At 39.4% G+C, this 144,179-nt stretch overlaps 1 protein-coding gene across 3 annotated transcripts; it reads right to left on the reverse strand.

The window, feature by feature from the left end:
- Positions 1-6,673: 6,673 nt before the first annotated feature.
- On the reverse strand, positions 6,674-87,804 carry Mme (membrane metalloendopeptidase). 3 transcript variants are annotated; one of them, XM_057756982.1, is made up of 23 exons: positions 87,678-87,804; positions 83,062-83,231; positions 82,351-82,386; positions 57,095-57,256; positions 56,410-56,490; positions 56,216-56,311; positions 55,996-56,114; positions 54,572-54,637; positions 45,929-46,063; positions 44,119-44,220; positions 42,247-42,383; positions 42,026-42,119; positions 40,621-40,749; positions 39,740-39,838; positions 38,708-38,788; positions 36,701-36,804; positions 27,382-27,440; positions 22,523-22,642; positions 20,881-21,014; positions 20,713-20,778; positions 17,111-17,206; positions 16,707-16,783; positions 6,674-10,253 (listed from the first exon to the last, which is right to left on the reverse strand). In XM_057756982.1, the coding sequence occupies exons 2-23, from the start codon at positions 83,219-83,221 to the stop codon at positions 10,154-10,156; spliced, it is 2,253 nt and encodes a 750-aa protein (XP_057612965.1). In that variant the 5' UTR covers positions 83,222-83,231; positions 87,678-87,804; the 3' UTR covers positions 6,674-10,153. The 3 variants fall into 3 exon arrangements, with proteins under 3 accessions (XP_057612965.1, XP_057612966.1, XP_057612964.1); XM_057756983.1 differs by lacking the exon at positions 87,678-87,804 and adding an exon at positions 87,417-87,519; XM_057756981.1 differs by lacking the exon at positions 87,678-87,804 and adding an exon at positions 87,008-87,221.
- Positions 87,805-144,179: the final 56,375 nt, after the last annotated feature.

Consider the following 144,179-nt stretch of genomic DNA (forward strand, 5'->3'; position numbering starts at 1 on the left):
GAAAATTTTACTTTAAAATTTCAAGTGAGCTTCCAAAATTATGGCTTCTTAAGTATGGAATCCTCAGCCCTTGTTTTTGGCTTCTAACACCCTTGAGAAGTGGTTTTCCTTCAGGTTATTTTGGTATAAAACCACCGGACCTTTCAAGAATGGTTCTGGCTCTCAACGTCGAGTCAGGTTGTATTCTTTCTTGGGATTCCTGTTCTACCATTTCTCTGTGAAACAGTGTGTGCAGTTTTCAAACCTTCCCTAATGGAGTATCTCCTTAAGCCTTTGCAAGTGTTCACAAGGCAATCTCTGCCTCACTGAACTCAGCTGATTTTTGTTGTTAAACACAATTGCCGTGTTCTAGTTACTTTCAGTGTACAATAGTACAGGCTGCTTGCTGCTCTTGTCATCTAGAGCACATATAAACCAAAAGCTTTTCTCATTCTGGAAGCTGGGCCATCGCAATTTCAGCAGCAGAAGGTTCCAGGTCTTGTGAGATCCCATCACCTGGTTGATAGTTGGCCATTCTCCCAATATATCCTTAGAAGGCAACATTGACAAGGATTCTTTCCTGGTCTCTTTCCTCCCCAGTCATGGAGGTTCTGTACTTGAGACCTAATCCTATAGGCTCTGACTCCTATTATTATCAAGCTTCAGGGCACAAATGGAGGAAGGGACTCAAACTTTGGATCTGTAACTCTTACTGAATTTTATGTCTTCAAGCCTTTTAATGCTGCATTGTGTGAGGTAAAAAAAGAATATATTTTACCTTTATCTTTTAGAGAATTCTTCTGCTGATTCTGTTAGTATAGGGAAATTTTAGCTACCTGTAGAAAAATTACAAACATGTAAAACCAAAGTCTTCCAAATTGTATGTTTTTTTAAATAGTGTGTAAGACATTTTTCTTGCTGGGTGACCAAATATCTGACAAGGAGCAATTTAAAGGGAGGGCTATTTTCCCTCAGGTTGGAAGGTACAGCCAGCTTAGAGGAAAAACATAGTAATGGGAATATGAGGAAGTTGATCACGTGACATTTCACAATCAGGAAGTAGACAAGGTGGGCATTCAGTTCACTTTGGCCTGTTCCTTTTTCATTTAGTCTGGGACTCCAACTCATGGCATGGTGCCTTGCACATTCAAGGATCTTCTTTCCTTAGTTAAAGTCTTTCCCAAATGCACCCAAGGTTGTGTCTTCTAGGTGATTCCAAATCCAATTAGTTCGACAACGAAGATGAACTTGCATAGATATTGACCCTGGTTTCAATTTTCGGACTGTGAACAGCCTTTGGTCAGGGTCAGCGTGGACTAGCAAATGCGGAATGGCTAATTATCTGAGAGAAGCAGACAAGCCAGGGCTGAGTTGTAGTGCTGGCGGATTTCAAGCTGCCAGTATGGTATCGAGCAGCTAATTTCTGAAAATTTAACAATCAGGTCTAATGAACTGTTGAAGACTGGCTCCAGCCTGTCATGGTCTGAGGTTTATTTACTTTGCTATCTACAGAACTTAGCAAGTGTTCAAGGGGCTCTCAGTAATGTAAATACATAGTTTATAGGTGTTACATATTAAAAAAAAATCAGCACACTTTGTGCAGCTGCCAAGAACGGACCATATTTCCCAGTATAGCGGTTCCTTCCTTGTTTTCGATGTTTGAGCATTTGGGTAATATATCTTTTAAATGACATTCTTCTTAAAGCTGAGGTACAGAAGTTCCTGAGAACATAGAAATTCATTATTAGCTTGCCTATGATAAAAATAACCATAAATAACATTGCAGGAGAGTGAAATGTGCCAACTTAAAAAAAAAAAGCAAAAAAACAAAACAAAACAAAAAAACAAAAAACAAAAAAACAAACCCGTCCTCAAGGCTGTCATGTAATTAGTTTTCCCATGGCCCTTGGTTTCTATTTTCTTCAAGCACTGACTAAACAATTTATGTTTTGGCTGTTTAGTGGATGATGCTGTAAATATTTTCCCAACAAACTAGTGTTTGTACAAGGAAGGCCCTCTGAATGGTTAATTAGTTTACATGCTGGGAAGAGAAGCTGTGTGCTAGGCAAAGCCCATTAATTGCCTAATATCTGACCTCTAAATGATAAAATATGTTTATTTTATAAAGGCCAGTGGCTTTAGTCTTTGCATAAGTGGGTCACTTATATTTGCTTATTTTAATTTAGAATAGTATAAACGCCTATTTGTTATCGCAAAGTGATGTGTACTTATCTATTTAATAACAGATAAGTAGAGAATAAATAATCCTGACTACGTTTCATAGCTTTATATATTTTATCATTAGAAGAAAATACCTAAACAGAATAATTTTGAAAATGTTTAAATAATTAGGAATTTTACACATTGAACATGTGCTTGAGTATTTGGTATAGTTCTGCAGAAAATGTCATACACTTAGTGGCATGCATAATGGAAACTCATCTTGTTCTTTAGGTCAGAAAACCTTTGCAATTGTGCTACTGGTGAGGACTGTGTTACTTTTAGGGGTTCTAGGAGATCATTTATGTTTTTACCTCTTCCATCCAGCTTCTCAAGGCTGATGGCACTTTTCTCCCACTTTCAAAATAAGAACAGTCAAGCCCTCACATCACATGACTCTGACCTTCTCTTCTGTCCCTAGTCTATTTTTAACGTCTCTTGTGATTAGGTCTGCCTGGCCAGCCCAGGGTCATCTGCTTTCATAATGTCTGCAGATGAGCCAGTGCAGTACAATCTCTAGCCTTTACTGTCCCTTTGCCATCCGACCTCCGTATTTATAGATTTGGGAAATTATCCCAAGGACATTGCTGGATAAAGGTGGCAAGGTGTCCTCTTCCACACACCAAATATCCAGCTGCCAAAACGTTTTTACATCTGTAAACTTTACTACTAAGGAAATTAAGCTTCAGGGCACCAGACCGTTTCCCCTGGTTTTCTGGTGCCAAACGGTATTTTCTCAGCAAAGCAAAAGAGATTCTAGTATAACCAACTGTAATCCATATGCCCCAAATTTCATCTTTCTCTAAGCTTCAATTTTTTTTGAGTGTGCTCTTGTTTTTGCTCTTTTTCTTTTTGAAGAAATCCCTACTTAAAGGATTGCACTTCTTGTCTTTTCTGTTTCCAAAGCGTCTGGTGAGAAAACTGATTCAAAGAGATCAAGCAAGTGACTTCTTTTAGCAACATGAAAGATAATATAATAAAAATAACCTTTTAGACAAAACCCTTGCAGTTTTCAAGATTCTTAGAATGTAAGCAGTGCCTGGGAAATGCTAGAGGTAAGGCCACAGTATTAAGCTTCAATATAGTTGAAATTCTTAGCAACTGGTTTGGTGTCCTCCCCCACAGAGGACTATGATCCTGACCATTTTGTAGGCGAGGAAATGGAGGTTGAAAGGAGCTGTTGCTTACTGTGTTGTCCTTTGGCCCATCTTAATTTCAACCCTAAATTTGAACCCTAAGTCAGATTTTCTCTCTCCAGGCTGAGATTTCTCCTTGACTTCACACCCCAGTGCTCTGCTGCCTTTGCCCATTCTAAGGAGTTTGCTTTGTATAGTGTCATCTGCTACTTTCTGGTTTCCAGGAAGCCTTAATCCTGGTTTGCTTTCGGAGATAGTGACAATGCAAGTGAATTAGTTATTTGTTCAGTGTAATAAGTTAGCAACAGGATCTAAAATTGGGCAGAGTACCACATCCTTAAAATAAGACAGATTTTATCTTTACCATCCTACTTCTAGCAAATGCAGGGAATGTATGGGGTCTTTCAAAGTAGAAAGAAAATGCTTCGATTTCAGCAACAACGTAAGACATTCAGTCAGTAAATAATAAAGACTTTTGTCGTCAGTACAATACACATAAAAAAATTCAAGAGTGAATAAAGAGTAGCTGGGTAAAGAGTGTACACCCCTCTACTGCATTCCTCCTTGGTAAGCTCTGCTATCTTGTTTAGCAAATTCTTACTTTTTTGTGCTTAATTTTGCCTGCAAAGTACCATTAATTGGGAATATTTTCTTATCTACTTTGTAAAAATTCCATCCATATCACCAAATACAAATCAAGTTTCTCTAAAATATTTTTTATATATTAGAAAGAATATTCCCAAATTGAGAGTTCTGTGTATGTCTTTATAGGTTTATGTATATTTTTAGTGTGTAGTATATGAAAAGGTAAACTGTTTTCTCTTTTATAGACCTAGAAAAACATTTCATAGATTTGTAGGTACTTTAATGAATAATGTTTGATCAATAAATTGTCAAGCTAATGTTGGGCAAGTGTAGTGTTAGTCAAATGTTCTACTTTTTTTTACTAGTGATTTTATTTTTAAAAATAGGAGATAATTGAACAATTTCTTGATTACTTTAATGTTCATTACAAATAATATAGAATTATATAATGTAATAAAATTGGAAAGTATACTGTTTTTCATTAATATTTCTTAAGTGATGTATAGCTTCAGAACTCTTGTCTTTAAATAATAAGTGTTTTGAGTGACTACATTCATTTCATAGTTGGGTAGAGAACTTTGATGGTAAGTTTATGTGGATTCTAGGCTTCAGAGTAACTTGGGCATGTCAGTATCAGTGATTTTGACAAACCAGTTAACTCTTCCATTTAAAGATATCACTTGTATAATGAAGTTACAAATATTACCTCCCAATGTAATATACTAAGTTGAACATGTGTGTCTGGATCATGCTCAACATTGTTCTGACTGCCCATCATCTTTCATTAATTATAATTTCCTTCAATATCTAATCTGCTAGGCAAAATGCCTCCATTTTCCTAAGACAAATTAAGATGGTATTTATTTGAAGTTTAACGTGCAAAGTAAAACCAGCAAGGATATTTAAGAAGTTATTTTGTATGGGCAGTATGTGACATCTTTCTTGTTAGAAATATGTTTTTGGGAAATGTCTCTTGAAGAGACAAAGGTCCTAATTTCTGTAAGGCATTTTGGAAGATCCCAATTTCCATAATTCCTTCTCCTACACCCTCCACGCCCTGTGATAACAGAGATGTGTTCTAGAACAGTACAGCAGGCTTTTCATAAGGTGTGTTGGGTGTGTGGAGCAGTTAGAGGTCTGTCCTTCCCCTGACTTGCAGGGTCCTGCTGACTGCCTCCAGCTTTATTTGGAAGGAGATGCCTTAGAAAAGGGCTGAGTTAGCCATGCCTGCCGCACATCAGGTGATGTGTACTGACAACATCTCCAATTTTTGTTAACATAGCATGAGTTTGATTTTCACAATTGCAACCAAAGTCCTAAAGCATCAACACATCAAGGCAACTCGTCAGCTGGGTTAGTTGTGCCCTGCTCTTTCTTCCCTTTTCCACATCTGACTTTAGCCTTTTGCCCATCGGGTAAATGACATATCTACCAGGTAGAGCCTTTGGATTGGACAGTAGACAGTCTAACTTCTGTGTCGAGTTTGAACTCTGTGTCTTGACCTTTGTTCTGGGTTTGGCACTCAACGGTCTGACTTTGGGGAAACGCTAAAGAGGAAGTATATGAATCATTCAACTCTAGTATTTCCTCGGGTGAGCCCTCTACAGCACATGCCTCTTTCTCATAGAACCACTGGAAACAGTGAAGAGGAAGATCCAAGCTCTCAACTTTTTGCTTAAGCAGCAACTTAAGAAACTGTGTGAATGTTTGTTCCAAGAGAAGCGATCTTGACCAAAGCCGTAGCCTGCCTGCAACACCCAGCTGAAGGTTTTGCTGCATACTGTGATTTATTATGGGGAATTATATTTTGATTTGTGATTGTTCTTCCCATTCCATCTACATTCCCCTTTATCTTCCAAACAATTGCTGGTTTTTGTTTGTTTGTTTTGCTGTTCTTGAGGCAGTATCTCATTTTGTAGCCCAGGCAGACCTAAAACACTATGGATTCCAGCTTGGCTTCAAACTCTCAGTAATCCTATTGCCTCTGCCTCCCAAGTCCTGGAATTTCAGTTATGAGTCACCCCACCTCTCTCCAAATAATATTTTAAAATTGCCCTTTAAATGGCCATATTTTCTAAATTCAGAAACCCCAGTTTATAAAAATGGATATCATACATTGCTACCATCAGGGTCAGTTCTGATTAATTTGAGGCACACATTCCAATGCTTTTTCTGTGCAGCAACACTTTTACATTAAAGTTGAAATGATAACGAATATTCAACATTACGTACCCATGCTTTCATTGGACAAACCTACACATTCTCTCTTCAGATTTTTCCTTTCTTCTCTGGTACTATATCGCTCCATGAACGTACATCTTTGATGGTGTACTTCAGGGGACCCAGAACATTTATATTATATACTAAGCTTTTCCCTAAGGAAAGTCATAATCCAGGCCATGGATGCATTTGCTTTCCCAGATAAAGAAAAACAGCCTTAGAATTATTATGTTAGTATTATAATGTCAGATGATCAGATTGGAGATGTAACCAAGTGCATTTATATGAGTGTAATAAAACTTTAACATGACTGGTAACTGTAAAATTTGATCACTTCTGGGTAAAAAGAAAACCCTGGATCATAAACATCAGGCATGAACAACTGGGCTTTCCAGACCTTTTGTTTTCTGTGCTGAGAGATCCCATCATTATTCATGGCAAGGGTCAATGTTTATTTTTCTAACAAACTCCCCCCCTCTCCCGCACAACCAAGATCCCCTTTTCCAAACAAAATAAAAGCACATTTTGTCTAATAAGAGGTTGAAAATGGCAGGGATGTTTTTCATTGTTTCAGAGGAAATGCAAAGCACAAAGGAGTTGACACTAAGAAAATATAATTTGACAGAAAGTTAAGATGCAATAAACATGCCATTTGGACAACAGTCGCATGTGGCTCTCTGTTCACTAAATAACCTGAACGGCTCAGCTCTCCAGTTTAGGGACAGTGCATACTGGGCTTCAGCGTAAGTCACCCAACTATGGTTGTAACTCTTGTTAACATTTGGTAGCCAGATGAAATATCCAATCAGCAAACTGTTTATCTTTGAAAGAACATGTTAGTTAAAAAGTTTATATTATTCTTAAAAAGAAGATTTAATTTGAAACTATGAAGAAAGTATAAGACTGCATAGAAACCAATGCTCCATTTAATCTTAATTTTTTTCAAGGCATAAATGGTGCGTGTGGGTTTACATGCGAATTGGTAGGATTGCGACAGAGTCAATTAGGTGTAGAAACAACATTAAGAAAACATTTGTTGTTATTTTCTATCCCAGAGACTAGGAACTAATAAAAAAATTCTGACACGATAGAATATCTTATTTTCTTTCAAAAGAACAGATGCTTTCTACTATAAGAGCTCCACCTATTGCTACAGGAATTATAAATACTTGGAGGAAATTAGCAAGTTTTTGCCCTGTCAACATGCCTAGTAGTAACAGTATCACAGCCTCAAGCTTGCTAGAATTTTGGTCCTTGTTTTCTGGGTAACAGATTAAAGGGAAGGCAGCATTGGTACGAACTGCTGGGATCTAATTGCTTTCTATTTGGGTAAGAGAGGCAGAGGCCCCAAAGAATATACATGTGCCCAAGGTCACTTTGGCAGCGGAGGCAGAGGAAATGTAGAACAAGCCCTCACCTTTCTGGGGAGCATCCTTTTGTATTGCACACAGACGCTGTGGTATGGAAGCAAACTTCTTACCAACATATATTGCTAGGAGCTTTGTCCTCTTACCGCTGCTGGGTTACAGCAGTTCTCAAGTCTTGGTGTTTCCGCTTCTAAACTCTCCCTGATCAGAATCAGAACTTAAACATGATGGGTATGGACTTATGAGTGAGATTATATATAAAGTTTTATATATAAAGATTATATATAAAGTTTTAGGTAGGAATTAAGAGACCAAGGTTCTGAGTACCAGCTATAGCTAGTGATGTCTGGAAGTGAGAGGAATAGGGAATAAGCTGCTATTCTAAATCTTGTATGCCCCTTAGCCCGAGGGTTTGTTACATGTACAGTAGGGATGTAGCCACTGGAGTTGCTCTTCTATAGGAATGGGACTTGATGCGTTAATGAGCTAACAGGGGAGATGCTAGCAGCCATTTATAGTTGGTTCTAGTTACTCTTCTCGCTTGCTTCTTTAGTGGTTATCACAGACAGAGATAATAAAATAACCCAGAGATAGCTGTTTAACTGAAACCTACTACTACCACCACAAATAATACTCACATGTGTTTAAGTTGATTTAAAAGAAATAGTGATCCAAGTATACTGTAATTATCCGTGATAATGGTGTTTGTGGTAAAAGGAAAAAGAATAAGGATCTTTGTGGTTAGTCAGAAACTGTTTCCAGTGTTTATGATACTTTTAAAAGACTTGGGAAAGTGATTCCACGGATGATTCAAGTAAAGATGAATATGTAAGCACAGTTCATAATGCATAGTTGTATCATTTGTGACAATCCAAAGTCAGAAACTTCTTAAGAGTCCATCAACAACAGGATGGAAGATTTGTAGTCTCGTCACACAATGGAATCCTATTTGACACTGACAGATCCGCACATAAACCAACTGTCCAGCTCAGTCTTACAGATGTAAGGCAGAGAGAAGTCAGATAAGAAAGAATGCATGGATGGCTATAAGACAAAATGGGGCAAAGCTAGTACACGATGCTGGAGATTTGGATAATGCATGTGGAGGACCAACGTGATGATGGCGGGGAGCTAGGACAGTGTCCCGTTTCTTATATGTTGTAGCTGCAAGGCTGTGTTCAGAGGGAGACCATTCACTAGCTGTATAGTTCTGTTCTATACACTTTTCTATATTATGTTGTAGGAACATTTTTTTTTACAGACAAATGGGCTTTTTACAAGAGGCATGAAAACCAATATACTGAATAGAAATATTCTCATTTTCACCCTTTGATAGAAAAATAAGGATTGTAGAAGTGCACCTCTTTTGTAAAATCTTAACTGGACAGCGAAATGCATGAAAGTCAGCGGCAGGACAAGAAAGGAAGCGAATGTGTTTCGGGAGGAATCCGATCAGGGTCATTAGAACATGGAAATCCAGTAGCCAGTCTGCTGGAGACCTCCCATCTCTACTCAGACATGGGCTTCCTAGAACTAGATGGCTTGCACACAGGCCTAGTAAGGGGCTCACAACTTGAATTTATTACCAAAATATTTCCATTAGGTGAGAAACCCGAAGAGATAAGGACTCATGGAGCAACACAGATACAGTTAGGCCCTTTGATAGCCACTCTTGGGGACAGACTTAATCTTGAAAATTCTGTTTGTAAACCACAACTATGATGTATCTCTAGAAAGTTGTTCAGTGGTAACCTTTGCTCTCACAGTTGGTACTTAAAGCTTTTCACCAATGATTTACAGGTTTAAAAAGTCCCAAATTTTCACGTGCACATCACATTACAGATCTTTATAACTATCAACTTTGGCCATTTAACTTCAATATTCACTGATTAACTACAGTAATGGTTATTCAGTCATACATGTAGTTAAGAATTAAATATAGGATTATTCTTTATACATCACTGCAATTCCTTTAAATAAACCAAGTTTAAGAGGCAGAGTGAGCAAGAGATTGCTCAAAAATTTTTCAGGGGCAGAAGAATCTTAACGTCATTAAAGTGGATAAGATGGGGAAGAGTTTCCGATACTCACTTTTACAAGAGTGCTTAAACAAGAATGATGTTGAGCAAATGAATAACTTATGTATGGTAAAATGAGTTCAAAACTCCATAAGCCTTAAGGCCACAGTATGCATGGGAGTTCTTTGGGAGTGCTTTGAAGGAACACGAATGCAAACAAAAGTGACTGGCGAGGCAAACCATGGCTGTGCTCTGGTGCCCAGCTGCATTCAACATCTTCCTCCCTCGGGTCGGAAGTTGTACTCTGCCTCAAGAGTTAACACTGTTCTCTACAGACAGCGTTAGACTTGCTGTCTGTAAGAGAAACAGAATGAACAGTAATACTGCCACTGAAAATAAGCACTATTTACACAGTGAAGTGATTGATTTGACAGACCTTAGGCTACCACCCCCTTCCATTCACAGTGGATTTAATAATCTAATTTCACGTATGCTAGCTTGTGCTCATCTTTATGAACTGCCCCCAAGTAGCTGCAGAAACTTCCCGGGCCCGATTTCTCTGAAGGGAGAGTTCCTGTGTCTGTGGTTTTAACAAGTCTCGCCATGGAGGTTCTGCTTCTTGTGAAGATCACCAAACCCGACATTTCCTTTCTGGATTCATGTATGAATTCTTGCGGCAGTGAAAGGCATCTGCAAACTCCACAGAGTTCTGCAAAGTCCCAATAATCCTTTGAAACAAACAAACAAACAAGTTATCATCAGTACTGGATACTGATTGTCCATATCTCAATGGAGGCCATAGGAGTCCCCCTACACCTCTTGTCCTTGAGGTTGTGAGCCCAGCCTTTAACTTCTGAGCCATCTCCCCAGCCCCCGCCTCTGCAGAAGATCTCTATGAAGTGCAAATGAGCGGATTCAGAAACACAAACCTGGTAGGATGAATTAGATCCTTCTCATTAACAGCGTCCTTAAATGGATGGAAGGCCACAGTGCAGGAGTGAAGAGCACAGACTTTGCAACATGTTTCAAGACTATTTCAATGTTTTTACTAAGTAGTTTTTTTAAGTTTTAATTGAATAACTGTTGTTTGACAATTTCACGCACACACATCACACACACATATATGTAAGTATACATAGATATTATTTATATCCTGACTACTCTCTACTCTCTCTGCCACTTTCTCTTAGCAGATTTTTCTTCATTTGATTTAGTCAGGAAGATTGAGAAGTTTCTTCTCTCTCTCTCTCTCTCTCTCTCTCTCTCTCTCTCTCTCTCTCTCTCTCTCTCTCTCTCTCTCTGTCTTTTTCTTTCTTTTTTGTCTCCAAAGCTCTTCTTCCATATCAGAAACTGGATTCAGTCCCCTTAACTGGGAAGAGCTGAGAAATGCCCATTTCTTATCATTTTTGGCACCAATGGGCAAAACAAAGCCATCCAACGCAGTATCTGAACAAAGCAGCATCTGAAGGGAGGAAGAGGCCGATACAAGGTAGAGGCGACACTACAACACCAGTCCTCAATCAGCTCCTTTTTTCCTCCTGTTGGACCAGTGCACCCTCTCCTAAGTTTGGAGGTGAAGCTTGGCTGCAAGTGCTTCGTAGCATTGGAAGAGAAGGAACAAGTGCTTATTGAACCCTCTGTGTGAGGTGTTTTAGCTCACATAAACATCAGTGCTTATGGAACTCTCTGTGTGCAGTGGATAAGAGCACATAAACATCACAGCTCTTGTCTCCCGTCCAGACATCCTACATGTATAGTCTGAGTAATATTAACAAAATTAAACCATAATCTATAATTCTCAAACCTAGTTCCAGCAATACCTGAAGGAAATCCAGACTTCATCCACATGGCAAATTTTCCTTCAAATTCTACTTTGAGCTCTAACTAAGCCAGCCTAATGTATTTTCACTCACCATAGCAACCACAACCTGGTGCTGTGATGTCCACTACCTGGGGAAATCACTTCTCAGCCAGGGCACAGCTAACACCTTCCAGCCTTCATCATCACCTCCTTGACAGCTGTGCTAGAGTTTTATGCCATCTTGACACAAACTAAATTTATCTGAGAGGAGGAAACCTCAATTAAGAAAACGCCTCCATGGATCTGGCTGTAGGCAAGCCTGTAAGGCATTTTCTTAATTAATGATTGATGGAGCCCATTGTGGGTGGTGCCACCCCTAGGTGGATTGCCCTCCTGGGTTCCATAAGAAAGCAGACTGAGCAAGCCATGAAGAGCAAGTCAGGAAACAGCACACCTCCATGACCTCTGCATCAGCTCCTGTCTTCAAGTTCCTGTCTGACTTCCTTCAGTGATGAGCAGTGTTTTGGAAGCATAAACCAAATAAATCCTTTTCTCCCTAAGTTGCTTTGGTCACGATGCTTCATCCCAGCAATGATAACTCTAACTAGGATAGCCACATTGTCTGACTACTATCTAATTTACCTCTTTCCTCTTGTTTATTTTGATCAAAGCTGTTACGGTATCACTAGACGGTCATCTCTAAGGGAAAAGTGCTGCGGGTAGCCTGCTCTCTGCTGAATCTTCCAAGCCAACTAAGTGATTTATATGTGCAGTCTGACTCAGGACTGGCTGAATGAATGAACTCTGGGCTACACAGCTACCTCATTTCAGAGAAAAGAAAAACCATCTTAGAAATTAATTGTTTTGATGGTCTTGACTCTTTTAGGGTCCAGGCTTAATTAACCTTTCAGTGTGGTGGGGAATGTCATTCATTTAGATACAGGGGGGCAGTGATGGGGAATAGAGGCATCCTCACTCTGAGGAAGAAGCTCCCTGACTGATGGTGTGTGTATGCAAAAAACAAAACAAAACAAAACAAAAAAACCCTGAAGAACCTCAATGTTTTGTTACTTAAGTTTTTTTTTTTTTTCTCAGCCTCATACAGAGGATCCAGAGGAACCATCATATCAGTGAAAATGTCCAAATCTATGCTTCAATTTTACATTTCTTTCTCACTCTTTTTTTTTTGCTTTCTTTCCTCCATCCTGTCCTTCTTCTTTCTTTTTTATTTTCTTGAGACAGGGTCTGACTATGTAGATCAGATCAGGCTGGCCTCAAACTCATATAGATCCATCTGCCTCTGTTGAGATTAAAGTCACGTAACACCCCAAAGAAAGACTAATTTTGGGAAGGCACAACTGGGAGTTGACAACCCAGGTAGAGTCAACACACGAACCCTCAGCTCTCCATCTCTGTTGTATTTCCTCTTTTCCCAGGCAACACGTCTAGATAATTTGATTCTGAATAATCAGCTCAACATCAGACCAGGGCTTTTCTTTCCCAGGCTTGTAATTAATGTTTGATGATATTTATATCATCAAATATTTGGATAGGTGACATGAATAATCATTTTGAAGACTGGGTACATTTTGAATACAATGAATCTCTTCTCTAAGAGTGAGGTCATATTCTGTTAGGATTGCATACAATATTTACATGGATTCACGCTACATTAAAACTCTGGCACTTGTGTGTTTACATTTTTATTAACAGAAGATAAAATCTTTCATTGTTTCCTTAACAGAATGCATTCAAAAATTTTACCCTATTATGTAAAATAGTCAATTGTGCTGGTGCTATTTATGCCCTGTGAAATAATCATTTGTATTAAAAACTTCAAAAATCTAGGGAGGCAAACATCTATGTGACTGAGGATGGACTTTAGACTTTTAATATATTACTCCTAATGAAAAACAAATGAATTATTTACTTACTTACTTATTTGAGCCAAAATCTCACTATGTAGCTCTAGCTGTCCTGGATCTCTCTATGTAGACCAGGCTGGCCTTAAACTCACAGAGATCGTCCTGCCTCTGCTTCTCAAAGGCACATACCACTATGGCTGTATAGTAAAGGAACGTTTTAAATTATTGAATAATTTGTTCTCAATTAATAGGTCTTCTGACAATCTGTTATTAGTTTCTTAAAATTAATGACTTAGAATCAAATTTGACTGGTTGCATTTATGAAGAGACTAACCAGTCTTATAATTTCCTAACTATTATGATCCTTTCATGACAAAGCCATGTTGAGTAGCATATATTTTACCACATAGAATAATATGTAGGTTCATATATACTAACTGGACTGTTAGACAATTCATTAAAACCAATCCTGATAGTCAAAAAATATCAGAAGTTGATGCTAATATTTAAGGTGAATGGAAGAAGCATGAGGATTTCAAAGAGGAGTTAAGTCAAGCATGCTACCTTATATAGGGAAACCAAGTATCTACACTGGTTGAAAATATCGCATAAAATGCTGAAAGTACTATATGTATATATACTGGGATTTCATCCCTGAAACAGCTCCTCTTCTGTTTTTGATGGTACAGCTGCATCAGCATGAATTTATCAATCTTCTTCTATCTTGAAAATATTTTCAGATGAACCACCAAGCATCATTTTTGAATAATAACTCAAGGACTGTTAGTTTTGTAAAATATATTTCACTTTGAATTGTCAGGAAGCAACCTGTTTCCAAAGCTAAAACATAATCTCAGCATTTGCCAAGAAAATCCCTTTACCTCTAGAGCAAATAGCATTTTTTTTGACAAAGGGCTGGCCTTCCATTTACTCTTAAAACATGAACATACTTCTCTTATTATGAATGAAAATAGAGATATCTTTGACGTTAGAATAAAAAATTAAAGTATAAATCACTTCAAATGTTTATATGAAAATATTGGGGTGGAGGGATGCAGTCACACTTACCTTGATGAGTTACTTAGCCAAAACTCATTACATCTGTTACTATGCAGAATAGAGGAAATGAACAACCATCAGTGTGCAAGTACTAGCGTACTTGAAAATGGTGTTAAGTCTGTTACAGATTTCCTTTTTTAAAATAATTTCTTTGTTTTTATTTCATGTGTATGAGTGTTTTGTCTGCATACATGTATGTGTGCCATATGCATGCCTGGAGTCAACAGAAGCCGGAATAGGGCATTAGGTCTCTCAGAGATGGAGTCAAATGTGGTTCTGAGATTCCTGACATGTGTGCTGGCAACCAAACCCATGTTCTTTGCAAGAGCGGTGCATATTCTTAACCTCTGAGCAATTTCTCTAGCCCTCAAGGTCCATAACTTTCTACACAAAACTTTAATCTATCCAGGTCTTTTATTTTTAAAAAAGTAATTATTTTTAAAGACATATAAATAATAGGCATTTATATCCACTAACGTGAATCTTCCAACAACTCTCTCTATAATTTAGTCCTTATATATCAAGAAACCAAAGCCAGAGTATTAAAAAAATAGGCTCAGTCAAACATGCAGAAAAACCCTAACAAATAGCTCAGATAAGAGTTAAATGATGTGATCACTAGCCCAGAGATAAACAGGCCTGGGCATGCTAGCTGCGACGCTGTGATGACTTCACAAGGTTAAGAGACCAAAGCAGAACTAACGTTAGTAACAGTAGACTGCATTATCAAAACAAAAGAACATTAATGCGAAGCACCTTATTCTCCCAGGAAGGCAGAGCATTCAGTAGCCCCATACTACCTGAAGGAAACGAGCTCTTTATAGACATCTGCTTATGTTCATAGGAGCATACAGAGCAAGGGTCTGACCAACTGTTTTATGTGCATTTATAAAAGTTCCCTGCTAGCCTCAGAATTAGATGCTTATATTTTTAACTCTTGAAAACTAGTAAGAACAAAAAAAACATTTTTAACTTGTCTGTATTAATAATAAAGAGATAAGCAAAACAAAATAAAAAATACATTTAAAAAATTAAGCTAAAAGTCTCTTGGATTAAACCATAGTGGGAATAGAACCACAATGACTTCCCGTGGAAAGCAATTAACCAAAAGCAGCTGGTATGGATAAGTTAATTAACAGAACTAACCTTAACTCACATTACAGGGAGAGCAAATTGCAATGAGTTGTTGCTGCATGAAGGAATTCTTTTTTTTTTTTTTTTTTTTTTTTTTTTTTCTTTTATTTATTTTTTTTATTCTTTTTTAATTAAAATTTCCACCTGCTCCCCGTTTCCCATTTCCCTCCCCTCCTCCCAAATATTGCCCCCTCCCCCCACTCCCCTCCCCCTATCCCCACTCCTCTTCTCCTCCCCCCACACCATTCCCCCTCCCTCTCGATACTGAAGAGCAGTCCAAATTCTTAAGGAATTCCTAAGGCAGAGGTGATCTGGGGCTGGTGACAGCGACAGTCACGGCACTGGGACAGACCAGGCGTATCTGATGACGTATAAGATGCTGAAGTGTGCTGCTTATGACTCTACAACTCAGAGTCTTTCTGTCGGTAGTTAATTTTCTAGGTAGTGTATTCACGTTCATTTCAGGTAGAGTTTTAAAAGTTTTGGGGTAATAACTTCTCTTTTGTTCTCAAACTCTGCTTTTCAAAGTACAAACTTTTTAGTTAAATTTTTTTCCAGTCTCCTTCTTGGAAGGTGTTATTGCTAGCAAGGGGAGATTAAATGCTACCTCGCGAGAGAAAGGAACTGCATTAGGATGCCAGTCTGAGGGACTTGAGAATCTAGAAGTCAGCATTCAAAGGCTGTTTCGAGTGGTTCTCTTCTAATACCTGATCTCTGACGTGTTCACGTTCTTCCACCTCCAAGAGCATTCCCCTACTAGCCTTGTTGGGCTGCTCTCTGACCTCTGAGGCAATGTACTCCCTCACACCTGGAGGGTTGGGGATAAGTCTTCAATGCTGGAGAACCTTCATCTAGCAAAAGCTTTCCTTCATGTGATGAAAATATTTCCTTGGCATTTGGGATTCACATTCACAGCCTCTTAGAAGCAGGTTCTACTAGCTGGGGGTTCCATCAAACCACTGTTAAGAGGTGACACATTTGTTGCAATCCAGCAGACACCAAGCTTAGGATATATGCATTCTGAAGGACAGGATGGCCAGAGCTGGGCTTGTGGACGCATTACCGGTGTGGTCTGATGAGTCCTATCTTTGACAGATATGCAGACATAGACAGAGACATGCACACACAAATGCTCATACTCATGCACACACACACACACACGGACATGCACAAGCACACATGCATGCATGAATAGATACATGTACACATTCACAGTAGTCTTAAATTATATAGAATAAGAAGTAGAAAAAAAGGCAAATTTGAAATACAGCTGTAATGGTGTCAACACCAGAACAGTCCAACTGCTGTTCCTATCCACATACCTGAAGTTGCCAGGACTGTGTACGTCTGTTTTAATGGAATTGACTGCATACTCTGGCCTGTAGGTCCCACACCACACCTAGAAGTATAAATAAACAAAGGAAAACAACATGCTCAGGTGTAATCATGGAGCATTGTGCGTAGGTTGGGGGGAAAGCAAACATTAATTTGGCATTTGTATTCAACCATTTACTCTTCAAGTAATGTTCCATGAAAGGCAATATATAAACATAATCATTTATAATGAACATAATCTGACAATCTTGTTGCAAATAATGAAAGCTGGCCAAGTTGAATGCTGCACCCCAATTAATTAAAAGAAGAAAACATCGCGCAGTATCCAACTTGCTATAAAATTACAACTTAAAGTGGTTTTCTCATTTATCACTCATGAAAGATATACTACCTGGGCAAAATTCAAGAAGAATAGTTGTTTGTGACTTAGGTCAATTCCAGGGAGTAATTTTTCTTCACCATTCTTTTTAACATAATTCTGGTAGGCCTAAATAGTAAAATAAAAGTATATAACCTTTAAATTTGTATAAAAACTGATCGCAAAAGACCATGTAATTCATCTTTTATATCAAATCACTATAAAATACATTTAGATATGGTAACCGGTAACTCTCTCACGGATTAGCAAGAAAGCTAGAATGTGTCTATAAATGTTCAGAAAGAATAAGAGACTCATTAGCTGGAGACAAGAGTCTGGCGTGTCAGATGATCACACTAAGTGTCAGTTGGATGAAATGAGACTTGAACACATGATGACAATCTTACCTTCACATTGTCTACAGATAGATGGGTAAATCCAGCTCGTTGGAGGAATGGGTTGCCAAAGGAGTCATCTGCAATTGCTGTATTTAGCTTAGTTACTACTCTCGGCAAAATTGACACACACCAGATTTAGTCTGAGTGATTCTTGCCAAAAACTAAGGGATTCTGTTGAGATTCCTTGGGGTTTTACTGTCCGTGATCCTGAGGTGAAGGAGAGGTAAGTACTCTGGTCCCCGCAATACAGGACAAAGTAGACTAACGTCCAGTAAAAACAGGAGAAAGGAACTTTGGCTACATGAAGACAGAAAAGGTTCTTTAGGTTTTTTTTTTTTTTCACTATTGAGAAATGTAGGCTTGCTCTGATATATGTAATTTTAAAATGGATTAATATTAAACTTCCTGAGACAAGTATTTGTTTTTCCTTAAAACATTTAAATTACATTTATTTATTTATGGGCAGACGCTTGAGAGGGTGTATACAGTGGTGCATGTATGGCGATCAGAGGGCAACTTGCAGTACTTAGTTCTTTCCTTCTACTGAATGGATCTAAAGGATTCGACTCAGGTGATCACGTTTGGTGGCAAGTGGCTTTACTCACTCAGCCATCTTGCCAGCCCTTTCCAATTTCTAATAAAGAACATCCATCAGTTATGTAAGTTAAAAATGTATTTTCTTTCTTTTTGCCATCAACATAGATGAGTGAACCTTTACTATCTAAAGATTTTGGAGATAGAGGGAAGGTTTATGCCCTACCCACTTAGGGAGTCCGTGATCTAACAGAGGGGCAAATCATCACATGCAAAGAACTCATATGGTGTCATCAGTATTTGTGCAATTGTACTTTTCTTTATTACTGTAATTATCAGCCTGGTGTGGGTGAGTGTACAGCAGACTCATCGAAATGTGCTAATTACTAACACCAACTACTTCCCGTCAACACGGAGTGACAGGGACTGTTGCTGAATCAACAGAGCAAAACATCTGAGACAATGGCTTGCACAACACTGAAAATCCAGTCTTTAACATCCCGCCTTACAAAGGAAGACTGTCCAGAAAGATGGTTAATAACGAAGGCAAGGTCTATAACAGGTTTAGACTATTTCTCCACGAGCATGTATGCCATAGTAAAGGGAGGGGGAAAATCAATGTTAAGTCTGGGGGATTCTGTGTTGAAAATAAACTGAGTGCTTTGGGTTACGCTGGCCAGGATACTAAGAAAGAGAAATCCTGAAAGAAGATTCCAAGATCATAGGAGGGTGCCCTTGAATAGTCAGTTTCATGTTAATCTGGAGATCAGTTTCATTTAATCTGGGGATTATCCCCAAAGGATTACAGATAGCAGTGCCTGGGCACAGCAGGATAAGGATGGGGACACTTAAGATCCACAGAGCAGGACTTGGCTTCAGTAGGGGAATCGGTTACCTCTATACTAAGCATTATCCCAGTCTCAAACACGTCCAAAAAGGAGTAAACCATTTCTAATGAATCTAACTATATCCTATGATGTATTTATAGGAAATAAAAATTTCTAAGAATATTTATAGGAAATTAAAAATTGTCCAGCACCTAAAGAGGTAAAATGCCCACTATTTGCCACCTAGTGAGAAACATAAACATCAGTTACCCAGCATTTAAGGTAGTAGCAATGTACTATCCCCCAGTGATAGGCTGGCACATTTATCCGACTTCACTTCTCAGGCCTCATACTGAAATGATGCTTTGTTTTGGGCACACTGTAGACCCCATCAGTTGCGTCTCTGTTATGTAGTGATGCTTCTACTTTTCTGACAATCACTACTGTTCTCTTCCCCTTTGACCCTCAACATTGCAGAGATGACCAAATAATCCTATTCAGTCCTTAAACATTCTACGCATCCCATCTGTGAAAACCTGGTTCTCTCTCACGGACACCTTATCCTTGTGTCATCGCAAGTAGACTTCTTATTCTCTCATGTGTGGGCTGCTTCATGGTTGAGAGGTACACTCAAATTCATCTACATTCTTCCTCGTTCCTTCTAAGAGCATCACTCCTCCATCCTTTTGTGGAATTCCCTATTTTTCTTCCCTACTGGCATTCATTGGATCATCTTTTAATTCTTACTCACATCCTCAATTACTGAAATCTTTTACAGAAGCTGTTTTGCTGCATCTCTCGCACCTCAAATGGTACTACAAAGAAAGCAAAGTCCTGGAATGTACTTAGGTGGGAGGACTGTACGGGCCAGAGGACCTAGACACTTGATGTAATATGATGCCTTCTAGACACCACAGGGAAGCTGTATCTAAAAAAATCTACATGGTAGCGTTCTTTAAACAAGACCTGCCGAATGATACTGCCAGCAGACATGCCAATGTGGATGGAAAATAGTTCATAAGCACCCCCACCTTAGATGAAGAGCTACAGGCAGTCAATGGCAGGATGAGTCCCCTGATGAGTTATCCTGTCCCAAATGGTCAACCCTAAATCTACGTGCATGCAAGTAGCACTAAAAGGATTCCATAGCTTTTGCATGGTATGTGTGGATAATAGTAAAGGAGAGGAGGTTATGAGTCTGGGGGAGGGACACAGGAGAGGTTGAGGAGAGAGAAATGTGTGAAAATGACGTAAATATGTACTCATAAGTGAAATCCTCAAAAAGAAGTAAATAAACTACTTGTTGCCTGCAAGAATAAGTGGAATAAGTGAGTCTAATGAATATTCTGACAATAATAATTCTTGAAGGATAATAGTTGGGCCAACCACATGGCCATATACTAGAGCCATATCACAATCGGGTCCCTAACTGTTTCTCAGTGAGCAGACTATGGCTTAATGTTATGTCCTCAGTTTATGCTGATACCGCCTCCACAGGCTGCCTCACATGCTGAGAAGACGCGGGTCTCCCTTACACTGATGAATGACACCCAAACAATCATTTATATGGACATATTTAATAAGAAATTTACTTCAGGGATTATTTTTGTGTCTTCTAGAAGCTCGTGCATCTTCTCGTGTCCTTTGGGGGTATCACTGGGTGCTTCCTTTTCCACCCTGACTTCCTCACACCCATGTCAACCCACAGACCCCTGTGACGAGCATATACACAAGCCTCTTACTCCTCACGTGATTCCCGTTTCCCACTCTCCACTTCCTGTCTATATAGCCTCTTCTACAAGACTTCAAAGAAATGGGTGAATATGATAAATGAACACTCCCTTCCTTGACCTGGGAAGAAAGTATGACTACTCACTCTGTATGCTTGGCCAATACCTCCATTATCAGCAATGTTCTCTCCCAGTGTATTAATTCCATTGAGCTGTTTAAAGAAAGATTCTCTGTTAGGAATTTTAGAGACAGCACCGACATTTCACTTGGGATTGCACATCTGAAGCTTTTCTGGAGGATGCTAATGACATACATGCTGTCCACCTGCTAGGTCCCACGTGAAGTTGCCATACTGGTGCACCATGCACTGGGATTGGTCTTTAAAATTATTTGCAGACTGCTGAGTCCACCAGTCCACGAGGTCTCCATCTTTGTTAAAATTCCTTCCTGTAATATATTCATTTGGTAAAAAGGAAATTTGTTACAATAAAAATAAGAATAAGATTGTTTCATAGTCGAAATTCTTGAAGTAGGTTCTCATGCAGCCATAAGAAACACCATTGAGAGACCTCCCGCACGCTGTTCTGGCTCCTCAGAGCCATTTTGCAAAATGATAAAATCATAGCGAGGAAATTGGCATGGATACAACCCTTCCAACTTGAGATCTCTAGTTTAGGGTGGAACAGATGAAAATACTGTTCTGTGAGTGTCCATGGAATGGGGCAGACGATGAGAGAAACTTCTTATTCCCCCAACTTCTGCTTTCTTCGGGACAGCTTGAACTTTGTCTGCAAATGTGTCCTGGAATTGATAGGTATTTCATCTATTTGGCTTGTGGCTACTGCAAATGAGGCCACCAGATAAGCACTTCTGAAAATACACCTGGCTGTCCTTGATGCTTTCCATCTGAACCAGGACTGTTTAATTTGATATTTTGAGACTTTAAAAGCCCAACACCTTTATTCTGGCTCCCATCTCATGTTTCCAGACCCTTTATGCAAACTAACTCCTTGTTTTCCTCTACTTAAAGCACAAAGAGAAGCACCCCTTTTCTCTCCCAGAATTTTCTTGCTAGATTTAAACGACATTGATCTTTTCCTTTTTGTATCTCCAAATGCATTTATATACTCTGTTTGTTTTGACATTTAATTTTATCGTATTTTAAATATTTAGGATAGAGTGAATAAGAAATTGGCAATGAAACAAAATTTGAATTATATGCTGATTCTACCAATTCCAGGTTTTATAACATTACACAAGCATGTTATATGCCTCTGTAGGCTTCTATTTGGAAAATGGAAATTTTATTATTCAGTGTTGGTTAAGATTGTAACACTGACTAATGAGTTAACAAACGTCTTGCGTGTTTCTTTTTAAGGTGCTATTTTTCTTATCTAGAATTCTGTCCAGTATTTTGTGAACTAAAACTTGTTACAATTTTTGTTATGGCCTTTTTACCTATTTTCTGTCTTTAATCTTGTTTGACTTAATTAAAACTGTAAACCTTTTTGGTTGTTTGGGGACGCATATCAACATTTAAGTGCCTACTGTTTACAAGGTTCTAAATTATGTATTAAACAAAAAGATGAAAAAAAAAGTTCCAGACTGCAAGCAGTGTGAGAGCCACGGGGGCTTGGATAAGACCCTGCTCTCTGTGAGCCTGGAAAGCTAAGACATATATAATCGAACAGAGCATCATTTCTGGTGCAGAACACTGTAGCACTTTCTCAGTGTGAATTTTTGCTTCCACCTCTCACAATATAAAGCACATACTTTTTACTGCCCACTAATATTTTGAGTTTCTTAGGAAACACTTTAACCAGAATGCTGACTCTGTGGTGAGACATAGGTCAGCAACACACTGATAAACACATGGGGTTCTGTACTGACATATGATAGCTCTTCAACTTAGGAAGATGTATTTCAGTCAAAGGAAAATGTTACCTATACTTTACCATTGTCATCAAAGCCATGTGTGATCTCGTGTCCGATGACCATGCCGATGGCCCCATAGTTCAGTGAGTTGGGTTGCCGGGCACTAAAGAATGGGGGTTGCAAAATGCCAGCAGGGAAGACTGAAAGAGAGAAGACAGTGGAAGATTTGGGAAGATTATCTGTGGCATTGTCAATGACAGCATCATAATTACTAACCTGTTTCTACCATGTTCATTTCACTTAGGATAATAGATGATAAAAGTCTTGTGTGATAGACACCAACACAATCATTTATTATTGATGGTGGCAAAGTGACTGAGCCAGCGCTGTGCTCAACCTATGATTTATTTATCACAATTCACCTACCAATCTTCAAGATTTTTTTTTTCTGTAAGGAGTTTGGAGCAAGGAAAATGTTTAAGTTATACTCAGGAAGATCTTTCCCTTGTGTAAATATTTGGAAAGAAGAGCTACTCAATAACACACATTTCTTTTCAATGCTATCTCTGAAATTGTATCTGTCCCCAATTCTAGCTAAAATAAACTGACACTCAGTCATAGGGGTCCCTCCATCACTTAATATTTTATTTTTATCAGGGTTCCTATGACACCTCTAAATTCTGTTTATTTCCTTGTTTATAGTTAGAACTCTTCTTTATCTGATTTTTTCATTCCCATCCTGGCACCTCAAATCTCAGCCCTGTATGATCAGAGATTTATGTGTTCATACACGTTTACTTATGTACTCTTTGGTCTATTTTGTTTTTTGTCTCTAGACCCCATAGCCAGACAGTTCTTGGAATATAATTAGCACCCAGAAAAAATTATTGACCAAATAAATCATCAGTTATAAGCAAAGGGATATGTATTTTCAATAGACTAAGTTGTGTATAAAAAGTTTAGCAGGCATGAAAATCTCCAAGAATAAGATTATTTTATTTAAAAAATTTGGTCGATAAATAATACCTTTTATGGCTGTTGTAACATCTGTATTGAGTTGAAAACTTTTTCCATTTTTATGTCTCAAATACACATGAGTACACCAAACAGCAAGCACTTCATTTCTTCTAGGTACCAGTTTCTTGCCTGTTATTTTTTTCCAATGGCACTTAGCAGACTCGATAGTGTCAGCAGATGCAGCCCCCATCAGCAAACCTCTTCTATGGGTCTCAGCTGCCTTATTTTCTTTACAAAGTTGGCATCAGGTGCTGCCCTGCTCTAGCATGTCCTGTTGTCTCTTCTGGGAAGTTTGACAGTGTATCTTCCTTCATGCCTGTTCCTTGTGTGGAGAGTGACAATTTCCTAAGAGATATTCTCACTTTCTGCCTCACTTCAGTTTCTGCTAATATAATCTACCCTCTTATTCTATTCTGTAGCCAGGTTAAAGTGCAATAATGGTCACTATTCCTCTCCTGCTAAGAAACTTTGGAAGGTTGTTCTGTGGCCAAACAGCATCCTCCTCCTGACCCTGCATGACATTATATTTTCCTGCTTCTCCTGGTCTAGTCCTTTGCTTTAACTTCTTACAATAAAAGTACCTGCTAAATACACTAATGTGTTTCAATTATTTTTTTCTTGGGGTGTATTGCCTCCATGCAATGCAAAGGGACTATTATTTTGGGCCAATGTTGTCTAGAGGAAGTTATCCTTTGACCTTAGAAATGAATGAAGTGAATGAAGATATAGTCTTATGATTCATTAATTTTACCTTTCATATTTTAAAATTCTAGTACACACTAGGTAACTGCAGCACGATATTCTGGAATCGATAAAGAATTGTATGTCATGTTAGCACATATTACAAGCAAAACTCTGGGCCTTTCCTATACAGGACATCAAGATATAAGTGAAAGACGCTGACCTTCAGTAGTTAAAAAAGAAATTTAACATTCAATTAACACAGAGTAGCAAATATTTTCCTTCTAGGGTAAATATGACCTAACCTTTCATGAACTTCAGGGATAAATATTAGGTATTTACAGAGGTGGCTTTACAACACTGTAAGCAATACTGTTCTGCAGATCTTTCAATAGGTTGGAAAGTTGCCATTGTCTCATTTTAAAATGACAAAATAATAAAAATCGACCTCTGTCCTGGGAGACTTGGTAAAAGTCATCGCTCACATGCAGATATCTGCCTGAGCTAAACAGTGCCAAGAGATTATTTTTAGCTGAAAGTTATAAAAATTATATGCAGTACTTTATTAACTTAAACTGAGCATTATCTCCCACACTATGTACTTTGATTAAAATCCACCCATTATATAAAATGCTCTTATGAAATGTGCTATCAAGGCTAAACATTAACCACAGAGATGCAGCTGACTTAATTACAGCCCTGGATGCCATTCTTCAAATAAGTGATGTGATTTTTCATGGCTTATATTAATACTCATTTCAAGTTCAACCTGGCAGATTATGAACTCCCTTAACTTGGTCAGCTTAATTTTTTTTAGAAGGATCTTCTTCAATAATCTCTCTGATGACAGTGTTGCTAGCCACCAACAGATCACTTCATGACTGCCAGCAAGCTGGCCAATTAAACAAGTCACACACACACACACACACACACACATCATTATTTTTTCTTCGTTTCTGTCTGCACTCTTACCCCCACCCCACTAGTCCCCCCCCCAGTCTTATCTAGATTTCAAGCAACTCAACTTTAAGATATGTCAAACACAGCTTAAGTTTGCATTCAGGTAAAATCTGAGAGTGCATCAATACCAGATCTGGGAGTGTCTAGGGTCTTTCCTACTTGTTGCTGAAATGAAGCTATGTTGTTTCTGCCCTGAGATAAAAATAAATGTCTAGCTGCTTCACTTCACGGTGAAAAGCAATTCTGCTAATAGGGTTTCAATGTAGAGTTAACTCGTACTCTAACAAATTTCATACTGACAGAACTATGAATATTAAAAAGAGGATTTGGAGGGGGCTGGGGATGCTGTTCAATGGCAAAGTGTATGCTTATCATGTTTATAAGGCTCGAGGTTCAATCTTCAGAAAATCTGTCTGCCCATCCATCTGTCCATCTATCCATCTGTCCATCTGTCCATCTATCCATCTATCTATCTACTATCTATCGATCTATTATCTATCTATCTATCTATCTATCTATCTATCTATCTATCTATCTATCATCTATCTATCTATCTATCTATCTATCTATCTATCTATCTATCTATCCATCTATTTATCTTCTCTCAAGATTCACAAGTGAAGAACTTCTAGAGTTAAAGGCACTCTGAAGAAAGCTGTTGATTGGTTTCAGAGATGCATTGAACCAGGTGCTGGGAAGTTGATCACCAAATAAGTCTTGTCTGGTTGGAAATGATCTTTTGTCTCTTCAGAAAACATTAAGCTAGACTTTGAGCCAATTGATTGATTTTTGCTTAGCACATCTTAGTTGTTATCTACAAGTTATATAAAGATAGTCTTTCTAGATTTTTTATGTAATCCATTTTTATAACATGTATCAAAATAAATTACAGATAAAGTTTTGCTTCAAAGATTGAAGTCATAAAATCACTTAAAGAAAATGTAGATAACCTCTTAATATATCTCCTCTTAGGTTTAAAGGCATACAAAAAGGAGTACTTAAACTTCAAAATAAAAAGGCAGGCTTTAAAATTTGTTTTTAAAGTAATAATAAACATCTTGCAAGGCTTTTTAGCAATTTCTATTTCAAATCAGTAACATACCTCAAAAAAGTGAGGCTTAAAACAGACTTAGAGATAGAAAAAGAATGGTTTGAAATGAGACTGAGATTATCATCCTTTAATTCTGGCCACAATGCAATAGAAAGTTCTATATTGAGTCCTTGTGCAGAGCCTGCTCTATGACTTTAGCGCACTTCTGTCAGTGTCTGGGTGGTGTCTGTCAACGTGGCAAAAACTCTTGGAAAAAATGGGCCTATTTATATTAAAAGAAAGATAGATTTCAAATGTGCCCAGGTATACCTGGGAAGAGAGAAAAAACATCTTTGCCTTGAGACGTTATTAATTTATTCATCATATTTTGCATACATGTGCTGATTTTCCACCATAGTTTATGTTATTACTATTAGTGCAACAGAAATCATTTTGTCCATTCTGAGCAAAAGTCACTGCGTGGCATAAATTATATGGTAGAGTCTAATCCAGTGGTTCTAGTGTTTGGTAAAAGCAGCTAACAGCGAGAATGGACTTATCCAACCTATGCTTCCTAATTATCATCTATCCTTGAATGAAGTCAGGAGGAATTCCTCTTGACTGCTTGCTCATGTGGGCTCATGCTCAGCTTGCTTCTCATAAAGCCCTGGCTCACCTGCCTGGGGATGGTACTGTCTGTATTACACTGGCCCCACCTACATCAATTAACAATCAAGACAAACTCCCCACAGACATATCTTCAGGCTAAATTTGAGGGAGGCTTTCCTCTCAGATAACTCTAGCCTCTGTCAAGTTGACAGCTGAAGCTGTCTAGAGCACTGAGGTTTTTTCAGCTTTCTGAATTCCTTGGAAGCTTTGGAATGAAGGAAAAAAAATAGAAGAATCTCTGCTAAAGCCAGACTGCCTACTGAATTACCATGAGAACCAGGTCTAAATGAGTTGGCTCTTCAAACCTCCAAGAGTCAGTATAATTTTAAAAAGGACCTTTCAAAGAGCACATAGGAATAAAACAATTCATTTACATTATAGATTGGATGTTATAGAAGAAAACACCTGCTGTAATTTGGACTAATTTTATTTTCCCTAATAGAATGAAAAGAGGTACACAAATCCATGGATATTTCAAGAAGTGAAGCAATAACTCAATATCACCTTTACTTAAAGGGGTATTAAAAGTTGGCCATACAGCAAATGTATGTGGACTAAAACTTATTTAGGGCTATACTTTACCTATCTGATTTCTGCCCGAAGAGTAGAACGCATTGACTACAGCTGCTCCACTTATCCACCTATGGGAAACATAAGAACTTGTTACAGAAGATCCTTTATAACACATCCAATCTGCTTACCTTAGAAATAAATGTCAACTTTCTGTGTGAAATATGATCAACGAATTGACATTAGCATAGTAGAATGAAGACTCATTGGAAAATATTTCTATTTATTAAAAAGTCAACATATAGCCAGGTCTACAATCTGTTATTTCATTTGCATGGATTTTTTTGGAGGCATCCGATGGTTCAAAATCTACTACATCCATTCAGAAACTGTGGGAGGCTAAAATTATGGTGAAATGGGCATCGCTTTAAGCTTTGATACTAAATTGTTCCAACAATTCTGGAACAGTTGAGAACGAATGAAACAAAGGCTAGCAAAACTTCAGATTCAAGTAGCTCTAAAGATTTCAATTCTTAGTTCATAATGAGACTCTTTGGCCGTCCAGATATCTTAGCTCGGAACAATGAACTTCAAATTATTGGTCCTTAAATCTTATTTTAAAAATGAAACACTGGGAAAGATGGTGCAGTAGTTAAGAGTAGGAATGGCTTTTTCAGAGGACCAGAGTTCGTCTGTCAGCAACCACATCAGGCAGCTTGTGAGTGCCTGTACTCCAGTTCCAGGAGAGTTGATGTTTCTGGTCTTTAAGGACACTTTCACCAGTGTGTACATACCACACACACACACACACACACACACACACACACAAGATTAAAAATAAAATAAATCTTTAAAAGCATTTATTTTATAAATGCAGCAATATTGATGAAAGATGTATTTTCTTGTGATTGTAAAGTAAAATCCAGATAGTTTTTTAAATTGAGTTGTCTGTCAGTCCGTACCAAGACTTAGGCTCTGCACAGAATCTAGAGTTTATAAAACATGAACCCTAAATATAGAAGGCTAGTTTAGGAAGTGAGAATAATTTATAAATTATTGTTACATAAGAGTATATAAATAAATTAAAAAATAAACAAAATAAAACACTGGTCACATGATAATTTGTGGGCTGAAAGACAGGAGATATTACCCTCATCTCTTCCTGCTTAGACACTACAGAAGATGCCTGTCAATCATCATATAGTAAGCACGTAAAGAAAACAGAATAATAATAAGCTAATATATATGTCCATTGACTTCAGATGACCTCTTCATGTTAGCATCTCCACACACACTGACGACAACGTTGGAGTAATTTCTTAAGGCTTTACTAGTTATTTTGCCTCAGGGCAATAGCCAGTGTGACAATTATTCTCCTTCTAGTAGCAAATCAAAATAATTCATTTTCTGTCAGAGGCATTCTAGTCTCTCCTGTGTCAGGTGAGCAGTACAAAGTCAACACCTTGGTTATAACTATTGTGACTTATGACTTATAACTTAGTCAGCAACTATTGTGAATGTCAGGTATACGTGCTAGTTTAGTTTCTTAAAAATAACGGGCAGAGACAAATATATAGCGACCATCTGAAAACTTCTGTTATCCTTTTGATAACATGACTAAAACTTTACATAAAAGGTTGCTGGCCTTTACAACTGTTCTTTAGGCAAACAAGGAGCCTGGAAATAATGAAGAATAGCTTCCACCTGTCTTTCTGTTAGTTTGTTACCATTGTTATTTTAGCACATGAAAGCACTTTAGGCAGGATGGGGCTCACATATCAATCCTCCCTAGTTCCAGCAGAGCTGAATCATGAATATTTTAATGTTTCCTGCAAGTTGATGATTACAAGAACACGTCTTCTTTGTTTTAATTAAATGCCGCTTGCTTACTACACAATTTGTAATGACTCACAAGCAAGGCAAGTATTTGTAAACCCAGGATGTTAGATTAAAATGCAGAAATCAGAGCTACAGAGAACAAGTTGATTTTATTTCTGTGGCTAACAGAAAAAGATGTCTGTTTAAACAAAGGTGGAGATGAGGAAAAGTGACGCGTTTAGAATGTATTTGCATAGGTTTACACAGGTACCATGATTCAGGTTGAAGTGAAGTTCTTTGGAGCTAGTGAAAAGTTCAGAATGGATAATATGGTCAGACAATTCTAAAAAAGCACTGTTGTGTGAGCAGAAAAATATATTCTCAACAACTTCATAGCAAATATGGCAATAAAACTCACAAGCAAAGAGTTTACAGTTATTAAAGATTTTACCAAAATTGATTATGAATTAGAGCCTAGTCTTAGTGGTTCTGTGTAAATTTCTTAGTTGCAAATTCTGAGTTGTGGTAATAGCTGTGCATTTTATGTGTAATTATAAAGAATCATTATAAATTATTTGGCTTTGAACTAACCAAAAGTCCTAATAGCAAAGTAGAAAAAGTCATAATTCAAAGATGAAATGTTATATTGAGAAGAAAAGGCAAATACACTAAGTGAATGCTTCAAACGGCATACTTCAGACATGACTGGAAGACACAGACATAGAAAAATGGACATCATACAATATTGCTGGCTTAGGCTTACTGCTTTTGTAAAAATAAGTGCCATCTTTTATTACTTTAAGGCATTTTGCGTTTTGACTAATGTTTATAATTCTCCAGCAGGGAGAGTTTTACATATTAACATGTCTACTGTGAGTTATAGCTCCTAAAACGTAGGTGGCCACTATGATCATGGATCACGCCCAAAAAATTAGAATTTTGGTGGTGGGGTTTACTGAACACTAGAGTGTAGTACTTGTCCCCTGCAAACCCCGGAAAAAATTCTTTAGGACAGTGTGTCCTTAGTCCACTCTGGAGAATTATACAAATTCAAAAAACCAGGGCATTTTGTCCCAGGTCATGATCAGAACTTGAAGTACTATAATTATATCAATTGTTACATCTTAAGTAGGGTAATGATAGCAGAGACATACTGAGTGTCTGATACTTGTGGTCAATTATGAAATACCCCAAATACCAACGAAAAGATAAATTAATGAGGCAAATGAAATGTTTTTAAAATGTAATAGTGATGTAATGAAAATTCTAAGTTCTTTTGATTTCAATCCATCTGTGAAAATGGAGAGGCTTTAGTTTGTAAAACTCAGACAATGCTGACCATGACAGTAACACTTGGAAGAGAAAAATGCACATAAAGAAGAAAAGTGAAAAGCAAACGGAAACAAAAGAAAAGAAACAAATGGAGGTGCTATTAGTCCAAAATAATGGCTAATGTGTGCTTCCCTAAGATCCCTTCCAAGTGTGCAGGCCAGACCTGAGCATCCTCTTATGTACGGTATTAGACCAGGGAGAAGAAGCAAAACTCTGAATTCTGAATTCTCTGGTTCTCTTCCTGCCTCCAGTGGTCTATGCATGTGTGAGCATGGGCTGTGTGGTGGAGAGGTAGAATGCAAATGGAGGAAGTAGGCAAGAAATTTATTTTTATAGAATTATTATAATTTAATTTTAATTTCTGAAATGTAGTTTTGTCAGGTAAGCTTAACTGGTCTTGAATCAGCAACTAGACATCCTCAAAGAGGACATATAACTAAAATGCCCGTGAGAGATGAGCCAGGTGTTTGCCATCCATCTCTTTACACCCCGAAGAAGCTAGGCAGTGATGCAATGAAGGGACCCAGTCTTTATGACAGGTAAGAAGAGCAGATATGAACATTCAAATTCAGCAGCCTTTAAGACAAAGTGAACCCGAAGGACTGCAAGAGCACTTAGAATAAACCTCTTTTCAGCCACAGAATTTAAAGCTTAAAATAAAGGACAAGACTCTTAAGGTCCTTCTCCTTAGGGAGTGTTCAATTCTCGGCATCTATGCTAAAAGCAACTCCTTTGAAATCAGCAGTATGATAAATAGCTTTTTGTGTGTTCCTCTTCAAGTATTGCTGGGTGAAAGGAGAATTTTGTTGAAATCTCCGATCATTATAACCTTTTACACTTCTGTTATTTTTTCTTCTCAAACGCTTCTCACGTGCTCTTCCTGACCTCCCAGATCATCCTGACAGAATAGAGGGCACCTGTAATCTGCAGGTAGGGAAACTGAGTCACTGCATAGTCTCTATGTTCTGGTGTAGGAGGTTGTTCTGTATTTGTGTTGCTTTCATTGGTTGAATAAAGAAGCTGCCTTGGCCTTTTGATAGGGCAGCCCTTAGGTGGGTGGAGTAGACAGAACAGAATTCTGGGAGGAAAGAGGCAGGCAGAGAGCCGCCATGGAGCCAGCCGCCAGGTCAGACGTGCTGAATCTTTCCTGGTAAGCCATGAGCTCGTGGTGATACAAAGATTTAATAGAAATGGGTTGAATCAAGATGTGAGAGTTAGCCAATAAGAGGCTAGAACCAATGGGCCAGACAGTAATTAAATTAATACAGATTTCTGTGTGGTTATTTCGGGCTAAGCTAGTCAGGCAGCAGAACAAAGGGCCCTGTGCTCCTACTAGAAAGCTCTGCCCTAAGCCGGGTGGTGGTGGCACACGCCTTTAATCCCAGCACTTGGGAGGCAGAGGCAAGCAGATCTCTGTGAGTTCGAGACCAGCCTGGTCTACAGAGCTAGTTCCAGGACAGGCTCCCAAACCACAGAGAAACCCTGTATCGAAAAAAAAAGCAAAAAAAAAAAAAAAAAAAAAAAAAAAGCTCTGCCCTAATACATGTAGACACTGAGTGGCGGAACTGAGGAAAACATATTTAAGGGAAAGGGAAAGATGGCCTGTTTGCCTTCCTCCCAACCCAGACCACCAAACTGCTGATCCACACATGCACAAATACCAGAGCAGTGATTAATGCCTTTCTATTGTCAACATAAAGAGGGCCTTTTCTCTTTCTCGCCTACCATATCCCTTTCTTTTCAAGGCAAAAATAGATGTTATTAACTAAATTTAGAAAAGCCAAAAATAAAAACAAAAACCCACCATCCCCAAAAAATCAAAGCTCAGAGGCTGTTTACAAAGCTAATATGTAAAGTACAGAAATCTTAGTTTACCCAAACCCTACCCTACCACCCCCTCCAGTTCCACAGTTCACACCCCTTTCCTCCTCCACAGACATAGTACTTTAAGGCCTAAACAAAAATGCAGGAGAACTAAAGATCTTCTCTGAACATTGCATTTGAGTAGTGACCGCAACTAATGTACAGTTGGTGACTGAATCTGTCTGAAGACCAAGACCCTCCTGATACTGAGCTGGAGAATCCACTTTTCCGGATACTAGGTAATCCTGAGAACTCCTCGTAAGGAGCACAAACCTCTTCTATTCCACGCAACCCTTTGTATTTACCTGATTCCACATCAAGGCACCATCTGATTAGAAGTAGTTTCACAGGTAATGACAGTCCATGTTTTATTTTTAGCTTGAACCACGAGGACTTAGCACACTGTTGGGAACACGATAGGCACCCACCAAATATTCAGGCCTATTAATGGCTGCTCCACAGGACTGACCCAGCTTGCCCTGTGATGGGGAGGATGGACAGCGTTGCCTTTCTGCAGTCATAGAGAGCTGCGGCAACGAGGGCGGTACCCTATCCGAGCATGGTCCTCTCAAGAGATTACACATAGTAACGGTGCCAGAGTTCGAGTTGTCCTTTCTAGTTAAGTGGAAATAGAGGACGTTTTGATGCTCTGTTGTGGTCTGCCACCATCTCTTGTGGTCTCTAGGTGTCTACTGACTGCAGTCTGCCATCATCTGATTATACTGATCAGAAAGCCCAGCAGGCACGGAGTAAGGAAGACATCCTATGGGTTAGCGAGTCTTGTTTTGTTTTCAGTCACTATTCTGTTCTACTCATTAATTTAGCTTCTAGCTGACATTCTCAGAGAATGTTTTCCTGATCAGTCAAAAAAATTACATCTTTTTTTTTTTTTTTAAAAAAATCAGTACCAAATCTAGAAACCTCCTAAGGAAGCCTTAATGTTTTGTTGTTCATGAACACACAGGCCTTGAGGTTTATTTTTGTCCTGTTAGCTCTCAGCGAGTTATCCTTTTATTACAAGTAAATGATTTTAGATGCATTACTAAGTACTCTTGCCAACACTTTTACTCCCAGTTCAGGGCTATTTTTCTCTGAACTGCACATGTTTGAAATTCCTCTGCAATTGCACCAAACCCTCAGGAGACATCACATTCAGAGTTAAAAAAAAGTTATGCATAGTCAGTCAGTAACCATATGAAGTTTTAAAATTATTAAAATTCCTCTTCTTTCAGGTGTGAGCTGTTCACAAGGGTAAAGGGAGGCCCTTCAGCCAAATGATTAACTTGGACATATTGCATGTATACTCCTTGAGACTAAGTTTTAAAAATCGTTTTACAGAAAAAAGTCACAGGGATGTATATCTTCACCAGATGTGGGGGTAAAATGTGGAGATGCAGGCATTTTTATGTTATCTGCCAAAATAATTTTATCAACATTATTACAGATTGGTCATTTGCACACCCTATTGCCATGCATGAAGTATCCACATTCTATTAATCAATGTCCTTTTTCTTTTTTTTTGACATAGTGGTTTCTTCCTTCTACAAAAATTAGCTTCTTGAGCAACATCAAACTGTGACAGTTCTGTATGGGTGAGCAAAAAGGTGCTGACAGGCAGTGGCTAAAGACACAACACTGGAGTCAAGCCGGGCAGAGGTTCCTGTTAAACAAACAAGGAAAGAAAAAAATGCTACATCTGGATGTGATGGTGCACACCTTTAACCCCAGCACTAGGGAGGCGGAGACAGGAAGATCTCAGGAAGTTTGAGGCCAGCCTGATCCATATAGCAAGTGCCAAGACTACACAGAGAATCCCTGTCTCAAAATAAATAAAGAAAATGGGATGATACAAACTCAGAAGCAACGAAGGGAGGGCAGAGGGTGGTTTGGAAGCACTGAATATCAGCAGAGTTTTGGACTGAGCTGGGAGTGTGGCTGACTGTTAAGGAATTCCGGAGAGCTATGGGAACTTTCGGCCTTTATAAAGGTTCATATTTCTTGAGCTAATCAACAGGAATGACAGGCAAAGTTTTCGTCGAGAAAGAACATGAGTCAAGTTGTATCATCGAGACCTTGGGGACAGCAGTGTGAGGATGAAGTGAAAACATGAGATAATTGGCAATAATTTTTTTAAAAAAAAATGAAAATAACAGAGAAAAATGCGGTGAGGAAGCAGGCAGAAATGGTTTTAAACACAACTGTATAATATTTAATCAGCAGCAGGGGAAAGCAGTCTTTTTCTTTGGAGAGAGCACTATAGATGAAATAGAGAAGCCCAGAGTGATCAAGAGGAGGCCCCGGTGTCTATCTGGGTGGGGATAATAAGGTAGAAGCTTCTAGAAAATGGACAGCTAGAAGGATCAAGATTAATTTTTGCCTCAGTGGCAAAACGTTGTGCTTGTGTAGTTAATGATATAGCTACATAGAAATGCTTGATAACCAGCTAGATATTAACTGTAAAGCTCAGCAGACGGATCTGGGCCAGATCCAAATACTCAGATGCAATAAGGATGGTATACACCTTCGAGAAGTAAATGCATGTGCCCACGGGGGGCACATGGAGTGGGATGATCTAGGAGTTACTAGGTAGTTGAATTTACTTATATTGCTAGTTCCCTGGAATTTTAATGCATTAATCAGCATTCCTCTAAAATACTCTGCAACGACCCAATAATAGTTCACAGACTCTCCCCTATCTTTTCAGTATGTCTGTGGACATATATTCCTCTGACAAGTCTGTGGAATGAGGATCTGAGAATGACAGGTGACTTCCGGCCACATGACCAAGTGGAAGCTATAGATTTGTCTTTCTGAAGGTCAGTGAGGACTTGAACCTGAGGACACATGGAACAAGGAAAGGGACAACAAAGGTGACTTTTCCCCTATTGAACAGGTGTCACATCAGTCAGGAATTTTCACGGGGAGGAACCCAAATGAAATAAAGGGAACTTCTATTACCATGCACCTCATAGGATTCAGACCTAGCTATTTAATGCGGTTACAGCCAGAGTATTCCTGGTGATTTTAAAGCACAAAAATAAGTTTAACAAAACTAAAGGCATCACCTTGGGAAAATATTTTTTAAATGAAATACAGAAGAAGATGATACAAACGGAGGCTAATTCAGAGGTCTGTACTTGGAGGGTGGTACTTATGAAGAATTCCAGTTTTTGGGTTCTGAGTCTTAGAACAAATGAATCCTGATATAGGAGCTCTGAGCTGGGGTATCACTTTTTTTTTTTTAATGTTGCCCATGTGATTCTAAGGTGCAGCCAGATGTTTGGACCTTTGCATTAAGTGTGAAAGAAGAGGGAGAGAGGAAACCCTGGCACTGGATGGCAGAGAGCTTGGGAGCCACATTGTAGCTGTCTCAGAATCTTTGGGAACAGCTCAAACAAGACTAATGAAGCGCTTAGGCTGTGCACTAAAATATTAAAATAGCTTTGGACTTTTCCCGGCACGTTTCTGTCCTGTAGTTCAGGTCATTGCATCACACAACTTCTGCTGTAAGACCATCTACTGTCTGCAGTTATTTATCTCTTAATATCCCAGGACCCGGTGACAACTGGGCAAGTCATTTCTCTAGAACAGTAGTTATAGAAAAAAAAATCAATGAAACACATTGTTAGTCAATACACAAACCAAGGCGGGACATTTAGTTTTCAGTTTCTCGGAAATTCACTAATTTTAATTGTTACTGAGCTAGCTCAGTGTTAGGCGTTGAGAATGGCTTTGGTTATTACAGGGTTAAAAGTCTTGGAAGAGCAATCTAAGGAACTCAGTGGGTTTGAGGACTCAGCACATATGCTGGTCAATCTTTGCATATCACCTATTTAGTGGAAAAGCAAAGGTCAAAATAATAATCATTATGAAGTAATGTCGAGACGAGCATAAATAGGAGAGCAGTATTCAAAGGCTGTTGCTCGAATGATTACTGGTCTCCTGTGTAGCTTTTGCAGGGTTAAAGTAAGTGTCACATGAAGCAATCAGAAAAGGGAGTGGGCTTGTGGGATGCCTGGCCAATAGAAAGAGTAGGCACTAATCGCGGAAGAATATTCTGGATGCAGAGTAAGGCCCAAGCATGGGCTTAAAGAGCAAAGTCACATTAAGCTAAGGTGTTTCTGAAAAACTTGTCCAGCAAAACGCTAGAGACAGCGACAGTTAAGAAGCCACTTAATCAAGAGATGAAGTTAAGTGTGAGGGTGCCTCAGTGGAGACAGGCTTTGGTTTGAAGTTCCTGGCCCGTGCTATTAATACAGTCCGGTTAGATGTTCTTAGAACCACCTGAGGGAAGGGGGCATTGCGATGGTCAAGGGAGCAGAGCCAGCAGTGAGAGGCTTACTACAGAATGAACAATTAGGAAACAGACTGTACGCACTCATCTTTGTCCACCTTTTCTCGGAGCTTCTTCAGCTGCTTGCTTTGGCTGAATTTCAGATTTTGGATTATGTTCTCAAAGTACTCATCTTCCGTGTAGTTCAACTGCATTAGACAAAAGGTTTGAGAGAAATATTACTGTCAGCCTCATCACAGTACGGCTAGAAAACAAGTTAATACAGTTAAGAAACAGCATTAAAAACCCACCAAAGGATGCTCTATTCCCAATTAGCCTTGCTATATGTTCTGTATGTTATATCTTAGCCTTGTTACATATGTGATACCGTAACTTTAGTGTATTCTTTTATAACCACTCATGAAGCAAAGGTCAGGCCAGCCTCACTATACTGATATCATTCTCCAGACTACAATCGTGCATAACCACATCCTCTTTATTTAGTACCCACTGTCCTTGGCACTGTTCTTTTTTTTTTTTTTAATTGAAAAAAAATTTTCCGCCTCCTCCCCACCTCCTATTTCCCTCCCCCTCCTCCCGCCCCTCTCCCCCTCCCCCCACTCCTCTCCCCCTCCCTCTCCAGTCCCAAGAGCAGTCAGGGTTCCCTGCCCTGTGGAAAGTCCAAGGTCCTCCCCACTCCAACCAGGTCTAGGAAGGTGAACATCCAAACTGTCTAGGCTCCCACAAAGCCAGAACATGAAGTAGGATCAAAACCCCATGCCATTGTCCTTGGCCTCTCATCAGCTCTCATTGTCCGCCATGTTCAGAGAGTCCGGTTTTATCCCATGCTTTTTCAGTCACAGTCCAGCTGGCCTTGGTGAGCTCCCAATAGATGAGCTCCACTGTCTCAGTGGGTGGGTGCACCCCTCGTGGTCCTGACTTCCTTGCTCATGTTCTCCCTCCTTCTGCTCCTCATTAGGACCTTGGGAGCTCAGTCCGGTGCTCCAGTGTGGGTCTCTGTCTCTATCTCCATCCATCGCTAGATGACTGGCACTGTTCTTTGTATTTTAAGTATTACACTCACTTGTGCTTTCTGATAACCTTGTAGCCTAACAACTGAGATCAGATTTTAAAGCTGAAGATTGTGAGGTGGAGATGTTTCAGGCCATTTGCTAAGATTGAAAAGAGCAACAGAACTAGAATTTGGAGCCCAGGTATTTAGCTTTGAGTCTGTCTCTGATCTTAGGCAATCCTCTCTTGTAGCAAAAGCAATCAACCAACCAACCAGCCAAACAAACAAACAAAAAAAACAAAAAAACCCAAGAAAACTAATTTCTTTTGTGAATAGAAAAGAAGGAATGAGCATTTTGGTGTGGAAACCTCCTACTAGTACTTGGGTGAATCATCCATCAGTGTCATCTCAGACCTGGGGTGTGTCACGTGCTGTGACCAGGGTGTTAAGTCTGTGGTCACAGGTGTGGTCACAGGACAACACTGAGCATCTCAGGCAAGTCTGATCACAGGTACCGAGTGACATTAAACAGTGTCACCTCTTTTAACAGTTACACTACCAGAGAATATTTAAAAAAAATGGTTCTCAGTTATTCTGGTTTTTAAGAGAGGAGGCATACTGTTCCATGCGCACTGGGATGATGTCTAGGAAATAGAAGGCTTTGCGACTTTTATAGCCTTTCAAGCCACTGTAAGCGTCTGTGAGCAGCCCCTCAGTCTACCCCTGATGCTCTAAAGCAGTGGTTCTCAAGCTTCCTAGCTGTGACCATTTAATACAGCTTCTCATGTTGTGATAAACCCCCAAACATATTTTTTATTGCTACTCCATAACTGTAATTTTGCTACTGTTATGAATTGTAAATATAACACTATAAAGGATGCAAGGTTTTTCTCGCCATTGTTAAAATGAAATATATAGAAACCAAATACAGCCCACTACAAGGACAACCAAGTTTAAATTGAACATAATTTGGGTATTAGCGCCACAGGTTTTAGATAGCACTATGGAATCTACAGTTTTGGGCTGATTTACACAGTGTCTGGCATTCCTGAGCTGCAGTGACGTTGCCTCCAGCCCCACACACCACTTCTGAGACTCACCTCAAGATACTCATTATTCAGCTTGTTATCATTGGAAATGATGTCATCAGGATAACCAATCCTTTCTTTAATTGCTAAGGCCTGTGAAAATGACAACATTGGAAGTGAGGATACAACCATCTCCTTAACCACAGCCTTCACATACAAACATCACATGTCCACAACCAGCAATTAAATAGCCTGGTGTGTCATTTACAAAAGGAGCACCTGACAACACTTAACCAGTGTCCTCTGCAGCGACTCTTTACCTTAGTTCAAAATGAATAAAAACAGGCTTGAAACTTAGCGCCTCATGCTTTCTGTCTTCTGGGCTGCAGCTTTCCCCTGAAAACTGCCAAAAGCCATTGCTACACATGTAATGTAGTTTTATGAATTTTTTTTTCCTCTCCAGACCTTTCAATTTTATTGAAGGAATAACATTTAGTACTCCCAATCTTGCAGGATGTAATTATCTTTCCACTTCATTGATTCAGCTGAGAAAACAGATAAGGGCTCCACAGGCATTGTGCTAATACACACCTGAATATTGGCTCCTTCAGTCTTTGTTCCCTTACTTCCCCAAAGCCAGTGCAGATCTTCAAGTTAAAGGAATGGCATTAGCTGCATGAGTGGGAAGTGGGTTTCTTTGTTACCCACCTTGTATTGGTCCACTGTTCATTACTAATTTTACATATTATTATTTAAGTGCATTTATTTTAACTGCCCCATTACTTATTTCTGTTTATTGCTTCCCTGACCCTCTCTGAGACGGTCTCTGATGGTCCTGGAACTCACCAAGTAGGCTGGCCAGCTAGTGAGCTAGGGATATGCCCATCATCCATCTTCCTGGTGCTGGAATTTCAGATGTGTGCCAATACACCTACTTTTGGTTTTTAACATGGGTTTTAGGTCCTCATAGCTTCATGCTTATAAGGCAAGTGTTTACCAATGGAGGAGCTATTGCCCTCCTCCTAGGCTTATAGCTTTTATGCAAATTTTAATTTTTTCCCCCCTGTAAGTAGATTTTCTTTGAAGGCCCTGACTTGTCCTTACCTTTTCTTCAGCTTTCTTTTTTGTTTCAGCATCCATCCAGGTGAGGTCATCTAAAGTCTGAATAAAAACTTCCCGGATTTGTGCAATCAGATCTTCAACCTCAAAGCAAAACAAATATTAGCTTGTTAATAGTCAAATGTAGAAATACAGCCCAGGAATTCATTCTTCATTACAGTTTTCAGACAGAGCTACATGCTGCCTTTAAGGACACAGGTGTATGTTGACACATACAAATTTACAGATGAATTGTGACCCCAAACAAATGGATGGAAGTGAGCATATGGGACTATTATACTTTAAAGCAATACTGCTATTATCGAATTTTCCCAATAAAAGAGGTCTTTCTATATACATGAAGCTAAAATTACCTTCAGAATGTCCCGGTTCTTGCTATCCTTTTAGAAGGTTAGAATGTTAGCTGCCACCGTCATAAGTGGTCCAATTAAGCAAGATGTAGCATTTCAATAAATTGTTTTACTATGTCATTATGCTCCATTGTCTTAATTTCAGGAGCTATTAGAAAATAGGATACACTTCTCATACTTCAAGTAAATTGTAGTTTACTTTGTTGGTGTTTAAGGAAATGGTCAATTGGGCAATTAGAAGACCTTATAAGTCTAATACATGACTGTGAACACTAACAGCACTGCTTCCAGAAAACACATCAACACTTTCAATTAGACAATATGAAGGCAGAGACAGAACCAGATATTAAGGGGTAGAAGGCTAACTCTGTTGAGAGCAATGGTATACTATGATACCCAGATTCATTGCCTAATTAACAAAAATTGAGCTAAGATGTGAACAACTGTAACTGTTAATCAAACAAACGAACCGCCAGGATGCTATTTAGATGCCCATGAGCTGTGTTAGAACATTACCACATGTTTGCTCTCTCCAGCAAACGCTGCTTCCACGTAAAGCCTCCCTACAGCGTTCTCCATATTCCCATTGACATAGTTAGCGCACCGTCTCCACGTCGCTGTTTCTGATGTAGTGCCATAAAGGGCCTAGAAAAGAGAGAAGGAAAACGGCCTCTGACTAGGAGTCAGGGATGGTGAGCAGTAAGAGCAGGCAGTCTGCAAGGCTAGTCTTCCTGTCTGCTTTAAGTTCTTGCTGTACTCAATGCTTCTCTTCACAGAGTAGCTCTCCCTAAGCTACAATAAAATGTAATCCGGCTGGATTGTTTACTTAAAAAAAAAAAAAAAGGCCTTGCGCAAACAAGGTCTCTTTTCAGAGGCGTGTCCCTGTAGAACTTTTAGCTATTACGAGTTAATAACGTTCAGAGAAGCTTTGGGAGAGAAAATACAACCTTGGGCCCACTATACAAACATAAACATGAAGAAATGTTCTATAAAGCCGGAGAGAGGAAATCTTATAACAAGAAAACACATTTCTCCTTTTAATGTTTTAGCTGAATTTCAGGTACATTAGGAAAACTGTGTATACCCAAGTTTTAGTACCAATAAGGGGATCGGCAATTTACTGAAATAACGTTCTTTTTTGCAGTCTCTACTTATTTGTATTTATCGATTTAAGACAAAGTCTCATGTAGTCCAGACTAGCCTCACACTGGCACGAATGATGCTGGCCTTCTGGCTCACTCCCTCTCCCATGTGCTGGGATTACAGGCGTGAGTGACCACGCTTGCTGTTTTAGTTATTTATTGTCTTTTTAGAAACCCATGCTCAAGCATTCTTGCAATTGAGTCCCTTCTCAGCCCTGTATAAAAAGTTATCAATTTATTTATCAACTTTCAAGCAGTTATTCTTTTGCCAGCACAACAACGAATATGTTAGAGTTTTCCTAATTTAGTTCCTACTGACCTCTCTCTTAATATCAGGATTGAATGACTGTGTAGATAATGTATATGCAGACTGAGAAAAAGCTCTAGGTTCTAGTTTCAGGCTAGTGTTCTTCCTAAGGAATGCAATGGCAAAGAAGTCTGTCTTTATATATGCCCAGTGTGCCATGAGCCTCTGAAAATCAAGTCAATTGAGAAACTGATTTCCTCTGAGACGGACTTTAACACATGGGCAACAACAAATCAATACAGTATTCTTTTGTACAACTACGGGTAACTCCTTACAGGGCTATGAGCTCATGATACTGTAGCAGACCAGCGTAGGATGGCAAAGCCCAGAGCAGTGACCACTCCCTACACATGTGCACAACAACCAAATCTGGGCATTTGGATTCTTGGGAAGGGCCAACACAGTGTACACAGGAAGCATTTATAACCATGCATCTCTTTAGGGCTTAAGAAAAGAGAGATTTTGTCTTCACCTTGCGGAAAGCATTTCTGGACTCCTTGTAGTTTCGGCTGAGGCTTCTTACAAGATCCATTATGAACCTCCAGGACATTAAATTCTGAAGATCTCTGTATAAAAAAAACAAAAACAAAAAACAAACCCACCACCCAGCAACAGAAAAGATGAGGCTGCAAAGCTTCTAAAGACTTATAGAAAATGTAAACTTTGAGGACGGGGACACTCTGACATACCTACCTGGGAGAATATTTGGTAAGAATAGGCTTAAGTTTGGTGAAATATTCTGGAGCATAAACAATCACTTCTTCCTCATTTTGAATATTAATATTCACAGTTGACATGATTTCATTTGTAAAATTTGACCAGCTGAATGGCTGGGGAAAAAGCAGGCATAAAACATTCAGTAATTATGGCCTTCCCTTCTTGGCTCCAAGAATTATGGTTTGAAGGGCACACACTAAAGGGGATCAGCTGCATCATAAAATACTTAATAGAAGAGCCAGTTTGTGTTTGAGATTTTTTTGTTCAATTGTTTGAGTCAGCTTTTGAATAAATATTATTTCTCCAATATGATTATTTAGATAGCAGAATTAAATCAACCATTTAAGAGCAAAACAAATCTGTTATGTATACCGAGCACATAATTAGAAATTAGGCTCATTGTCATCTTTTTTCTAGGAAATAATTTTTTTTTTTGAGACAAGGTTTCTCTGTGTATCAGTTCTAACTGTCCTGGAACTAGCTTTTGTAGACGAGGTTGACCTCGAACTCATAGAAATCCACCTGCCTCTGCCTCTCGACTGAAAAAAATAATTTTTAAAAAGAAAAGTACAGTTTTAAAAAAATGAAGCTTCCTTAGTTTCTGAGCATGCAAGTATATACAGACCGTCTTTTATCAGTGGATAATAATAAATAGTTCATTCAAACACAGCCATGCACCTGAGCAGAGTCTCAGCCCCAGACAGGACGTGACTATGGCAGAGATGCCAAGGAGCTGAAGAGCATGTGCGGACCTCTTCATCTTAGTTCTATAGATAGGTGTGCAGGTTTACAACTTCAGTAGCTAAGTTGAAAGTTTTTTTTTTTGTTTTTTTTTTTGGTTTTTCGAGACAGGGTTTCTCTGTGGTTTTGGAACCTGTCCTGGAACTAGCTCTTGTAGACCAGGCTGGTCTCATGAAAGTTTTAAAAGACTGAATCTTGTCTATTATTCCTTACATGGGAATTGAGTACCTAAGATCTCAGTATTTTAGATTCACACACAGAGACACAGACACACACAGCCACACACACACACACACACACACACACACACACACACACACATGTCCCTTACTGTGCAGGAAGTGTTATGTTAAAAACTTGCTTTCCTTTTGTGCTTAAGACCAGTTTTCCAAAACGCATTTATTTTACACATTGTATTGAGAAATGCATGTGAGAAATGACTAACTCACTAACACAGTAACCAGAATCAGTATTACAGAATTAATACAAAGAGAATTATGGCTGTGGGGGTTTTGACATAGTTCCATAAATGTGGCTTCATGTCCCAGCCATGTGGCCCAATTACTACTACACAAGGAAAAGGCACAAAGGAAACTGTTAGAGACTAACTAAACAAAACCAAGAGAGTCATGTTTATTAGTGGATACTGAGACAGATTTCCTTATGACCTGATTCTATTTGTAATTACTGTTTTGAATACTTTCATAAGTGGTCTGGATGAGAATATGGGATGTTTTATGAGTAAATCATGCTGTCTTAAGAACTGAAGAGAAATTTCATGACTTCTTGCTAGACAGCCTACATCTATTGATAACGTAATGGGCTCTCACAAAGACCCGAACCTTCTCCTAACACTTTTCTGATACAGTGTCTAAAATATTGCATACTTCCCTTAAAAGGAATTTTGCCTTTGAATCCCATTCTACTTACATACAGAAATAGCACTTTCAAAGTACCCCTGCCCCAGGACTTTTCATGAAGTTTAATAGTGAATGTCATTGAAATTCATTTTGAAGTTAATTTAATTCAGTAAATAAAATGTAATTCTATGATCTCAGGAAATGGTATAGGAAAAGGGTACACAAAACTTGAAAACTTTCTACTTACCTTCCCGTTAATCTCTAAAGAAAAATTACTTTGGAGCTCGGCCAGAGTCATTTTGTTATAAAGCAGCATTGGGTCATTTCGGTCTTCAGGTTTAGTTGTAGCCTAGGGATTTAATATTTGATTGTTATCTTAAAAAAATACATATGTTGGAAAATAGAGCATAGAGTAGGTATGAGATAATTTGATTTTTCTTCAAAATTTATCATTTTATGTGCATTCAGTAATAATTAATGGTATTTACCCAGAGCATCAAACTTAAAATTTTTCAAAAATCTTTTAACACTTTGGTAACTGTCCAAGCCCCTAATTAATATTTGTGGCTAAAGGTCTATTCTGTTAGGTCTGTAGCTATTTCATATTTTATATCTTTCTTTTGATATAGTCGTCTCCAATTTATCTGCCCCGGGGAGGGGAGATGCAAAAGTTTTTACAACAATTAATGGCAGTTGACACAGCAAACTCTTAGAGCATGGCAGGTCAGTCACAAGTTGGTCAAGAAGAATGGCCACTTTTCTACTGTCGTGATCACCCTTCCTTCTGACTGATTAGTGTTCTGCATTTTGTTCCCTGAGTCTAAAGATTAAGTTACGACAGCAAGTTAGCGCTTGGGATGAATGGTGGGAAGACACAAAAAAGGAAGGTGTAGAATGAGAACTGTGTGACAATGTCCCCTTTGGGTAATGTATCTGTTCATCGATGAAGACAATCAGAACCGAACATCTTCATACGAGGCAACATGTACACTCTTAGATATACATGAGTGGCCTAAAGATGACCATGACCCTAGGCCAACCTCAGAGCCTAAGGCAGGGGGAGGCCTAGTACACTGGCAACTACATAGGAGGCAGAATGGAGTAACGACCGCAGAGCCAACGCTGCCCAAGGGTACATGGTCTGAGAACAGAGGAGGGATAAAATCCCAGGACAAGAAACTCTAGCAAGACAGTTTCCCTCTGAGCACCACGTGTGGCCCATCAAACTATCCTCCATCAAGATGCTCCTCCAAGCAGCCTGACTCTGGTTGAGGGTTGGGGTGTGGGGGGGTGGTTTATGTTGCCCTAGCAAGTCTAAAATCACTTTCTGTTTATCTTCGGTCTTCAAGATTCTGATGAGGCCAGATGGCAGTGGTGAGCTGATGGGGGAACCTAAGGGAACAGGGTTCTGCTTGTACTGTTAAGGAACAGAGACCAGGTTCAGTCACTAATCTGTGTATTGCCTAGGGCCAGAGTTCACTTGCTCATGCCTGCATGACCTCTCTGAAGACTCAGAGCAGAGTGCCAGTCTCCAAAGGCTTGCTTGGTAGCAGAGGAAATACAGAAACCCCCTTGACTCTGTTGCTAAGGTTTTTCTATATTCCCCAAACTCTGCTATCTCAGAGGCTGAAATCAGTGGCCTCACTCTGTCTTCTAACCACATTCTTAGCAGAAGGACAGAGATGATCTTTGAAGACACTTTGTATTTCAAAATAACAAAGTAAAACTTATTTTTTTAAAAAAACTGCATGTGCCTTCTTGGGTCATGAGGGTATCTCACAGTCTGAGTGTAAGATTTTGATGCAGCTGCTTTTTATATAGGTAGGCGATGAAGCGCAGCCTATTTGCTATTTGTCAAAGTTAGCGAGTCTTTTGGATTTCAGGAAATTCTATAGTTTCAAAGGTTCTCCTGAAGTCAATGATCCATTACTGGCCTATGCATTTTTATCACTGACTCAAAGAGCGAGACTTTTAACTTTAAAATAGCATAGAGAGGAGGGAATGAAACAAAAAGTGGTTGATGTTATTCAGAATCCTGGAAAAATGATGTGTTTTACATTGGCAATTTCTTTTTCCAAGTCCATAACTCTATTCATTTCCAAAGAGAGCTGGTTTTCATCAATCGACAATCCTTCTTCCTGACGAATCAGTCTGGCCACAGAAATCATAAAATCCACATAGGCTGTGCAAGCCTGCAAGAAATAAGTAGTAAGTTGTTGGGGGAGCTTTCTGATATTCATCATGGAATATAAGGGTTTTTAAAACATTAATTTTTGGTATCAGAAAAAGCACAATAAAATGGAAATAGTTTCTAAGTGCTAAAAGAAATGACTTGTACAGCTCCTTTAATTAGAGCAGAGGCATAGCAATAAAATATCACTTGGAATGGTTTAATTTATGGTCATTTGCATATGGAGACTATGTTATTTTCAATACAGTTATTTGCTTTTATAAAAAATATAGTTGTAAAGCATTTGTTAAATAATTATACAATTACTTCCTTTCCTTTAGTAAATCTTTTCCCTCAGGTTGACACACACACACAAATATATATATATATATATATATATATATATATATATATATATATGAAAGTATTTTTTCAACTATTAATGAAGAGGCAGTTACAAATTCATATAGTATGATCAGGACATCTTCATATCTTGGGCAAAGCTAATTTTTTGAGACTGTTCTAAATGGTTAATTCAACAAACAACCAAAGGTTCTAATTTTCTCCATTTTACTGTGAAGTTGTACTAGAAGATACCATAGATTTGATGCCATATTTCTTCCATAAGCTCAATATCTTTGTGTTTTATCTTCAGATAAGCAGAAGCAATAAACTATTTGCACTGCTAAGATTTTGTGAATTATATAAATGCATTATTTAAGTCCAGCGACATTAAAACCAGGAGAATTTAGTCCTTCTTTTGCTAAGTTTCAACACCATCCTACTTATTAGATATTATTATGCATCAGTAATTAAAAAATAAACTCTGATCATTTAAAATTTACCTAAATTCAAATTTCTGGCAGGAGCTTTACTCTTAGTAGAGCAGGTCACTATCAGCAGGAGAAATCTATCACACAACTTGGGGCTAAGTGGAGCCTTTGATGCTTCCAAGACTGGATATCCGGGTAAATACAAATGAAGGCTCTAAGGTGTGCTAAAAGGGTATACCATTCTCAGCTTCAGGAAAGTTCTATATCCCTGCTAATGCTTTACATGCACAAAGGGCACCCTTCTATTAGATTCGAACAGAGAGGTACTTGAGTGCTTGCTGGTGTTCACCATCAAACATAAACTAAACAGCGAAGTGAAAAGATGTTATAATGCAAGAGCATTATACAAAATGTATAATTATTATAAATCTCTAAAACTCAATGTACAGCTGCTACCTATGACCCTCACTAAATCCTGAATAGTTTCCTGGAGACGTGGACTTTCTCTTTAGAGGGATATATTGGAATGTTATGGCTATGCAGAGAGTGTTTCCATCCATGCTTTTTAGCAGCAATGAAAGATAATTTCGCATAAGTTATTGCCAACTTCACTCTTTTCCCATTAAAAGCTAATCAGAGTTCTTGTTTTGCTTTAAAGTAAGCAAGTATGTCTGGGTTCATACCTCATGGGACCACATAGTCCAAAGTATAAGAATGTAGTGTTTTGAATTAACTGTATTTCAAAGCATATAAATCCATCTGCTTCCAGTAGGGAATGACTCCTGGCTTGTGAAGGAGATGATAACTTTAATTTTCTAATCTCAGTCTTTTGAGATTTCTCTTTACTATACGAGATGCATGTTTGTTAACGAGGAGAGGAAACAACAAGAATCCTTCTGTGTTCTTTGTTGATTCTGCAGTCTAGTTCTTGCTCTTTACATATGTACCTGATGACTGTGGAATCTTGGCGGATGACATCACAAGACAACCCTTTAGACCTGCTGAACTGGTGAATGCTCCTATTGTTAGCTCAGGACACACTTGCGTAGAACACACACTTCTCCTTAAAACATGGATTTTTAACATCTTTTCTTTCCAAATTCCTGCAGTAGTTGTCAGAACTCAATCTCACTGCTCCAACAGTCTAAAGCGAAGGCCTTAACTTTTTCTCATTTTTAAGCATGTAACATGCCAAATGATATCAAGTATGCAGATTTGGAGAAACTGAGATATTTTTGAAAGTCAAAATTAGTTTTCCTTTCTTGTGATTTAGAGAAGATTTAGTTAACAATGCAGGACAAGAATGAGCTCTTATCTTTTAACAGTTGTGTCTTTGAAGAGACCGTAAATCAGGGATCATTTCAGTGGAGAATAACCTGAAAACATCTAATACTAATAGCCCTTTGTTAGAAAAGTGGATTATAAATTCTAACCCCAACAACAGTAGTTTGGAAGGAACAATTGCTTTGAAAAGGCTGTATAAAATCCATCCATATAGAGGCAATTTTGTAGGCTTTTAAACCACACATTAACAAAAATATTATTTACTAATCCTATCATCATGGATTATTGCTTTAATAAAAATGATTTCCATTTTACAGTAGCAGATAATGGTGTTTCCACGCTAGATCCCCCTAGCCTGGGAGAAAAGCTCATATTTATTGGAATTGCTAAAGAGGAACACAACAGCAATGTAAGGCCATTTACTACTGTACTTTAGCCTTGAATATCATTGCTAATGAATGGCATCAATAGCCACAAAAGAGAAGAAAGCTCTCCAGTCAGATTGGCTGATGTCCGGGTATCATGGTGGTAACCCATAAGAGCAAGAGTTTTATGTCTAGATATTTTGGTTGTAACACTCAGCTCTTATCTGACTTTTCCTTTTTCAGAGGAAAATCTACAAAATGTAGACCAGGAAGTAACTGAGGAGTCACAGAACTATGTTTGAGTTAGCCATTAATGCTGGGGATATTTAAGTGATATTCAGGAAGCTTACTGATTGAATACTCAAACTGTACCAAGGACACCAAGCAAGAAAGATGCTTCCCATCTAAGGGGCTCAGAAACTTCTATAAACAACATACAACTGCTGGCACCAAAACTTGCTCTCCACAGAGGGCTTGCGAATGAGAATTGCATACCTGCTCCTGGGAACCAAGGATGAGACATAGCTGAACCTAAAAACAAGTCTACAACAGAACTTAAAGAATACAGGACCCAGGAGGATGTTCTCCACCCAGGGAGAGAACTGAGGCTGTTGGTAGGTTATCAGAACGAACCTGGAGGTTTCTATAAGATTTCAAAGGTTTTTTGCTGATGCAGGGAACCAGAGTTTTCACAAACTGCTTTTAATTTCTAAAAATTCTCTTCTCAAATTTACTAAGCTGAAAATTAAATGGCCCTTTATATTTTGTTAAATGCATATCATATACCAGAGCTGTCTCTTTCTGGGTGCCCAGAAAGAAGAAAATGAGGCCAACAGTTTTCCTTTTACGATATGAATGCCAATGCTAGGACACAAGAAACTACGGCCAGATATATTAGCTCAGAAGCTTAAAGTACACATTTCGTCTATGACGAGAGGCCATCTTGCAACTCATCTTAGATCTCTTGCCCTCATCAAGTCTATCACCCGCTTCTGCATAAATAACCAAATGAGCCCTTCTACATCACAGTAAGCCCCCCCCCCCACTCCAGCCAGAAAGATCTTTTTAAAAGCCCAGTTGAATGGAATCTAAATTGCTCATCCACTCACTAATTTGTTAGGACATCACCATTTTATTTTTATCTTCATACTTCCTCAACTTACAGTATGTCCTTCCATCATGTCCTTTTTCACTGCTGTTTTATTCCTGCATTACTTAAATTCAATGGCAGCAAAAATAATGTCTCCAAATTCCCACTGCCTACAAGAGTTGTTACAATGATATAAATGCAATGGATATTTATTAAATGAAAATATTGAAGTTAAAATATAAGTGTATTAAGAAGGTTTCACTCATTTCTACTTGATCACAACATCTCCAGACCATAGCAGCATTCATTAGCTTACACTTTGGGTAAACCAGAAAGCAAAATCTCTACATTTAATCTCAGTTTGCTTGAGCATGCTCATCTCTACGATGACAAATCTCAGTTTTCCCTTTTTCCTGGAGTTTATTAAATTTGGGGAAGGGGAGGAATCTGTCTTTTTTCTCTCTGATTTAGATCCACAGGCCTTGGGTCATTTCATTCTGGCTTTGATAGACTATTGCCATATTTCAAGCTTTTTATCCTCATCCCTAAAATGCCTCCCTGTTTTATGAGCCCGCTAGTTTGAGAAGAGTTCTAAGTCAATGCATAGCTCTTGGCTTTCTCTCTAACAGTGCCTTGCATCACTACAACACATAGCTTCACATTTCCCACTTCTGTCCCTCCTCAGATTCAACTTCTTATTAGCAGATTTCCTCATTTTATTTTATCCCTAAATACGTGGTTCAGTGAAGTATTTTGTTGATGATTAAATAAAAATGTAAAATAATCATGATGGCTTTTCTTTGAGAGTGGAATGTGAGAACCGAGTTCTGTCATAGGTGTGCACAGTATAGTTATGGGAACTACTACCCTCGCCTATTCTGCCTTGTCAGATGAACATTTGCACAGAACATAAGAATATCTACAATCATAGGCAGATATTTTAGGTTTCCAGTCTGCAGGTTTCTTTACAAAGAAGGAGAAAATAATTAGCCTTAATGAAGTAAAAAAGTAGATAAAAAGCAGCCTTGAGTCCAACCTTAATTCATCCGCAGCACAGAGCCGTGGGGGCTTTCTTAAGGAGGAACATTTCTGAAAAAAATTAAGATGATTTTTCTTTATATAAGAGGGCTTTCTCATGTGAGATGGTTGGCTGGAATTCCATTGTTGGGAATGATTATCACTTATGGGCAATGTATACCCTTCACATTGTTTTCTCAGAATAGATATTTACATTTTTGCTTTGTACCTCATTACTTCTGTCTTTTGAAGAACAGTGTATCATTAACTAGCCATAAATTCTCTTGCCAAAGGGAAACTCTAGCATTATAGACTCCTTGCTAAGCTAACTTTGAGAACAGTGTCATTAAAAGCAGACATGTTGTACATGCATTCCTTTCTGAGGAGTTCTCCTACAGGCAATTTCTTGAGATTCAATATGTACCCTCATTGTCAAAAAGCTAATGAAGAGAACAATTACAAATTTTATGATTAAACTGACCTCATAGTATTCCTAAATGGTATGTCTAGGCTATAGTGGCCACTAAATGAAAACAAAATCATTCTCAGACTGATGGAAATTAAGTCATCTGGGAACTGATGATATGCATAGTCTTTAAAATACAAAGTCAGCTGGGTGGCGGTGGCGCACACCTTTAATCCTAGCACTCAGGAGGCAGAGGCAGGCAGATCTCTATTAGTTCAAGACCAGCATGGTCTACAAGAGCTAGTTCCGGGATAAGCTCCAACACTACAGAGAAACCCTATCTCAAAAAATTAAAAAAAAAATTAGAATGCAAAGTCATATTGGGTTCATGGAGCTTAAATCCAATAAGTCATTAAAATACCATTCATAAAGATGTGTGCATTGATAAATTCTTTTCTGCTCATTTTGCATATCTACTCTTGTCGGATGTATTTCTGCCTAATGTCTTAGTGCATTCTCTTCCCAGAGGACCAAATGGGCCCGAGTTAATCAGTCTTCTTTTCTCTCACCAATATGTTCTGGAGACTGCAACTCCCCTCCAATTCCAGAGAGAAAATGACTAAAAACCATCTGATAAAAGCCAAATTTTCTTATCCATATTATTATTCTATCTGAAATTTTAGAATACTCAAGAAAAAAAGATGCTGAGGAAAGAAAGTTACTTTTGATAGCTTCACTGATACATTGCTAAACATTTAAAGGAAAACTAGTATCAACATTTTTCAAATCTTCCAAAAACTGAAAAGTGTAGAAAAGTTACAAACAATTTTATGAGTCCAACTCTGATCCCAAAGTCAGGCAAAGTAACTGTCATAAAAGAAACAAATATCAATGGACAAATATCCATGATGATGACCAGAGTTGAATCCTCAGTAAAATGCTGATGAGTTTATTATAAGCATTTGAAAGAATATAAAAAGACTTTTTTCCATGATTAAGATAAAGTTATATGCAAGTATCATTCAATAATAATCAATAGATGTTACACACTACGTTAACCAAATGAAATACAAAACCACATGGTCATCTTAATGATGGTACAACTCAACATAATTCCTTTAAAAAAGCTTTCAAAAGCCTAAATTCAAGAGACATACTTTAGCATAGTCAAGGCCACAAGGACAAGTCCATGGTTAACATGAGATTTACTGGTGAAAAGCTGAACACTTTCCCTCCAAGGTGAGAAGCCTGACAAGCATGTCTGTTCAAGATAGTACTAAAAGTACAAGACAGAGCATAAGGCAAGCACAAGAAATAAATGGTGTCTGTATAGGAAAGGAAGCAGTGAAATAAACTGCCAACAGCGTGATCTCATACACAAAAAACGCTAAAGGTGTCATCAAAAATAGAGTTAGAACTGAGAAGAGCTAAAAAAAAAAACATACGCACAAAGAATTAGTAGCACTTAGGCAAATAAAAATTGAATTACTTGACGTAAAAATGAAAAATAATCCAATTCACAATAGCATCAAAAACAGGAGTAAATTCAGGTGATACTTGCTAACCTCCTTTCTATTTAGTGGGAGCAACATGACAGCCTCATCAGCCTACACCACAGAGTAAACCCTTACTCAAATCCAAAGAAACCTACTAGTTAAAAAATGAGAAGAATTGTCCAGCACTTCCCTTCTTTTCTATTCCCCTTTGGCCTTAAACATGAATATGGCACAATGAGCCAATTCCGACCAGGCAGACTAATGTAAATTCCAGAGGAGGCTGATATTAGAAGTATAAAATTCAAGGCCACTGAGGCCACAGGGAGTCCCATGTGTCACTTGGACTGCTCGCTTTGAGGTCGGAAAGGGAAATAGAAATACTGTCTCAGCTTTAATGCAGAGGGGAGGGGAGGGACCTGGTTCTGCCTCAACTTGATGGGCCAGGCTTTGTTGACTCCCCATGAGAGGCCTTACCCTTTGGGAAGAGTGGAGGAAGGGTAGGAGGGAGAACCAGGGTTGAAAGGCAAAATGAAATTTAATTTTTTTCAAAAAAGAAATACTGTCTTTCACTTCAGTATTATAATTTTGAGTATCTTTTCCACTTCAGCTCAGACAAAACCCAGTCCAGTACCAAGTTACTTGTTTAAAGAGACAAGCAAGTCAGTGTCAATCAATGAGCTATCTAGATGATAGCTACACAGGCACAGAAAATGATGCTCCATCTCCATGGAGTGACTTAGAATTTTAATTCTACAGACACAGCCAGAAACATGTGCCACCAGGTGACGGCCCCAATGCTGTAACGGATGGACAACAATTCAAAATTTAAAATAAAATAAGTCTTGCAGCTGAAGTAAAAATGCCTCTGTATCAGATGCAAACCCCAAACGGCCAGTTTGTCACCCGTCTGACATTATGAACTAACACTGAAGATGAAATTCACAAAATAGTCTATCATCTTTTGCCACCTTGACTATTAGGTCTATTTTGATATCAGAAATGTTAAACTATAAATTAAAAACTAAGAATTGGGAAAAACTGACAGTTTATAAGAGTACAATTGTAAATATAACAGCTTGGGCTGAAATTGATAAGAAATGAGCTGACATTCTTCTCTCGCTTTTAATTCCGTAACAGGAAATAGTTGGACCCTTCCTAAAGCCAACAGCTGCAGCCCACACGGAAACTAGATCACTCAGACATCCTATAGCCATTTAATTATCTGTTGTTAAAGGTTGTATGACCTTAGATACTATCCTGTTTGGACTTTTCTTGATTTTAGTGTTGTGTCTCCACTCAAACAGATAGTTTACTCCATGTTATTTGAACGTAAGATGAATGCAAGACACAACCACATTTAATGAGTAATTTTAACCAAGAAGTGGGTTCATTCATACAACGACAATGTGACTCTTGAGGATCAAGAAAAGCAATCATAATTCTGTTCTGTGTTTCCAAAGAATTATGAGCAAAGGACCTAAAGAACAAACATCTTCCTTCTGATAGCTAATCACACTCAACATTTCTGGTTTTGTCTACTGGGGCTCCCTGTATCAGTAAGAAAGTACACGTTCACAATAGCCTAAGGCAGGAAAGCTTGTGAGCTAGTAAGAACACAATCCAGGTTAACAGCTGTGTGGGATGTGATGTCCATGGCTTCAGTGCTATGGGAAAGGGAGTAGAAACTCCTATCTGCCTAGCTCTCTAGAAAGGTTCTGGGAGGGTACCTTCCCCTGTACCAATCCATCCCTCGTCCTTACTGACTATGGTTAATCTAACACTTTTTGCTTTTCTTTAAATGATCCATCTGAGATGTGAATGGAAACATTGAAAACTAAGTTTTAAAAATTTATCATATAACTTAAACACTAAGGATCAAAATTCACGTGAGGAATTCCCAGCTTCCTTATTGACTTCCATTGGTCTAGGGGGAACGTTCCTTCTATCAAAGGAGCTCCAGCACTGTGCGGCTTTGATATTTCCCCAGCAGAGAATGTAAGGAGTTTTCAATTTGGCTCTCGTTCTTTTCGCTATTAAAGCTCTGCACAGATGGCTCTGCAGTCTGTGGCTGATTCTTTTCTCTCTCTGCTTTGATTTACCTCTTTATATATTTCAGTACACTCGTAGTAGTCTCTGGAAGGGAGGCCAAGTCGAGGCTGGTCAAACTATAAAAAATATACATCAAAGAAAAACAAATTATTCAGCAAGTAAAACATTTGGATAAACGACAACTAGGCCCACTCTCCCTGCTGTTTGTAAGTGTAAGAGTCAGAAATGGAGTAAATAAACAGCTAGGAAAAGGATTTTACACTCCTTGCAAGTGATAAATGCATGGGCAGGAACGCAATCCGGGGGATTTCATTATGTATATGTGAGTGAAAACTAAAAAAACCAAAACCAAAACAAAACAAAAAAACTTGAACTAAAAATATCCTGGGAATGATTTTAAATTCAGAGCAGAAAGTAAAAGCAAACCGAAGAGTATGAGGATCCTGGCCCAGGGAGCTACCAGATTCCACAATGACAGAACTTCCCAGTTTCTGGACATTCTAATATGGTCTCTTTTGGGGCATATTTGTCTGCACCACCCTTAACTGGGGTACATTCTAACTGGTAGAAGTAAACCGTGTCTTATTCGAGTGTGTGGTAGTGGAGGCATGTAAAACGGCTACAATCACTCTACAATCGATTTGCCAACGTCAATCTCACCAGAAATTTTTGAGATTGTCTACCAAAAAGGCAGGGATAAGCCGTCCTCTAAGACGTCCCCAGAGGTCTGGGCTCAGACGGATTTTAGCAGGTGCGGACAGTAGCTGGGCATGTGAGAGAAAGCTATGCCACTCTTGTGTTTCTGCTTCACCTTGGGCGCTGATGTGAAGGGCAAGTGGTCACAGTGACAGATTAGCGAGGCTGCTTCCTATGCGGTGAATGACAGAATGGATACATTGTTAAATGAGGGTACTGCCAGATGGAGGTGGGAATCTCTCATGGTTTGAGGAGCCCAATGCAATCTGAAGGAAACATACACACAAAGAATGTATAGAATGTGTAGGAAGGACTGCCCCGCATCTCCACATGAAGGCCCTTAAAAGGACTTTTTTTCCTCACCTGAGATGAAAAGTAAGTAAATCTTCAGTGAGAAACCAAAACTGCATTCAAAATCCCCTTCAGGGCTTTTTACTTTAAATCAAAGAAGAATTTTTGGTTTCCAGTCCTACATTACTTTATGTAAACCAAAGCATGAAACGTACAAAGGAACTGGGAGTCACTTTCATAATAAGAGGGCCCTAGGGAGCCCTCTAAAATAGAGACAACTGTGTGAGAGGTGAGTGTCCAAAGCATATCACTAAAGACCCTTTGAACATGGAGCTCCAGGACTGAGAGCCGCAGCATGGATTTATTACCCCCTTGTTCATGCAGTGAAAGGGAGAATTGGCATTCCTCAAGCATCAATGAAAACAACGCGCATAGAAATATCATTACGACATAGAGAGAGCTTTGGCTGCCGGACACACACACTTACATGAATTATATGGTGGGTGGAATTCTTATCGTCAGTGCCAACGAAAAAATTAATGAGGACTTTTTTCCCATATTTAGAATTTAGTTGTGCAATAGCTTTCTCAGCAGTCCAAGAAGTACCTAAAGGAACAGAAGGCGAAGCACATTTTCTGAAGCTGTGTTTCACTAGCAGGGCTGTAACGTGGAAATTATTAATTTCAAAGAGAGGGAAACTGTCTTACCGTAAGTCTGGTCCCAGTTTTCTGATGCTACTGGCCACCCGTATATATCTGGTAACAGTTTGAGTAAAGGTTGTCCGCCTCTGTTATCAATAGCAGCTTTTTGGAACAAGGAAAATCAATTCAGAGTGGGGTTATGCATATTCTGCTCATAGTTTGTTAGCAATCTGCGCGTATGTGAAGTAAAGAACACTTACACTCGTTCATACAAGACCTGTACAAGGTTTTTGCCTTCTGCACTGCTACTATGTCTTCTGTTTTGGGTTCTTCAAGGACATCTGAAATAGGGCATTCAATAAAATGCATCAAAAGAATTGCTGAGTTTTAGTTGCTATTAAAATTTTTTCAACATAGGTCTAATTAAAAATAAATGTTTTCTCTCTCCCCACTCCCAAATCCTGAGAAAAACCAAGCCATACTTCATAGAACAGAAATGGGGTTTGCTCCTTTAGGCATGTTACATGTATGTCTTTTTGAGTGGGCTGTGAGTGTATGTGTGTATGTTTCAGAGTAGACAAAGCCTGGTAAAATCTTCAGCAACCTTAACGCAGCACGAGACTGAGTCGGGGAGTCAGTGGACATGGTTTAGTAGCAACTATGAAACATTTCCCTTCTATAAAATGTCACGAAGATACCATCACTAGGGCTGAAGAGTTTTAGAACACGCATATTTAAAATTAAAGCAGAGAAGGTTAAGAGATGTCATCACATCTGTTTTGGTGTCTACTACCCTCAGAGTGATGAGATAGAGGTCTGCAAATCCTGGAGAAAACATCAACTCTAATCTTTTGCAATATTTCCTGTCATGGCCGACAAGTACGTCTTATAGAAAAATGGCTGTCAGAGGAAAAAATTCAATTCTCAGACACAATCAACACTAACCTTTCAAAACGACTTCTAGCTCATCTCTTAAAATATCAAAATTACTGTATCGGGAACTGGTCTCGGGAATGACGTTGCGTTTCAACCAGCCTCCGCAGGCGTATTTGAAGAAGTCTGTACATGGCTCAGCAGAGGCATCCATGTTCTGGATCAGTCGAGCAGCTGCAAGACCAGAGAAAGGACCCGGTGAAATGAAAGATGCTTGCTTAACTAGACTGGGCAGAGAAAGGAAGGCTCTTCCTTCTTCACATCACTGCGCAGAGAGGCTCCTTCCTTGTCTTTATAGAATAGTTCATCTGATGGCATCATGACTAGTTCATGTCTGTAGCCTCCTGTCCCTTTACTATTATAGCATCTTCATTTGATTCTGAGTGACTTAAGTCCTCCATCCTAAGTCCTCACCTTTCTTTTCTATGTCTCCTAGCACCTAGCTCTCGCTATGCGAACTTCCTGCTGTTTACTACTTCAAGGAGAAAGAATTACAGGATTACTTTGTTATTGCCATCTTGGTGTCATTCTGCAAGCCGGTAACTTTTACTTGCTGTCTGCTTTTCTTTCTGGGTGTTCTGTCTTTCAAATTATCTCTGAAACTCCAGAGGATGCAGGACTGACTGCTAATGAATTTTTATCAGCTCAATAAGGATCTGAAACCTAACATTCGTCTTTCTGTCTTGCTTGCAGTTCTTTAGATTTTTATTCTATTTTAATTTTTTTAATGTGTGTATACACACATGCCACAGCATGAATGTACGGTCAGAGGACAACTTGTGGAAGTTGGTGCTCTCCTTCATCCATGTGGGTTCTGGGATCAAATTCAAATGGCCACATTTGGCAGCAGGAGCCTTTGTCCACTGAGCTATCTCTCGGATCCCACGTGCAAAATTCTGTACTTAAAATTCATGCCCAATTTGCATTTGTTTATGGAGAATCTGTCATAAAATTGGTTGAAAGTTTGCAAGATTTTTCTGAAGTTCAGTCTTTCATCTTTTAGAGCTGTGAAATCACAAACCTGGGTGTTTACATGTTCTTTTAGAAACTGTAACTGGTAAGATATGAACTATTACATTCTGAAGTTAGAGTAAGGCACAGAGCTGATACCCACTTGGAGGAGAGCAGACCCACTCCCTACAATCCTTCAGGCTTTCTTTCTCACGAGAAGTTCAACTGTTTCACGGTGAAAACAAAGGAGCAATTGAGAATTCATTGGTATCAGCAGCGTATATATGCTCGAGCTTCTGAAAGTGCTTCACTTTCTGAATTAATTAATTAATTAATTAATTCAAAACTTCAAACAATTGCTGAGCTGTGTGAGTTTTTTTTTTTTTTTTTCCAGCTTGGTATGGTAAGTTTTGCAGCTGAGTTTCAAGCCCCTAATTTTAAGGACCTCTTGAATGCGTTTGCTTATTGAACACCTCAAGCCTAAGTCTTAAACCTCTTCAGAGTCAACCCCAAATCAGACATCTCTCAACTTCCATGCTATGGTATATGGCGCATTGTTAGCACAGGCTCTCAAAACTGAGTTCTTGGTTAAGACTCTGTGTTTCTTCCACCCTTTTGTTAATTTTAATTCCTTAGCTTGTTTTCAATGCCTCTTTTTTCATTCTTAATATCAACCCCCATCTACACCTTCATCTTCTGTTGATCAGTTCATCCCACCAGCTTTCTTTTACATATTTGTCTTATCTTTCAGATTAAACTCCCTAGAGATCCTTTAGCACTGTCCACAACATTGCTCAGCCATGTCAGTGGTGTGCCATTTCCCAGGTTAAATGACTAAGTCTTTGACTTGGTCTTGAAGGCTTCCTCTTCCCATGATCCTATCTACTTTCATATTCTTTATTCATCTCTGTTCCCACGAGACAGGCCCACTGGGTGTGCTGGGATGCTCCCATTCTCCTTAGCCCTGAGTCCTTGCTTTTGACTTCCTCATAACGCATCTTGGATTCCTTCTCTTGTCTTTCCAATTCCTACCATTCGTGTGCCACTTCTTCACTAAAATTTTGTGACTCTGAGCTATAGAGAAGATGCCTCTCTCTAGACCCCGCTGAGTTCATGACCTCATTCAACCTTTGGCGTACAGATGAAGCCCCTTTGTACTTTTCATTGTGAATACTTTCTCTATATGCCTCACCAATTTACCGATGGTATTAATCTTGTTGTATGCCCATCAACTGATATCTATTAATCGGTGCAATTAATTATAAGTCTGAACTGAATCCCTTCTCCTCCCCTGAGTCAGCTCAGTTCCTCTTTTACTGCCTCCAAAGTCCACTCTATCTGTTCCAATCCAACTCTTTATTTTATGTCAGGCCACGCTCTTTCCCAAGCCTTGGCCCCAGGCCCCATCCACCCTAGTTTACCCTATGTTCTGCAAGCAGATTAATAGTTTCACAATATTTCAGGAAGGTGCTTTCCAGCTAAAGTTCCAATGTAGTCCTTTACATTCCTTAAAACAAACAATAAGCAATCAGCAAACCCAAACAAACAAAAACAAAACAAAATTAAAAGTAAAATAAGCAGCACCCCAGGGATTCCATAGCATATTTTAACCCGATACAGCTAGTAAGTTGCTGGTTTTACTTCCTCCTCACATGAGACACCTGCCCCAGTCAAATCAGCTTCTGCTGTGAAACAGCTCAGTTTTCTGTTTCTGGAACTTTGACCTGGTTGTCCCAGCCCCCACCTTTTGCTACAGTATCTTTTGCGTTCTTTGCTCCCCAGGAAACTACAGACACTTTTAAAACCCAGCTTAAATCCTCCACCTTGCCCAAAAGCATCCCCACAATACCCATGTCAGCTCGTACCCTAGTCATCACATGGAAACAAGTTCGATTTCTCCCCGATCTAAACTTCAGCACTCATTCCTCAGGTCTCACAGGGTCAAACCCTGTTTGCTCCAGACACGCCAGGAAGAATCCCAGCTTTAGCACAACAGGCCAACGTAAGAAAGCCTACCAGCACCCCAGCGGCAGAGGCAGGTGGAACTCCATGAGTTTAAAACCCTCCTGGTCTACAGAGTAAGTTCTAGGACATCCAGGGCTATACAGAGAAACCATCTCAAAACAAAACAAGAAAGAAGGAAGGAAGGGAGGGAGGGAGGGAGGGAGGGAGGGAGGGAGAGAGAGAGAGAGAGAGAGAGAGAGAGAGAGAGGAGAAAGAAAACCTAAAAATGGAAGGAAAGAAAAGAATTTCCTTGAACTTTGAAGGAAACAGAGATATGATACCAGAAGAAAGTTGAAATCAACTCCCCCCCCATTAAGATTATCATGTAAAGTGAAATCCCACAAACGTGGAGCCTGAACACACTAACTAAAGACCTTCTAGAACTACACTCTGGACATTTTTTGGAGCTTTTCTGCTTGAAAAATTAAAGGTAGATGTTGTAAAAGCCACTGGCATTTGGGGAACAAGTCCGTTCATTCATTCTCTCTCCAGGTAAGCGGGTGACTTATGTGAACACCGTTGGACTGCACAGTCTACTGTAAAGTCCTAAGGAAGCCCTGAGCTGGTACAGTGAACAGTGGGAGTAGGAGTAGGTGGGCCTTATTGCCAGTTTGGAATAACACACACCCGGCCCCATCAAACGCTTTGAGTAGAAATAATGGTACTGGTTGAAATTCTGTGCTCATGAGGATAAAAATCAGTCCCTTGAGTGTATGTGAGCTTCCCATACTCCCCTACCATAAAGGAAATGGATTAGTATTCGTTCTCAGACCAGCTTTTCTTGCCAGACCCTAGCATCTGTACTAGCCCAGAGAAACAGCATTCAGAGACAAGGAGAGAGTGGAGAAATCAGAATCAGCAGTTTTCCTAGCTACTTCCAGTGCCTCTTGGTAAATCCCACTGACCAGAGATCGCACTGAGTGTCAGTGCTTGCCACCACTTCAAAGAAAGTTCTGTTCTGATGAATATTTGGGGGCCATAGGCCAAGGCAAGTCACAGGCCAGCACTTTAAAGCTGAGTCTTTGATGAACCCTCCTTTAATCCCTTATCATGGGCTGATTCTCATTTTGCACCTTATCCTCTGGATCTCCACTGTGCTGACTTTTCTTTGAAGTCAGCAGTAGACATGTGGGTAGAAGGACCCCAGGAAACACACACGACTGTGAAACTGGCTGTAATTGTCTCTCTACTTTGTACTGTGTTTTGAATTTCTGGATGTCTCCACGCAGCCAACCTTGTACTCTTCAGATGTCCCATTAAGCATCAGTTTCTGACTTCTGGATAAACAAGGGTGTTTTAAAGTCAAACAAAATTATTTACTGCAATAAGTAATCATAAAAAGGCAAATGTATTGATATGGAATGTTGTTCAGCAGGTGTAAAGCAGAGAAAAAAAAAAACGCTACAACATAAAACGCCCTATGTAAAAGCCTAAAAAGTCTAGAAGGATAGATGCTGAGGTACATACTATAATTATATCTATGGGGAAGGAGTGTGTGTGTGTTCAACTTTGTATTATTTGCTTATCTTTATTTTCCAATTTGTATTAGATGAATATGCATTCATTACCCTTGCTATAAAGAAGAAAGTTAATTTTTAAAATAGTCACATAAAGACAAGCAAAGTAATCTTCCATTAATAATGAGCTTATTTCTTATGAATGACAGTTCTGAATGTTTCGGGCTGATAAATGGTGCACCATTTTTTCCCCTAACTAATCTTCTCATAACATTCCCCAACTTATTTGACTCTGGGAATTTAAAAACAAGCTCAGCTAGCATCTGGGGAAGTCATTAATTACCGTATTCATTACCGAGGGTGGATTGTGTGGTTATGACGGGGAGATGGAACATAAGCTGAGGAAACATTTCGGTCTTTAAGTCAGAGAGACCTGCTTTGAATTCCAAAGCTCTGTTGCTATTGAGTTGCACATGATCAAGTAGCTTTCACGAGAGTGGAAGTTGGTGGATGTGAGAAGCATCACACTTGTTTCTTGGTGTATGTGCAGTTCTGTAGACAGGTTTTCAGCATGGGATGGCCCAGAAGGATGGGGCACGCGACTAGCAGAGCCACCCCCCCCCATGTGCTTCTCTTCTGTTGCATCCCATCTGTGTTTTCGTTCGTCCTTGTTCTGCCCTCCTCTTTGCTTTCCATGCTGCTCTGCAGGCACAGATTCCCTCCTTGGAGGAGAAAGGCAGGGCAGAGCATCAGGGACTGGGGCAGGGGGATGGAGTAAGTGTTTAATGGAAGCAGCACGGGGCAAGCAGAAATGGGATGTGGGCCGATGGGACACACTGGAGCAGAGATCCGTCTGACCAATATTTAAAGCACACTGGATTAAGGAGACCCAAACATTTCAGCAGAGAGTTTGGGGAGCAGTACTTTCCAAGCCTGACAAAAAGACTTTGAAACACTTCTGTGTAGGATCTGTTCTTGATCAATTACATCAGTTTTGGGGGTGAATCCAGAATTTTTAAGGTTTCTTTGCTAGCTCTAATATGCAGCAGATAAAACAAGTAATAAACAGAGAAACAGGGGCCAGAAGAGTGAATGTCAGAAACTAAAGATGTCTTGTATTTCTCAATGCAGATATTTTTTAGGAAAGGGCAACACACATTGAGTGGTAACTTCTGCTGAGTTCCTAGGAACCTCACCTGGGTCTCATGCCCAAATCCTCTCCCACTGGCCTTCCACACTTACTCCACCGACTTAAGTCTCCACCCCCCTCCTGACCAGACCCTACCAATGATGCAGTTTGCCCTGGGTGTTCAAAAGGTACAGCAAGAAAATGCCTTTTTCCTGCCCTCCATTATCTCTCCTCGTTCTGAGTTCCAAGCAGGGATGCAGCTCAATGGCCAAGTGTTTGCCTAGTGAGTGTGAAGATCAGGGCTGTAACTCCAATATCATACAAAAGCAGGGGGCAATCACTGGTCTACCTTTGAGTGCCAATAGTTCCATGTCTCATGATCTCCTTATTCATGCTGTCCAACAATACCAATGTTGCATCGATTAAACATAGGATTTGGGGCACTACAAATAATACATATTTTAATGTTTATGTGAGAACATTTCCTAGATGCCAGTTTTCTGTCTTGTATGTATACTAACTTGAAAAGCAACTCCCCCACACACTTGTCACATGCTCCTGGGGCAAGTGTCAGAGACAGAGGAAGCCTGAGATCAGTACAGTGCCCTAGCAGCAAATGAACACAGTGCACGGCACTGCAGGACTTCCTCTTAGCAATTTTTCAAACCTGATTCCTACTTAGCAGGTCATCGATGCTTCCCAAAAGAATGAAGAATAAATTCTTGGTAATTTCAAAGCAAATATGGGCGATTCTTGTTATTGATGGGCTTTCTGACGTATAAAGCCAATACTGAATTTGTGTATGGTAAATCATAGGACTTTGAGGAAATAGCCAGCCGAGCCTCTGGCAATGCACTGACCCACTAAACTTGCTCTGTGTTTCTGTTTAAGGACCTCACTGACTATATACTATTGACCTCTGACATGGCACTAACAGCCCGCACAAATTACCCTTAGTTATAGTCTATTTGTTTGGCTCAGTGACTACACGTGTGAACGGACAGTCACACACTCTTTTCTTTCCCACATGTCCAGGAAACGCTTCAAAAGAGCCTGGGCTGTTGATTTGGGTGTCGAAAGTAAATTTTAGTGCCAAGGCAAATTATCAAACACAGGGTCCACAAATAGTGAGGTTATTTATAATTTGGGAAACATCTGTGAAAATCAACAAAATGAGTGAAACAAAAACAAACAAATATTAGGATACCCAATACTTATTTCTCAATCACTATTACATTTTAAAACATTCTGTCATGGTCATTATTACATTTAAAAGACATTCTGTCATGGCTGGAGAGATGGTTCAGTGGTTAAGAGCACAGGCTGCTCTTCCAGAGAACCTGGATTCAATTCCCAGCACCCACATGGCAGCTCACAACTGTCTTTAACTCTAATTCCCCACACAGATATAGCATGTATGGTGCTTCCATAAGCAAACACCAATGCACATGAAATAAATAAATAAATAAAAATCTTTCTGTCATTGTGAATTAGATTAAGCAGACCAGGTATCTGTTTATAGCATCCCTCTCTAGTCTGTGGCAATTTTTTTTTCACTGTCTATTCCTGTTCTGTATTGAAGACGGATTTAGGGAATTGCACAGGAGCAAAAAAACGTGTTCAGTCTGTTCTTTCCTAATTGCTCTAAGCCTTCTGATAGCTGGTTCCAAACAACATTTTGACTTTAGTATCTTAAAATAACTGAATAAAAGTATCCAAACCAGGTCAGAGATATGTGAGGACAGCCAGCAACAGATGCTTCCTGTAAAGACCTTAGACCGCTCATTTATGACTAGACCTTTGGTTATAAATATGGCCTATATTAACAGACACTAAGCCTGATGTTCCTATCAGGCATCTTCAGTAAATTAAAAAAAAATCTCCTTTGACAACATTCCGAAGACATTGGCAACTCCATTCCTCTTCTTCCTCCCTCTGTCATTGGCCCTCAACTAATGTAAAGGCATAGCTGTAACCCTTAGAAAGAACACAGGGAACACAGGGAAATGTGAAGTGATCACCCTTCAAAGGCAGCAATATGCAAACGAGAGTCTGGGGTACCATTCCAGAAAAGAAAACAACCATACTGTTAATAAAAAACAAACAGCCTTTATTACAAACATTCTGGATTCCTTCACAATCCACTCCACTTTTAATGAAGAAAATCCCTGCCCCCAAATCGCTCTTGTGTTGCGTTGACTGAAGAAAGATGGGGTGTGGTGGACTAAATTAATCTGCATGCTGCTTTATCACTTAACTCAAACTCTCCTATGAACCACTGCTTACTCTCCAGACCAAGCACTCTAAAGCTAAGACTTCATTAGTCAGCAGTGAGAAAAGTCATCACTGGGGTAAGAGATGGTGTGGATTCATGGGTATTGTGCTTACCAGCCATGCCCAAGGTCCTGGCTTCAATCCCCAGCACCAGTGTGTTGCTCCATGCCCGTAATCTCAGAACACAACATGAGGACTAGACGTTCAAGTTCATCATCAGTTGCACAGCAAGTTCAAGGACAGCCTGGGATGCACAAGATTCGAGAAAGACCGACTCTGGCTACACAACTCTTCCAACTCCATGGGAGATCCATGGAAAGCCTTTGTACACAGCGGAATGACTCTGTACATCTGTGCTCTCAATAAACAGGTCTATTTTTGGTGCCCTGGCTTGCAGAGTAATTAATTTGTAGCTATATTTCACATACAGATGCTCCCTGACTTACAATGGGAATGCATCCTGATAAACTCATCAGACGTGGAAAATATAATTAAGTAGCAAACACATTTAATACACGCATCCTACTCAACATCATAGCTGAGTAGCACTCAAACTTAAGACCTCAAGGCTACAATCATATACTTGACTACGAACTCACTGTGCCATTCAGACTACACTAACCGAGAAAAGACCAAACTTCAAAGTATAATTTCCAAAGGATGCTTAATCCTTTTATATCACCCCGAAGGAAAGAGAAAAAAGTAAATCAAATAAATGGTCGTAAGTTAGAACTACTCTGCCCACACTGCCTAATTCACGCCCAGTGCATAGGATGCTTATTCATTGCTGTGACCAAAATACCAGGCAGAAATTACTGAAGCGACAGGACTTGTTTCAATTCTGTTTTCGAGGGCTCAGTCCAGTGCAGAAGGCATGGTGGAGACACTCAGCATGTATCATGGTGCAGCAGAAGCCAAGAGAAGGGGATGGGCATTCTGACTTTCTTCTTTCTGCACCTTTTATTTTTTTCTGGGAGCCTATCCCATGTGATGGAGCAGTCCGCATTCCAGGCAAGTCTACTTCAGTTTCTCCTCACTGGAAACACCTGCCAGCATATACCCAGAGATGTGCCTCAACCTCCCTAATGACTCTAAACGCAGTGACGTTGATAGCGAAGACTGGTCATATCAATTCGGATATGAACACATGAACATGCTTACATGAACATGCACACAGGAACGAGCTTATATATAGCAAACCTGGAATCCATTCACCGTCAGACTTATAGACAGAAATTAGAGGGACTTCAAAGGCATTGAAATGTAATCAACATAATAACAACAGAAGCCAACATTCACCAAACACTTAATTTCATGCTAAGCACATTTGTAAATACTTTGAAGTTTGTTTTCATTTAAATTTTTATGGTATATATATCTTGCTGTCATTTTGAGGTATAAACATTTTGGATAAATTAGTTGTAGGCCAGATCACACCTCTGGTAAATGGGAAAATGGACCAGACATACCAAGGACCCACAGTCGATACTCAAATAGTGGATATTGCATATTAATGTTAAATATTAATTGCAATTAAATATTGGATATTTAAAGTAGCCATGCACAGAAGGGCTATATGTCCAAGGAGGGCTACTAAGATGAATTGAGATGGATTGTTAGTTTAACTTGAAGCTGATGTTTTTCATACGCCACCATTCTGCCCCAAGTCCAGATAACATGAAAGAATCTCAAGAGCCTCAGAAAGAGAGGAAGAAAATCCCACCTATGCTACCTAGCAAGCCCTGTCTTCTTAGACACTCAAGTGAGTTTAATTTCTCCCAATATGCGTGTCGTTAGGCGTAGCTCTTCTCCTCACTTGGCCCTGGATTTCAGAATCTTCTATTTTAACCATTCTGCAAGAGTAGTCTATAGTTGGTTGTCCCCGAATAAGTGAGATTCTTCAGGCTTATCTCATAGTCCATTTCAATGAATGGGCTCGCAGCCAAGTGAGGGATAGCAGTAATTTCCCCCTAGAGATTCCTTCAAAATTCACAACCAGAAACATGTGCTGATAATAAAAGAAACCGGTGCAATGGTGTAACTGTTAACTTCAAGTGCCGCCGGTGAGGTTAAAAACAGCTCTTTCTTCTTCAGGCGGAATAGGCATTCTCAGTTCTCGAAGACAGCTGGCAAAAATCTATTAAGGGCAATACCGTGATTTAAACAATATACCCCTTAAAATAAGTTATCAAGTTTGCTGTTACTTGTAGCGATAATGAATAATAATGTTCCTTTTTGTAAAAGCTGAAGCTGTGAAAGGTCATGAAAAGGCTGCACTGTTGCCTTGGTAACATGTGGGGTGTTACCCAAGCTCCTAGACCCACCCATGTTTCTCGTGTTTAAACAGGTAATTTTGAATCACGTGTTGGTCAAAGATGACCAACAGACTTCCATGATATGCAATGACTGAGAGGAGCTCAAGGCAGTGTGCCCTTGCGTCAGTTTTTTTTTGCTAGGGGGTGGTACAAAAAGAGGTCAAGCTAGGTCAGGACGCTTCTGGAACGCTGTCAAATGGTAAAAGGGCTCTTCCCTAGTGAGCGCTATTAAACCGCGTATCTATTAATAGCCCAAGAACTGCGGTGACAGAAGACTGTTTAGCTCCACACAATCATATTTTTAGTAAGTAAATAGACTTTTTCTATTATAGAAAACCCAGGGGATTATACTAAATGATTTGCCTTCTCCGAAAGGTTTTCTCCACCGGAATAATGGACAGACTCTGAAACTTTTCATTTTATTTCAGCAAAAGTTTTGAGTGCCACCATTGACCCAATACTAGTTGGCACTGAGTGAACCTTGGCAGGTACACAGTTGCAATCTTCAAGCTCAGAGGACTGTAAACTTCCATCTTAATTAAGACTATTTCCTTCAAACAGCCTGTAAAGTGAATTTCTCTAATACACTGTCATCTAGCTAGCTGTGAAGGTTTTTTTTTTTTTTTAATTCTCTAATTGACCCAGCACTCAAGTGACATGAAAATCCCTACTTTATATGACACCTAAGGCTAGATGTTTGCAATGTACTCTCGGAAACAAGATAAGTGTTGATGTATATGAACGAGGAACTGGAATTGGCATTTTATGAGTGAGGCAGACAGAGATAGAGGACTGTGGTTGTTAAAAGCAGTCAGTTTAACTACATAAGGGTGTCCCAAATCAGAACTCAGGGCTTAGTTAAAAGAGAGCAGAAATAACCTTGAGAATCATGGGCAGAGCAACCTAGCGCTGAGGAAGGAAACCTAGGCTGGTTGAGACCTTGATCCCAGAAACTGGCAGATCTTCTCCAAGTTGAAGGTTAGCTGAGAACTTTCCCCACAACTGGAAAACTGGGGAATAGAGACACGCATGAATATATGGAAATTGTTTCTTCATTGACTCAAGTTTAGCTGAGGAGGGAGAATTAACAAGGCATATGAAGTAATAGGGAGGAGAGGTAGCTACAAGCAAAGGAGGTGCACTGACCATAGATGGGCTAAACCTTGGAGCCTTCGCAGGTAGTGCAGAACTAAGAAACCCGACTTCCATAAACAGGCCAATAGGAAACTGAAAACACCTCTTCACTGCCTGGCTTTGTGTACCAGGAGTCCTGAAGAATCAGCCAATGTGGTCCAGTTGGCGTGGGACATCAAGCTAAAGCACCAGAGAATGCTTTTGTATATTCTATTAACTGTATGGTATGGATCTTGTTAGTTGTTGGAAACATCATGATGAAGAAGGTCAAAATCATGAAATTTACATTTATGTTAGTAAGGCACAAACCACACTTTGTACAGCTGGCACCTCTGGGGGAAATATGTAGGGTACTTTGGGACTGAAGAAAGTCTTGCCTGGTATAGTATTTATGATATCTAAGAAGTAACTCAGAATGAATTTCAAGGTGACCCAAATAAGGTAAAAGCATGGATAAGAACACTTAGAGCAATGCTGTGAGTCCCACCACCCTGTGCAATAAAAACTAGTCCATGGTGGGTACTCCAAAAAGATCTTTTGTTCTCAATTAACTTATAGCAAATGGTACCCACTTGTTTGTAAACTAAAATCCACATATGCATAAAGTAATGTCAAATAGGAAATGACTTTTACATGCTCATTTAGTTGAAGAGACATTATCTGAAAACTTTTAACTTTTAAATATAATTAGATTTTTGTTTATTAAATAAGGCAAAATGGATTCCCCCCCCTTCTTCAAGATTTTAAAATTCATAGATGGATTGGCAGTTAGCTGAGAGACTGGCAAGATCTTGGCTTTCTGTGCTGGAGTACAGAGAAACTGTTCCTCCCCATGAAGAACCCCTTCTCCATGTTAAATGTTTGCCATTTATATAAATGGGGCTCAGAGAGATTGCATCATACCTGTCCGGTGGCACGGAATACTGTTTTAGACAGATTGGAAGTGATCAGTGGTGGAGGAAGCTCCCCACGGAGAGCAACAGAAAAAAGCACGCCTAGGAGTGAGCAGAGAGCAGCCGAAAGTGAGGACCAGCAGCTCCTTAACTGGGGAAAAGGTTATGAGGTGAGGAGCGGCTAGACTCAGTCACTCAGGACAGAGAAGCAGCAGAAACTCACTGGCTGGAACTGGGAAATGAGGAGGGAGTGAAGTCCTCAAGGGACCAGGCTGGGAGCAAGGATGGGAACAGAGGTCAAAGGCAGATCAGCTAGCACAGGGCTGACTGGATGTGGAGCCATGGAGTCAATGACCCTGGTCCCAGGGAGTACCAGGCTGCAGGGAGGCTGAGGCCTGCCCTTAGGTCCCAGATGGAATATTGCCACAATGTCAACTTTCCATTTCTCTTCGATGTCTTTGTGTCATTACCCTAGCTGGTGTGTAGTATTCCAAGTTTGACAACAGTTACTTTGAAAATTGACAAATTTATTAAACTGGCTTTCAAGATTTAGCTTGTGTCATTTCTTTTCAGCAAATTATCAGGGCCTTGTTCCGGAATATTATCTACACTGTTTCCCGAAATTCACAGTTGTGTTCACGACTATGTGTATATTACATTATTAGAGTCAATGAAATATGACTAAAATAAATTTCTCAGTCACACATATTGTTGCTATTTTGATACTTGGATTTCAATTAACAGAATTGTTAATTGCTCTATACATGTGTTTGTGGAATGATGAGCTCATTTAGCTTCAGAATAGCAAAGGTACCAAAAGCATCCAAATATAATCTAAATAAATTCATTATGCCAGAAAATTAAGTCAAAGGACTTAACAGATCTTGGGGAAAATGATGTGGGAAGTCCTTTTGTATATGTGTTGCTTTTATTGGTTAATATAAAAAGAAGCTGTTTCAGCCAGTGGCTAAACAGAATAGAGCTAGGCAGGAAAACTAAACTGAATTCTGGGAGAAAGACAGTGGAGTCAGGGAGAAGCCATGTAGCTGCCAGAGGAAAAAGACACGAGCCACCAGCTAAAAGCTTGCCTGTAGGCCACAAGCCTCATGGTAAAATATAAAATAATAGAAATGGGTTAATTTAAGATGTAAGAGTTAGCTAGAAATATGCATAAGCTAATAGGCCAAGCAGTGATTTAATCACCACAGTTTCTGTGTGGTTATGTCGAGTCTGGGCAGCCGGGACTGAACGAGCAGCCTCCCATAACAGGGACAATGTTTGTAAGTAATGACTTGATCATCAGTCTGATTATAAGTTTTTGAAAATTTGAGAGATCTGTAAGAATTCCTTTGACTCTAACTAGAGGGCAATTTTTTCAATGAGAACTGTGTGATGTTCTACACAGTGGGAATCTGGTCTGAGGACTGAGACTCACTAACTCCTTGGAAAGGGTACAAACAACAGCAAGTGCTCAGAGGTGCCAGGGACCAAGACACCCAAGCGCAGGGTTTGCTGACAGCTGCACATGGGACCTAGGGAATGAAAGGGACCTAGGGATATAATCTCCTCTGTCCATGGCCCACACACACTGCCGTAGGGCCAGCACCGCAAAGATCAACAGAGGCAGCAAAACATTGCAAAGGTTCTTCTCACACATCCAGACAGCCAGGGAAGGGAAAGAAAGATGGCACAGAGATGGAGTTTGGACCCCTAGACCAGGCAGAAAGCATCCCCACCCAGGCCCAGACAGCAGGTATATCCCAGGCTCTGTGGCCTTATTCTGGTTAGTGACACCCCCAAGGGATAGGACATCATAGATAGGTCTTCTTCATCTTCTTTTTATATAATTTACCTTTTGATATTTTTATTGTTAATTAAAAATTTTTATTTCTATCTTACTTTTTCTTTCCCCATATATGTGTGTGATACAAAATTTTAGTCTGCTTCTCTTTTCCTCTTTCTTTCACTTCTACTATTCACTTATTTAGTATCTAATTTGTAGGCCAGCTTTGTCCTGCACTGTTTTATCTTCCTTTTTGCAATTCTGAAGGTGTTAGGGGAAAACACTATAATAAGGCACAGGCAATGGCTTTCTAGAAAGAACTTTAGTAGCTCAAGAAAGAATTCCAAGAAGCTACAGATGGGATTACATGATATCAAGAAAACATCTGTCTGACAAAGGAAACATTGGGTGGAAACAATTTATAACACAGAGGAAAAGCTTTGCCAAATACACATTTGACAGAGATTGACATCTTAAAATATAAAGAACTCAACAAAATGACAACAAAATTAAACAATCTAATAAGTAGTGGATATATGGAAGAGAGACAGTTCTCACAAAGTAAAGTACAAATGGCCAATAAACATATAAAATCCTTATATCATAGCCATCAAGGAGATCCAGTTCGAAAGTACATTGAGATCCCATCTCCTCCCTTCAGGACGGCTATTGTTAAGAAAACGAATGGCAACAGATGCAGAAGAAAGAGAATTCTTCTCCAGTACTGGTGGGATGTACATCAGCACAGGCACAGTGACAATGATCATGCATGCTCCTCAAATACTGAAAAAGAAGTACTACCCAGAACAGCTATGCCAGCCCTTGAAATGCATCCTGAGGAATCTCACTCAGCACTCGGCTTTGATACCTGCACACCCGCGCTGGCTGCAGGGCCATTCGCAATAGCCGATACAGAATCAGCCTAGGTTTCCATCAACAGAGGACTGGATAAAGAAACACAATGGGGTTTATTCAGCCTCAAAGAAGAAGGAAACGGTGGTGTTTGCTAGTGGTTACCTGATAGTTCATTTCATCTGGGCTTCCTGATCAGCTAGCTGGCACTGTGACTCTTACCCCTTCATTAGCCTCACAGCTAAGATACTGTAAACAGGCTCCTGGGTTGAGGAATGGGGGCGGGGAGAGGAGGGCAACCCCACTTCTGAAATGCAACACTTGTTTTTGAAATTCTGAAGAAAGATCACACCTTCGAGAAATGTTTAAGCAAACACTTTAATAATTTTCCGTTTGATTGAGTTTTTATCTAGAGTACAGAAAGATAAATTTAAACGAATCCTTAATAAGCCTACTATCCCAGAGTCCCATAACAATATGCCAGGCGGGAGGCCTGCTGGATCCCCCCCCCCCCCCACATGGTGTTTATGCTTTTGAGTGACATCATCACCTGTGGCAGCGTGTGATCCAAACCCCTAATCTGTATGAACGGATCATGTGGCCTGCACGTCCTCACACCTTAGTCATAATCAGCGACGCTTCTCTCTTCAGAAAGGTGTCTCCCACAAACTCACCACTAAATGGAAGAGGGGCTTGGTTTGTGACAGAAAATACAACCAGAAAAGCATTTTGGAAGTGGGTTTCTCCAAGAAAGTGTGAGGGTATGAAGTCCTAAGCCTGCTCCCAGAAGGCTCCTTCCAGCTCTCTGGCTCCAGCAAAAAGGCTTTCCCTGGAGCCCTCTCTCCCATGCGCTCTCTGTGTATTCATCGTCAACAGGTCAAACCTGCCTTCTGTTATCACGGTGCCAAATCGGCATCCGCGCTTCTCCCGGCACTTATTGAGGCTTCTGCCGTCCCATCATCCCAGCCTCGCCTACTTGTCTGTCATCCCACGTCCCGAGACAGTCATTTCTGCTCATTAAAGGCTTTGGCGCCCTCCCTGCAGTCGGCTCTTCCACACCTGCCTTTGCACCTGGCATCGGGGACGTGTGAACAACTGTCTCGATCCGGCTAAGGAGTTCTTGATTTTCGGAACACTCCTGATTATCACCTTTATTCTACATTAGTGTATTTTCACAGGATCGCGATGCGGCTGTTGGCCTTTTCCAGGGTCCTACTCTCTTTACGTCTACGACAGCCGCCTTCTGGGAGTAGATTTGTCTCTTCGCTTACAAAACTGTGAAGCAGTGAGCACTCGGTCTCCTGTGCGTGCGCAGTCGTTCAAACCATCGCTGATTCCAATGCCCAGTAACAGAGGAAGGCAGAGCAAGAGGATAGCCCTCTGTCTAAGAGGACAGCTGGCCGCATTCCCCATAATCTTTTACTAGGCAATGGAGATCATCTCTCCATCTTCCACCAGAATCCCCGACCTGTTTCCCTCTGCTTTAGTGTTATCTCATGCTGGCGCTCAGCTCTGTTCAATCCCAATGGTCACTCTAACTCTGACATCTGCTTTTTCCGCATGCTTGGGTGACCTCTCACTTGGATGGCTGTCTGTCAATCTTTTTGATTATTCGATTCTCAGTCTCTTTTGAAAGAGTTTTGGTTTTTGGGTTTTTTTTTTCTTTTCATTTCCAAATGTATTACTTCATACCATGCCATTCCGGCTCTCTTCTTTACCCTCTTCTGGGAATCTCAACCGTATTGACATGGGCTGACGACTTTCTCTTCAGCCCCAGCTTCCTTGAACTCTACTACCAATTACAAGCATCTCAAATTAAATTTGCCCCAAGGTGAATGCCCACCTGTTAATTAGCTCTTCCTTGAGTACCTGGCTCGGTGGATGGCTTTACCTATCATTTTTTGTTTAACCTACCAGTTTTCCAAGTCTAAAGCTTGCACGATTTTCTTCTTCATTTCTTTTGTACCGCCCGTTTGTCTGTGCACTCTATGTAATGAATTCTATAAAACATTCAACAAACATACCCAACCTGATGCACCTCGAATATTGGAACCTCATAACTAGGCAACCATGATCCTCATCCAGATAAGTGTAGGAGGCTCAGCTCCTGCCCTTAGCCAGTCTTTTGCTAGAACAAAATATACCGTGATCCCTCAGCAACTCGGATCATGTGGCATGCATCATTTAAAACTTACAATTCTCTGATTTCCCATTGCGGCAGACAGGAGTCCCCAGTACATTAACACGGACTATGTGATACAGCGGATTCTCACCTCCCTAGCCAATACCAACATTCAACACTTCCCCGTTTGTCTCCATCTCACCTCATTACTACACACACCCTATAAATCTAAATGGATCTAAATGGATCCTCACAGCGCCTCGGTCGCGTCAAGTTCTCCCTCATTCTCTTCTGTGAGATAGCCCTCTAGATAGCCTTTGAGTTTGCTGGTCTTCCCAAGTTCTTGCTCATTGAAAAGTTATTCCCTCCTCTGGGTAAATCTTTGCCTTCACCTTATTATGATATACCTTTTTTTTGAAAAATGCAAATGTCTAGGCGATTTCTGTGCACACTAACATCCATGTGCAAACTTCAGTTGCTTTCCCTTCTCACTTAGAGAATAGTAAACTGAAGCGTGTGTGCGCATGTGTGTGCATAGCTATCTCAGCATGTTTTAAAGGCTTCTCAAATTATTCCACTAAGCTGCTATAGTTGGAAATCATGATTCTTTTTACATTTTTTGGACTTCTCTGCACAGACAAACACCCTAGGAATTTGCTAACATCCCAACTGCGAATTCAACAGGGCATGGCCTGGGAATGAGTATTTTTGAAAGTTCCCAGCTGAGGGTGGTGTGCCTTGTCCAAGCACCTAACTCTGAAGAAAGGATATGGTCACTTCCTCCTGCCTCAGTCCTCTTCATTGAATGTAATCAGAGGTGAGGGAAGAGCTAGCATTAAGGGCTAGATGGACAAGCACAGGGTAGCTAGGTTTTTGAATGAGGCTGTGGCTATTGGGAGGTTTTGCTTCTTTCTTTCTTTCTTTCTTTCTTTCTTTCTTTCTTTCTTTCTTTCTTTCTTTTTTTTTTCTGTTACGGAAAGTAGATTTAAGTGTCCATTTATGGTTGAGCTCATTTTTAACCTAGCCAAAGCCTAAACTGTCACTCCCTGTATAAGATAGAGCATGACAAAAAACAAAACAAAACAAAACAAAAAAAAAAAAACAGTGGCAAGAAAGGATAATACGTTTTTAATCTTAGAGCATCTAAAATCAGCCTCTCTTATTTTTCTCTGGCTTTATGTGTGTTTGTTGTTGTGTATGTGTCCCTACTGACACAACTTTTATTGAAAAATAGTTTTGTTTGCTTTCAATAAAAATATTTAAATGCCACATTTGTAATTTTTCAGAAATAAGATATTAAATGAGATACACCTGAGCATATAGCCACGGTGCTTCTTCCTGGAAGATGAGCCGTATGGAATGGGCTGTCGTTTGTCTTTGCTTTCTCGCTGTAAAAGGATGCCTTTTCAATTTCAGTCTTGTAGATAAGGGAAATGAAATGCAGCAAGCCTAAAATGACTTAATTAAGATCGCACACAATAACACAGGATGTGGCCAAAACTTACATGCCAGCTCTCTGCTGCTAGAAGTTTCTCAGCGGAAAAAGAAGGCAGGAAGCTTTCAGATGAACGTGCCTTAATTATTCATGACACTTACATCTCTTTTAAAACGAAAAATTCAACATCTCCTGCACATAGCTCTTTCCGGAACTGATTCTTTTCATCTGATTTTTAATTGGCGTTGTTCCTAAACTATGCATCAACCAATAATCAAAGTGCGAGACTTGGTTTGATTTCCGTCGCTGTAATAAAACGCTATGGCCAAAACTAACTTGGGGAAGAAAGGGCTTATTGACTTACAAGTTATAGCCCATCATTGAGGCCAGCCAGGGCAGGAGCTCGAAGTAGAGAGTGCTGTTTTCTGGCTTGTTCCCCTGGCCTTCCTTAGTTGGGTTTCTTAAACAGCCCAGGCCCCACCTGCCCACAGTGGGTTTGGCCCTGCCAGCACTCAGCAATCAAGAAAATACCCCAGAGTCATGCTTACAGGCTAATCTGATGGAGGAAGTTCCTCAGTTAAGAGTCCTTCCTCTTATAAACATCTGGGTTTGTATAGAACTGGCAGAAACTATGACAATAGCATTTCAGAGATGTGTGAAATAAATTCCTATTTGTTTGATGAGAAAGAAAAGTTAGGGATGGGGAAAATACTAAAGAAACCAGCTAATACAAAGAAGCTTATAATTACAGGTTAAAACCAATCTGACGGACTTTGAGCAATGAAGTTGAAAATGGGCCTTTTGTGTCATGTATTAGCGAGGTCCTGTCTCCAGAGGACAATCCTTGGTGGCTGGATCACTGGGGGCTGGCTTCTCTATGTAGGCCTACTAATCTAATGTGCATCAGATCACTGGGACAGACGGTCACATATCTCCATAAATCAAATCTCAGGAGATGGCAACCAGGCCTCCAGTACCTGATCCTGAAATAGTTTTAACTCCCTTTTTGGGTTTCCAGAGACTTCTCATCAGCACAATCCTAATGTAGTCAGACACTGAACAATGAACTCATTCCAAGGGACACATCTTTAGATGATTTTGAAGACACCAGATGGCATATTCACACAAACTAAGATGGTTATGATGTTACAAAGCAATGCATGTACATGTGTTTATGCTGTGTAGGTGCTCCGCCATTGATCAAAGCACCAGTTTTGCACATAGGTAGCCAAGCAGTAAGAGTTGCTAAACTATATTTTCTAGCTTATCTTTTGCAGTGAGCCCGATTCTCACAATAAATAAGTCCTTAAATGTGCATTTCTCTCACATTTGGAGAAAGCATTTATTCTCTTTCTGGAGAATTTTAGCAGGTGTGGCGAAAGATGTTTTAAAAGACATTTTTAAAGAGAGAGAATATGAGATTCCCGATTTCAATCAGTATAAGAACAGAATCAAAATACCAGCACCTCCTCCCTTCTCCTTTGCTAAATGGTCTTGAAGAATGACAATTTATAGGACCTAAGGAGTTGGGCAGTTTTCTTCTTATGATTTTTTTTAATGTTATATTTTCAACTTCTTTCAAACAATACACTAATTTGATGACCTTGAGTTGCACACCAGACAAAATGGTTGGTAAAGAGCACCAGACTACTTTTTGCTGCGTAAGACAAAGCGGGACCCATCCTTAAACGGCACTCGGATCTGTCCGTGTCTCTCTCTTCACTCTTTCTCAGTGTTTATGAACCAGGACTTCCCATGACTCTCATAATATTATTGACTACAGTTTACCTTCAGCTGCTGTACAAATACACAATTTTTACAGCTTTGAAACCTACATTTGAAGTCTAAAGAAGCCTACCAGGCACCACTTCCCCTCACACACTATAACTTACCTATACTTTCCATCCCCTGGCCACACATACACAGTTATGGAACACTAGTGTTTACTTTTCCCACAAAAGATAAGTGTGTGTGTGCGTGTGTGAAAGGGGTGGGGGGGAGGAAAATTTGCTCCTTTTCTTGGAAAGGATTTAATTGGTAGATGCTAGTTTTGATTGGACACATTTTAAGGAAGCATAACCTCAAAATTGCCTTCAGTACTAGATCAAGGAAATCCCTGAAAATAAGTTTCTGCATGCTACATTGAAATCAGTAAAGGATTGCTTTGTTTTTGTTTTTTTGGTTTTTTTCCCCAAGATGCCTTCCTTTGGTGCTCTTAGTGCCTGCAGAATTTTTTCAAACTCATAATAAAACAGCCTCATCTGCCCTTAAAGGTTGGTACAGGACTTGCAAACCCTTAGAGTCAGGCTGCCCTTCTGGTATTGACGAACTTCTGCCATTTCTCTTCATAGAGACTTCACTGTGTTAATGGGCAGATGACAGAGACAAAAGTCTTCAGTGAATAGAGATGCTCTGTTGCTGCCAGAAAGCCAGTTGGTGCTAAGATACTTTATCTGAGGTATTACTACCATCTGGCAATTATAGAAGTGACCACACACTAGAAGATTCATTTTTGCTTCAGGGTTATAGGTCAAGTTATACAAAAATGATAATTAAAACAGAATGTGAATTATTCATTATCTCACTGTGTTAAATATTTCAAGTGGATAGAACATCCACCTTCCTAGTGGTGGTAATTAAATACTCATCAAAATTTGCTTGGTAAGTACAGAAATGAAGTAAAAGAATGGTCCAGATCGTAGCCTATCTTTCCTTGTGTTTTATCTGGGTCTTCCTGCTCCCCAGACCTTTTGCTCAATGTTCTTTAGCAACTGAGCAGTATAAACCTGTACAAGAGAACAGTTCTCTCTTCTGAACTCCATTGCTGGCTAGAGTTAGCCAAGCGATATGCTTAAGCTATTGGCCAAACAGCATTGCAAACAATATAGTCTGTGTGATTATTTTGAGTCAGGGTGGTTGGGAAACAAACTAGCGACCTCCAAAAACACTGCCTAGATTGGAGTCTAGCCAAGTATGTTCACCTGTAAGAAGGAGATAAAATAGTAACACCTCAGATTTACTATCTTAGAGCTCTCGACATCAGAACTCTATAAAGGACCCGAGGAGTTAAGGATCTCCAGTATGCTGTGGGGACAACCCTTCACTCTGCTTTACGGTTTCCAGTGACAGCATCCTATGGTTGTACCACTGAGGTCTCTGCTTCTGCTGCTTCCGTGGTGGTACTGATGCTTGTAATTACACAATAGCAACCAAATCATACTGGGTCATCTTTCCACTTCAAACTCCTTAGTGTACACACACACACACACACACACACACACACCACTTTGCTTTTTTAAAGTCTCTGTGAGCATATAAAGCGATTCATAAGGAATATCTAAGGAATAAGGTATGGGCACCATTGGAGGGCATTATTTTGCCTCACTCACAAGATGAAAATCCCGGTACTTCAGGTTGTTTAAAGCAATGCTATCCTATCAAAGTGATGCTCCCTTTAAAGGACATTTGATAACATATGAAGACCTTTTTTGGTTGCTGCAATGGGATGGTGGAACCTACTTGCTTCTGAGCTAGTAGCTAGAAACTGGGGCTGCTGCTAAGCATTTTATAATGCCAGCACCCTCTGTGAAGAGTTACCCATCCCGAATGTCAGCAATGATGAGGTTCAGACACTTTTTTGAAGCATAAGATTTGGGGAAATCTTTTGAGTTAGGAAGGTTACAGTGCAAAAAAAAAGTCTATTTCAGAATTTAAAATTACATAAGTCTAAAGAACCACATACAAGCTCTGTGTCTCTAACTTTTTGACACTGCTAAATGTCTCACAAATGATAAGTGACATACTTTTATACTACAATTCCCAGCCTTGCCTCTATTTGTTACTTGTTGCATGGTGTTTATTTTATTGAGGTCTGGCCAACACCATGAACTCATATATAAGCAAATTAAAGAATGCATTGCAAATATTACTTTATATATATTATAAAATCAAAGATGCTCAGACCCAAAATATATAAGACCCATAGACTGCAGTTTTTGCCTCAGTGTGGTGTCCCTTCTATTCCTTAAAGGACACTTGCCAGGAAGTTCCTGTCCATGGAGAGAAAGTTGGATCCCACTTTCAATTAAAGTAAGCATCACACCTACTTCTCCAATTCTCGAGAATTTCAGTGCTTGGGTTGGAATGTTCCCAGTCATTTAAAGTGACTATTGAGTTGCAATTAGGATATGCTACTTTTTCAACATATTTTTCCCATATTTCTTCTCTCTGCCTATTCTGCCCTCATCATTCTTCTGCGTTACTTTCCTCAGACAAAGGTTTTTGGTTTTTTTTTTTTGCAACCACTTCTGAAGTCTAAAGGGACTTGTCTTTTCAGTGACATGATTTTTAAGCCCATATGGACACATGCTCTCCCCCGCCCTCTGTGTGTGTGTGTGTGTGTGTGTGTGTGTGTGTGTCTATGCGTGTATAAGAGCATGGGAGAGAAGAGTGTAAGCATGCTCTTCCTGTGAGGTGAGGATTGTGCCATTTTTATCTTTTTCCCCAGGGAAAAACAATAGCTTTGAATCTGATTGTGTCCTAACAGCTTGTAGACCAACAGAGCAAAGTGATGAGAAGCCCTGCTATGCCACAGAAGCTCTCTGTGCTGCACACATGTCTATGCCAAAGTCATGCTCTTGAGATACTTCACACTTGCCATGATTTTTAGGTTATAATTAAAGAATAAAGGTTAAATAAATTTTGGCAGTTGGTACTTGCCAAACATTATGTAAAAGGCATATTCCTAAATATCAAGTCACATGCAAGGTTTCAGACACAGGAATATGTCAGATCCCTGTGGAGAAATCCCCTATACCTATGTAGTCTAAGAATCCAATTCCTTCAAAAGCAAAACACATGGAAAGAGAGTGATAGAAAAGAACAGAAAACCTATAGATTGAGAGATTTAAGAGACATGTCAAGTGTACCGAGGGCAGAGAAACTCATCATTACAAGTCAGGATGTATTACAAGTTTCTCAAAATAAATAGACATATATGCTGGAACAACTGGGGGGGAGAGAGAGAGAGAGAGAGAGAGAGAGAGAGAGAGAGAGAGAGAGAGAGAGAGAGAAGGGTAATTGGGGAAAAAGGAAATGGTAACTTTAGCAACCGCAGCTCATATTAACTTTACTGCAATGACCCTAGGTGTCTCTCAACCAGTGTGTCTATAGAGTCATTTCCCTGGGGAATAAAGACATTTTTGTGTCACATTAAAACCACTGGACAGTAAAGTGCACGCTGTTGAGTTGAACAGCAAATGGCTATAATCCAATCTACAACCAGGTCTTCCTTAAGCTTCCTGTGTCAAACATCATGATGGAGGGTGCATGACTATCATAATGGAGGCCTAGAACAAAATATCTATTTAAAAAGCAATGCAGGCAGCTGAAGGGCACACACTCAGCACTTTAGAGCACAGCCTAGAACCCCAAGGTAATTTCCTATCATTATCATACACGGTTTAAAGAATAACAGAAAATCAGATAGGAATATAGCCAACTGCCAAAGGTTAAAGAGCAGATCCCAGGGTGCTGTACCCAGATGCATCTTCCTTCTCCTTGCAGAAGGGTCAAGAACCTTTCTTTTCTGACAACACAGGGCTGGTTTTGACTTAAATAGCTGCACGTGTTTCTGTTCTCTCTTATTTTCCTTCTACTCTCATTACGAATATCTTAAAGATTAAACATTGACCCCTTGTTTTCTTCTTTTGGAAACTCAGAGAGTTCCAAGGTTTCTACTGTTACCTATAAACAAAGAGGCTCCAAATCAAACACTTGCTCCTCAGGCCCCATTTCTGTCACCCCAGCTGGAGGTTAGGCCTGGCTTAGAACACGTCAGCTCAAATTTCCCCTCCTTGCTTCTATGTTGGTGGGCACCAGGATGGTGTCATCCTCAAAAGCTCCAGGGCCCTTTGGATTTTACAACACGGTACCACTTCAGTTCATCCGTATCCCTCATCTCATTCAGTGCCTCAACCGATTCACCCTCAGTGCTGGCTCAGCCCCACTGGGTTTCACCCCAGGCCAAGCTCTGCAGCTCATGTCTGCCTTATTGGGGCAGCTTCCGCTTGCTCTTCCCTCTCACATGATCGTTTCTCACTCAACCCACTCAAAATCATCCCTCAGCTGTAGCCCAACCACTCGACCATTCAGGGAAGGTCTTATTTCTCCTTTATCACCATGAAGCCTACCGATGGGTTTCCAAAGCTTTGCATGAAGTGCCCCTATCTATCAAGTTGCTTTTTTACTGCTTTCCAAGAACATGATTTGTCCTTTCTTTCCATTTTTTTAAGGTTATAGCTTAAGAGCAAGGCTGTCCATGTCCGATACTCTACCACCAAGTTGCATCCCTAGCCCACATGATTTATTCTTTTTTTCTTTCTTTCTTCTTGTTTACACTTTTCTCTTCTATACTTTTTTTTTCTTCCAAAATCCTATCTCACTCCAAGGCCCTTCTCACATCTTCACTTCCTCTCTCTCTCTCTCTCTCTCTCTCTCTCTCTCTCTCTCTCTCTCTCTCTCTCTTCCCCCTCCCTTTTGTGTGTGTCCATGTCATTCTTTTCTTAATCCTCTCATGAACAACATGTCATTCTTTTCCTCTTCATACCCTTCTAATGTCTTGAACTTACTCACAAGCTCACCATTCAGGGGCTCTTCTCTTTCTCTAACTACCTAGTAAGCTCCATAAAACATAATTTGTCATCATCTCAGAATAGTGATGGTTTTCTCCATGTATTTTAGTTGATTAATTAGCTATTTAAAGGCATTCTGGTGTTTGCTGAGTTACGTCTAATGAGCATGCGTACGAGCAGAGCAAAAGTAGACATCTCCGTTACTATTTGCTTTTAAATGTTACGTATTAACTGCAAATATTAATGTATTAACTGCAAACTACTAAATGAAATAACCAGTTTCTTACCTGATTTTATGCAGTCTGATGATTTACAAATTCCATCTAGAGAAAGGAGAGTAGATGTATAAATATTGGTAATAAAATTTTACAGTTTATGTTTACCTTTTGTTACTAAAACATTCTGCTGATTAAATAAATGGACCATTAAATATTATATTCTATTTTTACTAGGCAAAAACTAACAGAAGACCAAAAAGGAAATGCTAAATTTAAAGATGGTTACAAAGAAAAAGTGTGCTATTATACCCCATTCACCAACTAAACTCAGGGAATAGTAAATTAAAATAGCTGAACGCTTCATTCATCATTCTGTAATCATGTTTTCCATTAAAGAGCCAATCTTTACTAATCCCCATTGTGGAAAAACTTCCAAGACTCAAATTAGACTTCTTAGACTCCTGCAGAGCCCTTTAGAATTTCAATGACAATAGAAATTGATCCATGGCTATCACTAAAGTTTGACATAAAATAGTATATATTTTAATCAAATAAAATTGTACAGGTCTCATAGTCATGAAAATACTGAATGTGCTTGGCAATTAATAACTCAGCTCACACACAAGGACACTGTACTGTATCCTAAGCTCGTTGTTTGACATACGAAGGCTGCATCTTCTAGGTGAATCTGTGAACCATCCAGGTAAATGGTAAATGCATATGAGGAAGGCTTTACTCCCTTTTGCATTCGTTTCTGTGTGTGGGGGGGGAGACCCTCACCATCATAGGTTGCATAAAGGGCGATCATGGTCACAGCTATGACAGTCAGGAGCAAGACAAGGACAGAGAGGCTGATCTCCAGTGGAGTCCATCGCTGTTTCTTCTTTGGCTTTGGAGTATTGATATCAGTTATATCCATCTGACTTTCTGATCTTCCCATCACCTAAAATCTGTAAAATATACATATATAAAAGTACATAAGTAGATATAAAAAAGCATATGTATATATCTATGTATGTATAAAGTTAATGTGGTTAAATAAAAGTAAAAGATGAACTTATTTTAAATTAGAAAGAAAACCTTCCTTGAAAGTCAAAATAGTAAAACTGAAAGCAACAAACATAAAGAATATACATACATGTGAATTTGATTGGTCTCGGGCCCAACCACACACACACACACACACACATGTATATGTGCACATGTTTTTTTTTTAAAAAAAGAATATACATATGTATCTATAACTGAAGATCGCAGAAAGAGAATTGATTAAATACTTACATTACTTCTGAGGTTTGTGAGCAAACAATTGCTGTACCATAAATAAGAATGTTTTAAACTCATCCTTGTGAAATTTAGCCTGGCAAAGGTTAACCCCATATCTTGCTCCAGTGGTTTCTTTCATAAGTTAAAGAAAACAAAAACGAATGACTAATTCCTTGAGGTTTTGACTAAGCAGAAATATAAAATGCAAACACAGCTTAAAAAACAAAAGGAATAAACACTTGGGGTACTTTATTTTACTTTGAAAACAGCTTGTGTTTTTAAAGTTCAAAAATTACTTCGGCTGCAGATAAGGGTATCTATTAGCTGGCTAGATAGCATTCTGAAATTTCTCACTCAATGAACAAAACGGGGCTTGTATTTCAGGATGAAAGCCAATCACCTTATCAGTATTTTTTTCTTTGTACAATTGAAAGAGAAAAAACTAACATGATTAAATAAATTCTCCTTTGTAGGTCAGGTTATCACTTGTTAAATATACAGTTCACTTGTAATTAGGTTAAAAGTAACAACACTTCTAACTATAGGTGGGTATTCTGGAGTTCTTTCTCAGTGCTTGGTACAATTCTTCGTGTCTCGTCCATTTCCTTTGCTAATCTCTGGAGAAGCGATGCCGGTGCTCCAGTTCTCCACTCTGGGAAGCTGGGAGGCAGAGAAGTCAGATAACTTGCTCAAGCCAACAGAGCTTACCAATATCCTGCATAAACATTTGGCCACTGTTTCAAATGTAACTGTTCCATTTAAAGTAAAAGCTGCTTTAGACATGGTTAGAGAAATTCATGGTGAAAAACTAAGGGTATATAAGGCCAAGTATTAGATTCCATGGTTTCTATAGAGGCCTGGTGGTTCTAAAAAAAAAAAAAAAAAAAAAAAAAAAAAAAAAAACAAAAACAAAAACAAAAACAAAAAAAAACTGCTGAGCAAAGTGTCAACCTTCCTGCACGACCTCAGGAAAGACCGCTTTAAACAACAGGTTAGCTGTTCATGACCCAATACAAATTGACCATAAAATTCGACTCTTAGATGAAATGATTGCTCAGAGACTTTTTCTCATCAGTACAGACTTGACTTGAATAGATACAAATCCTCAGGGGAGCATTTTGTAGAAACTGAGGCAGGCAAAGCAGAGTGACACAAGTTGAAAATGACAAAATCTGAAGTGTCCTTGGGAGGACTCAGCAGGCAAGCAGGGATTTGTATCGACTCATCAATAATAAACCACACGTGGGCATTGGAGGACTGGATGCAAAGTCTTGAGCAGTTTGTTCTCCTGATTACACGATGTTACAAGCAAGGACTATTAAATAAAAAGACTTTGCTGGACAATGAAAATCTGGTCTGTTCAATAAAAGAGGAATGTAATGTACCTGCATGTTGAAATGTCTTATTTAACGGTTATGTAACTCATGTTAGCTTAGCTTAGAGGCTCCTGGGGTGAGGATATAGAATTGCATTGATCGTATGGCTGTTTTCATAGTAGTGGTGGCTGGTCAAAGAAAAGACAGGTACAGATTTCATACTTTGACTCTTAACAGAGAAGTAAACATAAAGAGAAGTTTCCCCCCGGGGAACCCCTAAAACATTTGAATACTAATCACATCTGCTTGTGGGTGTCTTTTAAACATGTCCCCACTGCCCTTAAATGCTTGTTGTCATAAAGAGCTGAGTTATTTTTATTTGTTTGTTTTGCCTTTCTGTTGTCTTTGGTGTTGTTTATTTTTGTTTTTGTTCTTTCTAGAAGCCTCAACCAGCGCCTGGGAGTCTGTAAAACTCAGCTCAGAGCCGGGCAGGCACTCGGTTACAGTCAATGTGCTCTCTGGCGCCACCAAGCTTCCTGGTGCGGGAAAGCAAGTAGGCGGGCAATTTTTTTTTTCTCAGTTCTGGGTTACTGTTTCCTGGGTCCCTTTAATATCACACTGAGCAGGAGGGAAAGGTAGCTGTGTTCTTTAGAGTTAGGGGCCTACGGTAGCAGGGATAGTGACTGGGAAGTTAATAGTGCTATGTAAACTAGCTATGTAGTTCTTTTACCTTCATCAAGGGAAAACCACCTTTAAATCAAATCTCTTTCTTCATCAACCAGAGAGGTTGATGTCAATATTTTACAAATTCTTCAGAGTAGTCCTTTTGGTCTCTTAGTAGTACTTTGAAACATTGGTCAAAAGCAGAAATGCTGCAGCTTGAACCTCCTAACTTTGTCATTCATTACCAGTTAATTCTTGATGATTCATTATCCTTTTGAAGGAAAATCTGGGCCAGAATACCTCAAGGTGGAACACATCACAAATCCTCAGTTATCTAAAGAGCCAACCTCACCACACCCAAACACCTTTAAAAGAAAGGGTGATAGGGAGGAAGGAGACCAGGACACAAAACACAGTACAAAGTCAAGGCTTTCAATTAAAAAATGCAAAAGCATACTTAGGTTCCTAAAATATTTCACCGGAACTGGAATTACATTAAAGCACTTAAAGAAAAAAAAGCAAGTACCAACACAGACAGTAACAGAACCGAATCTGGAGTTTGGACTCAACAGAAGCCCCATAAATGTCAGCGTGGCAGCATCAGCGAAAGAATACGACATTATTTTTGCTTGAGTATGAGATGCATTTCAAAGCACCAGCAGACCATCAAATCATGAAACATAGCTGACCGGAATTATGATACCAATTACAATACTTATGCTTGCTAGTCCCTGCGGTGGTGCTTTGGAATTACAGTCTGCATTAATGGATACTGAGGCAGAGGAAGAAGAAGCCGGTTTCATATTTAGACGGTGCCTGTGGACGCTGAACAAGAAAGGAGTACTCAGAAGCAAACGTGTTCCCTAGGACATTAACTAGTAGGTGTTTCCCCAGCCTCCAAGAAGAGTTATGAAAAGTCCCATCTACAATGCTCTCGTGTACAATGTGGTCACACAACCGAAGGCACACAGCATCGAGTCCAAAATACAGCCAAACATTTTGAGAGCTTGAACGAAAGGGGGAAAAAAATCCGAGGGAGTGTAACTACATTCCCTCATGGCCCATGTACCGCCAACAGCAGCTTCCCAACGCTGACGCTGCAAGTCAGTTCACTAGTTTTCAGTTTAATAAAGAGTCATGTGAACCGCTTATGGACAAGGAATAGACTTGGCCAAGAGACTCAGAGGAATACCCGGTTACAGCTACTCTTATTTTTAAAGGCTATAAATAGATCGGGAAACGCAAGGGTCTTTAAAAACTTCCATCTACGAAAGAACACCCTCCCACCGCACCCCCCACCCCCACCCCGCGCCAGCCAACCCTCCGGGAGATTTAAGCATGAATTATATAATAGGAAGCCAAGGTTCAAAGCACAGTGAAGAGATGGGATCGTGAAAAGACATTTAGGTTAAGAAAATGAAAAACTAGAAAAGTGAGTTAATTGAGGAGAGAATCCGATAGAAACTAAAACGAAAACAAACCTTGCTTTTAAAAAAATCAGTGTCTGTACAGCGGAATGGCCAATTCCCAGCCCCCAAATCAACCCCGGTGCAATTTGGTAGCGCTGCTCTCAGTCACCAAACATAACTCCCAGGCGGAGGCTGCAGGGAGCTATGAAAATGAACCTGGAGGTGACCTGACATCACTCGCAGGGCCCTCCTCCAGGTCACCCTCTCGGTCCCTTCCCCTCCCCACATTCTCAGGTCCCAGTGGCGGCTCCCGCCCAGGACACGCCTCCTCCGCCCGCGGCGGCTCCGCGCGGGACCTCGGCCTCTGTCCCTGCTCCGCGCGTCCCGGCCCCCGCCCGCTCCGTCCTCCTGTTGCCCGTCCCACAGGCAGCAGACACCGCGGGGACCCCGGTGCCCGGTCGCTCGCTCCCCGGTGACTCACCAGTGGGATTGGGGAGAAGTTGGCGGCTGCTGAGCAGACACATCCCGACCAATGAGCGCGCCGGCCGGGGCGGCAGCGGGAAGACTGGCCCCCAGCCCGGGAGAGCACCCACCGCTCGGTGCGTCCCCAGGGTGCGCCCGAGCGCCGCGCGCTCAGAGGAGCCGAGGCCGGAGTCACGGGAGGTTCCAGGCCCCGCTAGGGTTCGGGGCGGGAGGGCACCGGGGAAGCCCGCATCCCTCGGACCCTCACCCCGAGACTCACCCCTCACCGTGGCCGCTCTGCAGCTTTTGCCTGCACTCGGTCCAGCTTCGCCACTTGCACATCTCCGCGCCCCGCGCGCCTCGCGCTCACCCCCCGCCTCGCCGCACAGGACTAGCCGCGAGAGCAGTTCCTTGGGTGACCTGAAGGTTTCCGCCAGGTCTCCCAAATCCTATCACACCGTGTAAAGGAGCGGAGGGGGCTCCCCCTCCCAGTCAGTCCCCCACCTTGCCCTTCCCAAAAGGTCTTTGCCAGACATTCTTGGAATTGTTTAGCTTTGTGGCTTTCAAGACAACAATACGCTGTCTCTCTGGGATTCTGTAGTGCTGCTGCAGACTCTCATTCTCTAACCGACCAAGACCATAATGCTTCTCTCTCACACTCTCTTGCTCTTTCCATGTTTCCCTTCTTCTCTCTTTCTCTCTGCTTTCTTCATTCTTTTTCCTTTTCATTGTTTTTCTCTCTTCCTTCCCTTTTCTCTCTGTCTCTCTCTCTCTGTCTCTCTCTCTCTCTGTCTCTCTCTCTCTCTGTCTCTCTCTCTCTCTGTGTGTATTTGTGTCTTGGTCTCTCTGTCATTGTCTCTCGGTGTGCTTCTCTTTTAATTAAGACGTTGAGGTCCTTTTGAAGGGTATTTATCAAAGAAAGAATGACTTTGCGCAGAAACAAGTATTTATGGAAACTGTCTATGTAGTAGCTATTATAACCAAACAGCTCAGAGAGGCTAAACTTCTCTCTCTCTCTCTCTCTCTCTCTCTCTCTCTCTCTCTCTCTCTCTCTCTCTCTCTCTCTCTCTCTTTTTCCCTCCTTTTTCCAGGATTTCAATCTAGTTATTCAACGCCAGTTATTAGTTGGAAGACTGATCCCCCCCCCCACCACCACCTTGGAATCACAAGTTTTAAACAACACACACACACACACTGTAGGTGTGATCATACCAAAACACAAGTGGGTTTTTCTGAACTTGAAATGATCCTTTAACTTCAAAATGTCTTACTCCTTTTGCCCTAACCAACTTTATGCTTTTTTTTTTCATGGTGGAAAAAAAAAGCTAAAATTAAGAACATGTTAATGAAATAGTAAATGGAATACCATAAAAAGGCATCTCAAGGAAAAAGTGAACTGGTCTTTCAGTAATTAATTGATGTGGGTAAGTTCAATGCATGGCCTTTAAACAGAAGTCTCCCAGCATCTCTCTGACTGAGGGTGTTACACAACTTAGTCCTCATGGCTCAGCTAACACTGATGTGTGATTTCTTAGAGATAAGCATCAGCAGCTTGGCTAACACTCTGGGAAGCATCTCAAATGGAATTTGAACCCAGGACATCTTGACATGTATTGTTTAGTTTTGCAGAGGATCGATGCATAGAAGTGAGACTTACTCAAAGTTATGCGGGAAGAAATCTAGATTTTCTAACACCCTTGTGCTTAGCTTTTATTATATTTCAGCTAAATTATCAAAACATCTAAATTTTACATAACATTTAATTCAACCAAGTTGGGAAATATGTGTATACACATATTTGAAGAGTGTATATAAATATATCATCTATCTCTATATATCCATATATATGTAAAGAGAGTGAATAAGTGTACTAGTTCTTAATTTCTTCATAGGAATCCATCAACATTAAAAGTTTAATGCATTTCTGATTAGCATAGTGATGAATTTTTAGCAGAGAAGGAAGTTTGGCTAGAATATTACAAAAAAATGTGTTTCAACCAGAAACAAAAATTAAGCTTATATGCTTGGTCATAACATTTCTAGTTAGATTCTGCTTTTCAATCTGCATTTCTCTTGTAATATTGTATATCTACAAGATTCAGAAAAACCTCTCACTTATGGGAGGTGCTTGAACCCGGGGCTTTAACTTGCTAAGTATTCGAACAGCCATTGAGCAACACCCTTAGCGCTGGAAAATGTTTCAATGACAGTGGAACTATGTTATGCTTATTTATTACAGCTATAAGCTTTGAAATGAAAATGGAAAGGCAATTGAATTTTTCTTAACTAAAGAGTCATTAATGAAAACTTTTCATACTAGTTAAGAACAATATCATAGTTTTATTTCAGTCTTGTTACAAGAAAAAGAAATTTCTATAGGGAGTCATTTCAAATATTCACTATTGGTAAGAATGTTTTGCTAGAAAAAGAATGGATTTAGTTAAAATGCAAGTCAAAGGACAGTAAAATCCCAGAAATTACTAGGTTTTGACTTGCAGCTTACATGCAACAGTATGGCTGATACCTTGTTTAATATAAGTCCTAATTTTCTTAAAGTTCATTAGAAACTTAAAGTTTTTATTAAGAATGCTAAATCTTATCCCCAGAGGAGGTTATGCAAATTTGAAATCATTTTTCTTTTGAGGGTCTAAAAGGAGCCCTCAGGTGCATCAAGCAAGTAAGCAGAATCCAAAGGCTGACTGAAATGTCCCAGTTCCTCAGCTTGGTGGATTATCAGAGTCACGGGCAAAGCATTGATCCTGAGGCCTTCTGTAAATTATCAGTAGTGTGGTGTATCAGAGTTGGCAACACAAAATATAAAATCTTGAAACCAACCCCGTCTGTAGCATAAATGGTTCATAAGCAATATTTGAAGATGTTCTATCTGCACCACTGAACTAATGAGAAAGTGAAGGGAAGCTTTAGAAGCCAAAAGAACAAGGTAAGCCAGAAACTCAGAAAGGTAAGGGCTGGAAGACATGGACTTTGGTTTATGCAGGACCTCATCCAGAGCATCACTGGAAGCAAGGTGACAACCCATGACAAGCATTCCTGTGTAAAGCTGAATAGAAGAAGAAACAGCATCCTTCATGGAAAGGTGAATTACCAACAAATCCTCATTCTGTTTCCTGCCTCACCCCCACTGGACACAGAATTAAGCGGTGAGTCCTGGACTTCTTCAACATTTCCAGAGAATGTAAATCTTGTCAAATGATTGCCAAAGTGTAGCGTGTCTTCAAAACTGTAGTTTACAACAAACTTTTCAGAGACATTTTATGACCAGGTCAGACCGTAGGTGGCTGAGTATTGGACTGAATACTCCTGAGTTAAAAGTTTGCAATACACTGCTCTCAGCTGGACTGTTGGAACTAAAGACTGAATGCCACCCCTTGACTTTTCCTGTGGGAAATGCTTCGAGTGAGCTCGTTCTGAAGCAAAACAATAGCTGATGAAAGATCTGTTCCATGAGAAGGAAGAGTAAAGCTGAGAAAAGAAAAGAGGTTAGTCAGTCTAAGCATTTTAAAGTTACCTATAAAAAGTATGGCTGTCAAAAAGGACAGCTGCAAGACAGGAAAGGGATGGTGTTTGAAACACAGGACTCTAAAGTCCTTATGTTGTTGGAATGGAGGAGAATGATGCTAATTTTAGACTTTGTTATTTATATCCACAGAGATTTTTAATGTAGCATGAAAAGGGTAAAAATGACTACATAAACCTATGTCTTACAGAAGTGAAAAAATAAAATTAAAGAAAAGCCAACCCCAAAGAACACAGTGAGAAAAAATTTAGTATTAGAGAAGAACACATGAAAAGTACAAAGAAAAGTGATAAAAATAATTTAAACACATCCACTGCAGAAACTGTAATTGGAAGCATTTCCAGTTGGAAGACAAGGACTAGACTAAAATAAATTTAACTGGCTTTATTTAAAAAAGATACGCTTTGTGAAGAGTTATGATTCATACCTTTAATCTCAGTACTTTGGAGGCAGAGGCAAGCAGATCGCTATGAGCTCAAGGCTAACCTGATCTACACAATTCCAGACTAGCCAGGATTATACAATGAGAGCCCATTTCGAAAACAAAGCAAGATAAATTAAAAGATGAGATACTTTAAAATAAGGCTGTAGTATGACTAAATGCAAAATGACAGCAATGGATAAATATATATAAGTAAGGATTGCTGGTTTGGATATTCTAATGAGATAAAAATAAACCAAAATTTATCCTTACACAAAGGTAGTTATTTCAGCAGCATTGTACAGTTCTAGGGTATATCCAGCAGTACACCTTTTAAGTAGGTATTTTTTACAATTACATAAGAACTGAACAGAGACATTAATAAATCATGATGGTAATAGATATTTTCAATGTACTTTTCTCAATATTTTATGAACCAGGTTCATAGAGTAGTAGATGTACAGAATATCTTTAAAAAAAAACACTATTAAAAGACTCTCCTGTGGAAATCTATAGAACATTTCCTCAAGTATCCAAGGAATATTTATAAATATCGATCATATGTTTACGGTACACTATGAATACTTCAATGAGTTTCTAAGGCTTCCATTATACATAATATATTATTGGATTTTAAATGACCAAAACCAGATAAATTAAAACTACATGTAGACTTAGAAAGGTCGGTTTTTTTTTTTTGTTGTTGTTGTTGTTTTTTTTTTTTTTTTTTGAGACATTTAGATTTTTAGATAGGTCCTTTAAAAGGCGACACCGAGGAGGCAAAGCTGTTATATAGCATGAGAGAGTCCCCAAAGGAAAGGGCTTCTTTGGCTTACACTTCCACATCATAGTCCATCATTGGAAGAGGTCAGGACAGGAGCTCAAGCAGGGCAGAAACTTGCAGGCAGGAGCTGATGCAAAGTCATGGAGGGGTGCTGCTTACTGACTTGCTCCTCGTGACTTCCTCAGTCTGCTTTCTTATAGAACCCAGGACCACTATATCAGGGTGGCCCCACCCACTCTTGTGGCCTGTCTTCACCAGTCACTAATTAAAAAAACCTTTCACAGTCCTGCCTACAGCCTGATCTTATGGAGGCATTTTCTCAATTGAGACTCCCTCTTCTCAGATGACTCCAGCTTATGTCAAGTTGTCATAAAACTAGCCATAAGAACTATATTTCAATATATATGTCAAGTGAGGCATCTCAAAAAGTATTAACATCTTTACTGCCTTTACTTTAATGGGAAAGGCTGAAATTGGTTGAAATGCGTCTTTAACTTAAGAAATTAGAAACGAAGATGAGGAGCTGGGATAGAAGTCAGCCTAGTTTTATCAGTACTCTACATTTAATGCATGACATGGTAAATAAATGAACTTGGAAAATTAGATATTAAGAACAGAAGACAGGAATATAAAGAGAGAAAAGATCCAAATACATAAGTAACAACGGAGTCCAATGAAGTCCAGATGGTCATTAGACACTAGTATGAAGAAGACAAATGAATAAATTCCTGAACACATATGACTTACCTAAATTAAATCCAGAAGATATAAATAATTTAAATAGGCCTGTAGTGGGCAATGAGATTGAAGCAGTAATTAAAAGTTTCTCCACAAAGAAAAACCCAGGACCAGATGGAGTCACTACTGAATTCTATCAAACAAATTCTTTTATAAAAATAACTTTATTGTAACTGACTTGGGAAAAACCATTTTGTAGCTAGATTTATCCAGCTCCTGAAGCAAGCCCCTTCCTAGACCCAAACTCCATACACTGCAGTGAGCAGCAACGGGGTTAGAGTGACCATTAGAAGCCATGGAGATTCAGTTAGGATTTTCCCCTTTTAACTCAACTACATTTCAATGCACTTATCCACCACAGAAAATGACAAAAACAAACAAGCATTGTTAAAACTAGAAAAGCAATGAACTTTATAACCCCTTCCACAGCTCATGTGCCTTTGTCTGTCTCGGGTTTTCTTCTTCATCTGCTCCTTTTCCTACATGCTCCCTACCAATCGCTCAAGGAGGAGGAAATGCTAACACTTCCCATCTTTTTCACAAAACAGGAAGAGAAATAGCATAAGCAAATTCAGCCTGTGAAGCCAATCTTGTCTTGATAACAAAACCAGATAAAGACATACTGGCCGCAAAATACTTGCAGACAGAGTTCAAGAGCAAAGTAAGAAGATCATACATTATGATATAATAGGTTTCATCCCAAGTCCCAAGGATGCAAATGTGGGTTCAACACACATAAATCAATAAAGGTGATCCAATATATAAACAACCTTATGGACAGGAGTTGGTCATCTTGATATAGGAGGAAGAAGCATTTGACAAAGTTCATAATAAAAGTTCTAGAGAAATTACAAATAATAAAAAATACACTTGTAAAACATACCTATATCAACCCTTATGTTAAATGTGGGAAACTGAAAATATTTTATCCAAAATCTATAATGCAAAAAGGGTACCTCCTACCTACCCATTTTTATTCAACATAATGCCTGATGTCTAACTGGGAAAATAAAAGAAGAGAAAGAGATAAAAATAGGAAAGGAAGAAGTATGCCCTATTCTCAAATGGAATAATTCTTATACTACAGGGTCTCTTATCCTACAGACTTTACCAGACATGTCTTAGATTTTATAAATACTTTCAGTAAAGTTTAGAATGCTATGCAAGCATCTAAAAAATCAGTAGTTTGGCATGCCAATAATACACTTGCTTGGGAAATTTAGGGACTATGTCCTAGTCACACTAACACCTCCATAATAAAATACTTAGAAATAAACCCACTAAAGGAAGTAAGAGGCCATTACAGTGAATGTTTTTAGACAGTGAAAATACTAATTAAAAATAATGCCAGGTAATGGAGAGAACTGCCATGTTCCTAGAGTGGCAGAACTAATACTGAGAAAACGACCAGATTAACTGAGGGTGGCTAGACATTCGAGGCAAGCTCCGCCATAATTCCAAGGACATTCTTCATAGGACTGGAGTGGGCAGGGAGAGGAATCCAGTAATTTATATGGAGATACAAAAGGACAAGAATCCAATAATTTATATGGAGATACAAAAGGACAAGAATCCAATAATTTATATGGAGATACAAAAGAACAAGAATAGCCAAAGTACTCATAAGCATGAAGAATATTGCTGAAGTACCACATTTCCTGATCTCAAATTATACTACGGAACTAGAGTGAGCAGGACAACATGGAACTGCCATAAAACAGATAGCTGTGTAGACCAATGGGATGGACTAGAGGGCCTAGGGATAAGTACGCACAGCTATGGTCACCTAATCTTTTGCCAAAAATATACACTTGGGTTGGGGGTAAACCTGTTCAATAAATGGTACTAGTAAAAATTGAATGTTTTGGCAGAATAATAAAATCATTTCCAACTTTACACAAAAACCATTCAAAATGGATGATAGATCTTACTCTTAATTTAAAATCTGAAATGTTGAAGGTGCTAGAGGAAAGCATAGGGAATATACCTAAGTTATCGGTATGAGCAAGACTTTCTGAATAGGACAGAAAGTAGTTCAACGAGCTAACAAATGGGGCTATATGAAATTAAAATGTTCCTGTACACCGAAGGACAAAACAACCCCCCCCCCGCCATTTCATTAGCAGAGTGTATAAGCAGCCTACAGAATGGGAGCAAATTTTTGCCAGTTATACCCCAGAGAAGAAGTTCATGTTTACAACATATAAAGAATGAAAATAAATTAAATATTATAAAGGAAAACTGACAATCAATAAATAGGTTAGTGAAATGGACAGTTCTCAGAAGAAGAAACACAAATGGCTAATGACACTTTTAAAAGTGTTCACTGTCCTTAACTATGAGGAAGATGAAAATTAAAACAACTTTGAGATTTCATTTTCTCCCATTCAGAATGGCTATAGCCAAGAAAATAAATGATAATCCCAGCACTTGGTAGGTAGAGGTAAGATCTCTTGGAGTTTGAGGCCAGATTGGTCTATCTAGTGAGTTCCAGGTCAGCTAGGGTTATATAGTGAGACCCTGTCTTAAAAATAGAATAACAACAACAAAAACACACAGACAAACAAAATATAAACAAAACAAATGGCAATATTCTGCAAGGGTTATAAAATAGTTCACACAATAGAAACAGAAGGAACATTGCCAGACTTCTTTTATGAGGCTACAGTTACACTGATACCCAAACCACACAACGATGCAACAACGAAAGAGAATTACAGACCAATCTCCTTCATGAACTTTGTTGCAAAAATACTCAATAAAATACTGGCAAACCGAATCCAAGAACACATCAAAACAATCATCTATCATGATCAAGTAGGCTTCATCCCAGAAAAGCAGGGATGGTTCAACATTCAAAAATCGGTCAATGTAATCCAACAAACTGAAAGGAAAAAAAAAAACAGATGATCATCCATTGTGTTGGGATTTTGATGGAGACTGCATGGAATCTGCTTAACAAAAGATTTCTTTTGGTAAAAAAAAATAAAAATAAAATAAAACAGTACATCCATTATTTACTCTAAAATTTGAAAATAGAGCTACCACATGACCAAGTTCTACCATTCCCGTACATATATCTTACCACATAGATGCATGCATAGCTATGCTTATATTTGCATGATTCACAACAGCATGGAAGAAAAAAAAACCATCTTACTGCTCATCAACAAAACAACAGATAACGAAAATGTCACATATATACACAAAGAATTTTACTCAGCTACAAAGGAAAAAAATGAAATTTGCAGGGAAATGCATGGTTCTTGGCAGTGTTATATGAAGTGACCTAGACACAGAAAGACAAAATTCAGGTGTTCTCTACCATACCCAGACCATTTTAACGAGGGGATATCAGAGTGGATATAGGCTATGAGAGAAGATAGGAGAGGAGGACAAAAGATGCTGAGGAAGGTGAGTGGGGACAAAAGGGCCGTGTGATATGAAAGGGAAGAAGAGGCTGCATGAGGTATGTATGGAGACAAGGATGGGATGGTATTGTGCAATATTAGTTTAAGATTTGTTACATTAGTTTATGCAGCGAAATATTTGTTTAATGATGCAGATTAAGTTGTATTTGTTTAACTCTACAAAACTATGTTACTTTCATGCCTAAGACAGCTGATTGGTCTAAAAAGGAGCTGAATGGACAGTCAGTAGCCGGGCAGAGAAAGCATAGGTGGGGCTGGCGGGCAGAGAGAAAAAGTAGGAGAAATCTAAGCTTTAGAGCGAAGAGAGAGAAAAGGAGAAAGAGGAGAACATGGGGGGCCAGGCACCCAGCCACACAGCCAGCCACAGAGTAAGAGGGAAAGGAAGAGATAGAATAAAGAAAGGTAAAAAGTCCAGAGGCAAAACATAGTTAAAGAGAAAGAGGTTAATTTAACTTAGAAAAGCTGACTAGAAACAAGCCAAGCTAAGGTTGGGCATTTATAAGAATAAGTCGCTTTGTATTTATTTGGGGGGTATGCAAAGAGTAAGACAAAAGAACTATAGGAGGGAGAGAAGATGAAAAGATAAAAGAAACAGTAAAAAAAAAACTTTTTTGGAAACTGCCATAATGAAAATTATTTGTCTTGTATGCTAAGAAAAAAGAAAAAAGAGTAGACCCTAAAAAGTGAAATGCCTTAGTATATAAAAATGACTCTAAAATCTCTAGAAATGCAATTGTTTACATTAAGAATCCTACGAGAGGATCTAGATAGTACCTCAGAAAAGAGAAAGAGGATGGAGGAAGGAAGGGAGAAGAGTAACGAAGCTAAATAATGACAAAATTGTAAAAATATCTTTATATGTCATGATATAAACATAAATGTGGATACTTTCTGGCAAGCTGAAAGTCTTCCGAGAAAGGTACTGATGACCATGTAATTGAAAGACAAGCCAGGCGGTTGAAACAGAATATTTAATACAAAAAACTTCAATGCAATAAAAATGCAAATTTTCCTCAAATTGATCTAAAAACTAAATTATGTATCAGTCACATGCTCAATAAAATTGTCTCAGAAATATAACAGGAAGATTATGAAAAGGTTGGAAGAACAAAGAGAAAATTATAGTTAGAGTAATCCTAACGAAAAGGTTAGAAAACCTTTATGTGACGGTAAAGTTTTATTGCAAAACATTGTTATTAGTAGTAATTATATAATTTACCAGTTAGCAATACTTTATTGGTTCAGGGAAAATTAATGGGTTAATAAAACATAATAAGAATTCAAATAATAGACAGATACTACAAGAAAGCCTGTTGTCCCTTCATGCCCATTCAAGGGGGGTCATGGGAAACACCCACAACAAAAGTAGACACAATCAAGCAGACTCTAACAGCCAACAACACATGGGATGCTTGAGAATGTACAGAAATACGAAGACTTAAGGTGACCTATCCTTTTTCAAAATTTAATATTTTGGGGTGCATGTGTGGGTATACACAAAGCGGGTGTATTGTTGTCAGTAGGCAACTTGTGGGAGTCAGTTCTCTCCTTAGCTATGTGGGTCCTGAGGACTGAACTCAACTGTGCAGGCTTGGCAGCAAGTGTCCTTATTGGCTGAGCCATCTCAGCCACACGACTACCGTATTTTTATGCTCGGTTTTTGCAAAGCATAGGAAGTTTTGAGGAAACCGATCCAACATACAAGTCAGTGTGTAATGACACAGACTAAGAGCAGAAAGCTAGCCGGCCTGTCCGTGCAGATTCTCTGGCCAGCAGTTTCCGCGTTCCTCCCCACACTCCATGATCTGGGGCAAGGCCTTTCCAGAATGGGCTGGAATGAAAGGACTTCTGGTTTTCATGGCTGACCACGGGAAACGATGTGGATTAAGAGACAGGAAGACACAGGAGATCAGAAGGGACATTTACTTTGGAAGCTCTTTCTGAGGTTTCCACTTGGGAGGACTGTTTAATGGACCCAAGTATGTCATATATATATAGCAGAATTGACGCTAGACAGCAACTTGTTGTTAAGAAAATGAGGCTTATTGTTTCTGACAATCTGGCAATTTTTTAAATAAATTTGGAAATCAAAATTTGAACTTCCTCAAGTAATCTCTGACCTCTTGGTAGAAAAGAATTGTTACATTCTACATCATTAAAAAGAAAAGATTTTTAAAAAAGATTTAGCTCTATACAAATTACTGAATTTAATGCAATAAACATATGTGATATATATATAATTTATTTATTATTTTACATGTTTTGTCTGTATATATACATACACACACACACACACACATATATATAAATATCACCTGCAGGTGATACCTGAAGAGGCCAGAAGAAGATATGAGATCTTCTGGTCCTCAAGTTCCAGACAGTTGCAAGCTGTATTGTCTGTGGTGGAAATCAAATTCAGACGTCTGGAAGAGCAAGCAGTGCTTGTAACAGCTAAGCCATCTCCAGCTTCCAAAACTTTATATTCATTAAAGTGCTGACAGTATTAGAAATAAATGTAAGAAGACCTGGGACTGGGGCTCAGTGGTAGGGCCCCTGCTTAGGAGGGGAAGGCCCAAGGTTCAATCCCCAGGACTAGAACCATGATCAAATAATAAAAAGTTACACTTCAGCAAACCATGTTGGGGAACATTTACATTATCTAGAAAGCACGTGATTGATGAGTCCAGCATTTTACCTTAAGATACACACAAGCTCTGGGGAAATAAATTCAAGATTTCATAGCAACAGTATTTGTAGTAACTTTTTAACAAGTAAATACAAGCTTTTATTTATGGTAGAAGTGACAAAATATTGTCTATATACCTATCTAAAATAGAATACTACATAGAATATAAAATACCAGGGGTAGCTAAACATATTGATATGTGGGAAATTCTGAGAAAATTGCTGCGGAGTGAAAACATAAGCAAAGTCTATGTATAATGCTATAATTGCAAAGGAAGATATAATAATTGTACGATAAAAAAAAAAACACCATGGTTTCCAGGGTAGGAGAAGGGCAAACAGGCATAAACAATAGAAAATGGTAACTTTCTAATTGAGTGCTATAAAAAATTCTCTTAAAATATATGCTAGGCTAACATCTCATCAGGAAGTTTCATCATATGACACATGCTTTCTGAGACAGGGTTTTATGTACCCCAGGATGGTCTCGAACTTACTATGTACTAACCGATAATGACCTTGAAGTTCTGACCCTTCTCCTCTACCTCCAAAGTTTTAAGATGTCAGGATTGCACAGCCTGCCCTGTTTGTATGGTGCCGAGTTTCAAACAGAGGCCCCTTAATGCTAGGCTAGTGCGCTACAGACGGAGCCACCCCCGCCACACACACACACACACACAAACACACACACACACACACACCCTAGTCTTAGAACACATTTCTTTGACCTGAGAACAGGCAGGCTCTGCCAGATCTCTCTAGCAGAAAACATAGTGAACATTCTGTGTTTTGAATCTTGAGGAGAGCATAATAGAAAAGCCTGATGCCTTCGGGTAAACTCCTCTAGGAAGGTATTGCTGGAATGTGAAGGATGCCACGAGGAAGAAGAGATAGGAACCTTCTCTTGTGAGAAGGGTGCAGTTCAGCACAAGGACGAAGCAGGGATATGAAGCAAGTTCTTGTATTTTATTGCTTGCAATCGAAAGTCACAGTGAAATCTTGTGCAAAGCAGCAAATAAATCAGAGATACTCACCCAAATGCCTATGGCAAGGACTGGTACAGTGGATAGAAGCGGGAAAACACGGAGACAGGATAGAAAGCTAGTATAGTAATACTTATGAAAGATTTTTTAAACATAAATAAAAGATGTAAGGCAAGCTGTAGAAATATTTTTGAGGGAGGACTTAGTGATTTTATTTATTTGTTTTATGTTTAAATACATGTAGAAGGCAAAGAGGTAAAGAGAATCTGGTTTAACTCCTCATGTTGTGAGCATGCGGTTAGTTCTGACACTTCTCTGAAACAGGGAATTGGGAGGTGGTGATGAGGTGTGGCTAAGATATCTGATGTAGAGTGAGCGACTTCGTGTTTCTGTCATCTGACAGAACGACAATGAGAGGTTTGTTCTGATAATCTTAGCAAACATCTAGGTGTTCCTTACCTGCCAGATGTAATGATTAACCAGATGAGGGGAGAAATCAGACTGATTGGCATTACAGCCTCACGTACTGTGCAAGGACAAAAATGATTGTCACCGAACGGCTATTTTAAAAACAGTTGCTCACTGAGCAATTTTTGAGTTGACTGTAGCCAGGCGACTGAAAATTACATTTCAAAACATGGGCTTTCTGGTGCTTGTTCTCTGGTTAAACTTTTCATGTGCTCTGACATTACCAGGCAAGGAAGTCCCTCCCAGGACAGCTGCACTTCCCCTCACATGAGGACAACTCAGCTCTGCTGGTTGTCCGGTGATACATTGTCTCACGTCTCTAGGATGGTTCCATGTCTCAGTCGGACCACGTGTTCCAGTACCTTCACTGGCAAAGCACAGGGAAGCGGGTGGAAGTCGGTATCTTAGCACATTTGTGTAGACACTTGGCAATTACAAACCTGGAACCAATTCTAGCTTAGCAGGAAGGCCGATCTCGAGCCTCGGGTATCCCTTCACTGCATGCCAAGGCCCACGTGCATCTCATTTACTCTCAGTGGACCCCTTGCATACAGAAACTTTGAAGGTCTTCCCCTGTTCATCCCAAAGAGTACAATCAGTACAAACAACAAAGTAAAACACGACTTCTTAGGAATCCTGGAATTGGAGGGTTTGCTCTTTGCCTTAGAATAATTACATTCTATATGCAATCAATTCCCAGAGTCTCTTGAGTCCGTAGCATTTCCAGGAGAAGGGCCAAGTGAAAAGGTATATCTGGATTGTAGACTCATGCATCATGCTTTATTTATCTATGCATTATAACCTACTGATCTTTCTGAGCCCATCTTTAACCTCGTCATCTGAAATCTATCCAGGACTCCTTCCTGCAGTGAACATTTGTACCAGTTTAGATCACTGTTGTTACCTCTATCAAGTCTAAATGAAGAGAACATTCTTTGAAATCAACCTGACCTACATGTGAGTACACATGTCTTTCTACATATTCACCTGCCCTTTGAAATCCATGGGAATTGGTTCCAGGATCCCACCCCCACCTCAGATACCAAATTCAGAAATGCTCAAGTCCCTGTAGAAAATGGTGTATTGGCATGTAACCCATACAATCCTTTTGTGTAGCATAAATCATTTATCGGTGATTGATGATACCTGTTACAGTGTAAACCTCACTTAGTTAATACACTTCTAATTTTTATTGTTTCTTATTGTTAAACCATTTTTGACTTTGTGATTGTTGATTGAATTTATGGACATAGGATCTGAGGGTACAGAGGGTTGGCTATATTATGTGATATCTAAATAACAGAACACAAAGTCCTAAGAAGAGTAAATCTTTCACTGTGATAAAATGTTTTATAATGCAAAGTCTTTTCAGATCTAGAGATGCTATCTCACAGACTTATCCAGTACACACTAATATAACTTTTCAAACCAGGTAGGCTTGAAAAAAATTTACAAGTATTAACAGGAACCATTTGACTTGTACATAATTGTGTATAATTGAGAGTCTGTAATAAAATATTAAATGTTTTGCTCTCCCTTGCTTTGTCCTATTACAATACAATTACAGAGGAGTTGACCATCCCTGTGGCCCACCTCTCTTTTCTACCGGTTATTAGTCAAGGCAGAAGATACATTTCTAAGAGAAAAACCATCTTTCCCTGGCCTCTTGGTTATGCCCATTTTCTGTTGCTTCAGGTCTTGGGTAGAGAGGTGACTTTCAGTGAAGTTGTTCTGCTGGCTTCACTGGTGTCACAAAGATGAAAGTTAGGCTTAATCACCTTCTGGTTAAGCTGAGGGAGTGCCAGGGAATTAACACAGCCTACAGTAATGGGGTAATGGAGTCTCTTCTAAAACTCAATGGGCTTCCTTCAGCTGAGGAACCTTTTATTTTCTCCAATAACTTATTGAAACAGTTGTTAATAAAAGTGAAGACAAAATACTTTCCAGAAAGTTCATGCTATCTCCTGTGATATCACTATGCTCTAGCAGGGAATGATAGGCCTTACCTTTGGGGACAATAGAAGGATCAGGTTTGCACTCTGGTTGCCATGGGTGATCATCACCTTTCAAATGTGTTGTTTGTATTCCCTTCCTTCTGGGATTCAATAAACTTAGCTGTTCACTGTCAACACCACCTAGTTCCCTCACCTGTCCTTCTGAAACCATTCTTCACTTCCTCCCTTTATTGCCCTGCTTTCCTTCTTAATATTTAATCCACACATTTCTCAAGCTTTCAGTTCTCTGTTTCCACCATATTATGCTATCATGGATTCTTCCTTTCTTCTTTTGCATCTGTTTCCTACTTAAGTAAAACATCAATGCTCTTTTTACCTTTTCTTCCAAATTGTGACATAAAACAATGAGAATTGTTTTATGTCAGCGTTGGACTCAAACCTATACCAATGGTCCAACAAGTGTCTTACCTTCCTTCTATTGGAAAAAACTTTCATATGCCCATGCTCCTATGAGCTTGTATTCCTGTTCTCAACATTGTCTCAGTTTGTCTAAGCTGGGAACACCCAAGTGATCTTGACAATTTCGTACTTTCAGTAAAATATGTTTCTGATTAAATTTTTACCTTCATGGGCCTCTTAAATCCTTTTACTTGTGTGGTCCTAAAAGCCTACATTAGCAATCTCAGACTCCATTTTATTATTTTCCAAGAAAATTGTATAAGGATTTTAAACATTATAATTACGAAGACATTATTTAATTTTAAATTCATCTCATTTTGCTGTTTATGTCGACTTTCTAGTTGTATATCTCAGGATGTACTAATTTGTAGAAACTTACATTTTTTTGATGATGTGGGATTCCCCTCTGTATACTGTGGATGTGGTTTTTTTTTTTGTTTGTTTTTGTTTTTGTTTTTCAAGACAGGGTTTCTCTGTAGCTTTGGTGCCTGTTCCGGAACTAGCTCTTGTAGACCAGGCTGGCCTCGAACTCCCAGAGATCCACCTGCCTCTGCCTTCCAAGTGCTGGGATTAAAGGCGTGCGCCATCACCGCCCGGCTCTGTGGATGTGTTTTATTACCATTGGTTAATAAAGAAGCTATTTTGGTCTATGGCAGGGTGGAATATAACTAGATGGGAAAACTAAATTGAATGCAGGAGAAAGAAGGCAGAGTCAGGGAGACGCCATGTAGCTGCTCAAGAAGCAAGACGTGAGGTAACAAACCACAAGCCTCATGGTAAAATATAAAATAGTAGATGTTACAAGCCACAACATTATACAGTAATTGCCCGGCCATTTTTTCACAAGTGAAAGCAGGGCTTTGTAAATAAGTGGCTGTCCTTTGCTGTAGATTTTCATTGTAGCTAACTCCCTTTCTGTTCCGTATTTGTTACCTATTGTTCATAACAGTTTCCCATGGCTAGGCCTTGTTCCTCTCTCCTAGGTAAGCACAGAGATCTGCCTTCCTGCAATTATCTTTATCAGCAGGTATTTCGTCAGAGTTTAGGGTCCAGGCAAAGAAGATATTCACAGATCTCCAAGGACATCGATTACTCCCTGCCCAAGCAGCTGCTCTGGTTTTACTCCACAACACCCACGATCAGAAGGGTTGATAGCAGCGTAGCCTGGAACTGATAATTTAGAGGCCTGGGTCTCTTTGCTTAGAGCAGTAAGTCTAAATCCAGACCTGGGCCTGTAGAAACTGAGGTGTCTGGTGTGTGTGCTATCTGATCAATAGCCATCAGCTTTCCCGACGTTTCCTAGTTACCTTGTAGTCTTTATGCATACTGGGAGAAAAGAAGTGAAGCAGTGATTTAAAATAAAATCTGTGCCCTATTCATAATTTTACTGAAAATAAACTTTTTAGCTCTTTCATCTATCACCTAATGATGTAGTACACTACCCCCACCCCCAAGAATTCCCTAATGATTTAATTCCTTTCTCACTAACTTTCTCCATTAAGGAGTTTACTTGAGGTATACTAGCCACTCTCATAGATCTCTCTCTCTCTCTCTCTCTCTCTCTCTCTCTCTCTCTCTCTCTCTCTCTCTCTGCGTGTGTGTGTGTGTGTGTGTGTGTATGAAAACTCTGATCTGATTTTCTGTGGAGCAGAAGAATTCCGGCCCTGGTACCTAATAGGGTTGGGGAATTGCTGGTTTTAGGGATATATATGACTGGTAACATTTGTGACGATGTTAGAACATTGTATAACTGAGAACAATGTAGAACAAGAAAAACAAGTAAGGGGTGGAACAATGAGCAATGATGGATTGAAGAGAGAAAAATAAACATAGACAAACATTCTTGTTGTGAGCAGATTTCTTACCCCTCAGATCTTTACCTCAGGTTTCTACCTCTCTTTAGTTCATGACACCTTTAACTGAACCCTGGAAGGGAGTCTTAAAGGTGAAAACTTTTAAGACTCACTAAAAATAGAAATGGGTTAATTTAAGATATAAAACTAGTTAGGAATATGCTTGAGCTCTTGCCCAGCGTTGCAATTCATATAGCTTTTCTGTGATTATTCGGGTCTGGTGGTCAAGAAACAAAAACACAGACTCTGCTTACACTTTTACATGCTCAGATGTTAAAAAAAAAATCAAAATAGGGTCTGAGGGAATGGCTGATTGGATAAAGTACTCAGCATACAAGCTTAAGAATCTGAGTTCAGATCCCATACATGCTGGGCACATGCATCTCTAAATCTTGGTGTTGCTTTTGTCATCCTGACACAAACTAGACTCATCTGGGGATAGGAGACTTCAACAGAAGGCATTTCCTTCTTCAGATTGGCCTGTAGGTAACTCTTCCATGCATTTTCTTGATCAATGGTTGATGTAGGAGCACACATCCTGTTGTGGGTGGTGCCACACTTGGGTGGGTTATCCTGGGTTGGATGAGAAAGCCAACTGAGTGAGACAGGAAGCAAGTCAGTAAAAAGCCTTCCTCCATGGCCTCTGCTTCTGTCCTTCCTCTAAATTCCCTCTGTGTTAGACGGTGATGGAAGTATACGCCAGACAAAAAGACATTCCCATGCTGCTCTTGGTCAGAGTGCTCCATCACAGCAAACTAAGACAGAAAGTTCCAGTCCAAAGTGAAGTGGACACCACATCAGTCACTAATCAAGAAAACGCCCTCAAAGAAATGTCAGTCTGATGCAGGTGACTCCTCAATAGGGCCTCCCTGTCCCCAGGTAAATCTAGTTTGTGTCAAATTGACAAAACTAATCAACACACACAGTATTGAGAGTGGTCGCAGAAAAACCTCAGGGATTTGGCAGCCAGGCAGACTGAAATACCAAACTCTAGGTTCAGCTGGAGACTTTGTCTCAAAATAAGATGAGTAGTTGAGGAAGAAGCCTGACATCAACCTCTTGTCTCCACATGGGATACACAGACACAAGCTGGCTCCCCACAGAAGCCACTCTCCCCGTAAACAGAACTAGACACAAAGAAAACATTAAAAATAGCTCCCTACTGCTATAAAATTCCAAATTCTCAAATGTCTTTTTTGCTAAACAAAATTCAGTAAAGCTCATGTTATCTAAAAGTATAATAGGCCTGTTACAACAGAGAAAGCTAGAATGGGTACTTTGAAGGAAATGTAATTAAGTCATAATATCAATGCTATTCTCTCAGACCAAGCTACAATATCCAAGTTTTAGGAGGAATTATTTTGTTTTCGGTAGCTTATATATTATTATAGAACTACCATTCAATAAACTTCACATATTCATGTGTACAATTTGATAAGCTTTGCAGGTCCGTCGACCCAGGAAAGAACCATCACAATCAAGACAGTATCATCTTCTGCCACTCTTCGTGGGTCTCTTAGTGATCCTACCTTCCTGGCCTTCCCTACTTTTCTATGAGTATATGTTAGTCTGCATTTTCTAGAGTTTTCTATAGATATAGTTATATAGTGTGCTTTTTTAAAACTGCATTTTTCTTCAGTCAGTATAATTAACTTGGTGTTCATCTCTGTAGGAGAAATATTTTATGCCTTTTATTGTTGAAAAGTTACTCTATCATTTCTGTGTACGACTGTCTATTTATATTGATGGATGCCTATTATTTTTTTTTAGTTCTGGAGCCATTACAAATAAAGCTGCTATGAGAATTCAAAAGCCATGTTCATGTTCTTACATGAGTGCATGCTTTCATTTCTTCCAAGTAATAACACTAGGAATGCAATGGCTAGGTAATATTGCAGGATAATCCTCTTCTTAGCACACTGTCAAGCTCTGCTCCGAAGAGCTTGTAGCATTCTGAGATCTCAGCAGCAGTGCCTGCCTTAAATTCCTCACACCTGGTGTGGCTAGTTTTTCAAATTCAACATTACAACAGATGTGTTGCAATACCATTCTGTCTTAATTGACATTTCCTTAATGACCAATAAGGTTGAAAATCTTTTCATGTGCCTGTTTTCAAATGTCTTGTCTGTGAAACGTCTCTACAAGAGCATTTTAAAAGGAAAATATGTTGTGAAAGTTAAATTCGTTATGCAATTTTCAAAATTATACAAATGCTCTACTTTTGTATTTCAATTAATCTTAGTTGATTTATAATTACCTCTCCAATAGTTATAATAATAGCCAGAAATATTTTCTATAGGAAAATACATTGTGAGCATGAAGAAAGGTCTTACCGTGGAGCTCTGGTTGGCTGGGAAGTTGCTTTGTAGCCCAGACTGGCCTTCCACTCATGGAAATCTGCCTCCCTCTGCCTCTAAAGTGCTTGGATTAAAGGCATGCATCACTAAGACCAACTCTGGAATGCTTCTTCATGGAGATCTGCCTACCTCTGCCTCTAAAGTGCTTGGATTAAAGGCATGCATCACTAAGGCCAACTCTGGAATGCTTCTTTTACTAAGTGGTGTCCTTTAGTATTGCCTGCTCTGTTAGGGGCTAGCAATTTTCAGAAGGTAAAATTTCCTTATATCATCAATATAAAACTTACTGTCTGGCTCTGATGAGCTTCTCAGGTGCCACTTCTGTTGTTATGCAGTCACAGATTAAAAAAACAAAGTTCCACGAACCTCATTTTTCTGTTGTCATTGTTGAAAACTTTGCGTGACTATACCCTATCTTTTTTCTTATTATTTAGAGTTTAAGGGGCTAGATATCAATTTGTCCTGAGGATCTAGATGAAGTTGAATTAATTCATATCATTTTGCAAAGATTTTTTAAGCCCATGCAGGTGCTACCTATTGTCATAGAAGACTGAGGCATATGACTTACCTTTGAAGAGCGAACACAAGCATGTGAAACAGGGGCTATAAATTTGCATGTGTTGTGAGGCCCCAAAGTTGTGATTTTGAAACAACAGGCACTTCACAAAAAAGACTTATATTTAAATGAATTGTCAAATAATATAACTCCTGTTGAGTTGTGTCCCCCTACAGTGTTATTCCTGGAACCCCACGAACAATGCTTTGAATGAGCGTTGTTGCAGATATGACTAGCTAAGAAGAGATTGCATTGGAGTTGGTTTCGTTTAGCCAGTGTGACTGTCATTCTTCTAAGAAGATGCATGAGCACACTGTCACGTAGGGAGAAAGTGGCCATGACACAACAGAGATAGTCAGAGTGAGTCACCTACATGCCGGGGGGAAGCCAAGGGTCTCTGACAACGACCATAAGCTAGCTGTAAGAGTCAAGGAAGTCTTGCACGGATTTCAAAAGGGGCGTTCCCTATCAAAAACTAGCCTCAACGGTAAGATACTAGATTTGTGTCGCCTGTAGCCAGCAACTTGTACTGTTGCAGTGACCCTAGAAACTGATATGGACATGGGGGAGCTCATTAAATAGATGGGGAGTAAAGATTCCCCCGAAAGAATGTTCAAAGTCACCAAGGAGTAGAGGAACACTCAGAGGAGTCCATCAGCCTGGCACGTGTAAGTCATTAAATCGTGTATGTGCTGTGTGGGGAATAAGGGTCCTCATTATCCATATAGTGGGTGTATCAGCATGCACAAGCGCAAGAGACAGACTTCTTCCTGCTAGCCGCACTTATCCCGTGTTTCCATCATGCTATCTTCTCTTGTGCTAAACCGAAGGCTAGTAAAATAGCGGTAAAATATTTCTACCAAGTAAATTCCTTAAATATGAGCCAGACACATTATCTGGTGCTATCTATTCTACTATAGGATGTTTGGGGTAATAATGTTGGATATATTTTAGTCACTGAGAGGTCTTTTGCAGATTGCCAGTGTAGCAGCTTTCGAAGGAAGGTTTAAGAGTACTTTTGGCTCTGTTGTATTTCTGTCTGGGCACTGACTGGAGTGAAGCCATTAGTAAGTTTGAACTTCACTGTAAGACGTTATGGATGGTTACTTTTATGCTCCCATGGCCTAAATGGTAATTTTTATTATCTCTTTTCTTGGGCTATAAATAAAGTTTTCACTTTATTCATGTATGATCCTTTCAAATACAAAAACAAAACAAAAAACAAACCACCAAATATACCACATACTTGGTGTGTGTGTGAGTGTGTGAGTATGTGTGTGTGTGTGTGTGTGCGCATGTGCGTGCATGCTCACATGTTTATATTGATGTAGTCATATGGAGGAAAAACTTGGATAGAGATAAATCGTTTGCTGAAGTAGATAGGAGAGAGAATGAAAAATCTCAATATATTAGCTTAGCTTTCAAAAATCTGATTTTAGCATTATTCCCACTTGGGTGTGGTGACTATACCTACTTGGGGGTAGAGTGTGGAGGTTCTCATTGGCAGCTTTCCTTCTTTGGTAACCCTTGGCAATGTTTGATTATCCTGGGAGTATTTTTGGTTGCAACACTAAGGAGATGCTGCTGGAATCTAGTAAAGAGGCCTTTGCACATTTTACTAATTGTGGAGATGAGAATGAAAATAGTCCCTGTAGGCTCATAAGAAGTGGTACTATTAAGAGGTATGATCTTGTTGGAGGAAATGTGGCCTTCTTGGAGGAAGTGTGTCACTGGGGGTGAGCTTTGAGGTTTCAAAAACTCAAGCCAGCCCTAATAGCTAACTATCTCTTCCTGCTGCCTGCCAACCCAGATGTAGAACTCTATGGTACTTCTCCAGCACCTTGTCTACTTGCATGCTGCTGTGCTTCCTGACATGAAGATAATGGACTAAATCTCAAACTGTATGTTTTTCTTTCTAGGAGTTTCTGTGGTCATGGTGTCTCTTCACAACAAAAAACCCCTAACACTTGTACAGTTAAATTCCTTTAAAAATTAGTTGTTCAGTCTTACATCAATAGAGCTGAGGTTAAGAATTTGTAGCTTAAGATGGGCATGCTGGTACATGCCTTCAATCCCAGGACTAAAGAAGCAGTGGTAGGCAGATCTCTGTGAGTTCAAGACCACCCTGATACACATAATGAGTTCCAGGATATGAAGGGCTATGGAGAAAGTCCCTGCCTAGCATAATGGTTAATGCTGAAATGTTTTTTGTTGTTGTTGTGATAAATATTTACTATATAATGACTATAGTTCTAAAAATTTCTGAGTAATACTTTCTTTACACATAAAATATTTCTAAGTATTATTCTTCCTTTGCACGTTATGAAACTAAGATGCTAGGAAAACGGTGTTGGCATTTCTCCCAACATTCATATTTGAGCCAGATTGCACACACTGTAGTCTTAAGAGGTGAGGCTTGTGCAACGTGATTAGATCATGAAAGGCCTGGCCTTATGAATAGGATTAGTTCCTTTATAAAGACAATGGGGGCAAGCCTGCTTGTACTCTGTGAGATCATGTGTTATCCATGAAGGGCAGACCTCCACCAGACACCAATCTTATCAACAACTTAACCGTGAACTTTGGAGTCTTCATACTGTGAGGAATATGTCTCTGTTGTTTATAAATCCTTCTCACCCCTCCAAAGGTATTGTGTTATAATGGTGTGGCGGGAATATAACGGGTTAGAGAGCTTACACACCCCAGTGGCTGGACTAGAAACTGTTGAGCCACCACCTTCTCACTTTCTCAAAAATGGAAAAGTCATCATGATCTGATTCTAAACAACTTTCTGGTAAAGATTATTTTCTTATTTGGCTTCTTTAGCCTGAACATATAATTGCATCCCTTCAAACATCGGAAATGGTGTAACATTTGCTAAGATTGATTTGCATAACAAAATTGGTTATATAAGGAAAAAAAAGATTACCCTAATCTGATTGAAAAAATAAGCATTTCTGTCTGGTTTATACCTTGGAGAGCTAGAAGTGCAATTTGAAATGATTTGACCCCTTTTAATATAAAATATACAAATTACCTTTCTCCGACAATTTTGCCAGTAACTTACTCAGCCATCTCATGATTGAGAAAAAATTTAAAATACATATAGATCGATGATTGTTTTAGGTTACCTTGTATTGCTATAATAAAATGTCATAGACTTGATGATTCATAAAGAATGAGAGAATGTTTTAGAGAGACTGGCGAGCCTGAGGCTGAAGGGGCAAGTGTCTTCTTAAGGTACACTCCAAAGGCAGAAGGGCAATAAACCACACTCACACACACTCATGGAGTGTATAATACCAAGATCAGACTTTCACTTTGAACCTTTTTATAATCAGCATTAATTCTTTCATAAGAGTGGCGACACCGCGACCCACTTCTCAACACTGTTGTTTGGATGAAGTTCCTACCACATATGTTGGGGACATCTACCGATTCTTGAAGAGATGTCCAAAAGACTGAAATTTAGCAGCACATTTAACAGCTATGCGGAGCTGAAAAAGAGACAGAGGCAGGGGCTGGAGAGGTTGGAGGGGGCAGGAGGGGGAAGGAGGGGGCAGCGAGTCCCTCAAAAGAGAGGCTGGGCCAGCCTTTCCTTTGTGACGAAAGCCCAAAGGGCTACGCCTTAAGGTTAAAAAACACACTTAAATTAACTGCTAGAAACTGAATTGCAGGTTAGATATTATCTTAGGTTTCTACAACAGCTGGAGATAGAAACTAAGCAGAGACCATGGATGAATGATGCTTGTTGGATTGCCCCATAGATCTTGCTCAGGCTGTTTTGAGTACAATTCAGGACCTCCTTCTCAGGGTGGGCTGCACCTTTCCACATTAATCATGAGTTTGAAAAAAAAAATTGCTTCGTAGGCTTGCTTACAGACCACTATGATGATTCTGTCTTCTCAAGTGAGGTTCTAGATAACCACAGCTTGTATCAAGTTGATAAACCAACCCTCCCCTCAAAAAAACCACCAACAGCAACAAACAAATTCAGGACAGAAAACAGATACGTATCACTATGGAGGAATATAATTATACCAGGCTTGGAACTATTTCAGAATTTTTACATATACTTTTTAGCACTTAATCAAAAACAGCCAGGGCTTTGAACAGGAAAAAAAAAAAGAACAGAAACAAAACTTTAAAGAAATTAAAGAAAATAGAAGCAGACCAAGTAGCAAGCAATAAGTGATGGAATGATCAGAAAATGATTTTTAAAAATTATGCTGACTACATTATTAAAGTATTAAATAGAGGCCTGAAAATATTGATATACAGCTAACAGTGAGAAGGGAAAAGATCCGAGTCCATGTTGAACAAGAACAGACTTTCAGGAAAAGCAGGAAGCTAAAATCAAATCCTGAGGAGCCAAAGGGCAGGCAAAGGAGAAAAGGTTTCTGTACAGTGAGTCCAGCATCCAGCCTGTCTAAATACTTATCCCAAGAGTCCCAGAAAGAGGAGAGAGTGAGGTAGAGGCCATATCCAGAACCCTGTTCTGTCTCTATACAACTTAGTAGCCGTGTTGATAGTCACAGTAGGAGAAAAACTCTGACTGAGGAGTAGGGGGAGATGCAGGCTGTGCTGGAGAGGCCGCTCCGTATGTTCTTTGTGCTTTCTCTTGTTTCTGACTTCTTTTCTCTTTATGTACCTATTTATGTTTGATTGGGTACTGAAAGTTATCTATAAAATAATTATTTTCCTTCATAGAGGATTGCTTTGGCTTGCTTACAATGAGAAATAACAATCTTAAATTCTAAGATCTAACAATAATGATTGATAGTTAAATTCTTATAAGGAAGGCATGCCTAAGGGCAATGGAAAGAAACGTCAATGTTTCTGTGCCAAGTGTGTATGGTGGGTGAGTTCAGTAGTAGAGACCAGTAGTGGGGCAGCTGCCTATCATACTTGAATTCCTGGACCTGATCCCTTGAGAACTGGGAGTGTTTCAAGAACGAAGATACACCTAAAAGAATTTGTTACCAACAGACTTATTTCAAAAGTAGTATTAAATGGTGTCTTATAAAAATAAATGTTGACTCTATCAGACAAAGGCCAGTGAGATTGATCTGCAAGGCTGATATCAGTCACGGACCCAGCTCTTGTCTCCAGACTAACACAGTAGAAGGAGAGAGCTGAATCCTTCAAGCTGTGTTCTGATCTCCATGTGTGTGCCATGGCAAATTACTAGAACACCCCCCATCATACACACACACACTAAATGTAAAATAAAATAATCAAATTTTAAAGTTCATTAATTAAATAAGGTATTTAACTAAGCCATTAAAAGAGTTATATGATGAGAAGTCTAGCTAGCACTATTTCTGTGCAGTGATAGTCAATAACTCCTAGCTAGGTCAATAAGGCAGTAGCAAAATTTCTATACAACTTGGAAAAGAGAAAACGTATATTACTTGCAAATAGCGTGATTTGTTCCTAGTAAAAGACAAAATATGCTGTAAGTAAATTGTTAGAATTCTGAAATTTCTCTAATAAGTTGAAATATATAAGTCCCCATATGAAGTCAATTTTATTCCCATAAATCAGTAACAAAGACATATTTGTATAACATGAGACCTCCTTCATGGGCCCTTATTGCAGAACACACAGGGATAAAGAAGGCTTTGTAATTCCTTCCTTAGCATAGACTGTTTTTAATTTGGCAAACCTTTTATACATATGTTCCCTACAAAATAATCTTTAATGGTCTGATATAGCTCAATGGTTAAAGATGCTTGCTGCCAAGCCCGATAACATGATTTCAAGCCCCAGAATCCACATGGTGGAAGGAGAGAACTGACTGCCACAAGTGGATCTCTGACCTCCACATGTGTACTGTAGCATGTGTGTGCTCATATAAATATACATATATACACAATAAGTAAATGTGAAATGATAAATTAAAAGCCCACACCAAAATGGTCACAAGAGCTCAGAGACTTTAGCAACCTGAGAAACCTTAAAGTGCCATAGAGAAAGTTTGGAGGGATTCAGAAGTTGTGCTTAATCCTATGCTGTGTTGTGTGCCCTCTCCAAAATCTGTATGTTGAGACTCTAATACTAATAACATGGTATTAGAAGATGGTATGTTTGAGAGGTCATTATGTTTAGATGAAGCCATGAATGTGGGACCCCAGAATGAGATTAGAGTTCCCATGAGAAGGAACTCCAAAGGAGTCTTTGCCCTCCCCTAAAATGTAACCATGCTGACACTCTGGGCACTGGAAACTCTCTAGAATGGTCAGAGCAGATCTTTCTTGTCTCAGGCAGCTGACATTCCATGCACCGCGCTACAGCAGCCTGGATAGGAGCGCCTCCCCAAATTTTATTCCAACACCCATCATTACAACTATCATATGCATTTTTCATCTCAGTTTTCGTCTCAACCCATCAGAGGCATTGTTCCTTCAGAAGATATGAGAATAACGATTGTCAGATGTGGAAAAAACCCTTGATTATCTGAATAGCCTCCTAATACTATGAATGAAAGAGCTAAGGACCAAAGAGGCCAATGCACTTGCCTTAAGTACCTGTAAACGGGGAGGGGGGGGAGCCAGTGAATGTGAGCAAGCCATTTTAGCAGTAAATACTTCACTCCATACATTAAGGAAGCATCCAAATGAAGAAGAAGATCCTTAATAATGAGGTTGCAGCTTTCAGCAAACCCAGAGGAAGGATATTTGCAGATCAATGAAATTGTCTGGTATTTGTGAATTCATACATGTGCACATCCACACACACACACACACACACACACACACACACACCACATATTGTTATAAGTTTGTAAGATTGGAGTCTTGTCCCCAAGCCTCTAAAAAGCTGGTAGTAGATGAACAAGCCAAGTCAGCAACTGAGAACCTAGAAAGCCTTATTCTGAGCACCAAGTAAAACTGTGGCTACCCTTGACACTTAAACTTTCTGCTCAGAAGAACAAAGGGTTAAAAGTTTACATCTAGATTCTGGAACTCATTGCATGGCCAACAAAATCCATTTGCTTTTACTTATGATGAATTCCAACATTGTTTCTTTGCAATTTATTTGTACTTGTTTACACTTCTTGTTAATGATCATCCATTTGCTCTGTATATTTCTTATAAGGTGTTATAAACAGGTTTCTGTTGCATTTTTAATTTTTTAAAAAATTTACCTCAAATTTAAAGATTGGATAAGTAACTTTAAGGTATTGATCTAATTTTTGGTTGTGGTATTTATTTTCCTCTCTTCTTACTTAGGCTTTTGAATTAGACATGTAAGTAAATGACCTCAGAGGATGGTTTGTCTCAGTTCTAAATGAGGTAGTACTGGTACCCGGGTCATGGGCTCCTCCTCATGGGACCTTGCAGATACTAAGTACCCTTCTATGTCTAAGCTTTGTCAGCTGTGAAAGAGCGATTGTATTTAATCACATAAACGTACTCTGAGAAACAAAAAGTTTACAAATATAGAAAGTTGACAATAATTTTGGTATTGACAAAATTCTCTCTTTATATGGATGGGTAGAAGGGATATATTCATCTTCTATTTTAAATGATATTCAAGCCAAATTTGTCTATTAGTAAGCATCTTCCAGTATACACTTGAAGGAGATACTTATTTTCTTATGATCTGGAAGCATGTAAGAGGAGGTAAATTACTTACTCTGCAAGGATTTAAAATTAATCAACCATGAAAGCTTCTTCAACCAGTGCCTCTGAGGGACAGTGCCTTGACCACTTCCTACTGGAGTTCAGAAAACGAGCATTTTACTAGGAAACTACATTTAGTATTGGTAAAATGCTGAGATATGTCACAGGTGCCAATATGTGTTTTTTCATTTTTCCCTAATAATGTGAATCAAGAAAATATAGATATGCATTTAAAAATGCATTATATATTAACATATAAATAAAATATAATGTATTATATTATATGTAAATATATATATCACTAAGACAATACAAAAGCAACAGAAAACAGAATATGGCAGGTGTTAGAAAGATTTCTTTCTCCACCCAGAGACAGTATGAGAAAAGATGAACTAAAACCTAAGGAATTCACTCTATATTCTTCACTTCCTCTCATCTTCCTGTGGTTTGTAGGTACATTAATATAAAAATATGTGGTTAGCTTGGGGAAAATACAGCAGACATTCTGAGAGTAAGAAGTACAATTCATTTCCTACCAGTGTACAAGGAGCAGACATGTCAGTTAGGGATTATCTACCGGTGTACCAGAGGCACGCACGTCCACCAGGGCTTCCGTAGCAGGAAGTGAGCTAGACAAAGGCTATCAACTCAGAGTCACCATCCAAGCAAACACATCTGCATGGCTCTGTGAAGATCCAGAGTATGCTAGAACAGCAAAGGAGCACCATTCAGAACTGCAGGGGCATTCAGCTACTCCTCATGAACCAATGATTTGGAGTTGAAGACATACTGCAGAAGCCTGGGTGGAGAGATTGAGAATGACAGCTGGAGAAAGATAATACGGGAATTGACGGGCTGCATCCCACCTGTAGCTCATGTAAAAATGTATGTACAAACAAAAAGCCAAACAAGGCCTTATCTGGAGGAATGAACTAGGGCACTGAAGTTAAAAAATGTAAAGAAGAGGCACAGCAAAAGCTCACCTCCTGCAACATATGTTCATAAAAGTAAATCCTAGTTTCATATGTTCAATAATTTTCACAAAGTTATGATACTCATGAGATCCAACATCACACCAGGAATCAGGGTATTGCTACTCTCTCAGAGATCTCCTTGGCATCCTTTCTCAACTTAAGGGTAGTAATTATGTTAACTATTAATTCTGTGAATCGGTTTTGCTCAATTTTATACTTCGTATAACTAGACGAATAATGCAATAAATGCTTATTCTCTTCCTCCGTCCCTCCCTTTGTCCCTCCCTCCTTTTCCCCTCCCTCCTTTTTTCCTTCTCTCCCTCTATCCCCTCTTCTCTCCTTCATCTGCCTTATTATTATTATTATTATTATTATTATTATTATTATTATTATTATTTTGGAGACAGGGTTTCTCTGTAGCTTTGGATCCTGTAGCTCTTGTAAGCCAGGCTGGCCTCGAACTCACAGAGATCTGCCTGCCTCTGCCTCCTAAGTGCTGGGAATAAAGGTGTGTGCCACCAATACCCAGAGGCATTTTTTTAAGAAAATCAGATCTATGTTGCCTGCTTTTCCCCAGAAAACATGAACAAACACCTGTTTAGTTTGGAAAGTAACACACTTAAGAAAAGACCCAACAGAAGTTCGGTTTGGTGAACCAAGGAGTTTGCTGGGGTCACTTGACAAGTTCATGAGTGGGTGACTGGTTACTTATAAGAGGGTCACTGATACCAACTGAAATATCCACCCCAGCATGGGCGACATCTTACAGCAACTTAGGGCGTATCCACTGCAAAATCTTCTGTCCACCAAAAGTTGTTTAGAGCTTATACAACCTTTAAGAAGGGCATTGTGACCCTTGAAACTTTTCAGGTTTCTTGATTCTTACATAGTTCTTTAGCTTCTGGATACTGGCAGTGTTCATTAGGTTCTTGAGTCCACTGAGACTCCCTCTTCTGGCTGGTAGGGAATGCCTCATTTGGAGGGACTAGTTATACAGCAGAGATCCATCCACACTGTCTCCCTCTCTTCATTTGTGAGTCTCCTGCAGTTTGTTTTTCGTTTGGGAGCTGAGATAGTTGAGCACTTTCCAGTTTGTTAATGCTGGGTACATCACACATGAATATGGAACCTTCACTGCGGGGAACTTACCCAGAAACTGGGTAACGGGAGATTTATGTGTTTGGTCCATAGATGCTGCCAAGCAGTTCCTAAGACAGGTGGCCTAATGTCTGCCTTTAGTTAGTCAGATTTCGGAATGCTTTCATGGGAAGGATGGTGGGAGGCCTTCTTCAGTGAGTTACTCCCTGAAGTATTTTGCCCAGTTTTCAGCATAATTAATTTTATAGGGGACAAAGTGTAAGTAAAGCAATTCTCTCGAATTATCTATAGCTCATATAACCATTACTTGTCATAAAAGACTTGAAAATTAGGGACTTCACCCTAAAACAAATTGCAAAACAGAGTTAAGTAACATGGAAGGAAGACAAACAGAACGTGGTAAAATTGTCTAGTCATGAATAGGTCTGGATTCATAAAACTACAAAAAGACAAAAGAACTGCTAACAACTAGAGGAGACATGGGAAAGGGTCTTTGAAATAAGAAAGGGACTGGAACAATCGGTGAGTGGATACATAAGAGACAAGAGATTGAACAACAGGTGACTTGTGGTCAATAGGGTATGCAAAGCTTGCACAGGTAGAATTTCATACCCAAGAACCTCTATATATTCAATAATAGAGTCGTTTTATAAGAAAGAAAACATCAGTTATGTAGTAAAAGATCCTTCATGTTTTAGAAAGGACTAACCCAGAAACTAAAGACACCCTGAAGAATTTGCTGAACCTTAAAGAAAAATTCTATGAGAAACTAGGTATGTATAAAGGTCATTTCCAACTCTCTCTGTCTATAGGCCTCTGATAGAAAGATTTAGAATGTACTTAGAAGTGAATTATAACAAACAGGTAATGCATGAAAATTATGAGATAGCCGGGCGGTGGTGGCGCACGCCTTTAATCCCAGCACTTGGGAGGCAGAGGCAGGCGGATCTCTGTGAGTTCGAGACCAGCCTGGTCTACAAGAGCTAGTTCCAGGACAGGCTCCAAAACCACAGAGAAACCCTGTCTCGAAAAACCAAAAAAAAAAAAAAAAAAAAAAAAAAAAAAAAAAAAAAGAAAATTATGAGATAAAACTACAAACAGGTAAATTTATACTTTAAATGCTTATATTTGAAAAAAATACATAAAAATCAGTGCCTACTATTCTAACTTAAGCAAATAGTAAAATAGAAAATCATGTTCAGTGCTAATCTTATTATTTAATAGTATTCAAAAGGAACAGTGAAGATATTAAAGGAGAAAGACACAAGTGTTGTGGGTTGGCTTTTGAATGACCTCACAGATCATGGTGGAGTGTAAATGATGACTCTGCTTCCAGAGGGAGCTTGCTGAACCTACAGAAGGTGAAGTTTGTTGGAAGGAAGTGAGGTCACTGGTGTGTGTCCTTGGAGGGTCTACCTATTAGACTCTAGTCTCTTCCTCTCCCTTCCTGCTTCTTGGTCACAATGAGGTAAGCTGCTTTGCTTTTCTAGGGGCTCCCAGCCATGATAGTCTGCCAAACCATTTTCTTTTGTAAGAGGAAAAAGAGAGATAGTGGAAGAAATAGAAAGTAGGGAAAAAAACTATCAGCATTTACAAGAAGAATGATTATATCCTTAGAAAATATTTTAAAACTTTAAAAGAGGAAAAATGTTCCTCTGAAACTCAGTAGGATAAACAGTAGCTAGAACATGGGCTGTGAAATGAACATATAACCTCTCCTGACTATGAGAAACAGTCTCAGTAGGAAGCAATTGTGCATTGGAGAAAATGGACAGAAGGTTGCATTTGTAAAACGTATACAAAGAGATATCCTTACATTTTAAATGTGACATTCACATTGATAAAGAAAACAGTATTTTCATATATAGGGCAGAACCAACATTGTAAAGCAATCAATGAATGCTTCATTAGCTTGTGAACTTAAGCCACTCTCTTTACAATACTCCAAACCCTTTGTTATTGTAATATTGACACAGTGCATTTATGAAAGTAAACATGCAAGTGTATCAAGGGTAATTTTGGAAAAACAAAGTGGTAAAAGAACACTAGTTTATTGTAGAGTGAAATGTTCAATCACATGCAAGTATTAGGTTCTAGATCATCAAAAATAGAGATCAGGAAGCATAATTAATGGCCCAGCTATTGATATAAACATTTCTGGTGAATTCATGATGAAGGCCAGATCAGAGGAAAGAGAGCAAAATCATAAATAATATTGGATAATTTTGCTGGTCATTGAAGAAACAAAGTCGACTTCAGTCATAATACTATTTTAAAATAATTTCAAAGTATACCAAAGACTGAAAAGTAAAATAATAAAATTAATAGAGAAAACTGTGAATTTATATACAATTTTGATATAACATGTTTTTTTTTTTCAGGATACAAAGCACCAAAGTTGAAAAGTCACATTCAAGTAATGTTTTAGTAAAAGACTAAGGGACAGGGGAGATGGTTCAGGGCTCAAGAGCATTTGCTTCTCTTGCAGAGAACCTGGGTTCAGTTCCTAGCATCTACATGGCAGCTCACAAACACCTTTAAATCTAAGTTAGGGAATCTCACCTCCTATTCTGAACATACAGGGTTCACATACTTACATGCAAGAAAACACTCATACACAAAGAGTAATATTTTCTGGAAAGAATGTAAGCACAGTTTCGTGAAAGAACAGCAGCAACAACATCTTCAGCTCTGTAAGAGAACACCTCTGTGACTCCAACCCCAAAGGATCACAAAGATTTCTTCCCAAAACTTCCATCCCCCAACTCATCCCATTATCCCTGCCTCCAACAGCAGCAGGCATAACCTGAGGGCACACCAGCTGAGCAGGACAGGAAAACAAGTACACAGAAAATTTTCTACAAGGCAGAACATACTGATCCCGCTCTCTTAAAGGGCAGGGAGGAAGCAGACCAAGGAACAGAACACTCCCAATCCCCTCCCGCGGCTCCCCCCACACTCCCTCCTCCCTCTCCCAACCTGCTTGAGAGAGGCCAGGGAACCCTGCCTGTGGGAAGTCCAAAGCCCTCCCTCCTACATCTAGGCTTAGGGAGCTGTGCATCCATACAGACTAGGGTTCCAAAAAGCCAGAACATGCCATAAAAACAAGTCCTAGTGCCTTTATCAATGGCTTCTCAGTTAGCCCCCATTGTCAGCCACAGAGAATCCGGTTTGATCACATGCTCATTCAGACCCGGTCCAGCTGGATTTGGTGAGCTCCCATTAGAACAGGCACACTGCCTCCGTTGGTACCCTCGCGGTCCTGACTTCTTTGCTTGTCTTCACCCTCCTTCTGCCTTTCTTTTTTTTTTTTAATTAATTAATTAATTTATTTATTAAAGATTTCTGCCTCCTCCCCGCTACCGCCTCCCATTTCCCTCCCCTTCCCCCAATCAAGTCCCCCTCCCTCCTTCTGCCTTTCAACTGGACCTTGGGAGCTCTGTCTGTTCCTCTGATGAGGGTCTCTGTCTCTATATCCATCCATTGCTAGATGAAGATTCTATGGTGATATTCGAGATAATCATCAGCGTGATAGTGGGGCAAGGACCGTTCAGGTACCCTCTCCTCTGCTGCCCAAGGACTTTGTTGGGGACATCCCTGTGAATACCTGGGATCCCCTCTAGAGCCAAGTCTCTTGCCAACGCTAAAATGGATCCCTTAATTAACAAAATCATAGAAAAAGAATTTTCTAACAAAATCATAGAAAAAGAATTTTCTAAACTAAAGAAGAAGATGCCTATAAATGTACAAGAAATATACAGAACACCAAATACATTGGACCAGAAAAGAAAGTGTCACCACATAATCAAAACAGTAAAGGTACAGAGCAAAGAAAGACTATTAAAAGCTGCAAGAGAAAAGACAAAATAACAGATAAAAGCAGGCCTATTAGATTATACTTGACTTCTCAATGGAGATGCTAAAAACTAGAAGTTCCTAGAATGATGTTCTAAACACTGTAGAGACCACAGATACTAGCTCACATTACTATACCCAGTGAGATTCTCAATCAAAATTAAAAAAAAAATAAGATATTCCCCAAGGAAACCACAATAAGCAGTACTCACCTACAAATACAGTCTTATAGAGGGTGGAATAAGGAAAACTCTAACCTATAGCTATAAAAACACAAGGAATGAATAATCTCAGACCCCCCACAAAAACCAAAATAACAGGCATCAACAATCATTGGTCATTGATATCTGCCAGTATTGATGGTCTCAACTTGCCAATAAAAAGACACAGGCTAACAGAATGGATATTAAAACTGGGCTCGTCCTTTTGCTGTTTCCAAGAGCCACATGTCAACATCAAAGATAGATATTACTTCAGGATAAAAGGTTGGAAAAGCATATTTCAAGCAAATAATTAAAAAAAAAAGAGCTGGTTGGTATAGCCATTTTAATATCTAATAAAACAGATAAGAAAAGAAATTACAAACTCATCAAAGAAAAAGAAAATCTATCAAGATACAATTTTAATTCTTAGCATCTATGCCCCAAACACAAGAGCACCCCAGTTTGTAAAAGAAACGCGACTACTACTACAGTCTGAATCACATATTGATCCTCATACTGATATTAGGAGACTTCAACTTTCCCACTCTCACCATTAGACATGGCATCTAGACAAAAACTAGAGGAATACTGGAGGTAACAGAAGTTATAAGCCAAACAGACCTAAGAGATATCTACAAAACATTTCACCCAAACACAGAAGAATATACCTTCTTCTCTGCTCCTCATAGAAATTTCTCCAAAATTATGCACATACTCAAACACACAGCAAGTCTCAACAGATACAAGAAAAATTGAAATGACTCCCTGCCACCTCTCAGACTAGCACAGATTAAAGTTAGATACCAACAACAGTAGAAACAATAGAAACCCTATAGACTCATGAAAACGGAACAATGTTGTTGAATGAAAAATGGATCAAGGCAGAAATAAAAAAGACATTAATGGCTTCCTAAAATTCTATGAACACAGCATTCTCAAATTTATGGAACACAATGAAAGCTGTTCTAACAGGCAAGTTTATAGCACTAAGTTCCTACATAAAAGAAAAGAAGAAAAGAAAGGAAGAAAGAAAGAAAGAAAGAAAGAAAGAAAGAAAGAGGGAAAAATAAGGAAAGGAAGAAAAGATGGAGCAAAGGAAGAAAGACCAATAGAGAAATCTCATACTAGTTACTTAAAAGAGCACATAAAAGTTCTAGAACAAAGTGGAGTAATCACACCCAAGAGGAGTAGACTGCAAGAAATAATCAAAAACAGGCCTTAAATCAATAAAATATGGGAAAAAAGAGAGAACAATATAAAAAAATCACTGAAACGAAGAGTTGGTTTCTTGAGAAAATTATAAAGACCCACAAACCCTTTTCTAAATTAACTAAAAAGCACAGAAAGAAGATCCAAATTAAGGAAATCAGAAATAAAAATGAAGACATAATAAAAAAAAAACCAAGGAAATCTGGAGTATCATAAGGACATACTGTAAAAATCTGTACTCCACAAAGTTGGAAAATCTACATGAAATGGATAATTTACTAGATAGATATCACTTACTAAAGTTAAATCAAGGTCAGGTAAGCAACTTAAACAGACCTTAGTGAAATATAAGAAGTCATTAAAAAGCTCTCACCAAAGAAAGCCCAGGACCAGATGGTTTTAGAGTAGAATTTTAGCAACCGTTCAATGATGAGTAAACACTGGTAGATTTTGCAAAATAGAAACAGAAGGGACATTGCTTAATTCATGCTATACAGCTGCAGTTACCTTGGTAATCAAACCACACAGAAACCCAACAAAGGAAGAAAAATTACAGACCAATTTCCTTTTTTAATATAAATTCAAAAATACTTAATAAAATATTTGTAAATTGAATTGAAGAACATATCAAAAAGACCATTCATCATGATAAAGCTGACCTTATCCCAGAGATTCAGGAGTATTTTAACATGCAAAAATCAAGAAATGTAACCTACTTCATGAATAAATTGAAAGAGAAAAACATTTGATGCAGAAAAGGCCTTTGATAAAATCCAACACCACTATATGACAGAAGTACTGGAGAGATTAGGGATACAAGGGACATACCTAAACATAAAATAGGCAGTTTATAGTAAGCATATAGCCAACTTAAAATTAAATGGAGAGAATCTCAAAGCACTTTCACTAATATCAGGAACAAGACAATGTTGTCCAATCTCAACATTTCTTTTAAATATAGAAAGTGAAGTATTAGCTAGAACGACATAACATCTGGAGGAAATTGTGGAGAAACAAATTAGACAGAAAGAAGTTGAAGTATCTTTATTTGCAGATGATATGATGGCATATATAAGTGACCCTAAAAATTAAATGGGTAAACTCTTACAGGTGATAAACATCTTCAGCAAAGCAGCTGGATGAAAGATAACTCAAAAAAAAAAAAAAAAGCAATAGCTCTTCTATATACAAATGACAGACTGAGAAAGCAATCAGGGAAATACCACCTTTCACAATAATCTCAAGTAATATAAATTAACTTGGGTAACCCTAACCAAACAATTGAATGACTTTTTTAATTAAAACTTCAAGTCTTTGAAGAAAAATATGAAGTTATCAGAAGATGGAAAGATCTCCCATGCTCATGGATAAGTAGGATTAACATTGTAAAAATGGCCATCCTACCAGAAGTAATCTATGGATTTAATGCACTCCCCATCAAAATTCCCACACAATTCTTCACAGACAATTCTCAACTTAATATGGAAACACACACACACACAGCAAAAACAATCCTGAATAATAAAAGAACTTCCGGAGGTATCACCATTCCCATTCTCAAGTTGTACTACAGAGTTATAGTAATAAAAAACCCAAAAAGTTATTGTCATAAAACAGACATGGTTATCAATGGAGTCAAAATGAAGACCCAGACGTAAATCCACACACATATAAAAACCTGATCTTTTTTAAAGAATCCAGAAATACACGCTGGAAAAAAAATAGCCTCTTCAACAAATGTTGCTGGTCAAACTGGGTGACTGCATGTAGAAGAATCCTAAACGATCCACATTTATCATCCTGCACAAAACTCAACCTCAAATGGACTAATGACCTGAACATACAACCAGATACAATGAACCTGATAGAAGAGAAAGTGGGAAAGAGCCTTGAATGCATTGACATTGGAGAAGAATTTTTGAACAGAACACTAATAAAACAGGCACTAGATCAACAATTAATAAACAAGACCTCATGAAACCGAAAAGCTTCTGACAAACAAAGGACACTCAACCAGCAAGGCAGCAGTTTACAGCATGGACAATACTTTTTCCAACTCCACATGTGATAGAGGGCTAATATCCAAAATATACAAAGAACTCAAGAAACTAGACATAAAAACCCAAATAATCCAATTTAAAAATGGGGATGAGATCCAAACAGAAAATTCACAACAGAAGAATTTCCAATGACTGAGAAACATCCTTAGCCATTAAATGCAAATCAAAACTACTTTGAGATTCCATATTACACCTGTCAGAATAGCTAAGATCAATAACACAAGTGACAGTTCATGCTAGCAAGGACGGTGAACATGGAGAAACACTGTTCAAGCTTATATAGCCACCGAGGAAATCAGTATGGTGATTTCTCTGAATGATGGGGACCCATTTACCGTAGCATCCATCTATACCACATCTATACCATATACCCAAAGGATGCTCCATCCTATTACAGGGACATTTGCCCAACTGTGCTCATTGCTGCTCTATTCATAATAGACAGAAACTGAAAATAAACTATGTGTTCCTTAAGAGAAGAATGCATAAAGAAAATGTGATACATTTACACAATGGAGTATTGATTTTGCGGAAGGTGGGAGATGGTGTGCATGGCCAGGGAACCTTGTGGAAGTTAGCTCTCCCCTTTCAAACTTTGCATTGGGAGGCATCTTGGCAGTCCTAGAATATTTCAAAAGAAGCATTTCTTTAAATGGCCACTATAAAATTATCAAATCAATAATTATTTTGATATAATATTTTAATTGCAAAATCTTATAGAGATTTCTGGTAAGATCGCTCTTACCAGCTCTCCTAATAAAAATCGTAATGAGAGCGGCCACTTAAGAAATGAGAGGTCCTCATTCTATGTCATCTGACTAAACCCCATCTGGAATTCAGGAGCCTTTCTTCAAGCAGGTCCTTGTGGCTACCAGCAAAGAATTTTGTATTTTTATAATCTATTTAATTCATTCTCTTTTAATTCACACCATTTGCATTTTACTTATGCCTTCACAACATCCTTGCCTTGCCTCACTCTGAGCTGGTGGGCTATTTTTTTCCCCACATAGAAAACAGAAGCCACCAACTGTCACACCACCTGGCACACCTATTTCCTGCTCTATTGTTCTCTTCCCTTCCCATGACTCTTCTTTTTTTCAGTGGTTTCAATACTGTCCTCAAAGGCCTCCTTAAGAATTTGACTCCTGTTGTATTGCAGGTGGTTAGAATATACCACTTGTCTGTATTCCCTGTGAAACTTGTTCTTGCTATTTATCTGGGTGAGCACGGGTGCCCACCATCTCTCTATATGGCAATAAGCCACGTGATTCATAATAATGTACTCTGTCCATTATATTCTAACCACATTGCCTCAGTGTACGTGCATGCACACACGCATGCAATCTCAGGCACGCATACATGCAAGCAAGTTGTCTTTACTCACCAACTCTCTTTCTTCTCTTCTTATGAACACATCCTGAGTAAAGCTGCTTTCATTAAAGTCTTCAGTGAACTGTGCGATCAAATCCCACGGCTCCCAGCACATGACCTTCCTGCAGTATCTATCACAATTTTCTTCTCCCTCTTTGAAGCCATTTCTTCCCATGGCTTTTCGTCTATGTTTTTCTCCCGATCTTCCTGTCTTATCCATTGCTTTCTTGTTTTCTTTGATGGCCTCATCTCATTTGTCTTGCTCCTCAGCTTTAGAGTTGTCCTGGGCGCCGGCCCTGACATCTCACCCCTCCATGATTTTGCTCAGAGTAAGGGTTGAACATCATGTATATGTGTTGCTTGTCAGCATCAAGGTGGAGTGTGAACAAGTAAGCCCTGGAGACAGACTGTTGGTTTTGTATCTAGTCTACACCACTTACCAGCTGTTTAGATATGGACAGACTGGTTGGTTTTCTCTTCTGTGGAACGAGGGCATTATTGTACCTACTTACCAATCTTGTAATTGTAGCCTGCCCCTTCATCACACCAGTCAGGCTCTCCTCAAATACTTCATGAGAGCTTTACTTCCCTGACTGTTTCATATGAAAGACAACCTCAATAATCATGATACTTTCTCTTTGCTTTATATTTATTCTCAGCCCTTAGAACATTTACATATGTAAAAATTTTAATTATATTTTAATTTTCCTCACATAAAGTGTGGTGATTTGTTTCCTGATATGTGTCCAAGCTCCTTAAATAATGTAATCAATAAATATCATTTTTACTTAAACATCTCTTGCTATTTATAAATTCTGCTTATATGTACTATATATAAGCACTATATGTAAATATATTATATATAAATTACACTATTATAATTAGTAAAAGGACATGATTAACCTGAATGCTCAAAAATTAGATGAATAGAATAAAAAATGAGTAAGTATTCTATTTTAAGACAATAGAATACCATTGTCTTTAAAATAAAGACAATCTTATTTGCAACAACACAGATGAATCCAGAGACATACTAATCAAAATAAGCCAGACACAGAAGGATTTACACTTTACGGTGTCACTGGCAGGCTGCAGGATTTGATTCTGAAGTGTTCTCCAAAGACTCGTGTGTTAAAGGAGGTAAGGCGTAGCTGGAGGAAGTATGACCCTGCCGGTGTGTCTTTGAAGCTTCTTCCTGTCTGCTGGTCCCAGTGTGACCCCATCATTCTGCTTCCTGTGGGCTTTGCCCTACCTCGGCCTCCCTCCCCTGATGCTTTGCTTCACTATGCACAGTGCAGAGAAGCCAGAGGGGCAAGCAATCGTGGAATAAAAGAATGCCCTAAAATACATCTTTGCTCCTTTAAAATCGTTTTTCTTGACTATCTGTCTCGGCTATAAAACTCTGACTCACCCTTGTGTGGAATCTCAAAATGTTCAACTTACAGAAACAGAGTGAAATGTTGGTTATCAGGGCTGGGGTGGGTGGGAGGTTGATGAAACACTGACCAAAGGACCTTATTTTAATGAGAGAGAAGATAACCAGGGCAAGCATAACTGTGGTGACCACTGTTCATGGTTGAACAGTGCATAGCCAAAGCTGTTTGGGTAACAGATAAGTTAAACAACTTGATTTAAGTGCCTGTGTCATAATATAATGTATTCCATAGATGATTTTCCTTTTGAATTAAAATAATATATAAATATACATATATATATATATATATATAAGCAATTATATATATATATTTGAAAGGGTGAATGCATAAATGCAAAGTTTTACTATAAAGACATTAAAAGTAACACACACACACACATACACAGGTACATTTTGCAATTTCTTCCTTTCTGGCATGGAAATTTGATCCTTTATTACGAGTCACTGAAACAATCCTTGTGTCTGTCTCAGTTGCTTTTCTGAGGACTCCCTGGAGGTCATTAAGTATAAGGGGCAGCACCTTTTCTCCCTCATCAATAGCAAATGTAAGTCAACTGCCATGCTCTCCCACAAAGCAAGCCCACTTTGCTTTTCTGCTCCACACAGAACTCCAGGCAGCCACCACTAATGGACTGGACTTAGCAGGGAACCTGAAACCTGGTCATTATCCTAAATGCAAATGTAAACTTTCTTTGGTTATTGTTGGAGGCTTCATTACCAAAACTGACCAACAGACAGGGGCCCATGGGGTAAGACAGACATCCCACACCCTTTAAAGCTTGCCCAGCTTTGTTAGGAAGGGGAAAAGAAGGTACAGTGTGCCGACTAATGGCAGCTACATATTTTATTAAAACCCCAGGGGGCGGTTTAAAAATGAAACCCTCAGTTCTGCCTCATACGTGTTTTATAAACCCCCGACTTAATTGGGTCATATTCCTTCTTAGAATCCTGAAGTCTAATCAATCACAGATCTCAGAGGCACAAGCCCACTACAAATTGTTTGCTTCCTTCTTAATAATGAGAGCCTTTTGCAAGCCCCGCTCTGCACCTCTTCTAGATCGAGGCTGACTGTGTCAGACAGGGACACCTTGCTTCCAATCTCTTGCTGAATTGATAACTAGAGTCCATGGTTCTAACGAGGTCTTTGGGCAAATAAGATGTTTATTATTGTCAGTTGGGCGAGGAAAGTGTAACCATAGTGGGAAATGAGCCTGAAAAATCCTAGAAGACCGGTGTGCACCCTGTCATGTGTCTGGACTAAAGAATTTCCTGGTGGTAAGCTTGTTTGATGGGTGAGGGAATTCACCAACCCAAATTCTCTTTCTGGAGTCTGGTTACAGAGCTAGACTCGGAGATAGTTGCAAGTTTAACTCCTCTGCCAAGAACTGGTAGGGGGAAAATTGAGCTTCTTGGAAAAGGCTTTTCCTTATTTCTGATTTAATTTATCTGCAGTCTTGGACTTCAAGGTACCTGGCATATTTGTTATGTGCATTAATTGAGGTAGTAGCCTCATGTTGGTATCTTAGTATTAAGAAATGCCTCCTAGTACAGCTGTAATTAAATTCTGTATCACTTCAAGTTGACTTTGGCACAAGGGAGAAAGTTAATAGGATATCCATTAACATTTTAATTAGTCTTTTGTTGGTTGCTGACCCCTGATGGAATAATTTGTTAAATGGAACAAGGGTGCATCTGTTCATTGTTCACCGCGTTTGCCCTGCTCTCTTTGAAGGATTCTCCACGGCTTCACAGTTAGATTTTCTGATTCGTTTAATCTTCTACTGAAGCCTTGAAGAATTGACAGACTGTTTCAGCACCCGGCAGGGAACAATGTTCAGTTGACAAATGTTGTCTCAGAACATTACATTGTTACTTGTTTGGATTGCCAGACTTCAGAAGACATTTTAAAAGTTCATATTCCTACATTTAGGAGTTTTAATTTTCCTTCAATTCATATAGATAGTGTGATCTGTTCAAACTTCCTTGTAATGAAGTTTGTTACATAATTCTGTTGTAGTTACTAATGGACAAATTTTTTTTTTTTTTTTTTTTTTTTTTTTTTTTTTTTTTTTTTTTGGTTTTTCGAGACAGGGTTTCTCTGTGGCTTTGGAGCCTGTCCTGGAACTAGCTCTGTAGACCAGGCTGGTCTCGAACTCACAGAGATCCGCCTGTCTCTGCCTCCCGAGTGCTGGGATTAAAGGCATGCGCCACCATTGCCGGGCGACAAAATGTTTTGAAGAATATAATTGAGAGAAAACAACATGATCGATTTAGCCTAAAATATACCTGAAAGAGTGCACAAAATGGCTCAGAGGAAAGTGCTTACAGAAAGCTTGAAAGCCAACGATCCCTTAGGACCCACACGATAGAAGGAAGGATTGAGTTTACTCCTGCAAGTTGTCCTCTAACCTCCACATGCGTGTCCCTTCAATAAATAACAAATACGCCGAAAAACAGTGGAATTGAATGTCCATTTTAATATCACTAATGTATTAAAGGCTTCAGTGTATTTTCTTATTGTATATTATACAATTAGAATGGTATGCTAGTATATAGAGCAGAATTAATGTCATCTTAAATCCTTTCACTTTAACCTGGATTTCTTATTTCACCACGGAGGTGTCCACCCTTCTAAGGAGATGGGCAAGCCTCACCAGTCAGTATCCTACATTAGCATATTTTTCCGTCTTCTTGGCTGCTATTCCTGGGCATGGCTACCTGCTTTACCTTTTGTCTATGGGTGTTTTTGCAGTAGAGGATGTCAGAGACTGACCTTGGACAGTATCAAATGAATGACTAACGGACCTCTCCTCCTTTAGCTGCATACACTAGCTTCTCATGAAGAGGGAAAACTAATCTTTCCAGATAGGCATTCACATGCACAAATATAATATTAGAAACCATTAATAGTAACAGATAACTTCTAATGAGGCAAATATATACATATCCTTTGTGTGCTGTTTAAAAAGTAAAGTTTTGCTTTTCTTTTTTTATGTTTTTCTTTTTTTTAACAACTATTTATTTATTTATTTATTTATTATGAATACAATATTCTGTCTGCTTATATGGCTGCATGCCAGAAGAGGACACCAGACCTCATTACAGATGGTTGTGAGCCACCATGTGGTTGCTGGGAATTGAACTCAGTACCTTTGGAAGAGCAGGCAGTGCTCTTAACCGCTGAGCCATCTCTCCAGCCCTTTTTTTATGTTTTTCAAGACAGGATGTTGCTTTGGAGCCTGTAGCTTGTAGACCAGGCTGGCCTTGAACTCACAGAGATCCACCTGCTTCTACTACCTCCTGAGTGCTGGGATTAAAGATGTGTGCTACCACTGCCTAACAAAAAAAAAAGTTATATGTGTGTGTGTGTGTATACACATATATATGAGATAAAAAATTCACATACTCATTTAACAACCATTTGAGTACTCATTATTTGCTAAGGATTGGGCTACTAGTTGAAGTTAAGATGCAGAAAAATAGAGTTCATCTGTTTAAAAACCTACCTGATTGCATCAGCATGGAAAGCCATTTATGCATTTACTTTGCTGCACTTAAGCCAGTTATAACCTTAATAGCTATGAAAAGGCTGCGTAAGTCCAGGATTCCGTGGAGGGAAGCTGAAGACGGCAGGAAGCTTGAAGATGGTAGTATTAGAGTTTGGGCATAAAGATAAAATGAAGGTTTTCAGACAGGGAAAGAATGCCATGAATGGAAGGCAAGTCATGAGAGCTGAATCCAGCAGTCCTGGTACTCTGTGTGTTATGAGAGGTCAGACAGCAGGCAGAACCACCAAGGTCCTTTGAGGATAAACAAGAATGGGGGAAGTGAAGGCTGGCAAGGTAAACTGCCCCCATAATGTCCAGTAATACCTTGTTCAGGTCTTGGGGATCTGGCTGTAAGTAACAGGGAGTGTAAGTGGGTCATCTCTGTAGTGTAGGAAGGCTTTTCTTCATGTCTGTGTAGGAGGAGAGACACAAGAAGCTTTGAGAGAGGAGCACAGCAATCCAGCAAGAAACCAACAAGCTCTAAGGAGACTTCTGTAGTTTTACAAAGGAAGAGATGGGTTTGGTGGAAGTTAAGTAGGGGTAGCATTCACAACTCAAAAGGTGATTCTGGAAGCGGCTAAGGACATTCACTGTTAGGAATGCAATGTGATGACCAAGGAAGGCTTCTGTTTGAGCGACGTTGAACTTGCAAAATATCCAGACTGATGAATCCTCTCTCTCTCTCTCTCTCTCTCTCTCTCTCTCTCTCTCTCTCTCTCTCTCTCTCTCTCTCTCGTGTGTGTGTATGCATGCATTTGTGTGTGTTTCTCAGTGTATATATTTGTGTATCTGTGTGTGTCTGTGTATTTCTTTGTGTGTGTGTGTGTGTGTGTGCGAGTAGGTGCATGTGTGGAGGTCAAAGGAAAACTTGTAGGCATTGTTTTTTCCCCTCCTATCCAGTGAGTCTCAGGGATTGAATTCAGGTGGTCTAGCTTGCCAGCCATCACCTTTAACCTGCTGAGTTATCTCACTAGCCCAGGCTAGTAAATTTTCGGGTACTTTAATCTTTGAAACAATGCTACTAAAATTATAATTACTATCCTAGTGGATGTGCAGTGACTCCACTATAAATCTTTGCTGCTTTTGCAGCTATGTCTGAGGAGTGAGAGAGGAAATGGGCAATGGGCACTGCAAATCTGTGCTTCCCTAACTTTATTTGCTGAAAATTACATCCAGATACCAAGATAAATAGATTACGCTATCTAATCTTAAGAGGTTCATTCTTCAGTAAAATGTGACTCAACCTTGGACTTTTAGGGCCAATGTTGATGAAGTAATTTGATACTCAAATAATAATTACTTATTAATTGCTGATTGTGGCCAGATACTGGGATGAACTCTTTCCAGTGAATTAACTATTTAACCCTCACTTTGTTAAACAGATACTGTTGTTATCAGATCTGTTGCCCACATCACCCAGTCACTGGGTTTCTCCGTAGCTTTTGGTTCCTGTCCTGGAACTAGCTCTTGTAGACCAGGCTGGCCTCAAACTCACAGAGATCCGCCTGGCTCTGCCTCCCGAGTGCTGGGATTAAAGGCGTGCGCCACCACCGCCCGGCTGTAGATCTATTTTTCTGCCAGCTGAAAATTCCCACTTTTCTGACTGTTTCTCACATTTCATGGTTTTGAGTGGCTTAATGGTCTATCCTGTGCTTTCGAAGATATCTGTTGCAATTCCCCTCAAAATCCCACAACAGTAATTTTATTATAAATAAGAGCATTTTATACATAATTATACAGCATTCTCTGCATTCACAGTATATATACATATCAATGTACTTTTGTAAGAAATGTTTCCTTGTGACAAATATTCCTTATTCTATGTCATGCTCAAATTTGAAATTCATTAACCAAAATTACTGTCACGGTAATACCAACAAAATAGTCACATATCAACAATATGATTAATACTATAACAGAGAAAAGTGAAATAATATTTATGCATGTAAGTTAACTCAATGATATTTATGTCTTCCTTTATTTACAATTTATTGCTCTCCTCTTAGATGTCTAGCCTTAGTTTTTCTTGTGAAAACAACATAAATCATTACAGACACAAAATTAAATGTTTCAGTAGATTGAGGGGATGGATGAAAAACACAGGTTCTATTATCAACGATCAAATTCTCAGCCTTCAAGCAAATTTAAGCAGTGAATGGTATTTTTAAAAATGAAACTGAACTACTTACAGTCAAAAGTTGGCACACTATGAACACTCCCAAATTCAGACACTGTAGCGTCTGGTAGCCTTTCTCAGCAGCAAGTCACAGCTCGGTCCCAGTGTACCTCTGGCCACGGCAGACAAAACTTCCTGTTGAACAAGGGAAGCCCTCTCTCAACCTCAAATGATGACAGTCAACAGCCAGCAGTCATTCCTGGTGAGGGGGCTACACCACTGTTTCGAGGCTGAAACCCACAGGCTTTTGTAACACAGCCACATTCCACATAGCCCTAACTCTGGTCTTCGGAGTCCTGGCTCCAAGAAAGCCTCTGTGTTCTCATTTCAGGGATTTCTGAAGTTGTAAATTCCATGCCCGGCATTTTCACTCCTACGGATAAAAGGCTGTCATGTCTTTGGAGGAGATGTTTTTACTTTGTTGGGACGCCCTGTCCCTGACTGTCCTCCAGGCTGTCTTGATGCTAAGGTCATTTATGCAGTTCCTTGAAGACCAATGTGTTCCTTCCTTTGCCTTAGTTATAGTCTATTCTGGCTGGTTACTGAGAGAGGGCACAGATATTTCATGTTCAGGATCCTGTCTTCCCTGTCAGCACTCCCCAACAGATTTCTCTCAAAAGTTTCCCAGTATAATGTACTTTTCAGCCATTGCTTCACTTTATTATAATTTTTGAAGATTTTTTTAAAAGCAAATCTTATCCATAAATTCTAAATAAAGCTAAGAGACAGAATGGATATTGAGGACTGAAGTCTGTAATTGCTTTGTCCCATTATCTATAATGTTCTGTGAAACAGGCATTATGCTTTGGGCTGAAAAATTAGTGTTCCTTTGAAGTAATGACATTACTATATGCGATCTTTGAAAAGTCGCTAGTTTATGATGGAGACTTCATGAAAATTGCTAGTGCCTGTTATAGTCTGAATGTTTGTTTCTGATATCAAATTCACCATATAGAATGCTAACCCCCGAGCTTACCAGGGGCCTTTGAGAGGGGATTGGGTCATAAGAGCTTAGGCACTTATTGAATTAGTGGCCTTTCAAAAGATATCCCAGGGAACTGGTCCAGGCAATACACATGGACCTAGAAGGTATTTTTTACTACATTGACAGATGACTAGCTTCTTGACTTTGTACTTTGTACCTTCGAAAAAATATAGAAAAAAAATCTTTTATTGTTCACAAATTATCCAGCTTAAAGTATGGTTAATTTGCCTTTTTCATGGCTTCTCTATTTCTGATATAATTAACTGGTGATTGAAAGGTGTTTGAAAGAATACAGACTATGTTGTGAACCCATATAGATTCGTTTCTTTGCTATCACTCTCTAAATGATAGAACAATTGTTTACATAGCATTTATATCAGATTATGTATGATAAGTCACAGAGGTGGCTTAAAATACAGAAGAGTATATTAAGATATTAATGTTTTAAGATGACTTAAAATACATAAAGGAGGATGTAGGTGGATATAAGTGAACTCTGCACTATTTTATATAATCATCCATAGAACTTGGTATTCAAAGACTGGGGTCCTCAGAGCTGGAACTGGGCCCCTGTGGATTCTGAGGAATAACCGTGTTGTGTTATAGCAGCCCAAATGAATAGCCTTTGTAAGAAAGGATCCAAGAGAGCTTCTGTATTATTTTTCTTGTTTCTATGACAAAATACCCGACTGTGTTAGTCACTTGTCTTAGTGCTGGAGTGATGAATGCAGCTGCAGAACAGTTTACAGATCCATCTTCGCAAGGAAGGTGTGGAGGCAGAAGCTTGAGGCGGCTGGTCACACAGTGCTTAAGGCCAGCTAACCTTCTCCTTATTTAGCCCAGAGTACCAGCCTGTGGAGCGATTCTTCCCACACTTATGGTGAGTATTCCCCTCGTCTCTCAATCCAATCTAGTCAGTCCCTCACAGGCATGCCCAGAGGATAAACTAATCTAGATACTCCCTTACCTATTAACTCCCTAATTGATTCTAGACCCAGTCAAGTTAACAATTATAATAAACCAATAGGTCCACAATAGCAAGTTTAGGAAAAATAGGCTTTCTTTGGTTCTGAGTCTGAAGCACAGTCCATCAGGGTGGAGAGGTCACTGTGACAGGGTCATGAGACAGTCACATTGTGTCAGCAATCAGGAAGCACAGAGGTGAATGCCCAGACTCAGCCCACATTCTTCTCTTATAGTCCAGGACCCTGACTCATGGAGTGATGCTGCTCACCCTGACTCATGAAGTGATGCTGCTCACCTTAGGTTTTCCCACCTCAGGTCACTGAATCTAGAAATCCTCCTATATACGTGCCCAGAGATTTGTCTCCTGAGCTTAGATCCTGTTCAGCTGGTAATCAATATAGACCATCATTTTTTTTTCTTTCTCCTGACTTCTGTATCAGCATCCGAAGAGAATATAGCAATCAACAGTCCAAGAAATACTGGCATCTTGGCCTAGATCTTTTTCAACTTTCAGAACTGAAAGGAAGAAGCGTGACTGGTTTAGGTCACGCCGTCTTCAGAACACCATTAAAGTAGTCCAGATGACTGAGACCCCTTGAGAAGCAGACTTGAAGAGGGGCACATGCACAAACTCCATTAAAAGCTAACATAAAAACCTTCTTCTTCTGTCTTTTCTTCGTTCTTTTTCTATCCTCCGATTTTTATTCTCTCTCTTTCTTTCATATTCCATTAATCCCCTGGTATACTTTAAAGTTCTCTCCAGCTTCTTTTGAGAGCATCCATTTTCCTCCATCTCATTATTAACTGGTCCTCTGGCTTCCTTTCACATTCTTCAAAATCTGCTAAATTCACAACATTCCACTTTTTTATTGACAAATATTTGCTTATGTTATAGGCACTCGAAAACACGCAAACAATCAAAAAGTTCTGCCCTTGTGGAAAGCTCACTGAGTGGGACAAACTTTACAGAGGGAAAGATAAACCTATGATAGAGTTGTTAGTATCATAAGGAATGGCAAATTATATAAGGTACATGGAGAGTATACATGAGGAATTATTTCAGGTACCAATTGGACTCCTTGAAGAAGGTGATGGGGCCACATGTGAGGAAGAAGCATTCCAAGCTGGGGACAAGTTCGAAGTGACTACATGTCTAACACATGAAAGGACAAGAAGGCAGAGTTGACAGAGAGGCTATAAACAGTACTGAGATGAGTTTGAAAATGCAGAAAGTTCAGTCTTACAGAGGCTTAAGAGCTGTTACAAGGTCCCTGTTTTTGCTTTGAGTGAAGATGGGTGTTACTGAAGACTTCACATCATGATTGTTGGTTTATACAATTACTTGGTGCTGGCTTTGAAAGACCACAGCAGAATAAGGGTGGATTGGGGAGGCTAGTTACGAAGCTTCTCTTTCAGACAAATCCCCAAACTCATGACCAGGACTCTGAAGACCTCTACCTGAGTCTCAGAAACTGAGGTCAGAGATTAGTCAATTTTCCATTAGTTTTTCTCCACATAAAGATTTTCTGCTAGGTTACAGTCCATAGACAGTGGCTTCAGTCTGGAGCTCTGTAATTCTTTATCTGCTTGGTTTTAATTCTAGAGAAGAACTGGCATCTATTTTTTTTTTATTCTTTTTTGAATCAAGGAGTATTTGAAAATACTCAACTGCTTTGTAAAAGGAAAAAAAAAGTCTATGCACCTCTCATGGGCAATCTAATTTCCAGAAACCCGAGGTGGAAGGCTAAACAGGATTGAACAAGGTATAGTCTTTAAAGTTTATATATCACCCAAGAAAAAGGAAAGTTGCCTAATATATATTTGTAAGGATATGACTTATTAATTAGCAAGCCAAATCAAGGTTTCACTTTGTCACATGGAGAAGCAAGTATGGCTTAGAGAACCTCACACTGAACAGGGCAATGGAGTTAGTTTTGCTGTCTCATCATTTATTTGATTACAAACATAAAATTGTGGATTTGAATTCACTATGTCATTCTCTGCCTCAGTCTGCACAGTTCTGGTTACAGATATTAGCTATCACAGCACCTGACCAGGTAGTTTTTCTTAATGTCCTCTTACGTGGAGAACTCCACAACTCTCCTCATTTGATGATAACACCATTAAGTGGGCTTGCTCGAGCTTTTATCTTCGTTAGGGTGCTGGCTACTTATATATCAACTTGACACGAACTAGAGTCATCAGAGTGGAGATTTCCCAGTTGAGAAATTGCTTCCATAAGATTGGGCTGTAGACAAGTTTGTAGGGCATTTTCTTAATCAGTGATTGATGGCAGGGTGGGGGGGCAGCTCTTTGTGGATGGTGCAATCCCTGGGCTGGTGGTCCTGGGTTCTATAAGAAAGCAGGCTGAGCAAACCATGGGCAACAAGACAGGAACCAGCGTTCTTCATGGCCTTTGTATCAACTCGTGCCTCCAGAATCCTGCCCCGATTCAGTTCCTGCCCTGACTTCTGTGATGATGATGTGGAAATATAGGGCAAACAAACTCTTTTGTCCACAACTTGCTTTGGTCACAGTGTTTTATCACAGCAATAGGAACCCTAATTAAGATCGTCAGTGATAAGTGTGATTTAGTCCATACAGAGGTAGGCTAGACACCTCTGACCAAGTTCCCCAAATTTTTGAAAGGCCAGGAAAACGCTAAAGAGATCACCCAGGCCTGTGTGTAGATTCCCCTGTGATCATCCAAGTGAGAACTGTGAGGGCTACAGTTCTGTCTTCACTCTCATAACTTGCCCTGTTGGGAACATGGCGTATATGGGCAAGGGAAAGACCACAACAAGGCAGTGAAGTCCTTAATGGTGCTTTGCTTGGTGAGAAGAGCATGTACCAGCCACAGGATGCTCACATCTGTGGACTTCTGAGAACTACTGTTACATGTCCTGTCACAAATTGCAGCTTGATTCTTAGTCTCTAATCTCTGGAATTTTTGACCTTAGTTTCTTTCCTATATAAAAACAATCTAATTAAATTGTTGTAATAAGAGCGGCAGGGCTGCGTCCCCGGCACCCGGCCGCCCGCATGGCTTATGCCCCAAAATAATTACACGAAAACTGTATTCTTTTGAACACTGCCTGGCCCATTAGTTCCAGCCTCTTATTGGCTAGCTCTTACATATTGATCTAACCCATTTCTAATATTCTGTGTAGCACCACGAGCTGGCTTACCAGGAAAGATCTTAACCTGCGTCTGTCTGGAGTGGGAGAATCATGGCGACTCACTGACTCGGCTTCTTTCTCCCAGCATCCTGTTCTGTCTACTCCGCCTACCTAATTTTCTGTCCTATTAAAGGGCTAAGGCAGTTTCTTTATTTAACCAATGAAATTAACTCCTCCATCATTAAATTGTCTAGAAAGAGTTTGTTAGGCTTCCATGAGAGCCATTGATTCTAGGCCAGAGCTGATCTGAGTAATTCTGATGTTTGTTCAAGAGGGACTATCAGTTATATATATATGATTATATCTTCTCAAAATCCACACGCTGGAGACTTAACCCTCGTATCTAGATAGTGATTATTCTTGGAGGTGAGGGTCTTGAAAGAAGCAACCTATGTAAGAAAAGGTTCCCTGGATAGTCTCTAGTGCAGTGTGACTGCTACCCTTCAGGGAAGAGACATCAGGACTGAAAACAACAGAGGAAAGGTCATGGGAGGACACAGGGAGAAGGTGGCAGTCTGGAAACCTGGAGCCACCTTGACCTTGAAACTTAGTCAGTCTCTAGAGCTACAAAAAATCAGCCCCTGCTGTTCAAGCTATGCAGCAGCTTGTGGCACTTGTGGCCACTTTACCAAACCCAGACAATATATTAAAAATGGAGCAAACGGTCCTGAAGGACACTGTGTGTATATCAAGTCAAATGAGACTGAAGAAAAAAGAGACAAGGTCCATGCATAGTTACTTGTTCTGATAAGTGAAATATAATTATTCATTGTGGCGCACCATGCCCCTCAGTTCATGAACCAGGCAAGGGGCTGGAGATTGAGACACACAAAGATATACAGACAGAGACACAGGTCATCCTTGAAACAGGAATGCCCCAACAATGCCCTCTTTATTGTGTCCAGAGGCAGCTAATATAGGGATAGCCACGCCCCAGCCAAATGCACCAGAAACCATTCTCCTGCCATTCGGAACTCCTGAGGGTCTCGTGCTCAGAGCAGCTGTAGGCACTCAGATCAGGGGAAAACAAGCTGTTTACAAGAAATTCAGGATCTGGGGGTTCACAACTCCCAACAATTCATCTTGAAATCCAATGTCCAATTGCAAATTGATATGTAAAATAAAAGTTAATATATATTTTAAATGTCTTTTAAGTTCTTTCATATGCACTCACACACACACACAGAAACAAAGAGAGAGAGAGAGAGAGAGAGAGAGAGAGAGAGAGAGAGAGAGAGAGAGAGAGAAATCTCCACTGAGTTTAAGGTTGTTTGCATGAGTATGAGTGGGAGTTATACTGGCGCACAGATAACTTAGTCACCACTAATGAAAGTGACAGTTCCTCCTTTAGTAGCCACTAACTGCCACTAGTCCTTTAGGGGAGTGTGGGGGCTTAGAAGCCCCCTGAACATCCATAATAAAATATCAGTGGGCTCATCTTGTATATGTTATGTACAGGCAACTACAGTCTAAGTTAGTGAGTGTGATGACCATGTCATGCCCACAATACATCTCCTTGCTGCACAGCTTCCGTTCTCTGGCTTTTGCATTCTTTTTGTCTTTACTTCTATGCCAGTGGTCTAGCCTGAACTTGGACTCAGGTCCTGAGACCTGAGACAGGGAAGGGGCATTGGTGCAAGGAAAGAGTCCGACCACCAGGTCAATTCCACTTAAGTGGTCCTGAATAGCTTGAGTCAGCTTAATCATACATTAATAGAGTTGGTATTTTTTCTACCAGGCTTACATGAACAGATTTATTATTGACTCCTGTTTTTTACTTTTAAAAAATGCATCATGCACTCGGGAGGCAGAGGCAGGCGGATCTCTGTGAGTTCGAGACCAGCCTGGTCTAGAAGAGCTAGTTCCAGGACAGGCTCCAAAACCACAGAGAAACCCTGTCTCGAAAATCCAAAAAAAAAAAAAAAAAAAAAAAAGCATCATATTTTAAGAAACATAATGTAAACATCATAAAAGCCCCCATAGTTCCCCTTTATGCTTTCCCAAACACACTTTCCCACTCCCTACATAACCTTATTCTAGACACAGAGTTCAGCATCTTTGTAGACTTAACTAAATATCGAGCCAGACACATCCTGATCTTGCAGCACTGATGTCAGCTGGCAGCTACCTGTACAATGCATTAAGAACAAGAATATTCAAACCCGAACAATTCTTTCATGTCTGAAAAATATGCTTTTATAAATTTTTTTTTTCCTACAAGAGGGTCCCGTGTCTTAGTCTCTCTATAAAACACAGACCTTGATAAGGTACTCTTTTTCCATCCCGCTATACCATATTTCTCCCACCAATATAAGCTCCTATGTATGGTAAAGATGGATCTATCCATTCCATATTTTACACTGCATTTTCCCTCCATTGGACCCTACCATTGATTCTATATGCTTTTGGTGTCCAGAAAACTTACCCTCAGAGGTTGGTACCATGTACATTCCCAATGCTCTTTCCCTACTCTGTGTATATGCAAGCCTTACTCTCCTCCCAGAACTGTGAGATATGGTTAATACTCCAAGTATTGTTTTCTCACATGTACCTATTATTTCCCGCCATTACCATTTTATGAATCTCTTTCTCCACAAGGTGGTTCTATCTACCTTTTCCTTAGACCAACTATGAAAACAAAACCCATTCATTTTAACTGCCTCCGTTGAGTCAGAAAAGTTTCCAGGATTGGGAGTTGCAGTTAGTAATCTCAGACAAGAAATTTGAGAAGCATTAGCCCCCTGCTGATTCTAAGAAGAAAATATTCGAGAAAGAACAATATTTCCAGGGGGAAATTATAGCTGTTGCATGCATGATTGACAAAGTGAAACTAAAAGCCACCAAAGGAATCAGCAATATGATGAGAGAGGAAAGAGCCTGCTAGCTGCATGACTTCAGCAGAGTCCTGCACTGCCCTGAGTCCACTGGCTTTTGTCAAAGTGAGAGACCATTGCCTCTCGGAACTCTGTTGGACAAGCATTCATACACTGACTCAACACTAAGCTACATGACTCCTGACACTTCTGTGGTACTCCCTGAGCTTTCAATGTTAGTGTGTGTGTGTGTGTGTGTGTGTATTACAGTTATGTCCAAGCACTCTGCTGTCACTTATTCTAGGCACTTTGGCCAGGCTTGTCTTTGCATTACCTGCTGCCTGTTGTGGTAAGAAGCTTTACTCACGAAAGATGAAGGCTGAGAACAGCACCAGTGTGTGTGTGTGTGTGTGTGTGTGTGTGTGTGTGTGTGTGCACAATTAAAATTTAATATTTTTCTAAAATGTAGTTTATTATTATTATTATTAATTATTATTATTATTATTAGTAGTAGTAGTAGTATTTGTGTGTGTGTGTCTGTGTGGTCAGAGCACAACTTTCAGGAATCAGTTCTTTCTACTGTGGGTTCTGGGAATTTAACTTAACCACAAAGTGTAAGCATCATTAAGTATAATATCCACGTTTTACAGAGTAGGCTCAGAGAAGTGAAGCAACTTGTTCAATGTCACTCAGCAATCAAAGGAAAGAACCAGGGTCGAGCCTGGTATACCTCTAATTCCATCTTTTGACTATTATTCAGCACTTCTGTGACAGGCTGCTTCTCCCTAGTCTAAATCAATCTTCAACATGGTATTTAGCTTATGCCAGTAATTTGGAATCACTTTTCCCCAAGACAACAACAAACGAAGCATCAAATTCTATCAAAGCATGTTACACTGGGGAAGGTCCTTTTGGTTTTCTGATGGGGTTTAGTCTATTTGGACTAGTAGATAATCAAGCATGTAGGCCAGATGATAGAAATGACACTTTTCCCGAGGGAATTTACTTAACATTCTTATTAATGTTCTCATTTACAAACTTTGAACAGTGAAAGTTTGTTACAGAAGCACATATAGGCCCTCGCCTTTCCTTACACCTTTTGCTTTCCTTATGAAGGGATGAATGTGAACCTTTGTTTGAAACAATTTCTTAAATATGTGCATGTGGGGGCAAGGGATTTGCAAATATAATCACATAGTTTAGCTAAACATAGCTTTTGTCAGAAGTAACTTGTAAGCAAATACAAAGTAAGAATTAGAACCCGCCGTGGAAGAGAGAGCATAGGCATAATGCCTGCTCTTGTCAAGCTGTTTTCAGACTGCAGCCATTGTGTGTCAGTTCAGACCGGCTCAGGGAGCCAGAACTCAATAGAAATCACTGCTGAGAACAAGAGGAAGCTCTGTTCTTTTCTTCATTGTGTGGGCTCTAAAATGAAAACCATGTAAACTAACCAGGCTTCAATGACTTTGGATCACCATCAAGAAACAAGAGTTGAAAGTATTATGAGGGATCCAACCACACTCACCTGAGAGTAAACAGAGGTTCCTTTGTCTTCATGACCGATGAGGTTATTGCTTATACTGCCATGCAATGAGTATACAAGAAAACTGCGTTACGCATGCCATCTGTTCGTACACTTAGCATTTCTGAACAGAGATGGAATCCCAATTAGAGAATCATGTTGTTCTCTGTAATCATGCTTTTGCCCTCAGAATCCCGGGATTTTATCTAAACCCATGCTATCACACAGCATTATAATTTTAATTCAAATGAACCTTTCCTTAATTATGTGTGCCCATCTAAATGCATAATAGAAGTGTGCATTCATATTTCTTCATCTATTGCTGTCTGTATGAACATTTGTATCTAATTTGAATTTAAAAGGCATTTGAGGCTTTTCATTGATATGAAATATATAAAAACTGGCAAGAAAACACACATTATTCAGATAGTTATTATTTTCATAAGATTGCTAGTTAGTATTTTCTTGGTTAAAAAATAAGATATACAGAAAAAATTAGGTTTTCCTACTTTTTGTTTAAAAGAATCACTTCCATAACCTCAAAAGTGATAAAGGGATTTCTAGTCAGTAATAAATTTTCCATCAACATATCCTTGGATTTAATTGATTTTTGATATTAGCTACCTGGAGACAGTGTTGGGCCAAGCAGGAAGAGGACTCCAGAGCTGAGGCTATCCCTTCTCTTACTTCGGATGCCAGTCACAAGTCTCAAGTTGTTCTTCTTGTGCCTGAGTACGAATCAGACCCTCCCCTCTCGGGTATTCCATTAACTTGCTCAAGTGGTACATTGGAGTCACTGAAACACTTACTTCTGTTTGCGTGCGTATTATAAAGGGTACAGAGTAGGGTAGAGTGGAGAGGAACTTAGGGTGAGCTGTGGCAGAAAGACTGAAGATCTCCCAAGCCCTTTGCAGAAAAGCCATTATCCAGAGTCTGTCCTGAAAACGAGAGAGAGAGAGAGAGAGAGAGAGAGAGAGAGAGAGAGAGAGAGAGTCTGAGACAGAGATACACAGTAGAGTTGAGAACTGTGCAGTAATGTGGGCACATAATGAAGATGGCTGAACTCATCTGATCCTGAGGGGATGGAAAGACACATGAAGGTTATATGGGGCACAAAGTGATCACAGTTCAGTGATTTGGATATGTGGGAAAAAGTGGCAGGCATGAAGAAATCAAGATGGCCTCTAGTGATGTGGCTTGAAGAATGGCCTGGTGGGTGAGCTAGTTATTGAGGTGAAAAAGGTTAAAGAACATGTTCTATGGGCATGTGTGATGAGTAGGTGGTTAGAAATATAATATACACTAGATGCCCAAGAGATGTCACTGTGGAAGATAAAGAGAAGAATTTGTCAATATTTTCTTGGAAACCAGTGGGCTCAACAAGAAAGCAGGATAGAGACACATAAAAATCACAAAGTAAGGCCTGGAGGTACGATGGTTTAAGGAGGAGTGTGGAGAAAGCCATCCATTGTTGCCAATAGGCAAGTAAGACAGAGACTGCCAGGGCCTGTTGATTACTAGACCCTTCTTTA

Source organism: Chionomys nivalis, chromosome 24 (genome assembly GCF_950005125.1).
Source record: "Chionomys nivalis chromosome 24, mChiNiv1.1, whole genome shotgun sequence".
Classification (NCBI taxonomy): Eukaryota; Metazoa; Chordata; class Mammalia; order Rodentia; family Cricetidae; genus Chionomys; species Chionomys nivalis.

Excerpts from the sequence above, each read along its gene's own strand:
- Mme (XM_057756982.1), bottom strand. The coding sequence starts at position 83,221 with ATGGGAAGATCAGAAAGTCAGATGGATATAACTGATATCAATACTCCA. Across the intron at positions 39,839-40,620 it reads CTGGAGAGAGCAAACATGTG|GTTGAAGATCTGATTGCACA; the intron begins GTAATGTTCTAA and ends TTTTGCTTTGAG. Across the intron at positions 16,784-17,110 it reads TCTTCTTGAATTTTGCCCAG|GTGTGGTGTGGGACCTACAG; the intron begins GTAGTATATCTT and ends TTATACTTCTAG.